General features: G+C 41.7%; 4 protein-coding genes across 10 annotated transcripts; 3 read left to right on the top strand and 1 right to left on the bottom strand.

Annotated features, from left to right (window-relative positions):
• The first annotated feature begins 4,945 nt into the window (after positions 1–4,945).
• Positions 4,946–14,483, top strand: hmgn3 (high mobility group nucleosomal binding domain 3). Of its 6 annotated transcripts, none has more exons than XM_085382869.1 (7): positions 4,946–5,115; positions 6,670–6,717; positions 6,965–6,994; positions 8,900–8,950; positions 9,627–9,722; positions 9,921–10,020; positions 13,630–14,483. In XM_085382869.1, the coding sequence occupies exons 1-7, from the start codon at positions 5,101–5,103 to the stop codon at positions 13,635–13,637; spliced, it is 348 nt and encodes a 115-aa protein (XP_085238995.1). In that variant the 5' UTR covers positions 4,946–5,100; the 3' UTR covers positions 13,638–14,483. The 6 variants fall into 6 exon arrangements, with proteins under 6 accessions (XP_085238995.1, XP_085238997.1, XP_085238996.1 ...); XM_085382868.1 differs by having other exon boundaries at positions 4,953–5,115; positions 9,624–9,722; XM_085382871.1 differs by lacking the exon at positions 6,965–6,994.
• Positions 14,484–18,623: 4,140 nt separating this feature from the next.
• Positions 18,624–60,750, top strand: phip (PHIP subunit of CUL4-Ring ligase complex). Its single transcript, XM_085383365.1, has 40 exons — positions 18,624–18,936; positions 19,050–19,108; positions 19,194–19,223; positions 19,375–19,434; positions 22,462–22,612; positions 22,849–22,947; positions 24,552–24,712; positions 27,123–27,344; positions 28,192–28,292; positions 29,187–29,257; positions 29,592–29,692; positions 30,509–30,549; positions 31,016–31,114; positions 32,271–32,427; positions 34,991–35,125; positions 37,276–37,404; positions 37,506–37,731; positions 38,122–38,265; positions 39,753–39,936; positions 40,036–40,138; positions 40,279–40,416; positions 40,574–40,671; positions 40,816–41,023; positions 41,171–41,281; positions 41,542–41,649; positions 43,365–43,489; positions 44,574–44,656; positions 44,765–44,876; positions 45,985–46,046; positions 46,151–46,306; positions 53,754–53,874; positions 53,950–54,075; positions 54,310–54,385; positions 54,581–54,640; positions 54,743–54,895; positions 55,336–55,488; positions 55,596–55,807; positions 55,898–56,142; positions 56,479–56,622; positions 56,715–60,750. Exons 1-40 carry the CDS (start codon positions 18,897–18,899, stop codon positions 57,419–57,421), a joined length of 5,511 nt encoding a protein of 1,836 aa, XP_085239491.1. The 5' UTR covers positions 18,624–18,896; the 3' UTR covers positions 57,422–60,750.
• A 983-nt stretch (positions 60,751–61,733) lies between these two features.
• Positions 61,734–65,414, top strand: LOC146651815 (uncharacterized). Of its 2 annotated transcripts, none has more exons than XM_085382787.1 (7): positions 61,734–61,957; positions 62,221–62,365; positions 62,571–62,660; positions 62,864–62,958; positions 64,676–64,836; positions 64,921–65,037; positions 65,114–65,414. In XM_085382787.1, exons 2-7 carry the CDS (start codon positions 62,241–62,243, stop codon positions 65,234–65,236), a joined length of 711 nt encoding a protein of 236 aa, XP_085238913.1. In that variant the 5' UTR covers positions 61,734–61,957; positions 62,221–62,240; the 3' UTR covers positions 65,237–65,414. The 2 variants fall into 2 exon arrangements, with proteins under 2 accessions (XP_085238913.1, XP_085238912.1); XM_085382786.1 differs by having other exon boundaries at positions 61,737–61,956; positions 62,224–62,365.
• Positions 65,415–65,466: 52 nt separating this feature from the next.
• Positions 65,467–68,703, bottom strand: irak1bp1 (interleukin-1 receptor-associated kinase 1 binding protein 1). Its single transcript, XM_085382785.1, has 4 exons — positions 68,296–68,703; positions 66,225–66,306; positions 66,011–66,141; positions 65,467–65,924 (listed from the first exon to the last, which is right to left on the bottom strand). The coding sequence occupies exons 1-4, from the start codon at positions 68,565–68,567 to the stop codon at positions 65,666–65,668; spliced, it is 744 nt and encodes a 247-aa protein (XP_085238911.1). The 5' UTR covers positions 68,568–68,703; the 3' UTR covers positions 65,467–65,665.
• Between the last annotated feature and the right edge of the window lie 39,946 nt (positions 68,704–108,649).

The raw sequence follows: 108,649 nt of genomic DNA, 5'->3' as shown, positions 1-108,649 counted from the left end.
AACATAAGGCCAGGGAGCCAGACCTGGCTGAACAAAGGATCCAATTCGACCCACTGGAGGGCTTTGCAAAATGTGAAACATGAACAGAGATGAAGCATCTGTGAGCAGTGAGGAGCAGTGAGTTTTACTTTCATCTGAGAGTCTGAGATCTGAATCTTCATCGATCTTAGAGCCTCTCTACCTGACAGGCACCCTGGCATGCCATACTGCCATATAACACCTTTTTATTTTATTTTGTTTTATTTTTTATTTACTGCAAATTTTGTATGAATTAATGAAAGTGCTTCATGTTCAGCTTTCATTGCGTTTTCTGTTTTCTTTATGGCTTCATGTGTTACAGTTTAAGCGTAAGGAGTCTGTGTTGCTGTCCTTGGACTTACACTAGAGTGTATTCAGTATTCATCTATAATAATCATGCAAAAGATTGTCCACAAGGTGTCAGTCACGTCCTGCCTACATGCGGGTGTATTTGGGCCTGGGTCTGGCTTTCTTCACATTCTCTACAACGAAATATGGCATCTCAATAATGTCACTGCGTGGTGAGAGCGAGACTATTTCTGACTTGCTGACGAGCACTTCCGTGTCTGCAGAGGCAGCCTCGGCTCTTTTACTGATGTGTACTGCTTCAGCGAGTCATTCGATTTCCCTTCTCATTTGGAGTAGTACAATGAATATGGAAACCCAAATTTTAATCAGACACAGACACGGTGTGTTTAATCTGTCAGAGGAGTGTGGGGGATAACGTTAACCCATATTGTATTAATTTGATAAACTGTGCTTTATTTGTATAAAAGGAACACACTGACCTTCTTAACTGACCAAGCATAATTTGATATTTAGCCCTGAGCACAGCCCAAAGAAACTGGAATTTAAGAAAAAGTGGAAGACTTCCTTTTTTTTCTTTTATCATCATGTGGGATGATTAAAAGCTTCATGGGTACATAAAGTTCAGCTTTTGTTGTCTAATGTTCCCAGGGGTGGTATAGTGGGGAAGTTGTTTACACGGCTGCTCACAGCAAGACAGCTCTTGGAAAAGCCGAGGCCTTTCTGTGGGGAGTTTGCATGTTTTCCCTGTGCAGGCGTGGATTCTCCTTCTTTTCTAGTTCTCATTCAAAGTGGGCTGAAGCAGGAGGAAACGAAGGGGACAAATTGCAGGAAAAGAAAGGACAATGGTTCCATATGAGGTTAAATATTTGTGCTGATTTATACTTTAACTTGTCATCCAGCTGTAGATCTTAGATATTTTATCAGCGAGCGCAGACAAAGATGTTACGGTCACAATGACAAACAGTCTTAATATCTAGACCCCTGGAGCCATCACAGGGCTAATGGAGAAACATACAATCTTTTCTGCCCACATTCACACCTATGGCCAGTTTGGACTATGTGAGGAAGCTACAGTACCTGGAGGGAGCCCACGCAGGCACAGGAAGAACACGCAAACTTCACACAGAAAGGCCCCAGCAGGGAACTAAGCCTTTCAAGCCATTCAAGCCTTCTTGCTATGAGAAAACAATGTTAACCACTGTTCCACCCCCATCAAACAAACTAAAGATCAGGCTGAACATGTCCTCTATTATGACTTAATATAGCTTAAAAGGAATGAGCTTGGTTCTGCTTGATTTAAATTTATCAGAGCAATACTAATATCACTTGTGTTTAATGTCTATACCAACTTTTGAGTGTTCATTATGTCACCCAGAGGCGCTGTACTTATGGCAAATGACCCTGTGCTGCCATAAACCATGACCTCGGTTAAACATTTTGCAATAAGTTTATGTTCCCAGTTTCAAGCTTAAAGTCTTATGAAATAAAACAATCATGTTGGTTTTGTACATTATCTCTCCATCATTACAAGAAGGGCTGACAAACTGGGGCTGTTAGGCTTTTATTGCATGTCGCTAACTTATAAACGTGAGCTGTCCTCAGTTTGTCAGTTAGATCAACGCCTCACTCACAATGTCTGTTTTCAAAAAAGGTGGGATGGCGATATCAAAATGCTCAGCTTCAGATTTACAAAGCAAGACTTTCAGACCAACGGGTGACGCCATGTTTTCAATTTCCATCTTTTAGATACAGACTATGAATAAACATTATATTTGTTAAACATGTGAGCATTATTTTATCAGACTATAGGCACTTAGCCTGATTCATTAATAAGTTGTTCATCTCTTTGAACAGCCTTATAGAGATGTTAGCATGCTCTAAAGGCCTAATCTTTCCTTTTAATACAGCCTATCTATCCATTTTGTTCCATTTACCCAATTCAGGGGCACAGGGGTCTGGAGCCTATCACAGCTGTCATAGTGTCAAAGGGAGGATACAACATGGACAGGTCTCTAGGCTGTCTTTGCGAGGAAGCTGGAGTACCTGGAGAAAACATCCATGATATGCATGATTTAGTGTATATAGGGCATTTTCAAAAGTTCGGTGTGGAACATAGATTCATTTTGACCAGCAGAGGTGAAAGAATTCACCAGGAAGTAAGGCGATAAGAAATCAGTGATTCAATGAATAAAAAAGAGAAACAAAGTAACCATGTTTGCCCCACTGACTGGATATTTAAGCAGAAGTGAAACTCATTAAACACGGTAAACTTTAAAACCTAAACTATTTTGTATTGGCTGAAGTCAACCAAACACAAAATTTGCAAAATCTCACTGGCCTGCTGTGAACATAACTCTCTCTCTTTACGTTAACTTACACAGATATGGTTCCATTCTATTAATTTAACCTTTTAGGCAATGTATTTGCTTTGCATCTTTTGTGTTCACATCAGTGGCAGATTATTGGAAACAGTTCAAATGGTGCCCGTACAAGCCTGTGCAGCATATTGATGATTCAGACAGTTTTCACACTTGTGTCATCTTTCACCCCGTGGCCTTGTGGGTTCAGGTTTTTCCTTGATTTTTTTTAAAACTCTCTGTCTGTATATATAAGCTTGTAGATGCGCCCCATTGTGATTTTCTTTTCTTCCATTGAGCTGACTGTGTCAATCTATGTGGGAACACTGCAGCTCCCATCAAGCTGGTTCTGGGTTAGTTGGCTTCTACAGCGGTTGTGCGTTCATACCTGTGTGGAAATCAGGGGTTTTGTTTGTTGGCTTGTTTAGGGCAGGAAAGCTCTGCCTATTGTAAAACTGGTTTCTCTGTGCGTTTCTCTGTCTGTTGTTATGTTGAACAAGAATGTGCCTTTTGTTGATTTCTGTGCAGTTTTTTTTATGGCTATTGTGTGTCAAAACAGTGCAATATGTGCATTTGTATATTGTAGAATATGCTGAAAACAGTTGCTTTGTAAGTTCTGGATGTTTATTGTTAGTTCAAGTTAAGTTCAAAATTGACTATACCTACTCATGGGAGCACTAAACAGTTAAACACCTGTTTTAAAGCTTTAATAGAAAATTAAACTCCTTGTAGCGGTGTAATTTAGAACATCACGAGATTTAGCTCAGATTTGGAGTAGAAACAGAAAGTTAGCGAAAAGAAATGAATTGACACCTTCTATCCTGAGTATTTGGTTGACTTCTTTGACTGGATGGCTGAACGAAATGTTTTTTCTTCTTTATTTGAGCTGCTTGAAGGTAGCACCTTGGCCTCTTAGAAAATGTGAATGGCATTTTTTTCCAGTACTTGCTGATGTACTAAGAGGATGTGATGCATGCAATCAAAAAGACGTTCATTCCAGGCGATAGGTGTTTGTCATTCTGGTTTATTTTGTCCATAAGAAGAAAGCAGGCAAAAGAACAAAGTGTCATGGCTCCTAGAATAAATAAATATATTATAAGCCACCGCTAGTAAAAAAGTCTAATGACAATTAATAAATAATTTCTACAGAATTTTTAAAATGTTTTTCTCTCTGTTCAAATCATCTGCATGTAGTTGCACAAAATGTGTAGTTTTTATAAAGGCCATTCATCCATCAAGCAAAGGAGATTCTTCCTGTTAAAAAGGGGTTTTTCCTTCCCACTGTCACCAAGGCGCTTGGTCGTCTTATTATGGGGATTTATCTGTATTATTGTAGAGTCTTTATCTTACAATATAAAGCATTTTAAGGAAACTGTCATTGTGATTTGGTGCTATAGAAATGTATAAATATATAAATGAAATTGAAATTCTGAACACAGTTGTATTCTTGATGGTGCCTCCACTGTCAGTAACACTGTTATACCTAAGCACAGATATCTACCTTGGGTTCATTTTGTCCTTCGGGTCATGATGAGTGCGCAATTTGGCTTATCAGGAGGGCAGTTTTGGGTCATCTGAGTTCACTTGGGGCAACCAAGGCTGACCAGATGGAAAGCTGGGATTACAAGTGAATCCTTGCCTGACTACAGGGGTCCTAAAACTTCCCAAGAGGTAATTAAATTCAAAGGTGTGTTATGTTAAAAATTGTACTGTGCACATGAATGACAGATTTGGCTTCGTGATCTACAACTTGATTTAATTCTGACTTTATTTCTAGGATGCAAATACAAATGCAAAAAAAGCACTTGTGCACAATATTCGTAACCCTGTCTGACACGCTGAAATCTAACACAGTACACCCCCCCCATTGCATCGTTTTACAGACCATCACGTTCCTGAAGGGAATGTGACAACCTTTTTGCAGAAACGTTGTGTATGATTTCTCTAGTTCTCTGTAGCAGGGAAACCCCTACAAGACACAGTACCTTCCAGCTTTTCTGGATCTCGCCTGTGGCTGACATTGTGCCATTGTGCCCATTTTTTCTGGTCCTTTGTATTTTATTTACAACATTCTCTCTATCCCATCCTACATTACCCAGATTCACCGGGAGGGATCTGCGCACAAAGAGCGCGTAGCCAATCGTTGGGAGACTCTGGTAAATTTCGGCCAATGTCCGCGACCCTCTTATTTACATAGAGACGAGACGATCCAATCGGGAGTCAGCACAGGAGTGGATTTTGACTTCTCTGCCCAATGGCTGCGGACGGTGTAAGTTTTGGGGGAGTGCATATAATCAACATATTATCGAAGGTGCTTAGATATTGATCCCGTATTTCGAGGTAGTTCAAATTCACCTATCTTGGCCCTTTGGCTTTGACCTTTATTTTGCTCGGTGGAGAATTATTGACGCATAAAATGCCGAAGAGAAAGGTGAGTGTCGTCCCTGCGTGCAGCACACTTCACTGTAGTTTTTTCGAGCTCATGCAATCGAGGAAAAATGGGAATAATATTTTGTGGCGACGTCGAGGCAGGTGAGGTGATGCCAAAGTTTGAGGAAACGTCTTTTCGACTGCAGCCTTTCACGCGTAGGCGTTAAACACCCACTTATTAATAACGGATATTTTATATGCGACATTTTGGGGCTTTTTTCATTATAAATCCCCGTGTTCATCCCAATGGCCGTTCTTGTGGTCGTTTTCCCCCCCCTGCCACTTCCCTGTCCACAGTGCGCACCGGTGAATGTTAGAGCCGCTGGATGGATGGACGCGTAAATCCTGTTGGAGACGTGCGCTGTGATCATTCTTCTGGGCGCATTTCACTCATATAGATTCTCTCATCTACTCATGTAGATTCCTAATAATGCGTGATATATGTAATATTTAATAAACAAATAAAATAAAAGCCCTCCACCTCCCTGTCTAATTTTGGTTCTCCGGGTGGTGATGAATATGGCAGGCGCCACGCAGAATGAACGAGCCCTTAGCCCCATGAAGAGAAAGGAATAAAGGGGGGGAAGGATCAGGGACAATCGCCGCTGTGTGAAAAGAGGCCGTGGCTCTTATCTGAACAGGACTGCACGACAAGCTCCTGTGCATTGTATCAGCGCATACATGGAAATTGGCTTTTCTGTCACCTAAAAAACGGCTATTGTCCTCGCAGATTCGCCTTTGAGGACAGAGAATGGGGGGCCTCTAGGGGCGGAGGTCGGCCACATGCAAATGATGCAAATAATGTGAATGTCAACCTGCGAGCTAAACCAATATTTTTTTTTCGGGTTTTTTTTTCATGGTGGGAGTGGGCGCACTTCTCTCGTGCGCCGTCCCTGCCTACCTGGAGCCGGGAAATACGGTGTCCATTAGGAGCAACAAATGACGCCCGTGTTGTTAGTTAATAAGCGCCCTCCCCCGAGTGAATCGATGTTTATGGTCCATTATTCTTTTTTTTTTTCTTTTTTTTTTTGCACGTAAGCAAGATGCCTCCATTAAAAAAATGGAATTAACCAGAGAGATTGTGGCATCATCATATATCATCATCACATAATGTGATTTGCATCTGTGGAGAATTTTGGTCACGTGTGATGGAAATTGTGCTTTGATTATGTGAAACATTAAACAGTGGTTTTATTTTTTTTTTAAAGACCATTGATTTCTGGGGGAAATTATTTTAATCCTTTTCTTAAGAAGGATTAAATTTAATTGTGATTACATTCTTTTTGTGATTCGGCCAGAATGAGAAAAACCTTCCTCCATCATAAAATCCTCAAATATTATGATGTAAATAATATCTGAGGATTATTTTTTTTGTAAGTAATCAAAAACATGCTAATTGTTTCAGCTATTGTTACAGATGTGTTATACCATGAGTAGTAAGTGATATTTCCATTAAGACATCCTGGAATCTGTTTTGGTTCACAGAGATAATTCACTTGTGCATGAGAAAAATTAAATTTGAACTTTTTTTATATGTTCATTTTATTTCCTGTAGTCCCCAGAGGCTCCTGAGGGCAAGGAGGCCCCCAAAGTCACAAAACAGGTAGACGCTTTGTGAGTGTGTGTGCTGTGTGTGTGTGCGTGGCAGTGTTTCCGCGTGCTGTGTGGAGTGTGTATGAGTGAAAGAATACTCACATGAGGAGTTAATGATTAGGACACGTGTAACAGTCACCAAGTAGATCGTCTCGAGAGCAGTTGGCAAAGGTACAACTGATATCTCTTTCTCTCTCTCTCTGTCACTGTCTCTCCCTCGCTATCTCTCTCTTGTTGATCATTTGTTGCTCCGGTAGCCCACCAGAAGGTCAGAGAGATTGTCAGCGGTAAGTTTCACTCTCCCCTCTCTCTGTCTTCACCTCTGTCACTGTCCACTCTTTCCTCTCAGTGTCAACCCCTCATCCCGCCGGGCTAAAACATGTCACATTACCAAGGCTCTGAGTAAAGTCCTCTCGACCTTTATGGATTTCATCAAGGCAATCGCCAATTAAAAGAGCTCCATAAATGTGCTCCCAGAGGACTGGCTCCTGGCTTGGTATGCATGTCTACTCTCTGTTGTCTTTGCCCATTCTCAGTGTTGTATGTTGCACAACATGTTGATGTTCAGGGCTGCATGACTGCCACCAGTGGTGTTATAAATTCTGTAATCATGTGGATGAAAATAAGTATTTTCCTTGATGACGTTATGCCTAATTTGTATTAAGCTATTGATTGTGAATGGCATTTTAAAACAATGTTATCTGAAATATAGTGTTATTTTTATGTGGTCTAGCAGCCCTGCTGTGCAGTCATTGTGTTTGTGTGTGCGTACTTTGCATGTTAAATCCACCGGTGCTGGGTCTTTTTACCCCGTCTATTTGCATGTGCTATTGAAATCATGGGTATCAAACTGTCGAAGAACAGCCTGAATTCTCTTTAATTCTTTCATTTGAACAAAATCTCTTTTTGGCATATGTAGTCAGTCTCCTCTAATTACATGTGCAACACAATTTGTAGATAGCAGTTGATTGTTAAAGGCCACAATTTAATTCTTTCTGATTCAAGCAACCTGTCAACATCTAGACATACTTTTTGGCTTTGAAAAGTTTCTCAGCACCAAGAAAAAAGAGAAAAAAAACCTGAGTTATTAATGCATTCTCTGCCTCTTTCACACTTTACGCAGTCATTTAATAGCTTTTGAGGGGCTGGTTCTTCTCTGTAAGTTTGACACCCTTGATTTAAACATTAGTTTGACATTTTGAGCCTATGTAATTCTTGCTAAGGGTTTCATGGGAAATCTTTATCACTTTCATCTCTCATTTCTGTATGCTAGATATGCTAGCAGTTAGCTTGGCTTAGCTTAGCATAAAGACTGGTAGCCAGTCTTTATGCTACCTAGGCTTGTCCAAAGGTACAAATTAACTACTTGCACCAAAAAAATGTATGGTGTAAGTTCTTTTTTTTTTCTTTTTTTTTTTTTAAAGGGCATGCGATACCATGTCTGTGTAGCCACAAGGTTGGTTTGTCTACACTACAAGCGGTGCGTGCCTCATTCAAACTAACGCCAAGTAGACTGAGGTTTAGCTACAGTTAAAGTGCCTCTTATCCTTTTATTTTCAACTCTAAGTCACCCTAGCAAGCAATTTCTTAGCTGTAGGTTTACTTTTTAAATTGTATCTTTAGGCAATTTGTTACTAGCAGGATTGACCCTCTTCAGCACAGTTTGTCTTAATTCAAGCCTTTTTATTTTAGATCACATGTGCTGTGTCAGACATTTCTTGAGCAAAACAGAGATATTGTGAGAATAAATCACATGATTTCATTTCATCACAGCAGCGTTACTGTAGCTTGTGGCTTCAGGGTAACATGGTCCACACGCAGCAGCCTAAAAAAATGGCCAGAATCTTTGCTCCCATCTGATAAAATCATTGCACAGTGGTCTTAGGTCAGCCCACATCTGATATTTAAAACCCATGGGAATATGATGAAAGCCCATGGGTTATGAAATATGGTGCAAGTACTTAATCATTATCAATATTTGGGCTACAGGAAGATCAAGTGCAGACATTTCAGTCAGCAGGCTTTGGGTTAATCTCAGTGAATAACTCTGTACAGCAAAGTAGCTGAAACTGCTTTCAAAGAGTAAAGAGAAAAGATAACTCTAGATAATATAGATAAGAGCAACATGTCTTCATAAACTCTGAACCATGAATTAGTTCTGACAGGATTTATTTATTTATTGTAATTTTCAGAGACCTGCTCCACCCAAGCCTGAGGCCAAGCCCAAGAAAACTGTCGTCAAGGTGAAACAGATTACACACACACAAACACACACTAAATTATTTGTAATAATTTGCAAAAATCTGAGGAAATTGGCTGCCTTTTAGTATTAGTTTATATGACTGTCCAAAGCTGCTGGATTGGAAAAACAAAACACAAACTGAAAGCAGGCTTAACTGTGATGAGTATGTATGCAATAACTCAGGCTATTTTTACTTGAAAACAAAGAAATGGGGGGTAGCTCAAGACTTGTGTACATTACTGTACTGTTACTGAGTTTTTACAGAATCACATCACTCTAGCTTTAGCCTTATTTATATTAACTCCCAGTATATTCTGGAAGATTATATTGGTTACTTCACGGCCTTGCTCTGAGCTGACATCTTAGTACTTGCCTTGAGATCCTTGGGCAGATCCTTTGTGTCCTCCAGGGGCCTGGCTGTAGCCGGAAGGGGATAGAGCATTAACACCCCAAAGCTCTGGAAAGGTCATTTTCTGAACCACTTATTTCCTTTAAGATACAATATAAAATAGAGAAGTCCTTTCCTGGTTTTAGTCAAGTTTGATTTTTTTAACTGTAACCACTGTGTATTGACTCTTTGCTGCCCTTGTGAAGCTTTTGCAATGCTGATTTAGAAAATGTTACTATAATTATCATTATATGCACATTATGTTATTCTCACTTGTTCTGTGCAGAAGGTGGTAGATGATAAGGGGGCAAAGGCAAAGAAAGGTGGCGCTAAGGGGAAGAAGGAAGACGGTCCTGCCCAGAATGGAGACACCAAGGCCAATGAGGTATGAGGAGGGGAAAATAAAAACATGATGTAATTTTTAAATAAAATGTAGGAAAATTATATTCAGTTCTAAAAATAATAATCTTTATTTCCTTATCCTGTCAATTTGTGTACAAACGAACATTAATTACAACAAATACGCCACACGTCTGTTTTTGCTCACATGGATATACCCTCACACATAAACACACACACACAGATCTATGTGTCTCGTCCGTCTGTCAGTGTGTCTTCCATCAGAAGCACGGCTCCCTCCATGATGTCAGTGAGAGGACAGAGTGAGACAGTCAGAGTTAAGGGTATGGTTGAGTGTCTCTAACTGGTCTTTGGTATGTGTGCTTGGACACTAACGTGCTGCTAATAGTCACGTCTGCGTTAACAGGGAAAACATTTACTCGCTGTGCTTTGCAGTGCTGTGTTTATTAGAGTGTTTGGGAAACACAATGAAGAAGTAAGGATGTGAAGTGGGTCTGACACAACTTTTTCCATTAGCAGGAAGGTTAGCTGCTGCTCACAGAGCTGCAATGTGAAATGTGCTCTGGTTCATGAACAGCTGACTCCACTATTGACCAGAGGGGTGTAGTGGGAGGTGAGATTAACGGGTTACCGAGCTATGTTTAGCTTTTAGGCAGAGTTTTCTGTGTCACTAGTGACTTTCTTTTTACTCGGCAACATTACCGTGTTTGCTTTTTCTAAACTCATAAGCTTTACGTTCAGATTTTCGGTACACTTCTAAGTACAAATATCTGCTTGATGAATATATTTTGTCTGCAACCTGTTGAGCAATATCTTACTAACACCACCATGAAGCTCAGCTTCAGCAGCCCAAACTGGGTGTCACGGTGTCACTGGAGTTTGCATGCATTCAGCTGGTGATGCATAAAATGTATGAATGTTTTTATGCTTGGCTCTAACCTGCTGCTAATTCTTCTTTGTGCTGCAACTAGAACCCAGGTGAGAAAACCGATCAACTGCATTTCCAAAATGATTATAACTAATTAAAACTAATGTAGACGTTAAAAAACATTTTAGTTGACCAAAAAAATTCAAAAATTAAAACTAATGAAAACTAAATTTTGTAAAGTTGGAAAACTAACAAAAAAATATAGAGAAAATATTCTTAAATGTAGTATTTGTTTCTTTAGCAAAAATATTATTACAACTCACCTGACGAGGCTTTGATGAACATGTTTACTGGATGTCCACAAGACTGTGAGTCAAAACATAAAATAATAATAATAGAAATTTAAGACACTCCAACTTAATTAACAAAAATTAAACTAAAACAAAGCATTAAAAACTCAACTGAAACAACAAAAAAAAAGAATGCACTCTGGAAACTTCAGCTAAATTACAAATCATAATGAAATAAAAATAAAAAGTAATATACAAAATACAAAACTATAACAAATCAGTACATTTGCAGGTTGTTTATTGACAGTTTTAGATGAATACAGTAAATTTGATTTTGATATAAAGTGATTTTCATATCTTCTTCATTAGGTTATGGCACAGACTGAACAGACTGTACCCTGACCTTTGTTTAAAAGTATTCATTTAAAAACATCAGAGCTGTGATGCGCAGTTGTTACGTTTCTAACCAACAACAGCACAGCGAGAGTGCCAGGTATGATTATGTTTCTGCTCTGTGCGCTTGTGATGATCACAGATTCCCAAAATTATCCTTTTTCTCAGCACCACTGTCGTCTTGTTTGGTACAGTGTTGCATTGCACTGTTTTATAATTGGTGCTCAGTCAACTGACTTGTCTGATGTGCCTGGGTTAACAACAAAAGTTCTTAACCACTATTGTGGTACCTGTTGCCTCTGAGGGTGTTAGGTTTGGTCAAACCAACTAACACAAAGAAAACCTGGCTGTGCTGAACTTAGCTCTCAGAGGAGATCGCAACAAAATTATTGCTAAGTCAGGAGAGAATGTAAAAAGTAAGTAAGATAAAATAATTGTGCCGCTGCAAAATTTTAGCTTGAAAAAAACGAGTGATGAGTTGAGCTAACAGCTTGAAGCTCCTCATTGGCAAATGAGGTCATATGTTACCTTGAAACTCATGAACACCGACCTGCCTGACTTTGTAAATTTCTTATTGAAGGTTGACTTCGGTCGAATCGCAGTACTGATAGTTCTGCTTTTATTTACTGGAGGTTTGAGAGGTCCATAAATAGAAATCAGCCACTGCTGGCAGTAAGTGAGTAAATGTGGTGTTTTGTTGGGGAAATGAATTGAGCCATTAAAGAAAGAGCCTGACATTTGGATAAATAGGTTGCTTTTACCTTATGAAAAAAAAAAATATAGCACTTTCTCTGTGTGTCTGTACAGTACAAATGAAGCCAGGCTTAGCTTAGCATAAGCCATTTTTACACATGAACAATGGGAAGAATCAGGCTGGGATATTTCTGACAGCTCTTCTTTCTGACATGTAAACCACAGCAGGAAACAGTCAGCTTCAGATGCATCTACCCTACCAGAAATACTCCATGTGGTTTAAGGTGATGTTCTGCCTGGATAGAGCAGTTTGTGAGTTTGTGTACTCATATGCACCTTTGTTGGGAGATGTCATGAAAAGTTCAAAGCTGCAAAGTGGATGTGTTTAAACCCCTTTAAAGTCTGAATGCCCATAGAAATATCTTGTTGGTGTGTTCAGGTGAATCTTGACAACTTTGGATGGAGCTAGGCAATAGAGAAAATATTTTACATTTTTATTATGTAATTTATTTTTAGTTATTGTTAAAGTAAAGCGTTACGCAATTATTTTATACTTAAAATGTCCGGTGAGGAAACTACTTAGGCACCTTGTTTAAATACTTCAAACTAGGAAGTGTGCCATCAGTGCCAACTTCTCATTGGATACAAAGGATGGAAAATGTAGAAACGCAGCTGTCTGCAAGCATCAATAAAATGTAGTTCAGTATTGTTTTTTCTCTATCGTCAGAAGTATCATAATTATAGATTTTCTTGAAATTTTGAGGAAATATCACCCACCCCTTATCTGTAGTTATTTATTTACTCATTTACACTCTGCTCAACTCTGCCGTTTGTTGTGTTTGTGGGGTTCCAAACATTTGTTGCCAACTTGGCAGTTGCAGAGTGCTAATAGCTGGGCAAACCGTGTTCCTGCCGTCTGTTCTTTACTTTTTAAATTTTCATTTATTGGTTGTCATAAATGTCTATGCTGATAGACTGGTAAAGACCTAAAAAAGACATGCGCTAGACTGAATGTAAAGAATCAAACAAGACTTCTAGGTAAGAGTTTAAAAATATGACATTTATATAGCTTTTATTTTACAGACTTAGCGCAGTCTCACACCCAAGATGTGACCTGATGTTTATCCTTTGTTACACTCAATGTTTACAGACAGTATGACAAAATGCAAGAAGACTAAAATAGAAACTAGTTATTGGCATCCCCAGCAGAAAACGAGGAAACAATACGACAAAAGTGAAATAAATCAGGTGCTAATTTAGCTCAGTGGTTGGGGTGGCTGCCAGGCCAAAGCGGCATCGAAATAGGTTTGCTTTTGACCCGAGCCGCTTTGGTGCATGTCCTACTTGCTTCAGTGAAAACTATCTAATAAAGATGTGAAAAAACACATTAGCTCAACTTTTAAAATATTTATAAGCCTAGAATTTCTACACAGACAAGCATCCCTATAACTCCCTGTAGTTGTTAGCAAAACCATCCAGATAACTCATTTGGAAAGCCTTTTACTCTACAGACAATAAACCAAAACATTAAGTGATCTTTATGCAAAATAAGTTTGGATCTACACTGTTTGAAGGGTTGGTTACCACAACTTACTGGTTGGGTTTTCCCCTCCGTGTACCTCATTGGCCCTCTTACGTCTCCTGGGGTAAATAATGGCTACACCTGCATGTGTGTTTTTCACCTCCAGGTAACTGAAGCAGCAGAAGAGGCGACCGAGGAGAAGGCGTAAAGGCACGGGCGCGTCCATCGACTCGCCCCCTCTGACTCCATGGCAGCAAAGCATCTTTTTTTACTGACGATTTTGTACCATGCTGAATTTTTTTTAGACTTGTGATAGTAGAGATGGACAACCAGCAGCCCCACCTCCCGTATCTTCACACTCCTTCCCCCACCTCCTGTTTTTGCTCCATTCTCCTCCTCCCCCCAGCATTCTGTATTGCTATACTGTATGCCTCTTAGAAGCAGAAAGGCAGAATGAAGTGGTTTTATCAGACAGCTGCAGATGTTCTTTGTTTTGCCCAAGAGGATCTGTAAACAAGACTTTTTTTTAAATCTATAAACCGGCTCTACCTTCATTCGTAGTTATGCTTCTCTATAATACATCACTTACTGGCACTTTGCCTGCAATCGGATGATGGTCACACCATGATGTAACCCCCTTACGGCTAAGGTGAGCATATCAACAGTTTGGTTGCAGAGCCACAAGAAACCAGTTCCACAGTCACCATGGAGAACATCTGCAGCTTTTTAAAAATCTTACTTTTTAGTCACCACCACTGTGTTTCACATAGCTCCTTTTGTATGTGTATACTGGAGTGAATGTGTTTGTGAGTCTCTGTGCTTAACTTTGTTTCCTCCCCCTTTCCTTTCCTTTCTTTCTTTCTTTTTCTCTCTCCCCTGAACACCTTGTCCTGCAGCAGAGTGACATAGCAATAATGAGTGGTGCTTCTGTTCTAGACGGCTCTATTGGCTTTGGACCCTCTGGGCTTCTCTGAGTTTCATCCTGTTGGGAGAATATTTTGAAATAAAAGAAAAAGTTGATGTCTCGTGGGACTCTTTTTTTAGTGTCTCTTCACTTGTTGGTAAATAAAAACGTTGTGAAATAGGTTCTGCATTTGGACAGCAATGCCATGTTTTGTTCTTCCCCAGACACTAGTAGGCTGTATTTTAACTGTATGCCTGCACACAGGCTGCTTTCCCTCTCTGTGTTCAGGTTTTACAAGTACTTTTTAACCAACACAAAGCTGCCACTCTGTGTCTGTGTACACTTTTGTGTGCATGTGTGTGAGGTCGCCAGGGGCACGTGGCTGTGTTAAATACAACTGCTGCGTCAGGAAGTGAAAGGTCAGCATTTGCCAGAGTGGTGGGACCAGTGAAAGTGTTGGGTCTCTCCATTGCAGGACAACCTGTCACTCACACTTGTGGGCCTATAGCCTGTTCCTCCCTCTAGCATGTAGAGGTGAAATGATGGCTGTGCAGGTACTGCCACATACTGAGACAAAACTGTACTGAGATGAGCCTCGGTCAACAACATGATGCCTTTTTATCACCATTCAGCTGTTGGATGCTGTAAAACACAAATATTGCTATAATGTGTTTAAGTGGGAAACACCTTTTAACCCAGTGTTACCCCTATAGGTACTTTGGTGTGCTGCAGTGGGACCTCCAGGTTTTTCAAAAGGTTCATTTAACCCTGGAGAACCCATGGGGTCAGATCCGACCCCATTGGTTTACTAGGGAAACCATGGGGTCATATTTGACCCCACGGGTTTTCCAGGGTTAAAAATATACATAAAATTACTTAAGACACAGAAAGGAGTTTGATCAGCGCACTTGCCCACAAAGAATCAATGGGTGCAATGTATCAGAAAGTTCCAACTCTGTGCAAATATGTCCTTCTAGTGTCCTTTTTTGGTCACATTTAATTTACAAGTTCATTTAATACATTGTTAAACAACAATGTATCTATTTTCTTAACCACTTAACCAGTTTAGGGTTGCGCTGCCAACTCCCAAAAAATGATTTTTCACCTTCAGTAAACATGAAACAATCATTTTGAATAAAATGAAACTGAAATATATACAATAAAAGGTTTGATTTATTCAAATGCTTACCTAACCATACCACTTTATTTATAAAGTGCTTTAAAAAACAGCAGGGCTGACCAAAGTGCTCTAAAATAATCGCAAACATAAAAGACAAACACAGGACAGAGAACCCGAAACACTAAAGAGCTGTAGAAGCTGAATGTATACCAATCAAGTAAATCTCTTTTGAGCAGATTTGATTAATTTATCATTTTACATTATATAAAATTATGTGGATAACTTACATGTGATTAAATTAGTTAAAGCATTTTGACCAGAATTTTATTTTCAATGTATCCCAGCTGTCATGGGGCCAAAAGCAGGGCACATCAGCCCAGGAGCTCCTAGATGCAAGGTTATGGTGCAAACCACTCAATCACCCTTAGTGATCTAGTTTTATATTTTGTTATTACTTTTAAATTTTTTATTTACCTTTTTTTTTACTCATGTTTCAGGTGGTTTTATTCGTTTCATTGTCAGCTGTAGCATCTTTATTTACTCAAATATGCAGGGAATTTGAAAGTGAGACAATTTCAGAAATTCAGAAAAAGTGTAGCAATGCAAACACAACCCTCTGTGAACGTAGCAGAGTCACAGTATTGTAAACATGACAAGTCTCAACAAAAGTAGTGAAAGATTTGACCACTATAATATTTATTTTCACGTTTTTTTTTAATTATTTTAAATTATTTTCATTGGGGTTAACTAAAATGTTTTATCACACCTACTTTTACTTAACCTTGATCATGACACTTAAAAAAGAGCCATTGTATTAACCCACAGAGCAGACCATTGAATCCAGACTAAAGATATGAGAAAGGTTACGTGGCTGCAAAAGTACTTAGCTGAAACTTCTATTTTCTAACTAGTGAAGACATCAGAGTCCTGATTGTCTGATGATTGTCTCTAGCAGGGAAAGAGTGTTGAAGCCAAGTAATTTTCCACACCTCACAGGATTTTTAAGCTATCTGGCAAAGTTTAGTAAAGGGTGTGGATTTGCAAGGGTGTGGATAAACAAGTATCTCTGTGTGGACTGTTGTCAAGATAACCTCAAACCATTTCAGATCTCTTTTTTAATGTGATTAGTATTTATCAGTGAGCTATTTATAGTAAAAGAAAACCTGTAACTGATTGCATCTTTTCATAACCTTTGACTCCTCTTAGGCCCGTAAAGTGACACATGGTGAGGTTGCCTCCTTGTGGTGGTGTCAGCCCACACAATAAACTTAGTCATAAGAGTTCAGGTCAACCGGTAAAATACAAGTTAATGATTAGGCTGAAAAACCCATAACTGATCATCTAAATATTTTAAGTATTATTTTAACTTTTTTTCTGTGCTTTAAAAAATATATACAGAATTTGTTGGTCAAATTACACCCAATCAGTGAAGTCCACGGATGGACAGTTTAATCTGGCCTGATACGATGCGCACATTTGGAAGAGAAGATCGAAAACTCTGTCAGGGGAGGGTCAGAATACTAAAGTGGATTTTTGAAAAGCTCAAATATTGCTTGTTCCTCTCAGAGTAATCGTCCACCCACCTATCTGCCAGAACGCTTTTGACATGGAATAATGGTAGGTGGTGTAGCCACTGGTGATGAGAACACTCTCTGTTGAGTTCCTGTCCATCTGGCAGCCTATAAATGTTGTATTATTTGTGTTTAACGTTGACAAAATGAACCCATAATTGCCTAACGATGCAACATAAATGACAAAGTTGTGGAAAGTGTCGATACAGACCTAATTTGTGTGCGTTACACTTGATTTTATTTGAGTTACACCTTGTTAGTTTTACAAATAGAATGGCATTACTCTGTTTAAAATAGACAAAAAAATGAAGTTGACTCTTAGAAGCACGAAGCCTTATAGCATCTTCCCAGATGCACTGTTGATGTGTTAGATTTGAAATAGTTTATAAAGAAGAAATTAAAATGTAGAGGTGATATGTTTCTGTACTAGTGTTAATCATTTGTGCAGGTAGACTGAATTATATGCAACTGTAAGTGGGTGTGAATATTTCAATTTAGCTCAATTGTACCACATAGGCAACTTCACACATGTAAGCTATAGATATGAGTGAAAAGAGAAAAAAAACAGAAGATATGTGGCAAAATATTTCGAAAAAGAAAACTCCAAACTGTTGTAAAATGATCTGAAACACGTGTGGTGTGTATTTACCTTCACTTTCATTTGTGTCTTACTTGCAGCAGTAAACATTAAATGTGGGAAATAAGATTAGACCAGGAGGGGTTGTTTGTCATTGGTGACGTGGCTTTTAATAAAACTATAATGTACGTCCCTTGCACACATATTATTGTGAGTTTACTTTAAAAAGTAAAAATTAACACCAAAGAGTTGCTGTTCCTTTTTTTTTCATTCACAGCTGTCACCGAGGCATCCTGTCATGCATTTCCTTGATAACCCCCCTTGATGTGTGTGCCTTGTCTCAGTGTCTCAGTTGCCACTAAATTGCTGTAACTCACGGGGTTTCATTCATTAAGCTGCATTCCCCTTCTCCAACCCTTCCCCCATTTTATTGCCTGGTAGTATTTGGAAGAGAAATGGACGACTTCCCCACCAAACGGCTCCCTGAGAGAGTGGGTGTGTTAGCTAGGACATCTTATTACACAATAGCGACAAAGTTACGACAAGCGAGACCAGCAGCAAGAACACGGAGAGCTGATAAGAGAACAGGCTAGCTGTGGTGTTTGATAATAAAAAAATAATAATGATAAACTAAGCTGAAACGTTTGCTCGCCTGTAAATCCCTCTCAAACACGGGAGCCATGTTCTGAACCCGCCAGCTACGAATATACAGAAAATAAATATGGCAAGAATTAGGCTGTGGTAATCCGCAATAGACACTAAATGACAGAGGAATGGACTCTAATGAATAAAAATGTGATAAATGCCGTCTAGTTACAAAATAACAGCCATTCTGCAGCAATGTGTCCTCTCCTTTAGCAGGCTGCCATTTCTACCTCCCCTCGACGGCGGCGTACGTGAGCCACAGCGCCTGTATTCTTCCGCAGAGGGCTTGCGCTTTTTCCTTTGAGGGGGAGGGGGATTAAAACAAACATGCCTCCACGGCAAACCGGTCGTAAGTGAAATTCGCCCCAGCCGGCGCTCAGTACAGCCACAATTTAGCCATTCGGTCTTTGTTAAAGGAAGGCGGTGTTTGGCGGGGTGAAGCCTTCAGCGCGCACTAATTATCGCTCCGCGGAGGTATACTCCCGCAGCCGGGACTTCGTGCGAGCGAAGCTGAATGGAGGCAGCCTCTTCCTGGTGGATAAACAGTGACAGCTACAGGGCAGCCACCTAGACCCACCACACAGGCTCTGGCGCTGCCCTGGCAAACAACACCAAAATGGCTTCAGACAGTACACACATCGCGCAGTTGACTTCTGGTGAGTAAAGGAGATCGGAAACTATGTCACGGTCGTTGTAATATCCCCCCAATTTCCTCGGTGCCCTCTTCTAACGCAGCTCCCGTCCTCTTCTCCCCCTCCAACCATACCAGAACTGTACTTCCTAATAGCCCGATTTCTAGAAGCTGGACCGTGTCAAAAAGCAGCCGAGGTTGGTGTTTTCGCATTTTAGGAGAATTTATAATATGTCGGCAATTGTCACGAGGTGTAATTCTGTATTTTTATGCTATTTTCAGACCCTGATAAGGGAGGTGGAGGAGAAGGAGGTAAGCAGTCAGCAGCACGAGAGAGATGCTTCTCTCTGCACTGTACTTTGTAATGTTGCTTTGACTCTGATTTACCATTTACTGTTTTAAAACATCACCTGTAACGTCTATAAACTGGGTGATCACGGTCCACACTGTTTTTCCACCTCAGCTGCTGCCCAAAAGGCTGGACTGGACGGGGCAGGAACACCCCGGGACGTACGAAAATTTGGTAAGGGTGCTGTATAACTGAGGAAAAAGTTTTTAGAGAGCAAAATAAAAATTGAATTTCCCGCAATTTTTAAATCAGGTGGTGGAGCACAAACTGAAGAAGGACTTTGCAGGGCGAGTCGGCTGCAGGCTTTAGGGGGAGGGAAGCTGCTCTTTTTGGAGCACTTACAAGGGGCTCGGGTCCCAACCTTGTGTGCGCCACGGTGTGCGAGTTTGGTGTCCATGCATGTCCAAAAGGTTGCGAGAGTTGTTGGTGAAAAATGTGTGTGAAATGTTGATACGTCATGAGTGTTGTGGTGTAGGAGCGCCAGGATCCGGAGGAGGGACTCCCTGCGCCACGAGCCTCTAGGAGAGAGAGAGAGAGAGATGGAGGCGCTCTTGTCCTGCAAGAACCATAATTTGTGTGCATGGGTTGAAAACACACAGGGGGGCACAAGAGTTAGAAAACAGGACTTTTTTTTTTATTCGTGGGGAATATAAAGAGTATAGTCAGTATAGCCGGAGACACGGCTCGCCCCCTGTTCTTTGAGGTTGTTGTGGAGTGGTTATTTTTTATTTTTTGGGGAGAGGGTTGTTTTGGTGCGAGCTCGGACGGAAAAGCAGAGGAAGGATCAGTCGGTGTGAAGATGCGAGGTAACGTTCAGCTTGATGTATTATAATCGCGCTATTAATTGGAGCGCTTAATTGTCATGTAAACAAACGGGGCTTTCGCCTGAAAGCGGCGTTTTTACGCATGGGGGCGTGGAGTGAATTCACCATCCTCTTACATATTTGTTTCCGAGTCAGACCTGCTAAAAGCGCGCACTCCCCGTTATCTTTTTTTTCTTTTTTCCCTTTTTGTGTTATTTTAAAAGTTTTATTTTAATACTGATTTTAAAAAACAGCGACCTGGTTAATCTACGAGATAATGTTTGTGGGGGACGATTTCCGTCTTCACGTCCCAAAGCACACACGGAACTAGATGGCGTAAAGTGCAGCTTGATCGCCATGTAAATGTATAGGTTTAAGAAATTATTGACAGCGTCGTTCTGCCCGCTCGTATGAGTGTGTGTGTGTTTTTTTCTTCTCTCTTCCTGCTTGGCTCGCTGGGCTCTCCGTTCCTCCTCCTCCCGTCCCCAGTCTTTCAGCCTGCCTCCAGTCTATTGTGCATAATTTCCCGTATTAAAAAAATACTGCGGAGGGGTTTTAATTATTAGACCAAGCGGAAGCAGGGAGGTTAGAGGCAGGAGGGCAGGATATCGGCTGGATTTATTTATTTATTTATGATTATTTATTATTTTTTTGTGGGCGTTTGTAGTTAGATGTCTAGGGGGGGGGGGGGGGGGGGGACGCTGTTAAAGAAGGGGGTTGGGCATCACTGAGGACTCAACAATGATATTGTAATAATTAACGATATTAATTGCGGCTAATTAACGAAGGCGGATTCATTAGATGTTCGATTGCTTTCGTGTCGCATTTCAAACTGATCAGGAAGACGAAGCGCAATGAAATACGGCCGTGTTTTTGAGTGGAAGTGGAAGCCTGCATCGTTATCAGCACAAATGTGTTTAGACTCATTTATTAACGGATTAATTGTCAGTAATAATACACTTTAATGAATGCAAATCTATGTCAGAGGCAGTGATGCTTGAGGTGAAAGATGTTTGTAGGGCTATGAATGGAAAGCAGGATGTTTATAATAATAATAAGAATAATAGCAATACTAATAATGATTACATAGAGGGTAACTTGTAGTGGTGTGGGGTCATGTGCTTTGTGATGGTGCAGCCGTGGCTGGGGGAGTGTTATCCATTACCCTTCAGAAGGAAGGAAAATGGAGCAAATTGTTATTGCACATCACTTAGTTTAGTGTGTGTGTGTCAGTTGTGGGTCTGCGTGTACCTAAGAGGGGCTGATATGTACTTAGAAACACTGATCACGTCTGTGAACCAGCAAGGATGTTGAAAGCAATTAAGGGGTCATTAATTGTGTGTGTGTGTGTGTCACAGAGACAGATAAAGGAATGGAAAAAGTGTGTGTGTGTGTGTGTGTGTGACTGAGTGGAATAATTGTTTAATTTCAGGCTTACGTGTCTGAAACAAAGCCGATGACTGCACGTCTGATTTGAGTGAATACATTTAAACCGATCTGGCTTGCTCCAAGTAAACACACTGCTGCATGCTGCATTATTTTATTCCCCTCCGTGTCTCGCTTACATCCCGGCTGTATCGTGCGTGCCATTCCACTCATTCAGGCGTGCATGTTTCTTTAGAAGTAGGCCACGCAGGAGGGTCCCCATGTGTCAGTGGAATCAGAGAGGCTGTGTGTTTATAACAGCGTAGGTTTCTGTGTGCTTCATCCTTATGTTGCATGCCACACCCCCTCCATCCCACCACACTGTTGTAGTGCGTATGCTGCTGGGAGCCGCACCATTTAGAAGCCTTCATCTTTTTCATTTTAGTGTATAAATACGTGTCCGGTTGTATTTTTATTTCTGCAGTTTATTAAAAAAAGGAGGATCTTATCTGTTATTTTATCTGTTATCGGTTTAGTGTGATTTCCTCTGACACACTCAGAGAGCAGAGGGGCCTTTACTTGCATCCGCATTTGTGGAAGTGGCCTGGATTTTTCAGTGTTTCTGTTTGCTGGAAATACTTGAATTTGAAATTAAAGTTTCAATTTCCCTTTACTTTGCAGCCACCGTTTGCCTTCTGACATGTTTTCACCCCCTGATGTGTTCGATAGATTTGTAGATTTTTGTGTGTGAAAATTGGCGTAGTAATGTGGAACCCATTTGTACCTCCACTGAGACGTTTTCTTTTTCACACCACTGTCGTCGGGTTCGAGCAGCAGAAATCATCCAGCTGGTGGGGGTTTGATGTCTTGACACAGCAGCTTTTGGCAGGAAAGCTCTTTGAGCACATTTCTCTCAGCTTCCTTTTTATCTTTTTTTAAACTCTACCACCCTCCCCCCACTAGCAGTAGTTGTTTTTTGTGGTCATTTACCAGCCTGAAGACAGATTTAATCTGAGTGTATGCTTGCGTTCAGGTAAAGCTCTACAGGCACATCACGCCAGACCACCTGCTGCAGGTCTGCACCAGAGTTTGTCCGCTGCTGGAGAGGGAGGTCCCTGCCAGTGTGCCTGGACTCACCAGCCTTCTAGGAGCTGGCAGACAGAATCTTCTCCGCACCGCTAAGAGTGAGTTCACATGCAGTGCATTTGCATACTTAAATATACACACGTGCAAAAACACCCACTCGCTCAATGCCTGTGTCTTCCTGCGTGTAAGTGCTGACTTACCAAGACATGGAGTGAATGTATACATTTGCGTGGTTATGCAAATATGACTGCATACATCCAGATCAACATGCACAACACACACTTAACTATAGCTGTGCATGTGCTTATGCATCTGTGCTGTGTGTAAATTCCAGGTTGCAAACATGTTGTGTGGAAAGGCTCAGCGCTGGCTGCGCTGCACTGTGGACGTCCACCGGAGCCACCTGTTATCTACGGGAGTCCGCCGAATATTGGTAAGGAAAACAGTCATTTTGGTAAAGTGGGCCAAAATGACTGGGCCAACTATTGATTTGCCTAAAGAAGTCTGTATGTTTGCACACAGACTTGTGGACTTGTTGTGCTCCACCTCGCGCTTAATAAACATGGCCATAGTTTCCAAAAATCAGGGGGATGCATCTACAAATAATCCAAAAGCTCCGGCTCCAGACGTGTATAAGAGCGCTGTTTGGACAGTTTTTTTAAACTCCTGGATCTGATGTCAGTGTCAGTGAGAGTGGATGTGCTCAGTACGACCATCTCAGTCCAGGATTATACTTGCTTGTGGAGATGCACATGGACAGCTGTGGACACCATGGATGAGTAGTCCTTCCTGTTCTATTTTTTTCCCCAAGTCCTCTTGGAATCCATCTGAAGCATTCATGCGAATTTTGGCACACTGGTTGCAAAAAACTGCAGGTCACATGGACACTTCTCTACAGAGCATCTCATGAAACGTGAAGGACGAAAGACCCTCTATAAACTAGCAGATGCAGCAACTATACCACCGGCATCAGATACAGCGCAGAGGAGCCTTACTCATCTACATTCAAACCTACTGTGTGTCAGGGACAGCCAATCAGAAGAGGGTTGTGCTGCGGAGGATAAATAAGATAAATGAGGATTATTTTGAATGGTGAATCATACAAAGCCAATCTTAATAAGTCCAAGAGTGAAAAGATGGAGGTCTTTTTTTTAAAAATAATTCACTTTAAAATATTTCAGCATTCTTATGCTCTATTGTAAAAACTTGTGTCCTTCAGATTAGCAGAAGAACAGTGTGTAGAGAGCTTGATGGAAACGGTTATGCATCATGAAAGTAGCCGCATCCAAGTCTTACACCGCCAAGCGCAATGCAAAGTGTCGGATGCAGTTGTGTAAAGCACGGCGCCACTGCACTCTAGAGGAACAGAGTCGTGTTCTGTGGACGAGTCCAATGGACGAGTCTGGGTTTGGCGTTTGGGTTTACTTTGTGCCAAGTATAAAGTATAAAGTTTGGCGGAGGCAGGATTATTGTTTTTGAGGGGTTTGAGGGAGCCCCTTAGTTCCAGTGAAAGGAACTCTTAATGCTTCAGGATATCAAAACATTTTGGACAATTTTATGCTCGTAACTTTGGGGGAAAACTTTTGGGATGGCCTCTTTTTGTTCCAACATGATTGCGCACCATTGCACAAAGCAAGGTCCATAAAGACATGGAAGATCGAGTGTGGTGTGGAAGAGAACTTGACTGGCCTGCACAGAGTCCTGACCTCAACCTAATAAAACACCTTTGGGATGAATCAGAGCAGAGAATCCGAGCCCGGCCTTCTCATCCAACATCAGCGCCTAACCTCACAAAGGTGCTTCTGGAAGAACGCTCAAAAATTCCCATAAACAAACTCCTAAACCTTGTGGAAAGAAGAGCTGAAGCTGTTATGGTACCAAACTGACAGGATATTAAACTCTTTGCATTAAGATTGGAGTGTGCATGGGAAAGCAGACGAGTGGAGACTTTTGTCAATTTAATGTATATTTAGTGACGTTTACATCTGTACAGTCGTGTCTTTCCGTACTAACGTGCATGTTTTTCTTGACATCCAGTGGAGACGAGCTTCTGCCGTCGACTGAATGGCGCCTACCGTCTCCGTCAGCTGGTGCCCACGGCCGTGTACACACACATGAAGATGCACAAGAGGATCCTGGGACACTTGTCGTCCGTGTACTGCGTGACCTTCGACAGGACGGGGCGACGCATCTTCACCGTAAGTTTTCCCACGCGCGTTTTTGTTCGACGTTGCGTTGACATTAGCTTGTGAACGAGAGGCTCTGTGTTTGTTTAGAGTCACGTCTCGCATTCTGTGTTAGATTGTTACAAGGTGCCGCTCGCTCACCAAGATGCACAAGCATCTGCGTTTCATGCTGTAACGGTTCTGCTAGGCGGTAATTACTGTTTACCTAACTGTGGTAGGACGCTTTTACTCAGTGACTCACAGCTATAACCTGTTGGGTTATACGTCGGGAAAAACTCAGACAGCTGTGCGATGATAATAATCACGGGTAATGAAGTGAAAGCATTTATCTCAAAAGAAGTAAGCTGACCTTTGCCCCCTGGGTGCCCGTTGTATACATTTGCCGCATGCCTTTTCCACCTAGTTTGAGAGAGGTACAGCTTCTGGTAACGTGTTAAATGGTGAAGGAACAATGAGACAATGTTGATTTAATGTCGCCGTCCTTCTGTTTGGAATCTTGAGTCAAACACTGCCTGCTGTTCTACACCATTTTCAGCTTTCACTTCTTAAATCTCTAAAAATGGCTGGCTGCTGAGAGGAGGAGGAGGAGGAGGAGGGGGTTAGATTGAGTGTCTCTGTGTCTTTTTTCCTGTTATCTCTCTTTCTCTCTCTTTCTCTCCCCCCGTCCTCATGCTATGCTGCCCCTCCTTTGTTCCTTTCTCTTCCTCCCTCCCCCCCACTCTTCATCTTGCTATTTCTCATCATAACTGGAGAAAATGTTTCCTCTGAGGCGCTGGCTAAGTGCCAGAATTAAAATTCATTCTTGCTCTCCCTCACTTTCTCTCCCTTTTCCCCCCCCCCTCTCTCTCTGCTACTTTTCCCCCTCCTTTTATCACGAGATCATTTTTATTTATATATGTTCTTATTTTTAGATCTCTTCAGTCCTTTTGCTCAGGCTCTTATGCTGTTTCAGGCATATTAATTGATTATTTTGTGCGCCCTAAAGATTCGCGGGGATCGTTGTGTTCGGTGAACAAGTGCACGCAAGTTTGGTCCAACAACAGCTTTGCTGTCAGTTATATCGATTTGCATAACATAATTTTAAAAACAGCCAATTCTTGTGGTCACTTGAAAAGACAAATCGAGAGCAGTTGGTTTGTGCTTGTTGTCCTTGTGACTGTGGTTAAAATCTTATCTGTAGTTGTGAGGAAACAGGGAGGATTGCACTTTGCTCTTAAATCTATGGTGGTGCAGACGGCGTGGCAGGTCTCCCAAAATGCTTTGTAGTTATAAAAGGTCAAGGCTTTCGGGGCAACCAACACGTCAGCTGATACTTAACATACAGCACTGTGTTAGTTATTTTATAAAGCGTTATGATTTTTCAAAAGGTTTCAGGTGCATGTTGGAGCACATAAAATGAAACACCGTCATTAACAGTGTTTGACCCTCAGCGTGTCAAAAATTCTTATTTTAAAGCGAAGAAGTTTAATTTTATGAAGCGTTACATCCTGAAATCGCTGGCTTTTTAAAACAAGTGGATTTGTGTTTGTGTGTCTTTCGCGTCTTCATCACGGTTACCTGTTACTTAAATAATTTTGAGCTCTTAACTAAAAAACAGATGGATCTGGCAACGTGTTGAATCACGAGCATTTTAACCGTCAGCGAGTTGGATCGCAGTCAGGCACTCGCCCCAAAGGCGGTTTCACGATTGAAGACTCGATCGTGCACTTTGATTGCAGACTTATGAGTGTTTAAGGAGAATCTGAGCTAACAATTCTTGTAAATGCTTCACTAACAAAGCTTTTTTTTTGGTAACTATTTATAAATATTAATAGAATTATTATTTGCTTCTACTTTGCTACAAAACCGTTACAAAGTAAGAGGAGATGAGTTGGTTCCTGCCTGATCTATTTTCTGTCCCTCCGTTCTAACAGTCGAGTTCTCATGTGTGTAAAACCAACTCTGTGTCATCACATCCAGTCTCAGTCTACTGAGTCAAATGTAATCAGCCTAAGATATTCTCAGACCACAGTAACAGTGTGCGTGTTCATTTGGCAGTGCTCACTGTTGTTTTGCATTGATAACATTAGCCAGGGAATGTGTTTACATGCCAGCTGCGGTCTTTTTCTCTTTACCTGTTAATAATAAGCTGATTACAGTGCATGCAAATGCACCGTCAGTGCCTTGAGATGTTCATTGTAGCTTTTTTGTCAAAAAGCAAATTAATCATTGATCTATTTTTACATTTCAAGAGTCTCTTTCCCTCCTCTGTTTGTATTCCACATTTGCCAATTTGCTGAGAGTCCTGCTCTGCAGCGTGCCCAGATAGATTTTGGAAATCTTCTTCAACTTCACATTTTTAATTTGTCTTCCCAGAAGCAGATGCGCTGATCTCAAATGTGAATCTTCACTCATGTGCGGTGGTGTTTTCTTTCTGTCCCAGGGCTCAGATGACTGTCTCGTGAAGATCTGGGGAACAGATGACGGGCGTCTGCTGGCAACCCTGCGCGGCCACGCTGCCGAGATTTCCGACATGGCCGTCAGCTATGAGAACACCATGATTGCCGCCGGCTCCTGTGACAAGACCATTAGAGTGTGGTGCTTACAAACCTGCGCTCCTCTGGCTGTCCTGGAGGGACACGCAGCATCCATCACCTCACTGCAGGTATTGTTTTAAAGCTGTTTTTATTTCATATTCTTTACAGACTGGGAGAAGCCACCACAAACTGCAACTGCATTTTACTGTAGAAAGCTAGGTTTTTACTTAACAGGCAATATATATCTATATAAATGTTTTTGTGTTTACAGCACACAGTTTAACTTGTGTCAAGTTTTATCTGTGCAACTGCTTTCAGTTTACTGGACGCTTTGTTAGTCACCCTTATCTGCTCCTGGCTGGACGCTCTTTTGCCTTTATAACTGCTTTTAATCTTCATGGCAGAGATTCAACAATATGCTGGAAGCATCCCTCACAGATTTTGGTCCATATTGATGTGATACCATCACACAGCTGCTGCAGATTTGTTGCACATGCATTGTATTAAAAATCACATCCTAAAGGTGCTCTGCTGGATTGAGATCTGGTAACTGTGGAGGCTGACTTGAGGGCAGTGAACTCACCGAGATGTTAAAGAAACCACTTTGAGATGATTGGAGCTTTGTGTCATCGTCCTGCTGAAAGCAGCCATCAGAATATGTGTTGACTTCAAATTCTGACCCAGCATCTGGTTGTTACAGCAGAAATTGATGCTCATCAGACCCGGCAATATTCTTCCAGTTTTGGTGAACCCATGAGAATTGTAGCTTCAGTTTGCTGTTCGTAGCTGACAGGAGTGGCACTCATGTAGTCTTTCTGCTGCTGTAGCCTGTCAATGCGATTGGCTGATTCCATATTTGCTTTAAAAAGCAGACAAACAGGTATACTTAATGAAGTGCCCAGTGAGAGCGACTGTGTTTGTGTGTGTCTTTGTCCTCTGTTCATTCCGCTAATCTCTGATTGGTTGTGTTTGCAGTTTTCTCCTCTCTGTAGCGGCTCCAAGCGCTACCTGTCCTCCACTGGAGCTGATGGCACCATCTGCTTCTGGCAGTGGGATGCACGGACACTCAAGTTTGGGTGAGAAAAACACACGGTCTCACCTGCACAAACATTTCTCACACTTTGTGCATCAAGCATTTTGTCAGCACGTCATCGCAGCTCCTTTTCAGACACGGCATACATAACACAGTTGTCCTCATCAATCTGTAAGTGACAGCGTTCTGTCATTCAGATAAAGGTCACTTTTTGAGCTCATGCTCCTCACGGCCTCATTCAGTGAATTGCGCAGCCGCGATGTAGAAAGCCACGGTTTGGATGCGATATTTGGCACGAGATGACACGTAGTTTTCAGTGGAGTAAAAAGACTTATTTTTATTTTTAGAAGTTGATCTGAGCTTCCTGCATCTTCTTCCTTATTGTTACCTGCACTGGCTTGTTCCTGACGCTCATATTACCTCTCTGTGAACCTTGTCCCCATATTGTCTCTGCTACTCGATGCAGAGAGCCTGTGCTTCATTAATGGGTCTCTATATACTGGCCAGAAACCTGTGCACGCCCTTGGAAGTCAGTGCGGTGTAATCTTATTACGTAAATTCGACTGCTTGCAGTTTAGGCATGTGTTGCACTGAAATAATTACTCGGTCGCACACGGTCTTTTTGTTTTTTAAAAAGAGACATGAAGTTGATAAATTTTGACGAATGGAAAGGAGTGCATGTCTGAAAGAGGCTTATTTGTGTAAAAGTTTGATTGTATTGATCTTAAGTACACATGAATTTATAATTGTCTCTGTATTTAATGGCCAACTGGCCAGTTTTAGAAATGTTTAGGTGCAGTATGTAAAGCACGCCAAACTCAGCCAAGACGCCAAAATGTAAAACATTTTCTATTAAAAACACATGGTGGTGGTTCTTTGTGTTAAATTGTGTTATAAATGATTTTGTTCTCGTGTGTGTGTTTGTGTGTGCGTCCAGTCAGAGGCCCAGTAAATTCACAGAGCGCTCTCGACCCGGCGTCCAGATGATCTGCTCCTCCTTCAGCGCAGGTGAACGCAGCTCGCTGTGGTTTTTTTATGCATGCTTCCAGAGCACTGACAGAGAAACAGAACAAGATGCTCACTCAGACTAACTGGAGAACAGCACACATTGTGCGTCACCACTTGTGTGGCTGCTGCTCCTTATCAGTAAATGTGGAATGACTGTGGTCTGTTTTTTGTGGGTATTTCTATTTTAAGGGTTAGAAATATTACTGGTTTGCAAAAGCACGCACATTTGCAAATAGTTAATGTATACCAATGTCCCCGAGGTAAACCAGTGAATGTGAAACAAATATTACCCTAATCTTTTTTCTTTCTTTCTATTAAAAATATATGCATCCAGGTGGTATGTTCCTCGCCACAGGAAGCACAGACCACATCATCAGGGTATACTACTTTGGCTCAGGCCAACCAGAAAAGATCTCTGAGCTTGAGTCCCATACGGTGAGTCAGCGTACTTATTTATTTATTATTTAGTTACTACAAAAACAGCTTTAATCCAAGCGCACTGTGTTGGCTTATTGAACAAGTTTACGATTTGAGCTAGTTTTCTGAGAATATTACTAAAAATGATCAAATCTGTAGCTGTAGCTCTATAGCTATAGTTTTCTTACTGTTTGTGATATAGTTTTATTTTTTTCAGTGAAAGCTCCTCTTGATTTTTCAGTTTGATTTATTTTAACAATAAAAGCAAAAAAAACATGCTGGCTTCTGAAGTTTTCAGCCATATATCAACCTCCTCAGGAACATCTGAAGCAGACCTATAATAGTCTTCCTTATTTTCTGTCCTGTATATACTCTTCTAACCACAGATGCTTCAAATAACAAATACGACATGTGCACAAACAGTGCTCATTTTCAGACAGTTTTTTCCACTCTTGCCTGTGTATGATCTCAGCAAGAGTGGATATAGTTATTCCAGACATACTGCTCTGATCATGAGCACCAGCTGCTGTTCAGACCTTCAGTTTGTGAAGAGAGCCAAAGAGGAGGAATTGAGAGGATAAATAAAAAATTGGAATATCTATTTGGAAATGTGAAAAATACAAAGCTGCTCTTATAGTAGTCAATTTTAAAGGTGGATTTGAAATGATTTGTCACAAATATTGTTCTTGTCAATGAAACGTGGAATTGTAATTGAAAATGTCTGAGATGAACGAGTTATTTGACATTTTTTAATTTGCTGAAAATACAGTTTAACCCTAACTAAATAAGAAATAGGCTTGCGCTGACGTTTCTCTCTCATATTTTCCCACTTAGGACAAAGTTGACAGCATCCAGTTTTCACATTGCAGTGACAGGTGAGTTTACACAGATTGCATTTCTATACGTGTGTGCGTGTGGTACATAGTTATTGCAGTTAATTTTTCTGCACCACTGTTGCGTTGTGAACCTCGCGGTGCTGTGATATAACTTGATGATGTCAGCAGCTTTGCTTAATGTCTAACACACACTCTTTGTGTGTGTCTCTCTCTCACAAACACACATTCAGACACACACTTGTGCTTGTGCGCGACATATTAAACTAGACGGAGTGCAGAAAAACAAGCTCAGCTGTAATTCCCCTGGGTTGCTGTAATCTAAGCAGGGAGGAAGGTGTAGACGGTGTATGCAAAGAGCCAGGGTGGTAGAGGTGGAGATCCGGGGGTACATGTATTTACTGTTGATGTGTGGAGACGGAGGGAACCATTTTACTGCAGGAAGCTGATCTCAAAGTAAGTGTTATATTTTCATTCACATAAATGTGTGCGCGCGCTTGTGTTGCAGGTTTGTGAGCGGCAGCAGGGACGGTACAGCTCGGATCTGGCAGCTTCACCCTCAGGGCTGGAAGAGCATTCTGCTGGACATGCAGACCAAATTACCCGGGTATGTGTCTCTGCACTGCCGTCAAGGCCTGGCCTTCCCATTAGTGCTTTTGTGCTTGGAATAAAGACCTTGTGAGCTGGGATCATCCTGGAGGTGATGATGTCAGTTTACATTTTAAAATAATCAATCACCTGCATTGAACGCTACAGTGTGTGATGAATTCTTCTCATGAAAAATGCAGAGTTTTGAAGTGTTTTACACGTGCTTTTATGTATTTAAAGTACAATGACCTACTGCATAATATAGAGAAGCTGCATTGTTAAGTTAAAGAAAAATCTCTTTCACACCTGTGGGATAAAGTGTGACATGGTGATTGATTACCTGACTGCTCCTAGACAGAGTATAGATTTATTCCCAGACGGTGCATGAGTAGAGTACACTGACAGACTGTTTATGTCTTTGTTGCCTGAACAAACGCAACAAACCTAATGCAGCAACGAGGTCAACTAAAACAAAACCTAAAAAAAGTCCTAAATGCCCACAACTTGGATAATACAAGAAGTTACTTGAAGTATTTAATAGAGTTAAATCTATAACCATTGCTCCTACAATCGGTCTGTAAAATAAAGAAAGTCTGGGTCAGGGAATTGCAGCAAAAAGTATTGGGATGTTTTGGATGTGTTGATTTTCACATCTTTCTTATGTAAACAGGAACAGCTGGGGTTGTGAATAATTATCTGAAGCTGCAGAAAGATAAGGTTTAACTGTCAGATTGGTCTGGCTCCTCATTAACGGTGTAAAAAGGGACTGAGGAAAATAGAATACATTCCTCAAAAGGAAAGGACAGTGGAGTTTTTTAAACTTAAAACTAATGTAGTTAGAAAAAGATGCGTTTCATTTTTTGTTGCGTCTACTTTTTTTGTTTTGTTTTTACAGTATTTTCATATTTGATACACAGTCATGGCCAAAACATTTGGCAGTAGCACAGAGTTTGTTTTTCATGCAGTATGCTGCTCAGTTTTTATTTAGATGATTTCTTCCATGTTTCTGTGATATGGTGAAGATGAACCTTTATTGGAAATGAATAAAAATTTGAATTTTGGAGTGATGCTGCTGCTAATACCTTTGGCAACGACTCTGTGTCTGATTTTTATGTGTAAACTAAACTAGAAAGACCTCAGTTAGTCCTGAACGGCATCACTGCTCTCCCCCTCAGGAAGTACAACCCTCCGCCGCTGGAAGACAAGGTGACCAAGCTGAAGGTTACCATGGTGGCATGGGATCGCCATGACAGCACAGTGATAACGGCGGCCAACAATCTGACGTTGAAAGTGTGGAACTCCATCACTGGAAATCTGGTCCATGTCCTGATGGTATGTGGTGACTTGACACTCGGACACAAACAAAGATGTGTATCATAATATCGTAGTTCAGTGTTGTGTGTTATTCTGTAACAGCTCAGATCACTGTTGACTGGACCACAACACACTGCCAGTTCACACTGTATACACATGCATGGCCCTCAGAGGTTAAACCCTCTTATTCACTTATCCACATGTTGATGTTATTACAAATTTTCACTTTTTCGGATGCTGTGAGTTAAAAAGCCCTGCAGACATACAGCCTATTAGCACATGAGTAGGGATGGGTATCGTTTAGGTTTTATCCGATACCGGTGCCAAACCGGTACTTTTGAAACGGTGCCGGTGCTTAAACGGTGCTCAAAGAATGTAGAACACACACATTGTCCAAAAACCTCTCATGTTCAGCTGTTTTTTTGTAAAAAGATAACAATGTTAGCCTTTTCTGCAGCTATAGGGGATTTATGGCATCACTCTTAGCTGGAAGCAGTGCTTAAACAATGGAAAAAACACAAACTTTATCCAAAAACCTCTCATGTTTAGCTGTTTTCCACTTTTTCTTTGGTCATTTTAGCCTTTTTGGCCAGGGTGAAGGGAACATCTGCCATCAAACAAGAAGACAGTCGCATGTAGCTATGATGATGTTTGCTAGTTCACCTTACATGCATTAATGTAATAACGTGGTTAGCCTACTCAACGTAAATTACACACGAACAACATTAAGCGACTCACGCAGAGAAGAACGGCTGCTGCTGCATCATCATCCTCATCATTTCTGCTACACTGGCAGGGCTAGGGGCCAGGACTCTCCTCTTCTGGTTCTTGGGGGATGCTGCTAACTCCGGGTCCGATAATAGGCACCACACGCGCAGTAGATGTGCTCGGTGTGAGCTCTTGCAGCAAGCTATCAAATACGGTGCATTTCTCGGCTTTTAAAGAAACACTATGCGTCGCCAGGTGTTTCATCAGATTCGAGGTGTTACCTCCTTTGCACAGTACCACCTTAAAGCACTTGTTGCAGGCTGCTGAGTTTGCATCTTTTGCTGTGAAGTACAGCCAGACTTTTGACCACTTCGCCTTGGGCATTTTTAATCTGTAGCTCTGCTCTAAAAGAACGTACGTACCTGGGCCCGCTTGCAAAGGTAAAATGATTGGCTAGAATCCAAAGTGTATGACATCTCAGGAAAAAAAAGCACCGAAATGTGCGCTGCTTTTCGGTCTGGTTACTACCGTTTATGTCACCGGATACCGGTACCCATCCCTACACATGAGTGATATGGCTCAGCAGCTGCTGTGTAGGCTGTTTCCAGAATAAGTCATCCATGTTGTGTTGTGAATTTTTGATTTGCTGATGGAAAATGCTGTACGTTAGAACTAAATAATAAAATTACATACGATATAAATAAAAGCCAAATAAAAGAAAAAAGTAAAATAATTAATTAGTTAGTTAATAACTAATTTAATTCCAAGAGAAACTAAGTCTCACTACGGTCAAAAGCCAAAGAATAAAAATGGGTTTTAAGACGTGTTTTAAAAGTGGACAGTGAAGGGGCCTCTCTAACGTGCAAGGGCAAGTTATTCCATAATTTAGGAGCAATGATAGAAAAAGCCCCGCCCCTTCCGAGCTTCCTCTTGGATCTCGGTACTTTCAGGAGCAGCTGATCAGCTGACCTAAGAGACGGACAGGGTGTGTAGGGACGTAGAAACTCAGAGAGGTAAGGCGGGGCTAGATTGTGATTGTTTAAAAACAAACATAAGAATATTAAGATGAACTCTAAAGGACATAGTGAGAGCAACGACTGACTGACCCACACGCAAAGTGAGTTAGAGTAGTCCAGACGGGAAGGAATAAAAGCATGGATCACTGTTTCCAAATGCTGCCTAGAAAGAAAAGATTTCACTCTTGCCAGTCGCCTTAAATGATAACAGCTGGACAAAGGTCAGTAATAACAGATGTAAAATAAACTTCCAGGCATCCCAAATCAACAGAGGAGGACTCACAGGGACCACTAGCACCAAACACCAACACCTCTGTTTTCTTTTCATTAAAATTTTAAATGTTTAAAGCCAACCAAGCTTTAATGTCACCCAGACATGTGGTTTTATGGAGATGCCATCCTTCTGCTTTAAGTTATTGTCTTCCTGTCAGTTAACAAACTAAACATTGTACTCAAGTAACTCTTCTGTATTACGGTGTTGCTGTTAGGGTCATCTTAGGCTGCTGCTGTTTCACTACTTAGCTCTTGGCCTTGTTTTCATCATTTTTACTTTATCTTTTGATCAGAAATCTAGTTGCTAACACGCTGTCAGAGTCTCCTTGGTGACGCAGTGATAAAACTGGAACATTTGATAGCTGCCTGAAAACAGTGTATATAAAAAGCAAACAAAAAACAGATGAATATGAATTTTTTACTTGTTAACTTAAAAAGCATGTGGGTTTGCACACTGACAGTGAGAGGATTGCAAAATATGCTCAGCTGTGTGTGGGCTTAAGCATAAAAAGTCAGGTTTGGCTGTTGCTTCTCTTTTCTTATTTCTTAATCTAATCCTAGATGTTCGTGTTGTTGGTCGACAGGGTCACGAGGATGAAGTGTTTGTTCTGGAGCCACATCCCTTTGATCCGAGAATCCTTTTCTCAGCGGGGCATGATGGGAATTGTATTGTGTGGGATCTAGCCAGAGGAGTGAAGATCCGCTCCTATTTCAACATGGTGAGCGTCTCGTCCACAGAACGTCTCCTCGCCCGCGTGTCATCGCCTTTCACTCGCTTCTGTTTCATTCACAAGTGTCCAGATCTCAATCCTCTCCCTGCACTTTTTTTAACTGTATTTTCTCTGTTTATCTGCATATATATGTGGTTTTATCAGGTATATTTCTGCTTCTCTTACACACATTCTTTTCCCATTCCCCTCCTCGTCTCACCCTTTATTTCACTTTCACCCGCTGTTGACCTTCTCCCAACTCTATACTTTCACTTTCTCGCTCTGCTTTCTTTACTGTTCTCACTTCCCTTCGTGCCTTCGTGGCTCTCTCATCAAAATGAATCACATATGCCACTCCACAAATTTATCCAGTGCTTTAATTATTGTAGTATTTCCTGCTTCCTGCTTCTATGGTAACCAAGGACGGCATTAACCACATTCCCAGAACATGTGACTCACATAGTGAGCTGGTCCTTTGGCCAAATCTTGGTGTTGGTCATAGACAGTGAATAGTGTTGCTTAACAACACAAAGTCTTTGTGCATGTGAAAAGGCCCAAGTTTCAGGCTGAAACCTGCTGTGAGACTTCTCCTGAAAAGCATCCTCTTGTCAGGGTTTTTCCTAGCTTTGAATGGGTCTTTTGGTTGGAGGAACAACAATAGGGACGATAGATACATGGAAAGTAAAGTAGTAAGTCAAAAATGCCCAGCAGTAACATAAAAAACAATGCCTTGAAAAATAATTTTACTACAGCAGTGTAAGGAGGAAGCAGTTTTTTCATTGGGTCCGATCAAACTTTGAAAACCTCCCTGTGGACAGAAAAAAACACAAAAGAGGGTTGAAGAGTAAAGGTGAATGTAGAGTAAGATTAGCACAAGCAGAAAGGACACACAGGCAGGGAACTGCATAATCCTTAATTATCTTACACCGGGCCTTAGTGCACCCCCTCACTTCATCCTCTGCCTGCAACAAGCCCTGTTAACTCCCTCCTCCCTCTGCTTTTAAGATGCCTTGCTCTTAATTGGCTGCCCCTCTTAAGCAGAAAATGTGAACAGCAGGTGGGTGTGGCTTACTGTCAGAGCCGAGTGCCTGAGATGACCCTATTAGAGAGATCAGCTCTCATTGACTTTACACAGTGATGTAAATAACGTAGCTTTTAAAGCTGTCTGAACCCTGAAGATCGGTCCAGCCTCTGGAGAGTATGTTCATTTTTAAACTCGCTGCCTGCATATCACTGCATCACTGCGGGCTGGGATGGAGGTGATCAGATCGGGCACTGCTGAGGTGTTGTTGAATCCCAGGTTGCTGTTATAGGGGCCTTCACACAGTAATAACATTGTGATAACATGGTCAGCGAATCATCTGGTAGTCGTTTGGGCGCTGTGGGGTAGGGAGAGCTCCCTCTACATAAAGCTTGTGAGTGGGTGGAAGCATGAAATGGTCTAAAATCTCCTGGTACACACCTGTGGTGACTTTGGACTCGATAAAACAAATTTCACTGACCACTACCAGCACCAACAGAGGACACAGCCCACTCATAGCCCACAGAAACAAGGTCCCCTCTAAACCGCACGGCTTCAAAGTTGCTGTTGAGGCCCATACCTGCTGCACAGACTCTCTGAACGATGTCACTAGTGCAGGACGGCAGAGGCTGTTTACAGGATGCCCTGGTTTCACTTTTAAGCTTGAATTCTTTTGAATCGGTATTTCTATTGTAGCAAAATTATGGTGCTAATTTCCAACAACTCTGTCATCCAGCTGGGCAAAAACACATGCAAGGTGTATAAAACTGAGTAGTCTATGTGCTGTTTGAGTTTGGCATATTTCCATCTTGTAGTTGAATGGAGCCTTTGTGAGAATGAAGGAAAACCCGCAGATCAAACCAAAAGCAGCAGCTGGCTGACGGTCAGAGCAGTCAGGGGTTTCTTGCTGATTTCCTGTTGAAGAAGTTTTGCTTTCTGCAGGTGTCCTGTCGGTTTGCATAAACAGGCTACTGTTGTGCTACAAACTGTTTGATGTTTGTTCTTTGTGTGCATATTTCTTTCTGGACAATTCTGCTGGCTTGCTGACAAGACATTAATAGTGGGTTGTGCCCATGCAGTTCAAATAGCTACAGTGCAGTTTTAAGATTTCCCCTCCACTCTGTCTCACCCTTGATAGATTGAGGGCCAAGGGCACGGAGCGCTGTTCGACTGCAAATGCAGTCCAGATGGGCAGCACTTTGCAGCCACCGATTCCCACGGTCACCTGCTCATCTTTGGCTTCGGCTCCAGCAGCAAGTACGACAAGGTAAACTGACCTGCAATATTTATGCACATACACGACAACTCATCGCATGTTATTAGTAATAACAACAGCGCCGCACCCTCTCAACCTCAAAACTGTTTCAGATAGCAGATCAGATGTTCTTCCATACCGACTACCGGCCACTGATCCGGGATGCCAATAACTACGTGCTGGACGAACAAACTCAGCAAGCTCCACACCTAATGCCCCCTCCCTTCCTGGTGGATGTGGATGGGAATCCACATCCACCAAGATACCAGCGGCTGGTGCCCGGAAGGGAGGACTGCAGGGATGAGCAGCTGATTCCTCAGATGGGGGTCACTTCCTCAGGTATTCAGGCTGAAATAAGACCTCTTTCTTTGGAGTTCTGCTTATGCGCTTTAGATATTTGCCTGGAGGTGATGCTGTCTTCTGTCTTATCAGAGACCATCTGTCTGTGCTGTCATAGCCTGACAATAATCTTATCTGTCTTTAAATGAGCTCAATGTGAGGCTTTTATTGAAACTACAGTAGCAATGGCAATTAAGATTAGAGTTCATAAGGCTGTTGGCTGGGATATAAACAGAAGCAATCAGCAGTTAATGAAATGTGTTAGTAAGGCACAGCAGAGATAGTTAAGTTATTAGGCAGCAGTTGTATTCGTCATGGCTGTAACAATGGTTGGATTTAAGCTCATTTTTTAAAATTCTCTCTCTCTCACTTTTGCGCTATTCCTGGCAGGCCTGAATCAAGTGGTGAGTGAACAGGCGGTGGATGGTCCCAGTCCTCTGGACACCATGATTCAGAGGCTGCAGCAGGAACAGGACCAAAGACTGGGAACCAATGACATCTCTGCTGCTGCCTCAAACACCAGGTCCAGCAGAGGTAGGAGTCATGACATTAAAGCGATGCTGACTGTTTATTCTGATTCATTCCCCACCCAAATTTCTTTTGTTCTCATTTTCCTGGATTCCAGTCATTATTCACATCTATCCATAGCAGCACTAATATGTTGGAGCATCATCTTACACTTGAAGCAGACGTGTTTGCTGTGATTGATTAATTCGTAGAATTAACAGCACATGTATTACAGCCACTATTTATGTTCTCTCAGACCTTTAGGTTGACAACATGATTCGTGGATCGTGAAGAGAGTTTTTTTTATTACTATTCAATGAAATAATGCATAATTTGCAACAACTGCAATTATGTAAATAAGTGTCTCAGTGGAATTTTAAACAGGAAATGTAATAACCCCCCCCTGATTCAAAGAGTTAGTGAATGCAGGGAACCTGTTTTCACAGAGCACACTGAGAGTAGGTAATGTGTGTTTGTGGGATATGATTTTTTATTTGGTCAATTAATTCTCAGAGTGATGAGTACAGAAGATCAGAACTATTTGTGTCCTCAGCTCTGGTGCTCCGTGGTAGCACATGAAAATAGAGTGTGAGCCAACTGCATTATGAAAGAACACTTTTTTTCCCTTTATAGATTCCATCAGTCGGTGGCTTAATAACTGATATCTGCATGTAAAGATGAAGACATCTGTAGACAAAGCTTGTCCCAGCTTCCATTTGTGGTGTTGGTTTTATTGACCAGTGACATCAGACATCATGGGTACATGCTGGTAAACGGCCAGTGTGGAGACAAAAAAAATGTTCAGTCTCAAAACCATCAGCTGAAGACAATTAAGCTTTTTACTAGCTGCATTAAATTTATTTGCATTCTTAAGCAGTGACTGGTCGTCTCAGCCTGTATATCTACTGGCTGCACCTGAGCCCCTGTGTTATGTCCCCAGAGTCAGCAGATTAGCTGATGGGCTCCTAAAATACTTAATAATCGACTCTCTACTATTTGAAGTCACGTTTTAAAAAAGTATTTTTTAAACTCCTATTTCTTACCTATGCAAACCAATTGTGTTTGAGTCCTTGGTGATTAGTCGATTAATCACGGGAGATAAAATAAATGGAAAATTGTTCTTTTTTTAAAAAATAATTTAAATAAGAAAAACATGAACTTGAGCTTTAAACTTCTGGTTTTGGAAGAAAACTGCAGATAATTCTGTGGGTTTTATGTAATCAATGAGTTTCATTTATTTTTTAAAATTCAGAATCTCAGATTTAATTATTATTATTGATAATTCAAATAATTTCTAGTTACAGATTTTTCCAATTTATTTCTCATTACTTTCTCATTTTATATCAAAGTTTTCTACTGTGATGCACTGAAGTGTCCCATATGTCACACCTTAACAGAAGGTCTACTGGAAATAATTCTGAGATTTTGCTAGTGGGCTCATCATTTATTTAGTGCTGTGCAACAGTTCCCCAACAGTTTAAGTGAAACCCTATCTCTCCTCCCCCACCCCTCAGGATCTGTGGGATCTCCCACTGAGGTGCACTCCCCGCCCAACGTGGGTCTACGGCGCAGCGGGCAGATCGAGGGGGTCCGCCAGATGCACAGCAACGCCCCTCGCAGCCAAATGGCCACAGAGGGAGATCTGGTAGCCTGGAGCCGCAGGGTGCTGGTCCCTGAGCTCGAAGAAGCCTCTGTCAGGTAACTCCTGAAACAGATATGTACACAAACACGTTCTCACATTCTCTGGGGCACAGGATCTCCTAAATATGACGAACCTCGTGATCTGTGTGTGTGCAGGAGACAAGTGAACTGGCGTGAAGCTAAAGGAGAGGAAGAGATCAATATTTATCAGTCAGAAAGGAGAAGACGTACTCTCCACTCTCTCCCCAAGGAGAGCAGGGTGAGTTCATGAGCATAGCTGTTCGACTAGATTATGGCTGTTTTATTATGATTTTTTCTTTTAATTTTTTAATTTCTTAACCAGAAATGTCTCAAACGCAGGACTTTGGTTACACTCAGCTCCGTTCTTTGCTTTTCCAGGTTCATCCGACATCAGAGTGTGTGGTAGACGAAGCGAGGAGGAGCCAAGGTAACCATGGCTATCAAACCCGCGCTGCTATGGAGGAGACAAGTCGGCAGAGTGCTGAGGCTGCAGATGAGGATGATAGCACCTCAGAGGTACATATTCATACTGCATTGTTACGAATTTAGTGAATAGTTTTAAGTTTTGATGTTCTGAGGATTTTACATTTTATTATAATGATTTTTGTCTTTCTTTGTCTTTTTTTTGTCCATTTGCTTTTGTGTCCTAATTTAATTTTGTATGTGTTTTCAGGGAGAGGTGGAGGTACGGCAAATAAACGGGCACTCCTCAGAGGAGGAGAAGGATGAAGAGGAGAAGGAGCCCTGGCCAGATGAGCATAGTAGTTCGAGGTAAGAAACACCGAGCGCATCTCCAATTTATCACGTCACTCATCTCCCGACGATGCGTTCGCACACTAAATGCAAATCAGAATGCGGCACGAGCAGACGCCGCACATCTGTGTGTTTAATCTCGGCCCCGTGATGTATTTGCAGCGATTACTCCAGCGATTATTCGGACTGGACAGCCGATGCCGGGATCAACCTTGAACCGCCCAAGAAGAGCGTTAAAGTGAAGAAGAAAAGCAGCGGCTCAGAGGAGGACGGGGAGAAGAAGAGGGAGGGGAAGAAGGAAAGGAAGAAAGACAAAGCAGATAAAGATGGCGCATTACCAAAGAAGAAGAAGCCAAAGGAGAAGAGGAAGGTTTGTTATCAGTAATGAACTGCATTTTCCTTCTCCGAAGTTATTTGAAGCTGACGAATGAACTAACTTAATTCAGTCAGGTCTTTTGCTTCACGCCGGATTATAAGCAGTGTACGTGTCATATTTATTCTGCTGTGCGTCTTGCAGAGGACGCAGTTTCAGGAGCAAGGGCTAACTCTGGAGGAATGGCTTCCCTCTGCCTGGATCACAGACACGGTCCCCCGGAGATGTCCTTACATACCCCAGATGGGCGACGAGGTACACGCCGACCGCATCTTCACCACATGTCTGCTCACACCAAAACACAGGGTCATGTTTTACATGGCAACAAGGACTAAAGTCTGCATCACAAGTCAGAGACCTCATGTGGCATTAACGGTCATTACACCCATGAAAACAAAAGGGCACATCTCGAGCAGTTATGCCATGTCGTTGTAATTACATTGCAAACGCGCACCAAAGGAATTTACAAGTGCAGTTAAAGCCGTTAATTCTTTTGCATATGTGTGTGTGTGCAGGTGTACTACTTCAGACAGGGCCATGAAGCTTACGTGGAGATGGCCAAACAGAAAAAAATTTACAGCATCAATCCTAAGAAGCAGCCGTGGCACAAGATGGAGCTCCGGGTAAGAAACAGTTTGACAGTAAAATCCGAACCAAAGCAGCGTTTCTCTGAAAAGCGCTGCCTCTCTCCTAAATATGCAGTGAACCGCAGTTATATCCTGGCTTCACTGACATTTTGAAGGTGTCATATTTTCAGTGACATTTCTCTTTTAAGAATGTAGACATCCAAAGGTAAAAAGGCGAGCCCATGAGAAATTTTTAAAAAAGACGCTGTGGGCTTGCTGAGCTTTGGTCCGTGTGGGACATGGTCGTGTATGGAGGGGTTCACCCTGCTACCCCCTCCCACTGGGATGTGGATATTTGTTGGTGCGCGTGGCTGGATGTTCTGGCGTGGTCGTTGACCCACTTCCTTGGTGGTCCGCGATCTGCCGGGTGGTTCTTTGGCGCATGGAGCCCTGATCTCGGCTCACGCTAGTATGACTGGCCTCTAGTGGAGTCGGCTGCCTGCTGCCTCTGGTCATCTGGGACTCGCGCCCCTTGGCTTTGGGCGCCCCATCTAGGCCCTCCCTTCTTGTCCTGCAGGGATGGGGATTACCCAGTTTTCCCGGATCCATCTCTGTCTGCCTGAGCTCTTGAGGGCCATCATTGCAGCTTTCCACCCTCATTTTCAAGTACATTTGGTGACAAAAACACACAAACACACTCACACTTGACACTCTCTCTCTTTCTCTCTCACACTCTCACACACACACACCACTAGAAGAGTGTTGATTTGTTACCCGTGTCATACTGTATACCCCATTGAATGTAATAACTGGAATAACATGAATAGAAATGAAGAAATAAACAGTTAAACCCTGAACAAGAAGATCCTATAGAGACTTTATAGAGCTGATCTTGGAAAAGCAAAATGTGTTTGGCACGACAGTCGCTCAGCTCCTATTTGTGATTGCAAAAGCTGCCAGACGGGACACGATTAAAACAAAATAAGGCAAATAAAAAAAAAAAAAAAATGACACTGTCCTCCTAGGAATACATAGCAGGACCCAGGGATTCACGCACATGTTAGTGTAATCATTAACTGCTGTTTTGTTGCAATGCAAAATTCGACAGGATTTTTGCTGCAAACCTTTCACCGGTGTGGCTTCTTTATCTCCGCCACACGTCTGGTTTCACACTCCTAGTTTAATCTTATTTTTTCTTTCCTAAAAACGTCTCTCTACCGAAAGACAAATGTCTACCGAGCATAAAAAAAAGGTTATGAAACTGCATATGGAGCTGTCTACGGAAGAATGAAAAAAAGCCACCAACTTCAGACACTTTAATACTTGAGAGCAACAGTTTATAGGATTGCATTTTATATTTGGTATACATTTCATTTTTTTTCTGTCCTTCTGCGTGAGGAAGCTGAAATAGCAATTCCTGTGCAGACAGCAGAACATAATGCATTGCGGGCACAGTGTGCTTCCTTGTGAATGTGCTGCTTGTAGTGTATGAAATGCAGCGTTTTCTTCTACGACGTCTTTTTATTTTCTCTTAGTATTTTGTACAGCCAGACTTCTATCTTTAAGTTTCACTTTTTCTCAGCTGGAAACAAACCTGCACCCTACACACAAACAAAAAAACACACCAAACCCTTGACTTGGGGCTTTCCTGTAGGAAAGAACAAGAAATAACTGAAAGAGGAATCATTAATCGAGACTTTCAGGATGGTTTGCTTAATTTTTTTGTCTTGAGAACTCAAACATGCTCGTTATGTCTTTTTTGTGGCATTTAGGAGCAGGAGTTGATGAAGATAGTTGGCATCAAGTATGAGGTGGGTTTGCCCACGCTGTGCTGCCTGAAGTTGGCGTTTCTGGACCCAGACACTGGAAAATTAACCGGGGGATCTTTCTCTATGAAGTAAGTGTCTCTCTCTGCCTCCACATAAGAGTACAGGGTTTTTCCTGACTCATATCTGGCCTCTGACTGCAAGTCAGAATGCAACTCTGTTATCTTACTTAGTTACCCTAACAATAGGGTTTGGTACCTTTCACGTTTGAAACAATGCTGGTACCAGAGCCGGTGTTTGGGGAATTTGGGACTGTTTCCCAGTTATACCTTTTTCCAGTACAGCTTTTTGTAAAATAATACATAAAACATTTTTATCCAGCTACCTAATTATCTGAAGAAGATGTAGGGTCCCGACCATCATCCGTGGGTTCAGTGGCTCATATGTTGGCAACAGACCTCTGGTGTATTTGGCTTTCAAGATGTCAAACACTCCACAGCTTTTAGATGTATTCTTGAGTCTGACAAGGTGCTTCCCCAGATTAGATGTGTTGTCACGGCCAGCTTTGTGTCGCCTGCTTTGCGTTTTGAAAAGCGTAGCCCCACCCAAGGCTGCTTTTTGCACACCGCTGCTGCCATTGGCCTGTGTGATTGTTGACACATAACTGAATTAACGGCACATGGTCTCACTCGCTCTTCATCTTCCTTTCGTCCAGATGTGTTCTAATACCCGAATTTGGCACCAGCTGATTGCATGCAAATCAGTACTCGGCAGTACTAATTTGGTTGATACTTTTAAGAAGTAGAAAAGTTCATTTCTGAGTTGAGAAACAAAAATGTGTGTGCTGTTTTATAAATACTGATAGTTTTTCTTTGGCTCTGGCTAAAATCATCTGTGGAATAACTGCTGTTGTAAAAGAGTTTAAACAGACTGCAATACATGCCAAACATTTATCAGCTTTTAAGATGAGCCGACGTCATTACTCTTTCTAAAACACTACGGGACTCTTGTCTTATATCATGTTATATGGTCTCTCTTCAACTTTGCAACATGGCAGTTATAAAACTCACATTTCAGCAAGGTTTCATATCTTTACACAAGACAAGAGGTTATTGATAAAAACACTGACTGCAGTAATATTTCCTGACAGCAGATAGCATATACTTTATGCATACAGAAGTGAACCGCTACTACAAATCTCTTGACTACTTGCAGGTACCACGACATGCCTGATGTAATCGACTTCTTGGTGTTGCGGCAGCAGTTTGACAACGCCAGAAAAAGGCAGTGGCGCATAGGTCAGTTTTACCTTTGCAGTGCGACTTCACTCAAATATAAATGATATCGTATATGACATTCATTTTCTTTTTTGCAGAGTTCTCTGTAGTAATGTGATGTCTCCATAGGTGACAGGTTTCGGTCAGTGATCGATGATGCCTGGTGGTTTGGAACCATTGAGAGCCAGGAGCCCTACCAGTCCCAGTATCCTGACAGCTTGTTCCAGTGCTACAATGTCTGGTATGACCACAGCTTGGATTTGCTCTATTCTCAGCAGGGTTGCACTTCTTTTTGGCATGACAGCAAATCCGTTGCATTCGCATTAGGTAGGACCGTCTTGCATCGGCAAGACTGCAAGACGGTCTATATAAGAACAAAAATGTGCACAGGCAGAGATGCATACAGAAACAAAGAAATTAGATCAAAGGGATGACGCAAACAAGACCAACATGAATCACATTCAGAAGAACTCGCTGGTGATGGTGAGGAAAAGGAAGTAAAGAGGAGCAAAGTGTCACATTGACTGTCATCAGATTCAAAGGTGATGATGACAGTCACTACATACTTGACGTGTTTTTCCTCTGAATGCCAGAAATATCTCTGAGACGCTGAAACAGTAGGTTAGAAAGCCAAAGTATAGATGATGTAATCACCACCAGACAGTTTCTACTAGACTCCACTACAGTCATGTACAACAATGGCATACGATAACGTAGACGAGGCATACTTGATAGAGCTAGTGCCACCTCTTAGTGACACCATGAAACTTCCCCCAAAAATGGCACGCTATGAGTCAGAGAAATTTCAACCAGGATTTTTTTTTTTTGGTCTTCTTTGTTTTCTTTGATGTTGGCTGTTACAAAAGTGTGAAACCCTCCAATCAGTTCCCACTTTGTCTACTGTCCAGTTGGTCTCCTGGTACAAAAAGATAATAGTGAATACTATTATTTAACGATTTCAGGTTCTTACATCCTGAAACACCAACAGAATATTTGTCATTAAAATATTCCCATTAACACTTAACAGGAATTTACTTGCTTGGACAAACTCGGACAGATAGCTGCTTGTGATTATGCTGCATCTCCCTCACTATTGCACGAAACACCTCGTGGCTTGGAAAAAATACCTTTTGCATTGCTGTGACTTTACAGTTTGAACCACTGATACATATATTGTATGTTTACTGAGCGCTTCATTATTTGAAACCTTGTTAAAGAATGAAGCGGTATGCTCAATACTACATGCCGACTTTGTAAAATACAAAAGAACTAACAAAATACTAAGATTACAATGTGATGATGATGATGATGATGATGATGATTATAATCCAACCCTGTTTCCCATCCAGCTGGGATAATGGAGACACAGAGAAGATGAGTCCTTGGGATATGGAACCCATCCCCGATGATGGTAGGAATCTGAAATGCGGTGCTCATCTGAAAAACAACAAAGAACTCATTCCTTCAGTTTTAACAGCTTACAGTTGTGACAGTTTTGTCCTTATGTCTTTGCAGCCACGTTTCCGGATGAGCTGGGCCAGAGTGTTCCGCTCATCGAGGAGGAGCAGAAGGAGCTGCTGTACGTTCCCCTGGACGGTGAATGGGGCTGCCGCACACGCGCCGAGGAGTGCGAACGCATCATCAAAGCCATCGACCAGCTCTGCACGCTCGGTATGATGTCACGAAGCGCCCGTTAACATTAGCCACGTAAGCGGTGATATGAAGTTCCGCCATGAGGGCGCATTTCTTGTAAGGTAGCAGCTGGATGACTCTTCCCAGTGTGAGTCACCACTCTTAGCCCATGAGTCAGATGAACCAGCCAGGGGCCAGGATCATATGGTCGAAAGAGTAAGCTGCTAACACAGTGAACTAAATGTTAAGGTGCTTTCATGAATTCCCGTTAAGTGATGTAATGACACATTAGGAACAGACTGAAGGCCTGCTAGTGGAAGAAAGATGGTGTGATGGCTCCCTCTAGTGACAGTTTGGGGATTAGACACAGATTCACACACAAGCTCTCACTGCACAGCACGCTTGGCCTCAGATTTACTTAGCAGGGCAAATTGGTGTGATGCTGAAGCTGCAAGTATGTGGGAGTGGCAGGTTATATGGCTAATTTATGAACACACAGTCAGCCAGCTATATTGATTATAACATATCTATATAAGTCTGTATTCATGTCTTCCTTAACCCTTTAAGACCGACCATAGAACCAAGTGCGCCAGAGCTTATATTATATTTTTACATGCTGTGGAGCCATTTTTGGGAGCATTTCAAGTTGATATACATCAATACAACCATTATAGCCCAAATTTTAATAATATGTCTGCATTAAGTGCATAGTAATTACATAAATTGCAAAAACGTGCAATAAACTACAAAAAAATTGAAAATTGTTTTTGTTTTTTTAACATATATTTCTAGTTAGAGAAATTTAAGAAGCTTATCCCTCAAAACTGTAAATACAAAAAAGTTGCACAAAATAGTTTACCACCACAGGAAATTTATTTTAAGTGTCTTCATAGTTTTATTTTTGAAATACACCAATTTTTATATACTGCAGGAAAAAACGAAAATAAATCTTACAATGCAAATTTGCAAAAAAAACAGCATGTGCATCAAAATAAACTATTTCCAGCAGTGCAATATGAGTCCTAAGCATCCCAGAAACGACACAGAAAGTCATAAAGTCAAACATAACTTTTAAAAACACCAGTATAGGCTCATAAAGCCCTGATGGTAAGCCCGCTCCGACCGGCTTTAAAGAGTTAATCGGTGTGCAAATTTAAACGAAACTTTGCACGAACATCGTTTCACAAACAACGATTATTAACATCTATATGTTTAAAAAAAAATCTAAGTCTGTCCCAATTCTTTTGATTTTCATTCATATTACATTTATTGAAATGCAATGTTACATTCTCCATTTGTGTTTGTGTCACGTGTCACATTCAATATACGTATGTACGTATGTAAGACTTGGTACTTTTAAATAATGACCAATGCAATCTACCAAAAGCAGCGCAAATTTGCATGTCAACTGGTTTTGATATGAGGGCAATGGACTGTGTTAGAAACGAGCGGGCTCCGAGGGGTCTTGGAAGTCGAGGGAGTCGTTCTCAGAGTAAATCAAAGAGCTTGGGTTGTGTTCAGGATTCATCCAGAGCAGGGCTGCTTTATAAAGAATGATTCCACCATATAAACCTGTGCAGTCAAATCATTAACATGGGGATCAGCAGGGATCAGGTTCCAATCATGTTAATGAACTTGCTGCATCTGCACCACATCTATAAATGGTCACGTTGCTCTTTTTTGCTGTAAGAATACACACATTACTACTCACTACTACACACATACTAACACTAAACATCGTTGTACTACTAGACATTTCAAAGTTTTCTATAACTGATCCTATTGTAGAGCGATAAAAAAAGTAAAATGCATAAAAATAACGTATCGTGTTGCAGAGCTCCATGTGCGCGCTGAGTAAAATGAGCAAAGATGCAGGTGCTCTCGTGCTCTCTGCAGTTTTCCTTATGAACCGATCTCTGTGTAGAAATGTACCTAAAAACTAGGGGTGCAACGATACACAAAATTCACGGTTCGGTTCGATACTTTGGTGTCACGGTTCGATATTTTTTCGATACAAAAAAATGTTCATGCCTTTTTAATTTGTCATTTATTAAAATTATAAATATATATTTTAACTCAAAAGTACAGTTTTTAAATTTAATGTTGCTGAAACAAAAGTAATTAAAAAAATAAATATATCTCAGGGCTCTCAAAATTTCAAAATCCCTGGTAGCCCTTCGGGCAGGGACTCTTCAGTTTTTGGTAGCCCAAAATAAATGTAAGTAGCCCGAATAAAAAAGAGCAATTTTTTGATTGATGTTTTGTTTCCTGTTTTGTTTCCTTTACAATATTATATATTAAAGTATAATATTGTAAAGGAAACAAAACATTAATCAAAAAATTGTTGAAAAACAAATTACAACATTGTATAAAAATTACAATCATCAACTCAAATACTTGATTCTAATTGAACAGAAATTTCTATGAACTTGTAAGAACTGTGTAGGACATGAATCAGTCTGTGTCAGATCCTGAATTTGAAATTTCCACTGAAGTCACGGGTAAGAGACAAGTGGAACCAAGATCGAGGCCATTTGCTTTTTGAAGTTTGCAAAGACTGCTAAATTTTGCCAGTGTTAGTTCACTCTTTGCAACATAGTACGCTGTTATAAACAGATTTTTCAGGTTTATTTTTAGTATGTTATTTGCAATTGGTGTTTGTTCTGGGAAAGATATTGCAGACTGAGCAATAATGCATTTCTTGCATTTCTCATGGGTTCTAATGGGGGCCTTTCTTAAAATGACTGGTCCCAGTAACAAAGACGCTTGTCGACTCAGAAATCGAGAGAAAACCAACAATACACCCGGCAGAACATTATGTTATTTACACGGGTGCACATAAGTGGTCCGCATGTGCGCATTCGCTGTCAAAATAAAAGACGCGCACCAGATAAGAAGTTGCAACGCGCGTTTGCGTCCATATAAAAGGCTGTTTTTGTCCACTAGAGTGGGATTTTCACGGCACATTCCGCACCACATCTCTGTGCGTTCATCATTTGTCTGAAGCCAGCTCACCTCCTGCAACCACTTTTCCGAGAATACGCGCTTCTTTTGTGGTTCGGACTCCTTCTGACATTTCTTTGGAGGTAGAGGAACACCAAAGTAATTGCTTAAAGGAGCTTCTTCGACATCTTTAAGAGTTTTAAACAAATGTCTGTCCTCCTCCAGAAAATCTTATGCATGCAAACACGCGTTGCAACTTCATATCTTGTGCGCGTTTTTTTTTTTTTTTTTTCACAGCGAATGCCCACCTGCGGACCACTTATGTGCAGCCCTGGTTATTTAGCTCGTCATATTGCAGCCACAGAAATTCTTTTGTCCATGAAACCATAAAGCTGCACTTTCTTTTTGCCTTATAGTCTGATTTGTCATAACTTCTTCACCCTGACCTGTCTTATTTGGCTCAGCAGAACTAAAATATATATCCTGCTGCTTTTACACACACACACACACACACACACACACACACACACACACACACACACACACACACACACACACACACACACACACACACACACACACACACACACACACATAACGGTCAGCGATTCTCTGCGCGATCAACCTCTCATATGTTTAAGCTTGCTGCGGGAGATTTCACTCGTCATGTTTGCGTAGTAAGCTAACGATTGATAAGACGATGTCAGAGGAATTGGTGCGCAAATTATCATCACTCACCAATCAGTACTGTCGCTCTCTATACACAGTTCGCGCGATTGCAAAGTGAAAGCAAAAAACAAGCGCAAATTCAAACGCGATTTCAATATGTCACATATTGACAGTGGCTCACCGATGCCAATGACCTAATTACCCAGCTACATTTCTGAAAGAATGCAAAAGCATTGACATATATTCTTCCTACAATAGCCCGACAATAGCTCGCGAGCCCCGGGGCGTCGGGCTAGCGATTTTGCAAGCCCTGTGTTACAGGCATGGCCCTTTAAGGATGAAGCCTGATGGGAAATGTATTCGGGATGTGTGTAGCGGGACTGCCTGGTGTGTGTGAAGAGAGAGAGCGGAGAAGGGGAAAAAGTAACGGTTAGCTACAGAAGAGACGAAAAGAAAATAAATAAAAGGAATATAATAACTCCCTCGACAGCCAGAGTTGTGTCGGCGATGCTCGGTGTGAGTAAACTGTTTCAGCCCACTGTACGCGGTGTTCGTGCCTTAGAGAAGAAATAAAGTTCGGTGAAGCAGTTTCCTACGCCTCCTTCGATCTTTTTGCTAGCGGAGTTGACCTGTATAGTAAGCTGTTTCCGGCTACGAGTCAGTTACGGAACCTTCAAGTAACTGCCAGAGGTTTCCTTACTACGGTTCGGGGCCGCGGATCTGGCGCGGTAACACCTGTATCTGATTGAGGAATCGCTCATCTTTGGAAAAGAGAGTTTATTACAGAGAAATGGCTCTTTCCAAAATAAAAGCTATACTATACGCTTCTTCTGGGCTATATTCTCGGCAGCATATTGTAGCGGGTCAGGGCTGTTCGGGGTTCTGTTTGTACAGTTATGTTTTGTTTATGTTGCCATAGTGACGGGTGACGCCTTCTCGCTGCGACGGTGTGTCCTTCCGGAGTCAGAGGGCGCTCTGTGTGTTGTTGTTGCTGTGCGGTTGCCGCGCTGAGCAGTTAGCTAGCGGCAGTGTTCTTCTGCAGATGTCAATAAACGGCTGTGCTCCCTGGCTAGCTCACGGGAAGCAAGACCAAACGATACCTCCGTCTCCTCCTTGTCTGAGCTCGCCACATTGGTGTCAGAAGTGGGATGATGGTGGCACCCCATGTTCTGACCCGAGTGACCGTGACCGGCCGGTGCGCCAAAAGAAGGCACCTGGACATTTGCATGACTTTGTGTGGGGTAATGGGGTCGTCGGGGACGACTGACCCCTTAGGTGGGGGCTATGTAGCGGGTCAGGGCTGTTCGGGGTTCTGTTTGTACAGTTATGTTTTGTTTATGTTGCCATAGTGACGGGTGACGCCCTCTCGCTGCGACGGTGTGTCCTTCCGGGGTCAGAGGGCGCCCTGTGTGGTGTTGTTGTTGTTGTTGCTGTGCTGTTGCCGCGCTGAGCAGTTAGCTAGCGGCAGTGTTCTTCTGCAGATGTCAATAAACGGCTGTGCTCCCTGGCTAGCTCACGGGAAGCAAGACCAAACGACACCTCCGTCTCCTCGTTGTCTGAGCTCGCCACATTGGTGTCAGAAGTGGGATGATGGTGGCACCCCATGTTCTGACCCGAGTAACTTTTCCCCCGCTGGTCGTGATCGGCCGGCGCGCCAAAAGAAGGCACCTGGACATTTGCAGGACTTTGTGTGGGGTAATGGGGTCGTCGGGGACGACTGACCCCTTAGGTGGGGGCTATGTAGCGGGTCAGGGCTGTTCGGGGTTCTGTTTGTACAGTTATGTTTTGTTTATGTTGCCATAGTGACGGGTGACGCCTTCTCGCTGCGACGGTGTGTCCTTCCGGGGTCAGAGGGCGCTCTGTGTGTTGTTGCTGTGCGGTTGCCGCGCTGAGCAGTTAGCTAGCGGCAGTGTTCTTCTGCAGATGTCAATAAACGGCTGTGCTCCCTGGCTAGCTCACGGGAACATATCAGGTCCCCATAAGGAGAATCATGTGCTAACGGCTGTCTAAATGACTCGGGTAAAGTTTGTAGCATGCATGCTTGTTGTTTTTGTCTGCTTCCACTTGTCTTTGCACCAGGATGATGTCGGGGTAAATGTGCAGTCATATTCGTTGTGTTCCCACTAGTGCTGTCAGCGTTAATCTCGTTGAAATGACGTTAACGCCACAACACGGCAAATCTCCGTTAACGAGCTACCCCTGCGTGGGGCTAGACGGCCAACACGTTGACGAGCTAACTGCGCTAACACACTAGTTCCCACCCATGTAATTGAGCATTGCGTGGCACATCCAACATACTGTTTTACTTTAGTCCATGACGCGCTTACCGTCAGGGTCATACGTCACATGAAAACCAAAATAATTCCAAATGCCAGATCTGAATGAGGGTGGGGGAGGTTCAATTTGCCATGTTGCAAGGAGAGTTTAACTTCTGTCTCGCTAGCTTGCCCTGCGCTCTTCCTTCTGATGATGCTGTCTGTGTTGAACGCTCAGTGGATCTGCGCTCGACAGTGCAGCCTAGGCGGAGTAGTCGAACGCAGATTCACTGAGCGCTCAACACAGACAGCATTGTCAGAAGGAAAGTTGATAAAATAAATTACAAATGTTGTATTGTTCGATACATATGCGTACCGAACCGAAAGCACTGTATCGAACGGTTCAATATCAATACGAGTATCGTTGCACCCCTACTAAAAACCTGAAACACTGCACATCACTCTAGTCACTGTAAAAACTAACTGTGCTGACTGTGATATGTCCAAGGTTTGTCTGTTGTATTTTGCCTTTGCTCCTAGCTACAATGCTCCACACTAAGTTATCCTAAGTTCTGCTCTGTTTCATCAAAAATACCAGTATCAGCATTCAGTGTTAGGATTCAGTGAAGAGCTTTGGCACTGCCCTCGGAGCTTTGAGCCGTCACACCCAAACCTATTATGTGTTTGTGCTGATAACCTCTTCCCCAGGCATTCCAAGTAAATCAGCACTCCTACTGCAAACTATCATAGACACATAAAAAATTAAAATTCCAACTCTGATTTTGTGTTCTGAGTGAAAACAATTTTTCAAATATATGAACAATAAAGTTAGAAGCAAAAAGAACCAAGTCCACACCTTTCAGTCACAAAACTGACACTCTGCCTATTTAGCAAATCCTTAAAGTTTCCTATTTTTAAGGTAAAGGAAGGGTTTTGTCCTAAATCTAGCCCATGGTTCACTATCAGGAATGTTTTCCAGTTATGCTAAAGCTCCATTCAGTGACAAAGTTAAACAGAGATATGAGGATGAGATGAAAGGGTGCAGGAAGCAAAGATGCCAAAAGAGAGAGATTTTGTTCCCTAACAGTGTTAAATGGAGCTATCACGTGGTATTTATATGTAATAAATGATAAAAGGTTCCAGGTATGATATGTGGGTCTGGAGCCAGCCATCTTCAAAGTGCATTTGAGGGACAGAAACATCCTCCATGATGGTCCGATAGGTGAAAGGAAATGAAGAGAAATAAGTAATCATAATGAAGAGCAGACTGTTTTTTGCAGAACAAGATTTTTATCAAATATTTTTCTCCATTGGAAACATCTAAATTAAGACAGGGATGTTCAGAATAGCTGGAGAAAGAAAAACAGGATAAAAGTGTTTGCATTGCTGTTGCAGGGCTTCTTTTGTTGGAAAGGAATCAAAATCAATTTCAGCAAATGGATTAAAGAAACACATGCACACCATCCTGCCATAGAAAATAAATCAGTTCGTGTTTTTCTGTTATGTTTAAACTGATTTAATTCCTCATAATACCAAATGTGGATCCCATTGGCTCATGTGCACCACTAATATAACTCATGTGTATTTCTCTTATCACGTACTTGCTTCAACAAACACAGATGTTGCAGCACCGTTTGCCTTCCCAGTGGACCTGCAGGCGTACCCCACGTACTGCACAGTAGTGGCCTACGTCACTGACCTCAGCACTATACGCCAAAGGCTGGTGAACCGCTTCTACAGGTGCGTCCTCTCGGGTTATCACATACAGAGCGCGTGTGAAAGAGACCGACCGTAACAGCTGCGTTTTCCTTTCAGGCGGCTCTCCTCTCTGATGTGGGAGGTTCGCTACATAGAACACAACGCCCAGACGTTCAACGAGCCGGGGTCATTCATCGTCACCACCGCCAAGTTTGTCTCTGACCTCATGCTGCAGTTCATTAAGTGAGCACATTTAATGTCGAGCGTTACTAAATCACAGTTACGTGATGTGAAAATAATCATCTGAAATGTCCTCCTTACTCATCAATGAATGTTTCATTCCCCCACATGTAGCTTTCCCAACAGCTGCAACAGTCGACTTTTGGGTTTAATAATTTGACATGAATAATTTTTAGATCATTGACCCTGTCCTATCACAGAGGAATAACTCCTGATTCCTCCTCATTTCTTCCACAGGGACCAAAGTCTGACAGACATCATGCCCCTCTATAAAACTATGAAGAAGGCGACCTTCTCTGACTCTGAAGACGAGGTGTGTGTGACTGTCCGTATGCATGCTTACACTGCATTCATTCACACGATGATCCGGGCACGTTAAGCGTAAAGCTTTGAAAATAGACACTAATCTCGCTTTTTTCCCTTCTTTTTTGAATTATTGAGCTAAAAAATATAATTAATTAAGCTGACAGAGAAACATGTTAGATTATTTTTCTTTTATCCTATTTAGGATGACGAGGAAGAGGACGAAGATACTAATACTCCTGGAACATCCACACGGAACCACAAGGTAACATATGTAACAGATTCACACGAGCGGATACAGTGTCAGTGTCGATGCAGGTTCGGTATCAGAAATGGCCGTTTACTGTTTTTTTACTAATTCCCACAGGCCCGTCGACCCATGCAGCGCCAGCTGCGAGCTCGACCTCATTCGTACGACCCTCACGCGTGGAAGGGACGCTGCAAAGAGCTGCTGGATCTCATCTTTCAATGTGAAGACTCTGAGCCCTTCAGAGAACCCGTAGACCTACAAGAGTACCCGGTAACTATGCAACAAACCTCTCGCTTTTTGTGTTATGTGCGGTGCATACCTGTGAGCTCAGAATCAAACTCAAGTCTCTGGAGCTGATCTGAATTTTTAGCTCCTTGTAAATTTCCATCACAATCACATTGATTTGTGTTTTCAGGGGGCACAAGTGGCTCCAGTTCAATTATGATGAGTGCTGTTTGAGGCAAAGGCCTCTTCATTCATGATGTGAACAGACTCACAGCTTCAGTGGCCTTGAGTTCTCTTCAAAAGAAGAAGGGTGCAGTTCTTTCACTTCTGGTTTTTTTTCCTTTTCAGCTCATTGACAGTAAAAACTTCAAACCTCTCTATTCTCTCACTTCTTTCCCATTTCTCTCTCTCTCTCCTTTCTGTCATCTTTTGAAAACAATTCAATGAAAGATGAAAAATCCCAACTGTCCCTCTGCTTCTTCAAGGACTACCTGCAAATAGTCGAATCACCGATGGACTTTGGCACTGTTCTCAACACGCTGACGGAAGGAAAGTACCAGTCTCCCATCGAGCTCTGCAAGGATGTCAGGCTCATTTTTAGTAATTCCAAAGCTTACACGCCCAGTAAGAAGTCTCGGGTGAGGGTCACAAACACACACATTTACAGCTCATTATGCCTATAATATAGATTTTATGGGTCCATAAAATTAAATCCTCAAATTATTATTTTTTTTAACTTCTTCAGATTTATAGTATGAGCCTAAGGCTTTCTGCCCTGTTTGAGGAGCATATCAGCCCCATCCTGGCTGACTACAAAGCCATCCACGGCCTGACTGATAAACTGACCAAACAAGGCACCGACAGACAGACACGACACACTACAGACAGACAGACACGGCACGTAATGAAGAGGAGGAGGAGGAGAAGCGAATCTCCTGCAAGCAGCACCGCGTCCAGGTAGATGAAATTTAACTTTCTCTGCAGCTTTAAATATATATATTTTTTAACCTGATGTCACACTCGGTTACTTTTTGATTTCATTTCTAGCCCAGAGAGGAAGAGACGCGTATCGTCCAGAGTGAACGCAAAGAAGGAGCCTTCGCCTGTCCCTTCACGACCCTCCTCTCTGAGGCAGAGCATCCCCGTCAAGCAGCAGCCGCCTCAGATGGTCAACGGCAAAGCAGAAATGCCAGCTCCAGGACGCACGCGTAGCGCTGCGCGCCATACTACACACTCACTACCCTCCTCATCCTCATCACATAACGTCACGAACAGCACGCCGAGCACAACAGGTATCATCACAGACGTGTTCAATAAATACGATAACGCTCCAGGAAGTCACTGCAGCAGGCAAAGGAGTAGTCGGCCACAGCATGTTGCTGTTACATTTTGGTTTTTATACACACACAACACAAGTTTGTGAGTCGCTGACAGTCACCTTTTGTTACCTTTGGACAAAGCTAGGCTAACTATACGCTGCCTGTTTTTCAGCCTTTATGCTAAGCTATGCTAACCAAAGTGATGTTGATTTTCTTATCTGATGCTGGACAAGAAAGCACACTACATCTCCTCGCCTGCTGCCTAGCCTGGCTGTTTATTTCCTTCTTCTATCTCCTTCTCATTAACAGAGTCGACTCGCTCGTTGCGGGCTCATAACTCTGTGCCAGCTTCGTCATCACCAGCTCCTGAGAAGGTGACACCTTCCCAACCCACAGAGAGTAGCAGCGGAAGCACTCGACGGAAACTCAGGACACCTGTTCGACACACACCAGGTAAGAGATCACGTCACAATCATGTGACCGTGTAAAGCAAAGGTTTACGATCAGGACGTAAACATTTACGTTTCTGTTCTTTTCCATCTCAGGCTCTCCTGGCAGCACTTCATCTCATAGCACAGTCCACCTGAATGGCCACGGTAGTCATGTGACCCTAGGTGTGGGAAGAAGGGGGAGGAAGTCGAGAACAGAGCCGCCAGTGAGTCCACCAGAGGTCTCAACCCCGGCCAGCCCTTCAAGACCGCGAGGTCGCCCACCTGGCAAGAAGAGAGGCAGGAAGAGCAAGCAGGAGGCGGAGGACACAAGACAGAGCGGCAGCCGCAGGAGCTTCACCCCTGACGACGAGGTCGACCCGTCTACAGGCGACGAAGGCGGCATGTCTTCTGCACAGGAAGTGTTGTCGGACTCTGGCATGGCGTCGACGCCGAGACGGCGTGGCCGGCCCCGAGTGGTGAGAATCGAGGAACCTGCTCCTCCTCCTGAGTCACCGGAGCCCTCGCCACTGAGGAGGAGCAGCAGAAGGGCCAACGAAGAGGGCACGCCTCCGCTCCAGACCCAACGACCCAGCCGGAAAGAACCTCCTAAGGAGGAGGAGGAGGAGGCAGGCGACGAGGCAGGAGGGTCCATGCGCACACGTAACCAAGGTCGACGGTCAGCCTGGTACATGGAGGAGGACTCCGAGGAGGAGCAAAGGCAGCTGCTGTTTGAGGACTCATCAATAACCTTTGGCACCTCCTCAAAAGGGCGTGTCCGCAAACTGACAGAGAAAGCCAAAGCCAACCTGATTGGCTGGTAACGGAGGAGCCACGCAGGCTGGGACATGTTCGCTCGTGCGTTGGAGGACTGGGAGGGCGGAGTGGAGGAAGTCACGCTTAGCGGTGTATGCATTTGTGTGCGTATGTGTGCGTACATCCATGGAGTCGCTGGTTCAGCTGCTGCTATTTGAAGCTGAGGAGAGCAAAGAGTTACCAGCCCACTCCTTGTCGCTGCCCCTCCCCTTCCACCTTCCTCTCTTGCCCAGTAAGCACATCTGTACGACATCCGATGGCATGTTCGCGTGTTCCAGCTCCTCCTACATTATTGATCCATGTTGGATCCCGCAGGAGCGCGAATCACAGAGCCTCATGTCGACGGTGTTGTGACTCCTCTCTTGTGAACCACTCTGTCTCCTTCTGACCTTGTACACAGTTTGGTGTCAGATTGGGTAAAGTTGTTGGTAGTTGGAGACTTTTAGTACTTGAAAAAAAAATCACGAGGAGGCCAGATGTATCTTATCTAACTTTTACTATTTTTGAGGACTTTTCAAGCGTCTCCGCCGGACAGATGGAAGATGCCCACGGAGCTGAACGCGGTAATGGACGACGGGACCGCTGGCCTAACAACGTCCTTTTCCCGCTTCCCCCTCTCTCCCTCCCTTCCTCATTGTTCCCAGTCTTTTTTTATACAACCTGCTCTCTGCTTTTTCTAAGATTTGTACGTGATCACTGCTCTCTGTTTTGGAAGTCTTACACGTTGGCTGACCTATCTGTCTGCGCTAAAATACCAAATGGTGTACCTTTTCGGAGGTACTGTAGATCTGTAGGTTTTGTTTACTATTGATGTGTGTGGGTGTTTTTTCTTTTCCTTTCTTTTCTCTTTGCATGTTATTAGAAAGAGGAAGCAACTTTTTTTTCCTTTTCCTGATGCTGTTTTTACTGTGGCGAGGAGGAGAAAAAGGATGCATGGGTGAAAAGGGTCATTTATGTCTCTCTAGTTCATGTTTCAAAGCGTCCTCAACATTAGCAATACCTTGTGCCTTTATGTCTTTTGTATGGGTGCGTGCGTGCATGTAGGTGTATGCGTGCTTGGCTTCTGCCCTGCAAAGTACATGTGCCTGTTTGTGTACGAACTTAGTTGTGACTATGCGGGTAATTGAAGGAATGTGTGTATGTTTTTTCGTTTGTTTGTTTTTTTAATAACACAACTGAGCGTGTCATTTCAGCGTGCAAACAGTGGCATACAGTTTGATCGTTGTGAAAACCTCTCAAAGAAATGTATTTATAGCAGCTGAAAAGAAATTTACTGTTGTTGTAAGCATACCATTACTCATGTCGATATATTATCCTATAACCAACCTATTGTCAGTTTATACCTAAGGTACAGAGGGGTGGAGCTTCGGGTGACTAGCTTTGAGATGCACTTACCAGAGACCGGTTATCAATGCAGTCTTAGGGAGTAACCATGTGTATTTTAAAATCTTTAAACATATAAAGTTTTAAAGTGTCGATATGTTTCCACGGTGACTCCAAACTTGTACGCACACACATAGACACACGCAAATCTGTCTCGCATGTTCTAGCACTTTCTCACGCCTGCTGCAAACAGGAAGGAGACGGATCAAACTGGGATCGGACTGAATTTGAACTGAAAGCAAACCGGAGAAAGAGACAAGTCTTACCTTCATCTTTCTGATTGTGTGCCTTTGCTACTCTGGCATATTGAATCCTTGGTTTCTCCTCTTTGGGGCCTTTATTTTTTTAGTGTTTGTTATCGTTTCGGATCTCCCGGTCCCGCTCGTCACTGGGTTCAGAGAAACTGGACTTCGGGGAGCGGACTAGACCTGACAGGCTCGTGAGGAAAATAATGAAAAGACCGAAACATTAACATTTTGACAGGGGACAAACATATTATGTCACTCTTTGTACACACAGGTGAGAGTTTATAAAGATGGGTTTTGTTTTTTTTGTGGGGTTTTTCTGTTTTGTTTGGGGTTTTTTCCCCACAGCACGGAGTGAGTGAATGCCAGAATCCATGAGTTTCCACTCGTGTTGCAGGACTGACTGGACGGAACTGGATGGTAGCATCAATATACACCTGGTTCTTTTCATAGGTCTCGTCACATATTACTAAACGTATATCTCATCTGTTCATCTTTATTGTCAATGTCTTTTTGTTGTTGTTATGGATTTGTCAATGCCAAATTCTGTCTTTGGGCACTGAAGTTGTAGAACATGGCTTTTGAATGTGTTTTATTTTCTAAAGAGATTTTATTGTCTCCATGGTGAGTGTGTTGAGCTGTTTTACATATGACGCGTTGGCTGTTTTCTGTTTGTGTCCCTGCCATAAAGGACGATATACCAGTGGCCGCATATGTGAAGATGGGTTTTTTATCCTCTGCCACACCTATTTCAGATGTTCTGGTGGTTCATAATTGCTTTGTTTATGCTGTGTTTGTGAAGAGTTTCATTCAAAAATTGCCTAAAAACACTGACACTATCCTCCACAAATGACATGAAAATGAATTTTATTCTTGAGGTTTCAAGGTTATATTTGCCTATGATAATATTTATGTTGTGGAGAAACTTTATTGTAATAATTCATGGCTTTAATTAAAAAAAAAAACACTCTAAAAACTCTTCAGAAACACAAAGATTTAAAGATTTTTTTATCATGTGATGAAAGCAGAGATGGGCTTGCTTTGACCCAGGATTTTCAAATTTGAGGTATGACTTTATTTTTAAAGGGGACCTTTTACTCCGACGTCCATGTCCATGTATTCTGTTGTAATGGACTCCATTACAATAGTTCTGCCTAATTCACAGTTCAGAATTATCCTTTTTACCCTCTACTGGACCTTGGTGTAGTTCTAGTTGATCCAGTGTCTTAAACAAGCTCTCCCTCTGCTGTTATGCCAGCTTTCCTTTTATTGTGTGGCTCCCGCAAACAAACAATCTGTGGGCGGAGCTTCTGTGCTCAAATGACCGTATAAGGAGGTGTCGGCTTTCGCTGACATCATACAGAGCCAAGAAATGAAAAAAACGTTTGGAAACAAAGTGTTTAGACGAACCCTGAGCTTCTGGCTCAGATGGGCCACCATAACATATCCTGATGTCATTAATTGAATCGGCACCATTATAACAATATATAAATATATCAGAAAATAAGAAGTTTAATAGATCCCCTTTAATGTGTTTACATGAGCCAGCTGAAAAATAAACAGTCCTCCAGAACTACATGGGACTGTGAGATATCGGTTACACGGCCATATTAAATTAGGAACTACTGGTGTGCTACATAGCCATTTAATCCCCATGCAATAAGGTGATGGGTAAGGATACTGTATATTTTTTCCATCTATTTTTTTTTCTTCACTGAAATACAGTCAAAGTGGGAATGCAGTGGGTATCAGATGTGGTTATTTCTGCTGTGACACCCTATTCATCAGATCATCACACTACCTGTACTCATCACGGGTCAAAGTAGATGCGCTGATATAGCGTAGCTGGTCATATTACCTTAACCGTGGCAGATCAATGTGTGCAACCTAATCATTTTAAAGGGGCCTTAAAAAGAACTCACTGGTGTATAAGCAAGACTTTGGGTGTTAAGCCATTCAAACAGACATCACACACATCTGTATCCAGCTCTTTATACGGTGGAGGTATATATGCCGTTAGGTTTTCAGATTCTAATGTAAGGTGGTGGTGTTACTGGTTCAGAGCAGCACCTCTGCCTTGACGCTACATTTCAGAGCTCATGTAAACATTCACACTGGCCTGTGTTAATGTGTGGCAGAGCTGTGCTGTTTTGGCATCACAGTCTTTGGTTAATGGTCACTGAGTGTGTGTGTGTGTGTGTGTGTGTGAGAGAGAGAGAGAGAGAAGGGACTTCATGTTAGCCACCAGGAAGAATTTTGGGTATGTTTTCAGAAGAGGAGGAGAAGGGGTATTTTTCATGTGAATTGATGAGGTCGTCTTTGTTAGTTTGGATACTTTTTTTTTTTTAAATATAAATATATATATAAAGGAATTAATGCAAAAAAAAATAAGCATAAGGCTAGAATGTATGTGTAGGGGAGTACTGCTGTCCTGTTAGTTCATACCAATATTTTAAGTGAATAAAAAGTTGTGTTTCCATATTCACTTTTAATGCTTGTTGCTTCTTTGTTGTATAAAGATAAAATAATAATAATGATAATGAAAAAACACTGACGCTCGAGCTGCAGGTGGGAAATGAGGTGCAGAAGAATGAACAACACTCCCACCTAGCGTTGGAAACGGTAAGTGCACAAAAATCACTTCCCACACCTCCGGCTCTTCCTGACGTGGCGAGCCGCTAAAGGTCCTTGGGTACTCCGTGGGCTGCGGCTATTGGTTAGAATACCTGTTTGGCAATTTTTCCAAAAATGTAAATACACAGGTGGCTGGAGGCGACATGGGCCGGAGTGTGGTTTATGTAAATAAAACAGAAGTGAAACCGCGCCGCTGTGTTCTGGTTTCCACGCGCAGCAGACTCACTCAAACGCAATGTTCGACACGCAATCAGAGGGAAGACTTTAGAGCTTAACAAGAGGTAAGTGTCACAATTAGAATTAGTAAAGAGCTTTCGCGGTTACCTGGTTTGACCTACCTGCGGGGTCACGTGTCCTTTAAAGTTTTACCTGCCACAACTTTATATAAATCTAACAGCCGCCATAAACATATGTTTGAGCTGATAGTTGCCTACGCTCAACAAACTTAAACCTCATATATATATATGTTAACTAAAATAAATATAGAACTATCGCCTAGGTTAATTTTGGCGCTCACTTTCGTGCATGTACTTTTGGTTTCCGGGCAGGTGCCAGCTGTGCGGTCATGCCTGTGCTCAGGGCCTCTGCGGTGCTGCAGATCGCGCTGCTGCTCTCCGCCGTGCCCGCGCAGTACTTCATCTCCAGGTGGAGCGGCTCCTCGGCGGCGCAGCGCTACCATGCGACCACGCGGTGAGATCAGTGCGCCAAAAACCAGCTTTTATTTACCGCATCGAAGTTTGCAAAAAGGGGAAAAACGCCTTAAGTTGGCTGGATGTGAATGACCCAGGATAACCTTTTATGTGAACTATTAGATAAAGTGGGCCTTACCAGACTAAGGACTGTTGTGGCCGTTTTCTTTCTGTTTTACTAATAAAAAGAACATTTTTGGTTTCAGATTGCTTCGAATATGGAGAGAATGGAGAAAATCATACATGAATGTCACTGCATGGTCAGACTGGACAAGCCAGCAGATGTCCAAAGCCATGTGAGTGTTTGAGATGAATGGCATTCAAATGAGGACTGAATTTAACCTGAATCATCGCTCGCTCACTCGGGATCTGAGGCTACAGTTATTTGCATAATCTTGTTTCATATTCAAATCCCACACACCTCAAAAGTGATTTCTGGTGTTTTTATGGAAACACATGAGTTGTATTTAGAGACTGGTGATGTGTTTGTTTCCTGAAGGTCTCTGGTCGGATTGGGACAGGAAGATCAAGTGGGACAAGGGCCACCTCCCGTGGAGACCATGCTTTTTGACAATGACCTGGGATTCTTTGGAGGTTTGTGTCTATAGCTCTGCTATACTGAAGCATTTTTAACCAGCCACATGTGATACAGTCTGTCCATATCCTCATTCTCATAGGTTAATGTGAAATTTCACCTTCCCCATCGAGTGCAATTAATTACCAAAAACTAATGGATGTTTAATTCTAATTTTACATGTCCTCCTGAACTATTGCACTTTGAAAAGCACTACATTTATAGTAATGTGCAAAAGTCTTGAACCATCCCTGATATCTTTATATTTTGCAAGGAAAATAGGAAATAGATGCAGTGAAACACACATGGAAATACAGTATATGAGGACAAGAGTTTGTATGATCCTAAAAAGCTTGAAAATCAATATTTTATTCTTCAACACACAGCCTGAACTCTTTTAGCCAAGCTTTCTTGTTATTTCTTTAAGTAGTCTTCAGGAATAGTTCTCCAGGCTTCTTGAAGGACATTCAAAGCTCTTCTTTGGATGTTGGCTGCCCTTTTGTTCTATTCTCTGTCAAGATGATCCCACAGTAATGTTGAGGTTCAGGCTCTGGGGAGGCCGATCCATGACTGATGGTGTTCCACGGTTTTTCTATCCCGGTGTGCTTTTACTGCATTGGCTGTGTGTTTGGGGTCATTCTGATGAATTAAAGCTGTTGCCAGTCACACATTTTCCAGATGCTACTCTATGGTGGATCAAAATATAATGATGATGATGGTACATTGCTCTGTTTGTAAGTCCATTAGTAAGACAAGATCCCCAACATCACTGTATGAAATGCAGCCCCAAACCATGGCATTCGATGGATCAGCTGAAGATGCAGCTCTCAGGCCCAGTGTCAGGTTTTTGCAGCATTTTCCTCCGTTTCTTGACTTTGGATTGCTGTAGGTATTTTTTTAAGGCCTGTCGTTTCTTTTGCCCTAAGAATCACTCCACACCATGTTGGGATATAACAGGTTTTTAGCTAAGCACTTTGGCAATCACCTTATTAGTATTTGTTTTTCTGACAACTTTTACTTCCAAAAATCCGTACTTTTTATTCCTTACATTTGGTTCAACAGTATCGTTTATAGCATTTATGCTCAGGATTTAAAGTCGGAGTGTGCTTGTATCCGTATGTTGTGTTTGCGGTACTTCAGCATCTAGACAGCTCTACAGATGGGAGGAAGCATGAATGGGAGTGATGTTTTTTTTAAGTGGCAGGCAATTTCAAATTCAACGTTTCTATCAGCTCGACAAACATCAGCAAACACACAAACTGTTTGTGTGCAGTTTGTCTCACGATGTGTTGCTATCTATGGGTCCAGCTTCTGTATTTGCAAGGAGAGAAAAAAAGAATGAAGTATAGCAGAGAATTTGCATTTAAGACTATGATGCTTAGATTCATTCACTGAATTCCAACTTTATACCAACTGTCTAATGCAAAGATACTATAAACAGTGTAGGGAATGTATATCGGCCAGGATAGCTGTGAAACATCTGCTGACATCTTGATGAATTCACTTGTGTAAATCCACAAAGAGCAGCAGTTTAGCTGATCACAGCCTGTGCACTCAGAAAACCTACCGAGGTCATATTAGAAATTATCATGGGATTTTAGTTTTATTGCCTGGCAAGAGCAGAGCTTTCTAGAAAGACACAGAAGGAAATCTGATCGTGGTTTTTCATTAAAAACAGATCTTATTCATGCATGTCATGTCAGTTCTGTAATCTCTTCTCTGTCTTTGTCACATCAGCATCCAAGACGGCGCGCAGCCCTCGTCCCCCGTATGTGTTTCTGCGGGTCGGAGAGGTGGTGTTGGAGACAAAAGGCCACATGGTTGGAGTAGTGGTGAGCTGGGACCCAGAACTGCGAGCTCCTCCAGAATGGGTTGACAGAATGTACTCCGGCTCTGATGTCAGTAGCCTCCTTCACTTCCTCTGATCATTTATTGGTAATATATCATTTAAGTGTTAGTAACGGAAGCGTGTGTTCATATAGGACACAAGAGCAGAAAAGACACCTCATTACAAGGTGATCTTTGGAGGACCTGGACCCTCCTCTGTCATAGTTGCATACTTGCCCCAGACACAGCTGGAGCGCATCACAGGGATGAGGGTAAGTCCTGAAAATCACAGCGCATACAATCATATATATTAAAATAGGTCTTGGGCTTACTGTTGGATGTTTCCAGCCGGACATTCCCACCCTGGAGAACTACTTCACGCACTTTAATGGGAAACGCTTTGTTATGCAGCCCTGGCTCAGAGAGCTCTTCCCCGAAGACGAGGAGGATGATGAGGGCGAGGACTTTTGACTCTGGAGTATGAAAGCCTTAGCCAACAGACAGTTTCATCCTTTGGCTTCTGTGGTTTTCTTCAGCCTGGTTCTTCTTTTTGTTTGTCTACTGGAGTCCAACGAGTGGACACAAAATGCCGTCTTTAAGAGTCATCGACCCGCTCAAGTAAAAATAGGAGTTAAGAGTGACCATCGAACCCTTTCTTTAACGGAGCTGAAGATAAATGATCAAAGATGAAGAAATGTAATTACGCTTCTGAATTACTACATTTATTTCTCTGAAGTTTACAAATACAAAATAATTTAAAGTGTCTACCAAATATGTAAAAAAACAACGTTGACAGACTGAGATTCTTTAAATTGCTTTTAAAGTCAAAATAAAATTATTTTTTTATTTCAAGAAAGTGTTGGCTGAATTAAAACTACTTTTTTTTAAGCATTATATCTCTCATCTCATTTTCCTGCTCGTGTCTCTGAGGCTGAAGGAGACGGACACCTGCGAGGAAGCAGTGACTGCAGGTAAGCTGGGAAAGTGAGAAGGGGCTGCAGACCCCTGCCCCCCACCACCGTTGTCCTCGTTGTTCCTCCACTCTTTGGTTTCGTCCTCTCTAACCAGCAAAGGGGGTCCCAGACTTTGTCCCAGGAGCTGACTGACTTTGCTGGCCTTCAGCTGAGCATTCTCGACTGCAGACACACACGCACGCAGCCTGCAGCACACACGGGCTAGTTACGGTCACACCATTTAATGAAAATAATAAAGAGGTACGATTGTGTTGTTTTGTTTTTTTCATACCTCATTTGACTCAGGCATTCAGCACTGTGGTAGAACTCTGGTGTCCCCACAAAAACGCTCTTGTCTAGCTTTTCCAGCAGGATGCTACATATTCGCTCCATCTTCTCAAAGTCTGAGAAAGTCACTATGACCTATAAGATATATTACAGCACGGTCACATGCTGCTCAACACGTCTGTGCTGCACGTTCATCGGTGTTTGTCCAAATACTCGACCTCTGCATCCATCCGATACATGTCTGCGTCTCGGTGGAGAAACCTCCTTACTGAAGTGTCTTCTTCTCTGATGTCATGTTGTCTAAGCAGAATGGATTAAAAATAAACACATGGTCACAAAATTACTGTGTACTTTGAAAAATTAGCTACTGTCCCTTAAAAGAAATATAAACAAAACAAAACTGTATCAACTTAAAACACTGCTTTACTGGACACCAATTGCTTTGGAAGCATATTTAATGTGCCACTTCTGCAAATTTGAAGTAATTGTGCAGTTTACGTTTTTACAAGCACTGAAATCCAAGTTAGTTTGCCAAAATCACTGACTTCAAATTAGAGCTGGGCGATATGAGATTTTTTCATATCACGATATGTTTTTTTCATTTCAGGCGATAACGATATCTATCACGATATAAGCCAAATAACTATATTTGTAAGATTTAAATGTGCCGTTGCTCACAAGTAAAATGTGAAATAATCAGCAGCTTGTTTTTATTTAAATATTTATTTCCCATAATAAGTTCAACAGGGTAGATGTACTTAAGGAACATGAGACTTTTTCAGATAAATAAAGGCAAATATTGCAAACTACACAAAAGGCAGCCGCTAAAGCGTTTAAGTTTCAAAATAGAACAAACGAAACAGACTAAATTGTCAATTCCACTTAGAAACAAAATATTAATTCTAAAAATAAATCTTAGTTTGTTTTACAGAAGAACAGACAAAACTGACTAACCTTTGTCAATATCAAATAAACTGAGAACTAAAAGGAAATTCTCAATCTCTCCTTGTTGTATAGCTTAGCTTTTCAAACAGTTTTAACAGTTACTTTAGTCTGACAAAAGCCGAATGACGAATTAGCGCTTCCAGTCAGAGACTGAGGCTACGTCCACACGTACACGGGTATTTTTGAAAACGGAGATTTTCCGTTTTCGTTTTAAAAAATAATCCCGTCCACACATAAAGGCAGAAATGAAGGAAAACGCTGCTATGAACATGCCAAAGCAGCAGGTGGCGCTAGATTCCTAACCGTGCAGAAATATTGGCCAATCAGAAGTCTAGAAGCCTCGGTGGGAAAAAGTAAACAAAGCTGGGGCATAGAAGCAGAACAGAGTCGTATGTGTGGAGGGACAGTAACTGTGTGTATATGTAAGCATTTAAACACTGCAGAGAGTAGAATTAACAGTAACAGTATTGTAGAAATTCATTTCACCGAAACAATAACGTGGCGCACAGTGTGACTTGCTTTCGGCACATTTACAGTGCACGCTACTCTGTTTTTGTCAGACTTGAAATAGCCGAAATACCTTCACACTACGGAACTTCTATGGCTCTTCCGTTCGACAATCTCTCCGGCATTGGAACCATCATCTGTTTTCTCTTCGGTCACGCTCGGTTGATTTTTCTAGTCGGCACACTCATTTCCTCCATTACGCGCTGGCTCCATTACCCGCTGGCTGTTTCCCAAACAAACACACGTGCGGCTTGGCACTTGTGCTGTACGTAACAAGTCACGCGACGTGACGCTGCGGCTGTGATTGGTTCGGCTCTGCGCTGCTTAATTTGGATTGGCTGACCTTTTTTTTTTTTTTTTTTTTTAAGAGGACAAGAGCGGCGAGGTCTATCGCGATAGCTTAATTTCTCTATCGAGTAAAAGTTATATCGCGATACATATCGTTATCGTTCTATCGCCCAGCTCTACTTCAAATATACAAGGATGGAGGGTAGCAGGGGTTTAGTCTGTGATGGCCACCCTCAGGTTCCGCCCCTGCATGCAGCTGTAACAGCAGTAGGACCAATAAATACACAAATAAGTACGGTTATTTCTCATCCTCTTAAGGGGTTATTTTAAAATTCGAAATGAAACTCTTCTAGTTGTATTCTCGTTTTTAAATATACCAGTAATAAACTTTTCATCGCTTCTTCCATTGCTGGTAATCCTAAACGAGTTGGCTGTATCTACGGACGCACTTCTCTCGCTGCTGCCTCTTTAACCGGTAATAGCATAATGCTAACAGTAGCTAGCTAACTTTACAGTTTGCTCCTGCTTCGCTCCAACTTCTTTTCTCACCTGAGAGCCTGTAAAATGTATCCAAGTCGCCGTGAAACGCTGTGGGTTGCTTCGCTGACGGACTCCTTGCTGTTGCCCACGCTGACCCGCACCGATGCTCGGTCTGCCTGGCAGCGAACCTCCGCTGTCCCTGTCACCTGGACCTCCCGTAGACACTTACCGGGACTCTGCCGACTAACCGCTCTTACTTCCAGCCCCTGCTCTTTTTCGTTACCGGAGAGCTCCCGCCCGGCCGGTACTATCGCCGCGAAGACGCGACTCTGACTTTCCATGATGGAGGGTTAAGCACAAACGACAGCCGTTGTGCTTCCCGCAATAGCCGCAATGGTCTTTGGGATTTGTAGGCTACCTGTTCTAGTGCGGCGAGAGCTTAATCCAGCCCATTTGTACGTGGAGAGAAGGTAGTTGTCAACGGATTAAAAAGAATGTAAGATGATGTCAAATGCACATGTCAGGGAAATAAAAGGCTTCCCTACCAGGGGCAGATGTAGTTATTAAGCCACCTAATTTAGTTATTAGGTGGCTTAAACTACACAGGTTAAAGGTAAGTATAGTTACCTGTATTGCATTCGATCATTTGCACTTTTATAATAATAATAATAATAATAATAATAATAATAATAATAATAATAATAATAATAATAATAATAATAATAATAATAATTATTATTATTATTGTTTTTGTTGTTGTTAGCCCTTCAAAGAGCTGTTTGAGGCTGAAGAGTTGGATTTTGTTTTAAACTTAGTATTAGCTTCAGGTGTTTGGCATCTAGGTGGGATTGTTAAACCTATAAATAAAAGGCTTGAGAATGCATTGATGTCGACAATGGATAAAAATCAACAATCAAGCTCCGTATGTATAAGGCAGCAGTAATTTACAGTGGTAACGGAAACTTTTGGCCAAACTCAACACTACAATTACACCTACATTTACACTCCATATGTAGATGGCCAGGCCATGGTAAGAAACACTATCTCCTTTAATAACAATAAAGTGCTAATTTATTTAAACCTGCAATGATATGCTTTCAGTTCTTGTTAACACACTTTTGTTTGTTCTTCTAATTAAGCTAGCGGATAAATCAGGCCTCTTGATATATCTGCAGGAAAAAAAAAACTGCAAACCATAAATAGCTCAATTTTGCTTTGTGGCACAGTCTTATTTTTATTTTTAAATAAAAACATTTGAATTGCACTGCTCTAATATTATTGTGTTTACACCTTGGTTTAGCACTGCTAGCTGATAAGACAAAAAGTTAGCCAATTAGCTTGTTTGAAAAGAGCACTGCTATTAGTGAAACAAATGCTCTCCAATTCTGGATACAACATCTTAAGTAATTTAAGGCTTTTTAAAAAATATTAATTTAATCAATTTCAATGTCTTAATACTTAATTTTTTTTTTACTTTAATTCTAAGCTACTAGCTGCCATTGGTCAAAGCACAAAAAAACTTTACAAAAACTGCAGCGGGTAGGCTGACAGTCATTTTCCTCACAAAATTCATGTTCTTATGTGTGTTTTAGCTATTTGTAACAGTTTTGAAAAGCAAAATTAAATAATTAGTCAATAAAATATTAACCAACTAAGGTAAATGTTAAATAGATTGGGATAAAATAAAATAGCCTTTTATTGATCTTGTACATATATAACAAAACTGTGCATGCTCCACACCAGATGTGCCAGACAAGAGGAGTATATACAACAAGATGAATTTAAACAAATTAGAGGGCATGCGAAGTTTTCCTTTAGGTGTATCATAGCCTAATAAAGTACAGTTTATTACTTGACAGCCTATTTTACATGATATCTGCTATGCCGCTTCCACATTTTTGTTTTTTTAACTGAAGGTATCAGTAATGGAAATGTTCTGTTCTGTTTGGTCAGCAGGGGCCAGCAGAGTACCGATAATCAGACAGAAAAAAATGCATCAAATGGTCATGCTTTTTTAACGCACTATACACGGTTTTCCGATCTAAAAAAAAATTTTTTTTTGTTTGAACCCTTGTGTGGTGTTCGTATTTTTGTTACTCAGCCAGTGTTCATGGGTCTGGTGGACCCGCTAGAGTTTTGGCTTTCCAAATTAACACTATCAAACAATTTTATGTTAAATTACTCAACAGATGTTTACTTCATCCCAATTACAAGACATATGAACAGCAAACATGGTTAATTTTTTCCCTTTACCTTTGTTAGATCACATTTATGAATTAATGTGCTTCTCGTTTTTCTTTTTTATAAAATGTTATAAATAAATCAGTTATAATCAAGTGGAGTGAGTGGAAAGACACAGCACATTTACACGTGAAAAAATAATTAATTGTTTAATTTTTCTTTTGAAAAAAACTGAACACGGGTCTCACAGACCCGAACACCATACAAGGGTTAAAGAAATAGCATCCTAGTTTTTTTTTTTTTTTTTTTTTTTGCTGATGTAAAACTATCATTTCAAACTGAATTGCTTCTATTAGATGAATGAAGAGGCCAATAAAAAGAGTAAAAAAAGTATTAATAATTGTTTTCTGGCAGTATTAAATAAGGAACTGGATATGTACAACACTTATTTTTCTCGTATTTATTTATATTTTTTCAAAGGAGTATTTCATGATATGTGAAAGGACTTTTTAATAAACCAAATAAAAGTATAAATATGAAAAGAAAATTAGTCATTAAAAAATTCACTGTTGATCTAGTTTATCTGTAATTAATTATGTGTCTTCGTTTTCCTCAGAATAGCATGCATTAGGTAAATAACAGGAATCACTCCTCTGCTAAAAGAGAACCTGTTGTACGTCAGTGTGTGGTATTTAAATCTGTCACTGAACTTCATAGGCCCGGTGCTAAGTATATATACTGCATGTGCATATCTTTTTGTATGTCCAGGACATTTGGGAGCAGTAGAGATTTGATCCAATACTGGATGCTGGTTTCTTTATACAACCATGTTTGTTTGGCTTCCCCGGAGTATTAAACTGTGAAATGAGCTTTATAATCACAACCTAAAAATACAAGGCCATATTTGTTGATATTGTCTCCAGTTTCACCGGTCCCCCAGTATGCTCTCTGAAACCCTACATCTTTTGCGAAGCTCCAGCCAAGAAAGATGCAACACCATATAATAGCCTATTTTCAGAGAAGAGGGAAAAGGAGAAGATTCTTACTGCTAAATCTCCATGGAAGTCTGGAGCATTTTCTTTCAGTGGCCTGCAGACTATCAGGCTGTTTTCGCCTAGCGCCCAGTTATCTGTTGCTCTAATCGCCTAAAAAATGCACGCTTTCCCGTCTCCCTTTCACCTCTCCGCCTCCCAGATGAGAAAGATGGCTCCCTCAAAGTGAATTTAAATGCTTAGAGCAGCAGAGCTGGGTGCTGTGATGTTGTGGGAAATGAAAATGGTGGTAAATTATTTGTTAAGTTGGCAATCACCATAACAACAGCAGTCCGTTTTACTATTTAAAACATTAATTCTTCTTTCCCCACAATGTTTATACAACTACCATCAGTTTAAGACTTGATGATGCCTGCCATGAAGTTAAGTTGTAAAAGGTTTATGTAAATACAGAGCTGGGTAAACTCAATTGGGAAGGTTTTGTCCTCTACTGTGCCCTTTTTTGCTGGGTGAAAAAGGGGCTGGGGTCCTTGGATGGAGACTGTGGCCACTTTGGGTAAAGGATTTGACTGTAATAGTGTCTGAATCTGTTGATGTGTGCCTCCTTTTCTCTTGCTCTCTCTTAGATGAAGTAATAAAGTTAGCTGTGCTGGAGTCCCTCCATGTCTCTCCATAGACCACAATCAAGGCCCGTGCAGTTTTATTGCAGTTTTATTTTCATATTGTCCAAGAAATCTCCAGACTCCCTTCTGTGCCCGTTGCCATAAATCGTATATTTTGACTGTATTTCTTCCACTCTGCGTTTTTTATTTATGGGTGAAGGCGATAAAACATGCAGCTTGCACTCTGTGTGTCCACAGCTGTCATCTGTCTAGAACTTTATTGTGAAAGTGGGGAGAAAAAAAAAGTAAAGTTTCACTTTTTATTTCCCTGCACAAATCTCTCTCCCTGTTAAAAACAGATGCTGATAGAATGAGAAAACACAATAAATGGAGATTTTTCAATGTTTACGTTTCCAGACTCTTCCGATGAACACTTTTATTGGTTATAAAAGCAGCAGTATTCAGCTCTGTTTAACAATAGGTTCAGGTGGTGATCATTGTTTTGTCAGCAGGAGGTACTCTGTACCCGCAGGCCCAACTGTTAAAATGAGATGGACTTGTTTCAATGTTTCACTGTCATTATAACTGGGATTGAAACATTTCTAAATCATCATCTCTACGTTGTTGTGCGACAGGAAGGGCAGAGAGAAAAACAAGCGGCAAAAAGGATGGTGAAGTCTTAGCTACACGTGCTTGTCCAAGAGTGTGAGTAAGTAAACATTTCCATGTGGAACATTTTCATTCTCAGAAAACAAAGTGGTCTCATGTAATATGATATTTTTAGTACGATGCTATAAGACTTACATACGACCACGAAGATCTAGAAGATGAATTTGTTTCTCTAGTACTCATCTAACAATGTAAAATGCAAACGAGTTGCTTTTATGGAACTATTTAGTACTGACAATATTCTATAAATCCTTCAGTCAAACCTGAAAAGCAGTAGGTGGTTCTTTACCTTTCCAAACATCTGCATAAGGCCTCAGTCACACAGGCCGAGAGATCAAGGAAGAAACTACTGGCAACTGTAGAAGTCAACTAAGAGGTTTTTAGTGCAGCACCGTTCAGCTCTTTGTGACTGGTTTTATGCTACTGACTGCCAGGAATCTCCAGCAGCTGCTCGCCAAGCGGATGTGGAGTACGCACTTTTCCCTAGCGACCAGTGGTTGCCAGGGGGTCACTGACTTGTCTCTAGGCTTGTGTGAATTGGACTTGAGCAGCTGATTTCACAGACATCCAGCAACTCCTGCAACCACTTGCCCACCAGTTGTGGAATATACATTTTCCCCCAGTGGTTGCCAGATGTTCACTGACCGATCTCTAGGCCTGTGTGTTGCAGTATTTGCAGTATCTAATAATAAAAGCAAATATTAGATAATGTTAGATAGGCCTATTCTCAGCAGATATTTTTGACCCGGCAGAGGTGTTAGAAAACAAATTCATAGCCATTACACTTGCAAAGCCTCGGCTAATATTATTTAAACACCTGGCCTTTTCCTGCTGGGATAAGTCAAGATCGTGGTATTTTAAGAGTTAATAGAATTAGGAACGTGATTAAAATTTTTTTTTCCGATTAGCTATGGAGGGATGCCCATAGGTCCTGAGAGCTGAGCAAGGAGTCAGGTTCACTGCCGAGTTCTCTGCATGTCAGTATATTATCAGAGGTATTTTCTCATGCTGTCACTCAGCCCCACAGCGTCCATCTCTGTAAACAGCTCATAGTCAAATAAACAGTTCTGTTCACAAGCCTTCCCCACTCTCATCGCTGAGCGAGCCTTCAGTAGAGATTTGGAGACGCGATAGCAGGGAAAGCACACGTGTAATTTATTGTTTAATGCTGATAACGCAATCTGCATGCTTACCCACTGGGAAGACTGAGGCAGTTAAAATTCATATTTTGTAGTGACATCCAGTTTTTCTCTGACAAATCGACATATAAAACAATTAGCAGAGGTGGCATTGCTGTCGTTATTGTTTGCTAACGTAGACGGTTTTCCCACAATGGTTTAAATTGCTCATGTTTTAATGAGCAGTATTTCTCTTAACATTTACATTTCCTGCTTATTTCCGTTTGTGGTCTGTCTTTTTTTGGCTCACTGATGAGAGGTTTCCATGTTAGGCCCATGTAGGCTTTCTCTCTCACACACACACACACACACTGAACCTGTTGTAAAGACCTCATAAAGACTCAACATCTGTTTATTGCAATGCATACCAGGAGATTGTGCAGCACAAACACCCACCCTGATAAATACCCACTGACTTACACACACACACACACACACACACACACACACACACACACACACACACACACACACACACACACACACACACACACACACACACACACCGGTTGGCGATTTAATTACTGCATGCAGGCACAGGTACAGGTGCCGCACAGAGCAGGGGCCCTAATGATGATAATGATGTGCGTAAATGAGAATTTTAAGATACCTGATATACCAGTATGAAGCTACAATATGTGTCCATCAGCAGGTGAACAGCTGTGCGATTATTTAACATGTTGTGCTTCATTAGTTGGCTAATTAACAGCTGCTTTGTTAACATTGACCAAACCATAGCATTTGTGCCTGGATGTTATTACGGTGTTGTGGATCTAAATCTTACGGCAGGTTTTTAGCTCGCTGTCTTAGTTCATACATTGCTTGCATTTTATGTGAATTTATTTATTGTTACCATTTCTCCCTTTTTCTCTGCATTTTGTCTTCTGCTGCAGATCTGTGTGTTTTTAAGGCCTAGTTGGGTTTCAGGGCTCCATTAAAAGTTCAAAGGCAGCGTTTACTACTGTAACTGGAGCTAGTCTGCACTGAGGCTTTTCGCTAATGAGTACACAGCGTACACACAAATGGACACATAGCAGCAACACATGTTCCCCTCATGCAGGCTGCAGCGATATTGGCTATTGTATAGTCCGTCATTATTAGAGTAATTATGTCTGTTAGGGTTCCAAAAGATCTATCTGACTTAACAGCCCTTTCAGCACTATGATCCCCTGTTCCTCCCCTCTCTTCCACACTATAGATCAGGCTCGTTTTTTTTGGGTTTTTTTACAGATAAAAGTGGAAAGCCTGATCTCAGAATTCTTGCTAAATGATGCACTCAAATAACCAGAGCTCTGCTCCTCGGGAGCTTTTTTCTAATTATCAACTCTTTGTTTCTAAAGCTCAGTGAATGTGTCATTAATGTTTGCGTTCAAACAGGGTATTGACTCATACGCTTCTACTGAGAAAAATGAATCCAAAGAAAAAAGTTACGATCAGTGAAATCATCTTAGGTCATGTGCTCTGAGGAGATGGTTTTTAGCCTTTGTCCGCTCAAACTTTGCACCCTGTGACTTTTCTTGCTAGGTTCTTTTATACCTTTAAATTTTTGCTTCCTCGGTTACGACTTTGTTTTATGTTTTGATGGCACTCAGTTCTTGCGGTGATGTTTCTTTACATGATGCACTGTATGCTCGAGATCTGGCACGATATACAAACCTGCCCGATTTAATCATCAGGCTTGTGTAGTTTGGATTTAAAGGGAACACGCTCCCACAGTGCATAAACCAGTGAAATCGTTAATAGTTTTACTGCGCCACTTTCCGCAAACATTTTATAACAAATTAGAATTTAATAATGTTTGTTGAGCCTTTGGAGGTTTGCGGTTTTGACCTTCCTCTCTGCTGTGTCCTCGGATGTCTGACATTCCTGAGTAAACACTAAAACAAACAAGTCAAACAGCAAAGCCTGGGATCAGACGGACAGCACTGACATATTTCTTAAATGCCGATGTGTTTCTACGTGTGTTGGGACAAATCAGTTAGGGTTATTTAATTTCATGCTTCATTTTTAATTTTTATTGAGCTTGGGGTTAACTCTTACAAAAGAAAATAGGTTTCTTATTATTTTTTAGTAGGTTTGGGAGTTTTTAGTAGATATGATTGTCATTTAAAAAAAAAAATTTGCTCTTGTAACTTCAGATTTTTAGTACTTTTGAATTGATCCTTGCAACAACAACAAAAAGCGGCATTAGTAATGTTAGATTTTTCAGAGGACAACGATTACAACATATTTGTCCAGTGACTTAACCAGAACCCTAACTATTGATTTACAGTTTGTAGAACATGCGTTTAAGATTGCGTTCACAGTAAGTTTGTGAATTCGATGGGTCTAGGCGAGTGTGTTTGGTAAAGGAGTCGAAGCCTGCAGACTAACGTGACAGAGTAATGGGGCGGTGGGGTTTGGAAACTAAAAACGACAAACGTTTATTATTACCCCGTTTGTAGCGGACTTGCCTTCAGGGGACACTCTGCAGCAGTGACCCTTGGCCCCAGCTTCTCCGCTCCCGCCACGCCTCCCCCCCCCCTTCGTTCTCCCGTCTCGCATTTGCGGCCCAAAACGTTGAAAGAGAATAAAAGAATACAGCGGAACAATATCTGAGGTCATCGGCGCTGAGGCCGCCATTCCTGGAACAGTGGAGGTTTCTGAGGCAATATTCTTTTATTCTTTTATTATGGCAGAGAATGAGAGACGAGTGAAAAACATACTTCACAGCTTTTCTCATCCAAGAACAAATCCAGAGCGATAAAAGTGGACGCTCTTCCAGAGTTTTACAGCTTACCACTCTCTCCTTGACTTTCTTCTTTATCCCCCCCCCCCCCCCCCCCCCCCCCCCCAACACACACACACTTTTTTCCTTTCCCTCTATCCTCTATCGTTCCTCCTGACTCTTGGGAACGACTGGAATCTGCTACCCGTTGGCACTGCGAATAATAAACACCCCTCCACACTGCCTTCCTGAACCTTGGGACAGGAAACCCCACGCATACGCACCTGCGTGGACTGCCATGACAACAAGCACCATCTGTCCCTGTACCAGTGTCAGAAAGAACCTGTTCTAAGGGGAGAAACACGCACACACACACACACACACACACACACACACACACACACACACACACACACACACACACACACACACACACACACAGACGAAAAGTGGACCTGGGTCAGGGGTTAAAAAACCCCCTTTCCTGTCCAGACAGAAGTGGCCTCCTCTCAAGCCCACTCGGCTTCTTTCTTCCATGTTTTCTCCTTCTACCCTTTCGTTCATTCTTTCTTTCTCTGAATGTCTTGAGTCATTTTCTTTTCATTTTAAATGCGATTGATGATGTGTTTGTGACGGCTGCCTCGCCTTAGCTGCCTCAGCAGCTCATCCCACTGATTATTAAGCAACCGCTTTTTCTTACAGGTGCTCTTTACTGCAGACCAAAGACTGATTTAATAATAAGCAATGTAAGGTAATCTCTCAAGAGTTACCATGCTTTTTTTCCCACACTACTCTCAAGAGCTTTATTAAAAGGGCATGATCTTATGTTACACAGATTCGAAAAGGCTCTGGCGAAAGCTTCTTATTAGCCGCTATTGAAACCAGCTCCTCAAAAATAATTTTGGGCTGTGTATTAAATCAGCATTTACATTAAAAAAACACAACTCTTTAAGTCTTTTTGAGGTCTTTTCACAGCAGACGGAGATGAATATATCTAGATACGGTTTCATGCATTTGAACTGCTTAAGGCATACGTAATTCACCCTCTGCTGTTTAAGCAGCTTCAGAAGTGGACACATCCCTCGGCAAACCGAGACTAACCGAGCACGCCTTAGTGTGTTTTTCAAGTATCCAGAATATATTTGTCTACTATTTTGCCTGTGTCTGCTTCGGAGCGAGCCTCTGTGGTGCAGGGCTGGTCTGGTAATAGCCTGTGTGCTGTGCTGAGATTAATGTGAAGACTTATTGATGTAATGATGGAGCCATGAAAGAGCACTCTGGGCCGTGGTTTGGGCCCAACACATGAGCCTAATGGACTCGGTGTGTATGTTTGTGTGTGTGCGTTTCATCTGTGTGTGTGTGTGTGTGTGTGTGTGTGTGTGTGTGTGTGTGTGTGTGTGTGTGTGTGTGTGTGTGTGTGTGTGTGTGTGTGTGTGTGTGGGGTTTGGACAGAAACAGATGAAATTAATTGGGAGGTTGAGCATTCATAAGAAGCAATCTGAGAAATAGTAAAGTCTATATTTCGGTGTGACTGCGCAGCTCATAGAGAGTACCTGATTTTAGGGTGCCTTAGATGTTTGTGTGTATTTCAAGCTGTTTGACCTTCCTGTTTCTCGTTGCACATACATGCTTCTGTGCGCCTCTGTGTCATTTCTGCATGTATGCGCTTTGCAGCGTGGTTCTCAGCAGAGTAGCCCCTGCTGACACTGTAGGTCAGCATGGTTGGAGGCAACGTAGAGGGAGGCTGAGTAAATACGACCCATATTAAAGAGGTACCTTCACAGAGTTGTGCTCTGTGGTGTGTGTATATGTGTGTGCATCTGTGCACATTTTCCGGTGAGGCGCAGCAGGTGCTGACAGGGCCCCCTTCATCTCTCCACTCCCCCCGTAAACCCCGTCTCTTTTTTTTTGTGTATTATATGTGTTTGTATGCCAGCAGGCTCGATCTGCTCAGTGTGGGTCTGATGTGATGAAGTGATTGACAGGCGAACAGTCACAGGGGTGATTGTGAGCAGTTGTGGGAAGAGAAGGACCTTACAGCCTCACAGCTTTCCACCCTGAGGGGAAGCGAGAGAGGCAGCGATACGGAGAGAGAAAGGGAAGAGACAGTCTAAACAGATTAATCCGGCACACAGAGATGGAGACTCCATGACTAAATGAGCATGAAACGGTTGCAAAACAAATGATGTGCTGCATGGTTGGCTCTCACAGGAACCTGTTGGATGGCTGAACAGAAACAGGCAAGATAAAAACTGAACTCACTACTGGTAAAAGGCAGTCTTGGTTCTTCCTAATCACCCTGCCCGTTTCCCTGATCTCATGGGTGGGAAACCCTGGGGACCACAGAGGTTTATGGGAAATGGCTCATGCTCAGCGAGTGATGTAATATATATAGGAGACAGACCAAATTCTCTCTGGCTGATACAGTGAAGGGAGGACAAATACAAGTTGCAGGATCTAAAAAACACTCCTTAATTAAACTGGACTGTCTTTCAGGTCCTTTTCCCCCTTAAGTGTCACTGTTAGGTCACGCTCAAAGAGCAACCGCCATATTTCAAAAACATGTCACAGAAGAGTAAAATAATTTGGCTTGATTCATTCGGCTGAGTAAGTTGGATTTCATGTCATCTGTTTTCTGTTTCTTCCACTTACCCCGGGCTCTGCAGCTTCTCCTTCATTCCCACTGTGAATGAAAATCAGCTAAAATAAATTATTCTGTAATTTAAATCTGTTTTGCATGACTGCCACACGACCTCTTTGTGTGCCGCAGACACTTCCAAGGTGGCAGAAGTAAACCAGGCGTGGGCTCACAGGCCTTGGAGGATGCATTCATACAGGTAAGTGAGTAAAATAGGTTTTTCCCATTTTGCTGTGTTTATGTATGTGTATAGCAGAGACAACCACAGCGTCCCTGCCAGCACGGCACAGGCGAGAGCAGGCCTGCAGCCATCTGGGTTTAGTGGTGTCTTTAAATGCAGAGGTGTAAATCTACTGCCCATGTGCTGGAGGGGACGTCCGTTACTCTCTGGCCCACAGACCCACTCGCAGATCAATAAAGTTAACTCAAAACATTCACACTCTGCCATCTGAAATCAACCATTTAATGAGTTGCTGTTCCTGTAAAAGTGGAAGAGGCCCCTTCAGATTTATTAGAATAGAGAAAGAGTAGAATTCCAGAGAGGAGGAGGAAGAAAGACGAAGAAGAGGAAAGAGGAGGAAGAAAGCAGGCAGGACTTCAGGGTTTTTGTTTAGAGCCTTTTCTAAACATTTAAGAGCCACAGAGTGTATCTCTATGGAGCATGCAAATAAACAACAAAAATGGCTTCCTAATCGACCTTTTATGAGGGTGCATAGTTAAGTAGAGGTGATTGGATGCTTTTTACAGGATCATGGAAAGTTTCCAGACTATAAAGCAATGTCAGTAATGTAATTTCACTTAAAACAGCAATCCAAATGTGGGTCTGCTTTCAGAAAGAAAAAATTGCCAGCAGCAAAATGGCTCTTCAGCACGTTTCAGCAAATGACCATAAACGTCTCGCAAACAAAACCAAATGCAGAGTAAAAGAGCGAAGCATGACTTCCCTCTGTTTCCGCAGGCCTCCAGAATAACTCATACTACTGATGATGTGTGAAAGAAGTTCTGGCAAACTGTTAATACATTTACAAAGACCTTGAGACATGGTCCTTCCTGCTCGTATCAGTTGAATAAGAGGGAAGAATGGAAGATACTCCTGATGAACTTTCTATTACGTTTGAGGGATTCATTTCAAGTTGGTGTTATTGAGCCGAACTTTATGGACGAGATAAGAGAGTTTGAAACATACCGAGGGAGCTTCAGCTTCTGCTGCTTGAGTTAATCCATAAACAATCTTTACAGAGTTTGAATTTTTGGCTACCTTTTACCAAAAGCTCTGCCCCCGGGTTTTCCAATACCCCCGCTATATCCGTACCCTGGACGTGCCCCATAAATGCATGCAAACACTGGTGTCCACCTGAAAATCATCTGTTGATTGGTTTATGCTGATGGAGTGCATATAAGCGTTCCATTTACTCTCTGCTTTCCCCAATCTCTCACCCTCGACTGCTAGCCAGCCATCCCCTCGGGGCCACACAGGAAGAAGAAGAAGGACAAATGAAATTGTCCTTTTTACGTCGGTGTCTTACTTTGGGGGCTTACATTACCACATCACGAGGTAAATCCCTTTAGCAGCTGGCAGACAGAGCCAAGTTTCATGAGATTGTGTTACCTGCACTCTGCTTTATGGTGGCTGCAAAGAAAATCCTACATGTTAACAAGTGCACATGGAAAGAATTAGACTGCCGACTCCATGCTGGGTGCCGGGTCTCATCAGGTGTGACAATATGGGGCTAAATCTGAAATGCTTGAGGACGCACGGAGCGACAAGTGCTGACAATTAAGACGCAGGTCAAGAAGCCGTGCTGTTTCGGGGCAGCGTGTGACGCACAGAGCCGTTTACCTGTATGTGAAGACAAGTCGAGTTTGCTGTGAAAGATTATTTGGAGAGTCTGCAACACACTCTGAGCAGGAAGGGTAGTTAAACATGTGTGAGGCACAAGCATGTTTGTATTGGTAATGGCTTGTTTGTGCGAGTGTGTGTGAGCCTGTATGTTTATGCTGCTAATGGGGGTTTAATTTGATAAGCGGTTGGCGGATTTGTGAGGGCTCAGCTGGGAAGGAGGGAATTGGGCTTTGTATATTTTGGGTAAACATGAAGAAATTCGCTCCAGGTTTCCTCTTTTTCCCTTACTGCCAGTGTATATTTCCTATTAGTCTGCTAAGACAAAGATGTTACTGTGTATCTAAAAGCTTTTTTTTTCCCTTTAAAAAAATGTTTCCAAATTTTGGGGGAATTCCCGAGTTCACTGTCTTTCTAAGAGAGCACAAAATGAAAAGATCAATGCGACTCCACTCTGTTAATGCTGTTAGCTTAGGATAACGACTGAAACCACAGGAAAACTGTTTCCCTGGCTTCATCTACTCTTCGGTCATGCATCCACAAAGATTTTGGAATTTTACTAATCAGCTGTGCATCTTGTTTTTCGCTTTTATAAACAAAAACATGTGTAAGTTTCTGTTAATTGGTTTGGTGCAACATTTTAACAATGGTTGGAGTGGTTTATTAGTAAGTCTTTAGGTTAATTAGTGATCCCAGATTGGCTGAAGGTGTGGATGTGACCATGAATCGTTTATAAGTCTCTTTCATGGCTCTTCCCCATCTCTTGCTCATTTTCAGCTGGGACGGTGCCTTTGTACAATTCATCCACCTACTTTGGGAAACTGAATGATGGGTTTAAAATAAAATGAAAGGGAAAAACACAGTTTATTTGTAGAAAGAAGCCAGTGTCATGGTAAAGCAGAGGATTTTTCTTTCCATCTAGATGTCTAAGTAGCAGCTAAAACAATCCATTCACATTCCTGGGAATCAAAGCAGCTAGTATCCCAGAGACATGACTAAGATGGCTTTTGGCATATTTTCTGTGATGTGCTGTCTTTCTGTTTGTACATAACACTAGTGAGAAGAGTTTCACCGTCAACTTGTCACATATTTCAATTGTTGAGGAACACTTGATGTCAGGCTAAAGAACCTTGGGTACTCTTTAGCACCATTTTTCAGTGATGCATGGTTAAGTTGCTCTTAAGCCTAGTATCAATCAAAAAAAGGCACAATGGTTCCTCCTCTCCTTTTGTTGCTTTGTTTTAACTGGGTGGTAGGATAGGTGGAACTTATTGAGTAAAATTTGTTACCTGCATTCACTTCTCCTGCTTCTGTGGACAGAGCTTCTTCTGACTCGCTGCATCCAGAACTTGTTCCTCCAGTGACCTGCTATAAGACATGTGTCCCCATTGGCCATAATTTAGGCTCTAAACAACATTAGAAACACAACTTTCATAATATAGCAATGCGCTTTTTAGGAAGATTGTACTTCTCATCCAAGCTAGTAAGCGAAAGAAAATAATAGACTCTTTGTTTGTGTTTCGAGTTGCTGTACTGTCAAAAAGAAACACCAGGAATGACCGAAACAGTCTTTAAACTGTGAAGTATAGTTGCATATCACTGCTGTAAACAGGGTATATCACTGTTAACCCCCAAATATTTGCAAAGCTATTTCATACACCATAAGCAGTCTTATGTATCTCTAATTGATTACACGCTGCCAAAGTTTAATGGATTCATATTTAAATCTGGTAACAGGGAAATATCAAAATTACCGAGCAGTGTTTAGCAAATTTGTGGACTTACTATCACACACTATAGTATAATCTGCTTTTAAAATGACAACAAAGAGCAAAGCGTTTCTCATGTGTTCTCTTAAACCTTAACTGTTACCTTAATTGTGTTTAATTAAAAGCTAGAAAGGGTGCTGTTGAAAAGGGTGTAGCCGTGTGTGCATGGGCTGCTGTTGGGTTTTAGTATGGTAGACATATGGAGTTGGGGGAGGCAGTGGAGGAGCTGTAATGTAGTCACAACAGTGGGTTCAGAGCCAAAGGAAGCAGGGGTCTCTCTTTCCTAAACAGGATGAGAGCATGAGACCACACGCATGGCACACTGTACACTGTATATGTATCTCCATATAGATCAAACAGCCCCGTTGCTTTGCTAATATCTTTGATTTTTGTAGCTACCCTATTATTTTTGTAGCTCCTAAAATTTACTTTAATTCCTTCTCTTTCACTCAGTTCCTCCCAGTACAAAGCTACTTCCCTGAAGCTCTATGAATGGCTTCACTGTTTTTTTTTCTCTTATCTTTTTATTCCCCTTCCTCCTCCTCCTCCTCCTCCTGACCAGGATGGGCTTTATCTTCATAGATTGGTGTCTTTACTCACTCTCCTGCCCACATAGCAAAAACACCCAGAGAGTGCACATTTAGTACTTTTCTCCATCATGCCAATGTCCTTCTTCCACATAAGATAAAACACTCTCACTATCTCGCCGTTTCTCGCCGTTTCTCGCCTTCTCTCTCGTTCTCTCTTTGCTCCATTTGTTCCACTGTGTCCTCCAGCTCAGACTTGCCCAGTGGGGCCTTGCGTCTGCCATTTGGCAGAGGAAGAAGTCATGTTAAGGAGCAAGTGAAACAAAGGTCAAATGAATCATGTAAGCTCATGAAATGTTCCATGACAGTAATGTTGCTGATGTGGTGTATTGGTCAAAGATATGCAGTTTAATCCCGCAGCTGCAGTATGTTGAGAGTTTATGTGGTAATGGCTTAATGAGGAGAACCTCGGTTGAAATGTCATTAACAGAGAAACAAGGAAACTGTTTTTTCCCCCTTTTGTTTGCATAATGATCCCACAGTCATGTCTAATGCAACAGTCCTGTTGTGTGATTTTTGCTTCATGGTTATCTTGGCACAGCAACAGTAGAGCGGCTCTGTCTTTCTGGTATGTGTGCCAGTGTGTGTTGAGGTGTTATTCCAGGTGCTTTGTCAAAGAGGGTGTGTGTAAATCAGCAGGAGACCGGGGAAAGGAGGGTTACCATCCTTCATCACCATGCATGGTGTGTGCATATGTGTAATAGTGAAAGAGAAGGTGAGATAGCGAGAGCCTGAGAGAGAGATAAAGAGAGAACGTCAGCTCAGGAAGTGAGGGCGGATTTTCCGAGATCCACAGACACAGAGAGATGCTTTGATAATATTATATGAAGAAACAGAAACAGGAGCTAGACCAGCTACCCTCACAATACCACGACCACAGTGAGCAAGAGGAAGTCTTTTGTGCGTTTATGTGCATGCATGCGTTTGTGCCTTTCAGCATCTCGTATTTACAAGAAACTACCTGGTACCAGACCCACCTGGCCTTTTTGACGGCCACGTCTGGCCCATGTACCTGAAACATAAGAACATTCAGCCATCCTTCTCCCAGGACAGGCTGGCTGTAGTATGACGATAATGAAATTGTGATTAAAACGTTTTGTTGAACCAATCAAAAAACTGAAAAAAGGATGTAATATGGGGCGTCATCCATTTGCACTGTGATCAGTTTCTTCAGCATTGGGCTGAACATGAGTTGAGACTTTAGCCCTGTGCACAGCAGCCACATCATAGTGGTCCGGTTCGAGCTGAGACTGAGGGCTGGACTCAAACACTGGCCACAGATTAAAAGTTCAACATGTTTATTGTGGAAACTGAAGGAAAACAGGTTGATGAAGCTGTTTTGGAGTGTTTGGGAATGCGGCACAGGGAGACAGCTTTCTCTCTGTCTCAGAGTCTTCTGAGACTGGAAGCACCTGCACATAGAAGGAGGTGAGTCCAATTACTAACACTGATCCAAACGACAAGGCAAAAACACACAGCAACAAGAGCCTAACCACACTACCACAGTTAATATAACAACCTCTTGATTTTCTCAGGGATTTTTTAAGGGTAGCAGACAGGAAATGATCAGTTGCACAGAGGTAAGATAATTGCTGACAGCTTTGAGTAGCATAAGTCAACTCAGGCCATAAGGATTCAGAAAACGTCAGTATTCGACATCCTGGGACTGAGAGCTTGTTGTTCTTGTCTGTATCTGCCTGAAGAATTCAGTATGTTACACTCTGTGCACAGTTAGATTTTTGAAACACATTCTCACACCTTACTTGTTAGATATCGACCCTTTGTTAGGACCCATCACACTCATATTTATATGTATATGCAGTCACTAACTTCAAAGAATATCATCCAAATATTAAAACAATCCTTACATTTAAAATAGTTTTTCTTGTCCAATTACTTTTGAGCCTCTGGAAATGGAGAACAAAAAAAAAACAACAAAAAACCTTTTGCAGTAATTTGAATTAAAGTTAAAAGTCTGCACTTAAACATTGATTGTTTGATTTAAGATCCCTTGTGGTCGCTTATGGACCACACTGGATGTTTTCTTTTATGTCACAGTGCAGCGTGCTGTAGGTGTTTTGTTGCTGTCCAGTTCAACAGTCCCGTGCATTTCTCCTTTGACCCCTAACCTGCCGTTAAGCTAAGTGACACCATTTGCTACTTGTCCTTTAGCTTCTGGTGACCTTCAAGGACCTCAGTCACCACCACACATGGAGGCTATCTGATCTCTTATGCATGTTGAGCCTTGTACATCACAGCAACACAGGTACAGTAAAGCAAAGTTTTAAAACATCCTCTCTGTTAACTCCGACATCTGCAGAGCCCCCTTACAAAAGGTGCTATACGGTTTAGTCCAACAATTCAAACTGTGAGGTGCTATACATATGCTGTAGCTCGAGAGATCAGACGCAGCTCACCTCAGCAATGTACACTTTAAGTCTTTGAACCAAAACGCACAAAAACACACACACAGGCAGCAGGCAGTAGATTTGCAGAGGATATAGAGTGCTGTATCTCGGTGTGACTCCAGGAAACCTGGCACTCACTTCCACCTTCAGATGAAAGGAGTTCAGGGAGCTAGAGTTCCACTCCCCACAGTGTGTTAGTGTGTGTGTATTTGAGTGAGCGTGTGGGAGTATAGCACCGCTTTGGAGCCCCTATCTCCTGTCTTTGCGGTTCCAGTATAAGCACATTACAAATTCACACATGCCCCTACCAACACCCCCATACTTCAAACCTCTATCGCTCCACATCTGATACAATCACAACATGGCTACAAAGAGGCTGCCAGACAGGGGGTACCGGTGTCTGTGTGTGGACGTTTTTGTGCGATTCTCCAGCTCTATTCATCAGGCAGGATGCAGATTTTTGGCACTTGCTGTAAAATGGTGAGAATTTCCCTTAACCTCAAAGCCTCTTTGCACATACGCACATCGGTGGCCTTCCTTCATCTTTCTGTTTTAGGTTATTTTAAACACTGAAACCCTAAACCCTCAAACAGGTGAATGGGGCTTTTGATTAATGCTGTCTTCTTCTTCTCTGGGCCTCAGCACGTGTGGCTTTAAAGAAAGGATACTAAATGAGAAACATTCAAACAGAGGTCGTGTAGAAAAAATAATTAAACCCTGAGACACTAAATTGGAAGCTGTGCGTCATTTCACCGTCAATTCATGCTTTAAAGAGCCTACGTGTCTGCCTTTAAAATGATTTCCTTTACTATTTTTGACTAAAAATCTCCTGTTATATAGATGTTCATTCCTCTGTAGTCGCTAAAAGGAAGACTTCACAGCAAGACCTCAGAAGACTCCTTAGTGGCTGAAACTGGTTATTTTTATAGATGTGACCAACTTAAGACCATTATTAAATTGGAGGGATGAAAGCCTGCATGGTTGTAACTTGAAAATGTATCCTTTGCTTTCAAAGGCCTAAAAGAAAAGTTACCACAAGAAGGTTTTGAAGAAAATAGAAAAAGAGTCACTAAATCAGTTTGCATTTGAATAGTGTAAAGTTGTCCATCATGTCCAGTCTGTTTGTGAGACTTACTCAGATTGATTGCAACCTGTTGGCGATCTGTTTGCCTCCATAAATTGGACAGCAAGTACTTGTAAACCATCGCCTGTCTGTCTGACAGTGATTGAAGTCATTCAGAGTTGGACTGTGGTTGTTTAGAGACACATTGCCTCCCACCAGGAAACCTGTGCAATTTCCTAGTGACTGAACTAGTCTCCAACAGCTGGGATAGGCTCCAGCACCCCCTGCGACCCTGAAAAGGATAAGCGGAAGCGAATGGATGGATGGATGGATGGATGAACTAGTCTCCTAGTGGGCATTGCCTGCTCAACCTGTACTTGCAATTGGTTGCCAAATGCAAAAAACAAAATTTAGTACAATCAACAGGTAACCACCATTTGTTTTCCTCTAATTTTCCAAACGGTTTTTACTCATCTAGTGTGACTGAGCCTTTACTGAAGTAGGGAAAAAAGATGTTCTTGTTGATCCCACTTTGAGTCAGGCGCATCAGGGGCGCTAGTATAAATAGTAGCGGCCATCTGAACATCCCCGAATCCGCGTACCTGTTGTCGTCTCCTTTCGATCACCTGACTTCCCCCGGTGTTGCAGGTAGGAGCTGCGTGCGCGTCGCTGCTGTCTCAGCCTGACTTGGTGGTGCGTGTGTTGAGTGGTGTTTCTCATGTTACAGATATCGCCTTTTTGAAGCCTCCATTGTGGCTGGTAGGTGTTTATTTGGCGCATGTGTATACTATGTTGCTCGGTGGTAAACTAATGCTATTCATAGGTTGTAGCTGCTGGAGCCTCCTACGAGCCACCTCGTTAGTAAATTGAGTGCCGCCGTTGATCGGTGTGTAATTTTGATTTGTAACAATCCCTGCTTGATGTTGTTTTTCTTTTAGTAAATATGTATGGTATGACACCTTGCAGGAAGTGTGGGCATCTTTTCCTGACAGAGGTGCTGCTGCTTTGCCTTTCTCCTTTAGTTTGAGTTTGCAAGGTTTCTTTTTCCCTTCTGCTGCCAGCCTCGAGTGGACGTCTGTGTGGACAGTGGCTACATACATGACGGCCACGGGAGCCGGCTGGCGTACATGTGACTGACTTAATTATTAGATTGGAGTAGTGGGGCGGGGGACAATTTGGAATAACACAGTGACTCGGCTATTCCAGATTTAAGGTTTAATTTAGTTTGTATGCCTGGCTCTCTGTTGTTTTGATTCGTAATTTGGTTTCTGTCACACCACTGGTAGGAGGCCCTTTTTCTAGCTGCAGATCACCAGTGTGTTTCTGCAGTTGGGCTGACCCCAGTGTGTGCATATTAGTTTTTTATGAACACGTTATAACTTTCTTTGTTTCTTTTACTCAGATGCAGAGGGCCTAACGTGGAGGAGACTGAGGTGCTTTGGTGGTGGGATCCTTTGAGTATGACACACCTGTGTTTTTCAGTTGTATTAGTGTGTGTATGATAGTGTGCTGCACTTGTGTATTGGTGAGTTTTCCTTTTTTTAATTGTTCTGTGTGTGGCATCCAGAGATGGGCAGTAATGCATTACTTGTAACACATTACTGTAATCTGATTACTTTTTTTCAAGTAACGAGTAAAGTAAGGGATTATTATTGCAAAAACGGTAATTAGATTACCGTTACTTTCCCGTAGGAACGCTGCGTTGCTGCGTTACTAAAACCGTGATTTTTTTTTTTTGCGAGAATGTCTCACGACAGTGACGTAAGCGAGTGCGACGTTCGTGACAACAGCTGTGGGCAGATCAACAGTGGATCATATATCGAGTGCGGGAGAGAGTTTGAGCGTGCAGCGTTTAAAGCGTGGAAGTACTGACCTTACTTTGAGTTTGATTCCATAAAAAGTGACAAAAACATTAGCATCCGTTGTGCGTGGGAAGAAAACTTCTTTTTACAGCAAAAAAAACCCCTGAACAAGCACCGAGTGAGCTATGACGTAATGGGAAACTCACAGAGAAACTCGCGGATTCTTCTACTGACCGCTGCGGCACACCTGCACCAGGACAAACCTCCGCCTGCCCCACTCCTGCTTTACAGGTGAAAATAGAGCAACAGGACCGCTAGTCTTTGACTTTATTTATTTTCTGCTGTGTTTTACTTGCATCTATTTGAAAGACTGAGTGTAAACACAAAAAATATTTTATTTTATGAGCTGGAATGTGCAGAAAATAGGTTTAAATGTTAAACTAATTTCTTCAAGTCAGAGAATGTTGCATATAATGTAATCTTTGCTTGATGCATAAAGTTAAAAGATTAAAACTGATAAAACAAGTTTAAAAAAGGGACTTTTCCATTTGATTACATTTTGTATGATGGATTATGCAGAAAGTAGAATTGGGCTGAAAGATCTATCGCTTTATCACCTACTCAGGTTGTAAATCGTGTTTTTAAAAAGTAACTAAGTAATTAATTTTTTTTAGAAAATAAGTAATCAGTAAAGTAACGGGATTACTTTTTTGGGGAAGTAATTAGTTACTGATTACTTTTTTCAAGTAACTTGACCAACGCTGGTGGCATCCCTGCCCCCCCCCCCCCCCCCCCCCCCCCCACACTGGTAAGCCTCCGCTCTGAATTTTTAGAATACTTGTATATTGATATCGCTGCTTGTGCTTTTACATTGAAAATATATTATCAACTATTTAAAACAATCTGTTTTTAATCATTGAACCGCGTCTCGAGTATAACGGATCTGAGTGTCTTCCTGGTAATTGGCATTATTTCGATCCAGTATTCTCTGGGTGAAATTCCCAGGGTGGTGTTGTGTGTTAAATTGTGAAGAGTATTTATTCCATCCCCAGACTTTGTTTTTCAGTCTGTGTTTTAAAAGTTGATTACAGCTATTTAACTAAGCATACAGCTTTTGAGTTTGCTTTACCTTAAATATAAATAACCCATCGCCTTTGGATGCCAGTCATACTATTGGACATAAACTGTGCACATACCCAGGGAGGCCCGACCGACACAGTTCATATTAACACAAAAACATGTGTGTGTGTGTGGTGTGTGTGTGTGTGTGGTGTGTGTGTGTGTGTGTTAGTTACACACCCATCTTTTCACACCCACCTACAGGTCCACAAACTCACCCACTCTCACCTATAAGCTGTGTCTGTGATTGTGTGAGATTGACACACAGTAAAGTTTTACAGGTGTGCTGAAGCGAATAATTTGCCTGTTAGCTGTGACTAATGAAATCTCCACTGCTGTGCCCTCAACTGCTGCAGGGGCAGAGGCTACTTTCCTGTTTGGATAGGCAGTGCTTTAAAGCAGAGCAGAGGGGTGTGTGTGTGTGTGTGTGTGTGTGTGTGTGTGTGTGTGTGTGTGTGTGTGACAGAAGTATGTGTGCGTGAACTCAGCCAAACACAGGATGAAAGGAGGGAAAATGGACAAAATTCAATTTACTGAGGTGCAGGTGGACATTCTCACTCTGGGGTTTCTATACGGAAAATTACAGTGAAGGAACTTAGTGGCTATGTTCAGAACAGAGAAGGTAACGAGCACAGTTCTCGATGCATGCTCAATCATTCAGGTAAGTAAATTCCCAAAGGTTGATTCTGTTCATCTGGACGTAGCATTTTGTGGGAGAAACGTTTCATCACTCATCCAAGTGACTTCTTCAGTCTCAGCTGACTGCAGGTTTCCCCAATCTTATAAACAGTACATTTGCATAATGACTGAAACCAGCCCACTGAAGGAACAATGGGCTGTGAGGTCAGTTCTTTGATCATTAATATGCAAATATGAAACATCTCTCCCACTGAAAATGCTACATCCAGATGAACAGAACCAACTTTTGGGCATGATCCTGCACTGCTTCAATAATGGGGAGGCCAATCCATGACTGGTGGTGTTCCAGTGTGTAGTTTCCTGCATTGGCTGTTGTTTAGTATCGTTGTCATGCATCAAACGCTTTGCAGATGGTATTGCAAATGCAGCGTCAAACCATGATATAGACTCCATCATGATTTACAAATGGCTGTAGACACTCACTGTTGTGTTTATATGTACTGATGACGATTTCAACCAAAAATGTCACATTTGGATTCATCACTCCATAAAGACCTGTTCCAGTTCTTGTGTAATTTGGCATATCCCAGGCTTTTCTCCCTCTTCCTTAAGAATAACTTGTTGACAGCCACCCTTCCACAGAGACGTTTCTTATGAAACTTCAGTTTACAGTAGACGGGTCAACTCTGGTCAGGTATAAGGACTGCACGCAAAATGACAGTGTCCAAGAAAAACCTGGAGGGCTATTACTCAAGACCAAAGAAAATCTTTCCCCTTGATGTAAAAATTACGAGTTCATTGTTGCAACCGACAGCTTTTAAATTCAAATTATTAGTTCATTATTAGTCAAATTAATTGGTTTTGAAATCTAATTGTTTTAGAAACCACCAGCAAAGAACAACAGTGCTGATTGCTGGTGGATTCTTCGCATGTTTCCACTGTTTCATCATTACACTCATGTCACTTAAACAGAGTGAGTGGTCAACAAGTGTGCATTTACTCATCTGCCCCCTCGCCTCCCCCCTCCCTCCCAGGAGAGCTGATGAGGGCCTGCATACGGCTCACCCCTGACCCTCACACCACATCAGGGCCTGGAATGCCCGTACACACACACACACACACACACACACACACACACACACACACACACACACACACACACACACACACACACACACACACACACACACACACACACAGCTCTTTTTCTTGGCCTTCAGCTAACTGCTGACAGAGCTCGTTGCTGCAGTTATGTGATCTGATAATGGAAGCTGATTGATGATTGGCTGAAGAAGGAGTAGTCAGCAGAATGTCAGTGGGACCTGTGACCTCTGACCTGCGACCCAGGACAGTACCGTTGTGTGCCACAGCACGACTATGTTGTATTGCATCGGCTTACCTTAGTTTGAGGCAATAAATAATTCTAACCACTGTATTTAGGTGTAACTTGGGTGCTTTTGTTGACCGATTCAGGTCCTGAAAGAGCCTTCTGATATAAACCCTGTGCAGTGTAGCTAATGTGACAAAAACATATCACATAAAGAAGATTGTTTTCTCGGTCGGTATGTGTGAGATGATGCTGCAGCGTGGGGGGCCACGCAGCTCTCTAGGTGGTGTGCGGTGTTAAAGGCCACTGTGCAAGTGAATGTAATGAGCTGGCAATATGTTGCCTCCGAGGTGCTTTATTTCACGCGTGTGTGTCCTTCACCATCTGATGTTACTTCTGCTTTAGTCATCACCGCTGTCACCTCTGTGTCGCTCTGTTGCGTGCCGAACAGACTTCTAGTGAAGCCCTGGCACCTTAAAAAAAGATTGTCTCAGTGCGTATATTTTCATATATTGCTGCCAACACATTATAACGCGTTATGATCTTCTTCTGGTGAGCTTTGCATTCTCACGAATAAAACCTTTACCCTCTTTCTTCTTGGATGGCGTGCTTGGCGGCTGAACTAGCTGCTGAGGCCTGCTGACATCCACTAATCTGTTGAAAACCTTCTGTTGCCACGAACCTGCGTTTGCAGTAGTTCTCTCAACAGTTTTCCTTCTAAAACTGAAAGTAAACACAGCTCTTTTCTGTTTAATAAATATTGCAAGAGAATAGTGTGTGTGACCTACAGATGAAGGAATGGAGAGCGCGGCCGAAGAACAAAGAAGGAAACCAAAGAGAGGCTGCAGTGATGATGATGGGGCTTTACGATGTAAAAGTTCTGATGGGAATTTCAGCTGCCGGACTTAAGGAACAAAGCAGATGTATGTGTGTGCGCCTGTCTGTGGTGTGTGTATGTATGAGAAAGAGTGAGACTTGGAGAGAGAGAACATTTATGTCCCTTTTTTGCCATTCTCTCTCTGAGGAACAGTAATTGTGATCCATGCTCTGTTAAAATCTGCAGCCCGCTGGGACTTGCATTAAGTCATCACACACACACATGAAGACATCACACACGTACAAGTCCTGTCACTTTACCTGCCCTTGCACCCTTTCTGTTCTCCTCCTCCACATCTGGATCGCTTCTTGTCTGGTCTCTCCAGGGAAAAGCCGGGTAGCGCCGAGAACGGCCTCAGGAGGGAGCTCTTTCTTATGTTAAACAGATGGGACGTGAAGCAGCTGCACATGCTTGACCTTATTTATGTGTAACATGTAGCCTAGAGTGAGAGGACCGAGGATGTTATGAGATTCGTAAAAACAAATCTTTGATGTATCCTGTGGCGCACGTATCAACTGCTGATTCAGGTTTCTTCAGACGTGATTATTTGTCTGATACTTTTTAGGTTAAACAAACTATTCAAAACCTGTTGGAGAACGAATCCATCACTGAGAATATTGGACTAGAACTGCCAAGGCACTGTACATACGCCTACTCTGTCCTTTAAGAATCGCTACACTGGACCAGGGTCATTTCTGTTCTTTTATAATGTCCGTATTTACCTTTGTGATGCTGTTAAAAGCTGTGCAGAGTATCTTGGGTGCACATGTCTGCATTCGAGTCCCAAAAATGTCCCGCTACGTTTATAAAGATTTCTCCCATTTTAGCCTAATTTTGTACTTAAGTAAAGTGGTGTGGCGATCCGTGGACTTAATGACTGCTAAATGTGGTTTTTATGTTGAAGTTTTTAAAAGCACAGTAAAAAGCCAAGCTATTTAAGAGCAATCTCGATTCTGTCTGTTAATTAAATTCAACAGCGACTCGACTTCCTTTGAAGAAAGGCCGTTAAAATGTTTGGGATATTTTTCTCTGCATTTGCTCTCAAAAATAACCAAACCCCGAGACCACAGTCAACATAAAGTTTCAGCCTTGAGAAACATGAAAACTTTTTGAAGGGACGTAGAAGGAAACAATCACGATCAATCCGAAGCCCAACGGGGTAAAAGCGCGCACACACATGCACTCATTACTTGGCAGGGTTCTGAGGCCTGTGCCAGGAGTTGCATTTCATGTTTTATGTTCATGTATACAGGGTAACCATGAGGAGAGAAAATAAACCAAATGCTATTTTGATTGTCAGCACATTTCATCATGTCCCAGCAAGTGAGGAAACGATTAACAGACTCAACATATTATGGATTTTAAGAGGGCAGGAGAATGACTTAATAGTTATTGTTTCATGTGGTTCAGCCAATGTGATGATTTCCACTTTGTAGTTGTGTCAACTTCGAATCTGTTTATTTTGTGGACTTTGTTTCCCAAGAATTGCACAAAATGTCTGCATGCATTCCTCGGCATGCATCAGCACCTTGAACACAGTTGAATACATTCTTCTGTGTCAGTAATGGGAAAGGAGTCGGCCGGCATTTTGACAAATATACTTATTCCTGTTTTTTCTTAACGTTGGACAAGAAGATTGATATCCCGCTAAACTCTGTGCAATAAATACGTCGTGCCGGAGTTCAGATATGGTCAGCGTTAAGATTAAACCGCCTACAGTTCTAACTGAAGTAAAAATCAGCCTTCCATCAGGGTTGCAGAGTTTGATTTTGGCTTTCTGTTCTGTAGACGATGGGCGGTGGGGCCGAACATGGCGACTGAGACAAGAAGACTGTGACGCTGGGTACAGTGCCCAACAATCTGCCTGTTGTTTGTCAAGAAATAGTTTCAGCATGCAACTCCACCTAAAACCACAAATGGAAGTGTTTCCATTTCTCTTTCTGTATCTGTTAAACAAGCTGATATAACGTGCTAATTAGAGAGCGTTTGAAAAGCTTTGATTCCATATTGGATTTTTATGCTATTTCTGCCTGGTTTAAGCTTTTATGCTAAACTAGGACTCCCACTCTGTGCTAAATGAGTCTTCTCATGTGATTTTTGGTTTAAAAAAAAAAAAAGTAAAGCAAGTCCATTTTTAATGTTGAACTGCTTGTAGATTGCAGTTAATAACTCGTTTTGTAAGTAAGGGCAGGAAAAGGCTTAGGTAAGTGGCCCAGAAACATCAGAAACCCTCGTATGTTTTAAATTTGACCAATATGGGATCATCTTCTTAAAAAAACCTGCAGACCACCATCATCATAGCTGCTAGGGATGCACCATCCCGCTTGTGCCCTTGGGATTTAGCTGGAGCTCTCTTGGAGTGTCAAAACTTCCTGATTTGATAGAAAAATGTGTGTTTTTTTATATTGGTATACACCACAGTTTTAGTTTTATGCTAAATGTTGTCCCTTACCAAATTACAAAAGAACTTTACTTTGACAGTCCTCTGTGCAAGTGTAGATGGGTAATATCTACACTTGCACACATGCACGGTCGTTTTTGTTTTCTGTTGCTGAACCCATGTGGCAAACTAAAGTGCATGTTCTGTCTAAAAAATGACCCAGAGTGAGTCTATGACCAAATAACTCACAAAAATCATCTGTTTATCTAATATTTCTAAGAACAAAAGTGGAACATTTAGATGCAGCTGCTTCAGCAATAACCTGTTTTAAGCTTTAGGTGGGCTGTACTGTATTTCCTTTGAAACTTGAGAATATTTTTCAGATGTGCGTCTTGGAGAAAGTGAAAAATGCTTTGAGAATGAAGCCTTGAGGAAATGCTGTCATATTTGTGGTGATTTCGTTTGATATGATTATTATTATTAACAATAATAATAATAGTAACGCTAACAATGGTTGTAGGTTTCTAGGGACAAGTACAGTCTTGGCTAAACTTTCATGGTGTTGGTTTTTTTTCCCAACCCAACCGTCCATTCTGGAGGTGCTTTTAATACTTAAAGACAGGTCTGTATAGGCCTGTGAGGGACTTGTGGTTTGTGTGTGTGTGTGTGTGTGAGAGGAAACGAGAGAAAGTGTGTGGCATTTTTGATCACCTTCATAATAACAAAACCAGCACCAGCTTAGGCGGGAGGAAAATTGAATTTTCACCTTCAGTTTTATGGTGTTCAGTGTGCCATGATTCCAGTCAAAGTGCTATGAAGATGCCTGTGTATCTTCATAGCACTTTGACTAAAATGCAGACGCACACAATGACACACAGCCAGCACATGTAGCTGTTTGTATTTTATAGTCATGCAAGAACACTTAAGCCTTGCCTGGTTTAAAAGTTCAAATCTCTTAACAGACTCTAATGGAAAAAATGTGACAGACTTCTGTACGTAATAGTGCGTACTGATGTAGATACAACAAACAACATATAAAATATCAACATTTTCGTATTCTTTCTTAACTTAAAAAAATATTTAATGCTTAAAAAACTTAACATATCCAACTTAACGGGTAGGCAACATCATTTATGCATCACTGTTCAAAACGACTACAAAAGCAACCAGTGAACAAACATTTTTAGCTTTGGCTCCATTTTAGAAAACCTAACCCATAACAAAGAGACTCAATTACTGGTGTTTTCAGACCAGACCAGGTGAATTGTATAAAGTATCATAAGTGGTTAAATAAAAAAAAAATAAAAAAAGCCTTTGTGGAATATTTGATAAATGGTAAATGGCCTGTATTTATATAGCGCTTTACTAGTCCCTAAGGACCCCAAAGCGCTTTACATATCCAGTCATCCACCCATTCACGCACTGGTGATGGCAAGCTACATTGTAGCCACAGCCACCCTGGGGCGCACTGACAGAGGCGAGGCTGCCGGACACTGGCGCCACCGGGCCCTCTGACCACCACCAGTAGGCAACGGGTGAAGTGTCTTGCCCAAGGACACAACGACCGAGACTGTCCAAGCCGGGGCTCGAACCGGCAACCTTCCGATTACAAGGCGAACTCCCAACTCTTGAGCCACGATCGATTTGATAGGTAACCGTGACTGGAAGATTAAATCTATCAGCTGGATATGACACGCTAAAGAACTGCAAAGTGTTCAAAACTACTAAATTGCACTGTTGAAGAAATATAACAATAAATAAAATCAAAAAGTAAACAAATTTTAAAAAAGGTATAAAATTGGTAAATTTGGAAATACACAAAGTTTTCCTTCCAAAATTATACTTTTACTTCAGAAAGGAGTAAAAGTATCAAAGTGCTGATGTAGAGAACCAGACTGTAACATTTAACATTAGATTTGATTTGCAGATTTTACTTATCTGGCCTACAAGATAAGTAAAGATACGTTTAAATATGAAGGCATTCACATTTCTCATTTAAAATCAGTCAGCCTTTTTCTGTGGTCTCTGACTCTGTGCTGTGTGTCTTGACTAACCAGTCCTCGTCAGCTGCTGTCTTTGTACCAGCAAACAGGACGTAATTAGCGGACTTTGCTGGCTTTGGTAGAAAAAAAAAGACAAAGTGACATTAATTTCTTAAACACAGATTTTATTTTTATCAGTTCCATGAACACCAGCCGTACCCTACCCAGGCTGTGACGTGGCCTTCAAAGGTATTTAATGATAACACTCAGTTATCTAGCTACTTAACAGTCCTGCCTGTTGAAAATATGCTTCTGCTGTCTTTCAACTGACTGACACTCTTGACCTTCGCATCACTGGGGTTTGAAAACACTTTTACTCCCACAGGTGCATTTCCAATCTGCCTGGTACATATTTCTGTACCAGAGGAAGCAGCTTTACTCACTTGCTTTTTCCTGTCTGCAGATATAAAACTGTGGAAATTCTTCTGTAATTCATCCTTCAGGCTTCCCCCGTCAACCTGCAACCTTGTTTACTGCAAAGCTGCAGCACCACGATGAATGTGGGGTCCAGGATGATACTGATGACATGAAATGATGATGATAATGCTGATAGCTGTTGGTGAACTGTGACTGTTGATAGCTTGTTTAGGGTTAGGCTATGATATCAGCGCAGACAGAGTGAAGCATTTTAAGAATTCTGATGATAAAACCAGTCACGCGTTCACCCACACACACATTTGTAGGCACCTCAAATTTGCTGAAGACACACAGACAAATGGCAACACCCCACCTACCTCCCACAGTCTCATGTGGTCCTGGCCTTTTGGAGCTAATTTCTTGGATTTTCAGAGCAAGGGATGTGCATATCGGTATTTTACATTTCTTCCTTTGTCTTTTTTTCTTTTCTTTATGTTCTTGCAATACTGCTTTGGACATAAAAAGTGCAAGATAACAAAAAGGAATGAAGCCAGTGATAGAGATTTAGTGCAGTGCTGTCAGTTTTTTATCTGCTTTTGAACTGAAATGACACAGATAGACAAAGGTAGAGGACAGACGAACAGGAAGGTTATATACTAGCATGGAAAAGTTTATGTGATTCATAACACTTGTCCATTTTTGCTTTTTGCTCCTGTAATTCTTTTGACTGAAACTGTAACAAAATCCTTTCAATTTATAATTTATGTCAACAGAAGTAGCTTATTAAAGAGTTTGACCCCGCATCAGAAGTTCTGCACTCTAAAACGCTTGGATGCAACTTCAACCTATGACTATTTTCCTGGCCTTAACCCCACAATCTGTTTGCAATGGGGCAGTGAAAATTGAGCCACTAAAACAGTTGGAAATAGACTTATTGAATGCTGTCAATGACAGTGGTTACTTAAGCTATGGCTCAGCACCCGAAATAAGTCACAGGCCCTCTTTGCTGGTAGGTCTCCATGTGACGATTGCAGCCAAGGTCTCATTTAATTCCTGAGCAGAAACCTTGAAATGAAGTATTTATATCATCTGAATGTCATTAAATGCAGCCAGTAAGTAGTAGTGGTAGGATATTTAAGTATGACTGAAAGGAATGTCACATCATGAGAGGCTTTATAACCCTGGACATGCAGAAGAGACGAGTGAGCTTAATGTAATGTTAATGATGTCTTTAGCTTTTTTTCTTCCCTTTAAAAGGGCTGTAAGGAGATTATCAATATTCAGGAGTACCAAATAAATATAGTGTTGTTATGTGATTGATCAGAGATGCAATAGATTATTTATGTATCTTTTTTGGTCTCAGGCTTAAAAACATAAGGCCTATAAAAGCAGAGCTGACAGTTACTGCAGTAGCATCAGAGATAACCAGATTTCTCGCAGCATGTAAAGCACGCTGACCTACTGAGTGTTAACTGGACAAAGTTGTATTTTCTTTGCCAGACAACCTGCTGGTTTACAGGTTGGTTTGATCGACTGAACCAAAGCTGTGATGACTGCAACTTTCTGGGACTGTCAGGGGTTCAGAACACTGCGTGAACATAAGAGCATCAACATTACTGGCTGAAAACAGCTGATTTTGAGATTAGCAGATGGGTGGCTCTCACTGGTTTTTCATGCAATGATCCTCCAACAGAAAAACAACAACAAAAAAAGCCTTCTTATTATTCTGGTTCAAAGTTTCTCATCCCATTCCCACAAACATAAAAATACACAAAAGGTGTTCTTTGCTGATAGGGCCTTGACTCACCATCTGTGGTAGAGCTGAATACATAACGTCCCTTTATTAATGAACTACAAAGTAGCTGCACACTTGTCAGCCAGGAGGTTCACTTTCTGTTTGGCTGAGTTTTAGTTTTTATATGTTGATCAGTGTGAGTTTTCCTTTCACTGTCTGTTTACATTTGTCACTAAAAACTACTCGATGAACTTTAATAAAAGATGACAGTTTGGCTTAAAGACTGCCCTTCACAACATTAATCCTGCAGGTTGAAAAATGACGCCTACCCAGTACGATCCTTTACAAGTGTGATGAGGTGGGAGTGACAGATCTGTCTCCCTTCTGCTCTGATCCAGTGCTTCATGGCAAAGGACTTCTCGTGTGTCTCTGTGAGATACCAAAATGGCAGCATTTGATGTCCCGGGAATAAAATGTCCCGTTTGTTTATCACAGCTCTGAAAAACTGAGGTACTCTAGTGAGTAGCTCTAGTGTAGTGTAATTGGTTCATTTTCAAGAGTTGTGAAGAAGATTTGGCTCCTTTGTGATTCTTAGTTGTTTTGTTTTTTTTGTATATTTGTTACACTTATTTGTTACACTTATTTGTTACACTGTTTCAGATCACCAATCTAAAGAAACGGCTGAGGAACAAAGTAACCAACTGTTAGCGTGGAAAGGGTTACAAAGTCATTTCTAAGGCTTTGGGACTCCAGTGAACCACAGTGAGAGCCATTATTCACAAATGGAAAATACTTGGAACAGTGGTGAACCTTTACATGAGTGTCTGGCCTACCAAGATTACTCCTAGAGCGCATTAATGACTCACCCAGGAGGTCTCAAAAGAACCCCGAAAAAGTTCTAAAGAATTGCAGGCCTCGCGTGCCTCAATATGAAAGAGACTGGGCAAAATGGGAGAATTCAAAAGGTGGAAGTAAATGCTGAACACAGAAAGACCAACAAAGGTTGTCTAACATTTGTAAAAAAACATGTTGACGGTCTCCAAGACTTTTGGGAAACTATTCTGTGGACTAAAGAGACAAAACTTCACCTTGTTGGAAGCTTTGAGTCTCATTACATGTCGCATAAAACTAAGAGAGCATTTCATTGAAAGAACATCACGCTAAAAGTCAAATATGACTTGTGATGGTTCAGGATCTGGATGACTTGCTGTAATTCGTGGAACCAGGAATTCTGCTCTCTAGAAAATCACAAGGTGATGGCTTGAAGCTTGAGCACACATAGTGTATGCAGCAGTACAATGATCCAAAACACACCATCAAGTCCAACTCTGAATGCTCACAAAAAGGTTTTGGAGCGACCTAATCAAAGTCCACACTTAAATCCAACTGTGATGCTTTGGTATGAATTTAAACAAGCTGGTCATTCTGGAAAACTGTCCAGTGTGGCTGAATTAAAACAATTCTGCAAAGAAGAGTGGGCCAAAATTCCTGCACAGCAATATGAGAGACTCGTTGCCACGTGGGCCCAGATTTTAAACCCTGTGGGGAGTTAAGAGGGTCGTTGACCCACTATTGATCATTTGCCTCATCACATGAGCCAAGGTGTGAGAAATGGTGTGGGTCATCACCAGTGTTGGGCAAGTTACTTTGAAAAAGTAATTAATTATAGCTACTACTTCAAAAAAGTAACTGAGTTAGTAACTGTGTTACAAGATTCTAAAAGTAATTAATTACTTGAAACTATTGCGTTACTTTAAAAAAGAAAAAAAGAAAAAAAACAATTGTTTAACCCTCTGGGGTCCAGGGTATAATTGGCCATTTTTCACTAGTTTTGATGTTTCCTCCACATTTCACCTTTAAAACTATTTACTTTGCCTTGTTTGGTATCATCCTTTTCAGCACAACCTCACGTGTCTGAATTTACAGTCAGGTTTTCATTTTGACAGACTGTATTAACATAATTGATCTAAAATCAGACAGAAAACATAAAACATTTCAAACAATCAGCTGTTCTTCAATAAAATGCTGCACAAATTATTTGTGCTACTCCAAATATTTCTGTCCACTATAAAGAAGAACATCACAGCCTGATACCTGCAGGTCTGACAGCAGCAGGTGTATCACTCTTGTTTCTACCTGGAGACAGCCGTCGCCTCATTGTTCTGACACACAACACAAAACTATCCACAACACTACACACTAACTACACAAGACAACACATTAACTACACGCCGTTAGTAACGTTACTTGTAACGCTGTTATTCCCATCACTGGTCATCATCAGTAGAGTTTAAGGGTGAAACTATTGTGAGATCTTGCCTCACCCTGTCATGTGACTGACAGCGGACATAGATGGCTTCTTTCACTCCTCTTTCAAACCGTCTGTCTTCTCTCTGTGAACATTGGCATCCTCGAAAGAGCGACCTTTATCCTTTAGATGCAGATGAACAGCTGATTCTTGTCCCATCGAGGACCTGCTGTCATCCATTATGTATCTCTTATTGGTCTTAGCTGATTTTCGTTCCAAGCTCCCTAGATATCAATGACTTGAATGACTGAGGACCTAAATAGAAAATATTAAAAAAACTAAGAAATCAGGAAGGGAGCCAAATACTTCCTCACTGTGCAGTAGTACTATTTTAAGTAGAAACGTTCTTTGAGATAAATTACATACATAATCAGTGAAAACCAAGAAAAATAGTGATTCTTTCGTGGGATGGAAAAACAGCACAGACTTTGTGTTTTTTATGATTCCACAAAAATGTTCAAAAATACTTGGCCATCATAAAAACCAAAAAACATTTACAGTAAAAATGGAGTTGACATTACTTACATCAACCAGTGTAATCCACTCAATACTTCAGTCTTGTTTTCCATAAACATCTGAGGTACAGTGATCTTCGTCCAGGCCTGCAAGAGGTTTACCAACTTCTGGCCTCAACACTAAAAGAATATGAATCGGAGAGTTTCTGTTTCTAGATTTTTGCCATACAGAGAAAATTAGAAGGCACCGAGCATATTGTATTTGGTAAAATCGTAAAATATGTGGTGCTCCTTATTTTGCTGAGTTTAGACAAAAAATCTTAGGAAAAAGTTCACAACATCACATTTTCCCGTGTATGTGAAGAAACTGTGATAAAAAGTAATAGCATTTAAAAAGTTTAAAAAGTTGTAAAGTACAGGACACAAACAAGCAGTAAATAACATTTATATGCTTACGATCACGGCTTAATGATTACATCAAAAAGAACCAGTTATTAAAGGACACTCTCTGTGTCTTTGCCCCAAAGTGAACACACCCACCGTTTCGCTTCAGCTTTCAAGTAGTTGGAGTTCATGTAAAGTATCTGTTCCCTGTAGATGTAATTAACACATAGACACATTTAATCGCGCACTCACAGGGCCACGCCATGTACAAGGCATGTCTCCTCCTGGTGCTGCTGAGAATAACCAGATTATTTTATCTGCAGATACTGGCTCATGGAGCGACCTCCCCACTTCTCTGTCTCCATCTGTCTGTCTCACTCTTCCTATCTTTCTCCGTTCCCCTCTCGCTTCCAATAAAAAATATTACAAGACGTCATAAAGTTAGTGAAACCTGTGCACACGTGTTGAGAGTGTGTTGTTGTACAGGCGTGCCTTTATTCCTATTAATGGACAAATGGTATGTAAAAGTGATCTTGCGCTGTCATTGTCCGAGGTCTCTCTAATGCTGCCTGTCAAACTTTTTACGGGCGATCTTTTTGGATGACGTGAAGCTCACAGGGTAAAGGCTGAGGGGTCTTTGCTTGGATGGGCTGTATTTGATGAAAAGCAAGAAACTGTAGGTAGAAACTGCAGTAATGTAGTGTGACACAAAACCTGAGATGGAGCACAGACGGTCGCACCAGTGATAGTGTGAAACAATGCTAATGGCTGTGTAGTGCAGGCAGTGGTGCTTCTGAGAGTTGTAGACGCAAAGAATCGAGCACAATTCTGAAAACGTGACGCCGATGCATCAGAAATATGACTCAAAACTGCTAAAGTCTAAGCACAGCTCCACTGATACCGCAGATCAAATCAACGCCTGTAAGATAACTCTCAGTATTGTTTTGGTGGAAGGAGGAGAGTGTTGAGAAGACAGAACATGGTTTTTGGTGCCATGTTTCTTTTTACAAGACTTCTGTGGAGTTTTAACAAAGCGGTTAAATCTTTTCAGTTTGGGTTTAGAGTTTCTGGAAATGTGTTTAAACATGTGGGGAGAAAATGTAAAAAGAAAAATGCATTTCAGCGTTATTGACTGCATATGAAAGATACACTTAGCCTTGGGATACTTTATATGTGTTTTTTCTAATGACCAGCAGGGGGAAACGCGTCTGACTGAAAAAGAAGTCAGACTGTATCCAGTCTTTAAGTGATGCCGTGATGAATCCTGCTTCTGGGCCCAAACTACTCTGCGTTTAATAAAGGCTTTTGTGTATTTAACATGTTTTAATTCTTTGTATCTTGTTCTATTTAATCTCAACAAGCCCCTAAAAACAGTCAGTGATCAGTGTCGGCCTCTCTCGGTTTTTATTACCGCTAATCCTTTTAAAGCTCAGTTTTTAAACCCTTACGATGTAACTAAAGCCCAGCCCATGCAGCAGTGTATGAATGACTAACCTCGTATTGTAGATGGATTATCTCAGTTGTTCTCCTGACTGAAGTTTGGTCCGTTTACAGCATCCTGCCATGCGATTGCATTTGTCTCTAACCATCGGGAACCCTCACGTTAACTTTTATCGAGTGGAAAAAGTTAGCGTTCATCCTCCAGCTTAACTGTGTTTATGTTATGCTAACATAGTTGTGTAGCTAGCGATCACGCAGCACATCATTATATACCAGCTAGCCCAACTTCAGTAACCCTGTCTTCATTTATATTGGAAGTGATAGCAGAGCTGTACGTGTTAATTTGTTTCAGAATCTCTCATTCAGAACATGGTAATTTATATTTAGATGGAAACTAGCGAGCTAACTCCCCGCTAACTTCTAACTTTAAATTTAATAAATCCTGTTTTCATGGATGCCTGGATGTTAAACTTAATTGTTACACCTGGTAGAGCAACGCTGATCATTTTATTACAGATTCAAGAATTTAGACAGTTTTTAACTCTCAGTGATGCCGCGGTGATCGCGTGACTTAGGGACCTGCAGCGGAGTTTGGGCCCAGGCACGGCTAATGACGTCAGACTTAAAGGCCGGATAGAAGTCTGGCACAAAGCAACCCCTCATCACAGTTGATCTATGAGGCCAGTAAACACTTTCCTGATGAGCTGATCAAAATGCTCAAGTCAAGGTTTCTTAGACGGGACTTCACTAACCAACACTCAGTATCACGGCGGCCACATCCATCTTTCATACATTGAATAGCATGCTAACATGCTCAAAGTCAAGGTTGATTGTCATCAGACATTATGTTTACCATCTTAATTTTTCATACTAACATTTCCCAACACAAAACACAAGCAACAGCTGAGGGTGAATGAGATATTATTTTCATGCCTCTGATATGGTGACCTCTCTTTCTCACCCCAGCTAACATCTATCATAGTCTGATGTTGTCTCTCCGACAGTTTTCTGTGTGCATAATCTTTTCCCCTCTCTGAAGAGACGAGACCTTTTTGTATATAGCGAAGATAAGGGTGAGGACAGGGGAAACGCATACATCCCTACCGAGGCTTACTCAAATACACATAGACATGCACTGGAAGATGGGAGGTGCTAGTTTCACATTAATGAAGATGCCCGCTGTCATATTTATGATGGCTGGAGTCACCAAGCCCCATCATTCTGCTGCTATGAGACAAGTAGTGAAAGAAATGCTGACGGTGAGATTAGGGAGCAGAAGAGGGATGACGGGAGGATGAGGAGAAGATGAAGGCAAAGAGAGACCTCTGTGATAAAGAAGTTATTAATGGTTTCTCCTTTTTCTCTTTCTGTTTTTCTCTTTCCTCTCCCTCTCACACACAAACGCACACCCAGCCAACTGGCCTTTCCTCTGTGTGTTTTCTTAAGACACTGATACTCCCCACTTCAAAGGATAGAAATGAACTTTTGCCATGTAAATACAGGCAGCTTGTATTCCCACACATGCACACACAGACGCGCGCGCACAGACACACAAAGTCACGCTTGGTTTTGTTTCTCTGCCGCATCCTGCCCTTCTGTCTCAGCCTCAGTGGAGCAGAGGAACTGATTCTAACATAACCCCATCATACTTATCATATCCACGCACACACAGACGCACACTGCAAAGAAGTCCCAACACACACGAGCACGCACACTAACTTACATAAAGACACTTTTTCTGTCGTAGCCATAGCCAAGGCCAAGAAAACAGCTTAAGAAATCACTCCGGCTCCTTTGGATTCTGGTGTAGACGGCTCGACAGGAACATCCAGCACACAACCGCCGCTGCCTGGAAGGAAGGAAAAAAGCTACTGCATATGGATGATAGCGAAAGTGCTCCACAGGATCTGTTTAGTGGCCTCATACATATAACATCACAGCTGAAAACTTGAATTGATATCAGAATTTGCGGCCTTGGTCCAGCGCTTTGTGCCTGTTTGATCTTTCAGTAAAACTGCAACGCCTGCTCCAGTATTTTGAAATATTTCAATAAACACATTTTGCAGAGAAAATCTGTTGCCAGGCAGTTTTTATAAAATTATAGTGCAATCAGTGGCACTTATTGTTGAATCATTTTTTCTACCTATACTTGTGGGTAGTGTGAGGTGGGCACGTGTTGCACAAACTGCTTTAGTGACTCTATAAAAGCACTAAATGTTTACGTGTGTACGCGTAGGTTAAATATGCGACTGCAGCAGGGGTGTCTGTTTGTCACGCGACACTTACGCATGTAGTAAGTGACAAATGATGCTCTCGATGGCTATCGGGCCAGATCCTGAGCACAGAGACTGTGACAGAGACACATGACAGAGACCCTGTTTGTCTTTTCTCACCCACTACAGCACTTAAGAGTCCCGATAAGAGTGTGCAAGCCTACCGTTTAGCAACACGAGATATAGCAAGCACTTATTTAACACTTGGACTGACTGAGGTGGGTGAGACGGGCTTTTTGGGCCGTGACAGTGGCCAGCACATTACCACAAGCTATTTGTGTCTGTATCTGGAAATAAGTTGAGATGCACTGTTAGACCCACTCCTGACAAGAAATACCCAAAGCAGGGAAAATAAACACCCTGAGAGCGCAAACCTCCACCGGCTCACTCTCTGGGGAGTATTTACTTTAAAGTCAGACGTTTGTATGTAGTTGAAAAAAGCACATAATTCAGGTCTTTGTTATTTGCTCTGTTGAAATCCATTTGAATACACTTGACATAATTTTGAATACAGTTATTTTATATTATCTTTTTTGATTCATTTCATTAAAAGTTGACTTTGTTTTCCAAATAGATTATTCTTCTTCAGTAACATTTATTTAAATTATTATGTTAGAAGCTGTTACTGTAATCTATATAAGTCATAATAATATATCTTTTCCTATATGCCTCTATGTTGTCAATACACACAATGGGAGTAAGAAACATATTTTAAAATAGCTCTATATGGCATTTTTATCACTTTGACCTCCAGATAACTTCAGAGGTCAAACATGACATGATATTTTAAATGTTTATACGGTTATACGGTTATTTTTTTAATCAGTTTTTGACCAATAAATCATTAAGGTGACCTTGAAGTCCTTGATGGTTGTTTTTCCAGATTGTTAACATGAGCCCACTCTACACCCCTACAAAGTTTTATCAGAATTCATTCATTAAAAAAAAAAAAAAAATTAAGCTATTGTGTTGATTGTGTATTATTTAGTGGTGGAAGAAGATTTAGATCCTCAAATTAATTACAAGATATACTAAACAACTAAAAATCTTTATTTTACCTAAATGCTGATGATTGTAATTTTTGATTGTTCAGTTTTTAGTAGGTTTCTGTAACATTTACAGTTTACATTTACAAGTGGCAACTTTACAAAGCCTGGTCTGGCCAATCAAAAGGCCCAAACCTGATCTAATTGAAACAATATTAAGAAAAGCAAACAAAATAAATAAATAAATAAATAAATTAGGACAATTTTGATAACCTTAGATGGAAAAATACAAAAATGACTTACCAATTAATGTTCTGGCATGCAGCTAATTGTTGTTCATATTGTCGGAGCAATTCATATCTTGTTTAGCCAAAGCCTGCACTCAGAAACATATAAACACTAAACTCTTATATTTGTGCTCGGTGCTTTTTATTTCCTACCAGTGGTGTTACTGATGTTGTGGGGACTATACTTGAGATGCATTTTCATTTTGATACTTTGTAATTTCTAAAATTTAAAAGAAGCCGTTTCAGTTACAGTTGTACAAAATGTGGTCAGCTGAGCTGTACTTCTGACTGTGACACCAAAAATCCTCCACAGCCCAGCGCTGTTCAGGTACACTGTGGGTCACACAGATGATGTTCCCCTCTCTGCAGGTCGTCTGACTCACGAATGCATTTCATAGTTTTTTTCATCATGTCATGATAGTAATGCCCACCTGGAGGGTAAAATAAAAACTTCTTCCTCTTTGTTAGTTTTACCATATTTGTTCAGTTAAAATGGTAAATGGTCTGTATTTGTATAGAGCTTTTCTAGTCCCTAAGGACCCCAAAGCGCTTTACACAACCAGTGATCCACACACACATTCACACACTGGTGATGGCAGCTACATGTAGCCACAGCCACCCTGGGGCGCACTGACAGAGGCGAGGCTGCCGGACACTGGCGCCACCGGGCCCTCTGACCACCACCATTAGGCAACGGGTGAAGTGTCTTGCCCAAGGACACAACGACCGAGACTGTCCAAGCTGGGGCTCGAACCAGCAACCTTCCGATTACAAGGCGAACTCTTGAGCCACGATCGCAGGATGGTTGTTCAGCTGAACAAGTTGGCTGTGTGACAGATTTGCTTGCTTTTTATGTTTGCTATCAGGCTGCTGTCTGTTTTATTGATGATCAAATTAATCTACTTTTAATTTGATTGATTTGTATGAACACAGCGTAAAAGTCAATGTGGCTGAGCTTCCAGCAAATCTCTCTCAAAGTGGCAACTTGTGACTAAACAGATCAACGAGTTCCTCCTTCTTCCTCGGGTTGTCATTGGTGGGTCATTTAAAGTTTAGGAATATTTTACCAGACGTTAGAAACAAAATGCTTCGGTTAGATTTATGGGACAAGATTTTGTTAATCTAATCAAGATATTACTGTATTTGACACTGACTACAGGAACTCCTCATAGATCTGTGGGAGGAAACCTTACATTAATGTTTGCTAATCATCTCTAACCTTTGCTTACAAAATGAAGGATATCCTGCTATTTACCTCTCAAATCTCAGTGTTATAGCTCTTTTTAATGTTCACCAAACAAATACCAATGACCTGTTTCTGCAGATCCCTATTGACACACACTTAAAGTTCATCTACAAAGAAAAAACAAAAGTAAAC

Source organism: Rhamphochromis longiceps, linkage group LG15, assembly GCF_057381845.1.
Source record: "Rhamphochromis longiceps isolate RC_006_pf linkage group LG15, R_longiceps_female_GT1.1, whole genome shotgun sequence".
In the NCBI taxonomy this organism is placed as follows: domain Eukaryota; kingdom Metazoa; phylum Chordata; class Actinopteri; order Cichliformes; family Cichlidae; genus Rhamphochromis; species Rhamphochromis longiceps.
The sequence above is the reverse complement of the archived record's forward strand: the minus strand, read 5'-3'. Positions and strand labels throughout refer to the sequence as shown.

Bases quoted from the DNA above. Each gene is read 5' to 3' on its own strand.
- hmgn3 (XM_085382868.1), top strand. The intron at 6,718-6,964 runs GTAGACGCTTTG...TTGCTCCGGTAG, and splicing joins CCCCCAAAGTCACAAAACAG to CCCACCAGAAGGTCAGAGAG. The intron at 9,723-9,920 runs GTATGAGGAGGG...ACACACACACAG, and splicing joins GAGACACCAAGGCCAATGAG to ATCTATGTGTCTCGTCCGTC.
- phip (XM_085383365.1), top strand. From the start codon at position 18,897: ATGGCTTCAGACAGTACACACATCGCGCAGTTGACTTCTG. The intron at 41,024-41,170 runs GTTTGTTATCAG...TGCGTCTTGCAG, and splicing joins AGCCAAAGGAGAAGAGGAAG to AGGACGCAGTTTCAGGAGCA. The intron at 44,877-45,984 runs GTATGACCACAG...TTTCCCATCCAG, and splicing joins TTCCAGTGCTACAATGTCTG to CTGGGATAATGGAGACACAG.
- LOC146651815 (XM_085382787.1), top strand. From the start codon at position 62,241: ATGCCTGTGCTCAGGGCCTCTGCGGTGCTGCAGATCGCGCTGCTGCTC. The intron at 62,661-62,863 runs GTGAGTGTTTGA...TGTTTCCTGAAG, and splicing joins CAGCAGATGTCCAAAGCCAT to GTCTCTGGTCGGATTGGGAC. The intron at 65,038-65,113 runs GTAAGTCCTGAA...GGATGTTTCCAG, and splicing joins AGCGCATCACAGGGATGAGG to CCGGACATTCCCACCCTGGA.
- irak1bp1 (XM_085382785.1), bottom strand. From the start codon at position 68,567: ATGGAAAGTCAGAGTCGCGTCTTCGCGGCGATAGTACCGGCCGGGCGG. The intron at 66,307-68,295 runs GTGAGAAAAGAA...CATTCTGCTTAG, and splicing joins TACATTTTACAGGCTCTCAG to ACAACATGACATCAGAGAAG. The intron at 65,925-66,010 runs GTATGAAAAAAA...TGTGTGCTGCAG, and splicing joins GAATGCCTGAGTCAAATGAG to GCTGCGTGCGTGTGTGTCTG.